This window comes from Onychomys torridus, chromosome 21 (genome assembly GCF_903995425.1).
Source record: "Onychomys torridus chromosome 21, mOncTor1.1, whole genome shotgun sequence".
In the NCBI taxonomy this organism is placed as follows: domain Eukaryota; kingdom Metazoa; phylum Chordata; class Mammalia; order Rodentia; family Cricetidae; genus Onychomys; species Onychomys torridus.
Window position 1 is genome coordinate 1,110,622 of NC_050463.1, and position 134,519 is coordinate 1,245,140.

Below are 134,519 nucleotides of genomic sequence, written 5' to 3' on the forward strand. Positions count from 1 at the left end.
TGGCTCTGCCTCCCGAGTGCTGGGATTAAAGGCGTGCGTCACCACTGCCACCACCGCCCGGCCTCCATTTCTCTTCTTAGTCACACTTCAGCATTAAAAGTATCCTTAACCTAGGTCTCAGGAAGTTGAGGCGGGAGAATCTGGAGTGTGAGGACAACCTGGGTTACAGGGTTCCTGGGAGATGGACTGCCTCCCTCCCATGACAAAGCAACAGGCTGTGTCCTCCAGCGCTTTCACACGGAGATCCGCATCCTCTGCTCTGCCCCAGGACCTTGTCTGTGCCCCTTTCCTGTGCCTGCCCCGGTGGCTCTCCCCACACACACCGTGTCCCCCGTGTCCCCGCAGCCTGCGCCTGCCATCTGGTGGCCACACTGAGCGGCACGCTCCACTATCTGTCCCGGGCGCCAGGCATGCACCCCTCCCCTCCCCTCGAAGACGCAGCTCGGAGGCTCCGGCCGCGTCCAGCCCTGCAGCCCCGGCTGGTGCACGCTCCGGCGGCCCCATCCGCGGCTGCAAGGTCCAACACTGGGTGAACAACCACCAAACCCCCTTGGTTTCAGATCTGGCCCACGGCCAGCAGCAGGCTGTGACTTGAGGCTAAAGGTTGTCTGGCTAGAGATTGACTTGTTGGGTCTACACCGAGTGAACCAAATACAAATTTGAAATTTATGACTCCAGAGAGGAGAGGTCAAAGAGGAGGCAAGTCGATGAAGGACGTGGGTCGATCAGCAAGCGTCTAATCGCCAGGAGCGGCGCGCTGGCCAGATGTGCTACCCTTGGCGCGTCTGCAGCCTGATCTGACGTGCAGCAACTGACCTCCGCGGGTCTAAGTAGAGTGTACGGGCCAGCTGCTTATACTGTTTGCCTTAAAACAGAGTTTAAAAGGTAAGCTGGCCGTGGTGACACATGGCCGTCGTCTCAGCAGGCGGGAAGCTGAGGCAGGAGAGCTGCCGCGAGTTCCAGGACCAGAGTGTCTCGGAGGACAAAGACAACTGTGAAAGCGTGAATCACTGGGGCCAGAACACCCAGCAGAACCGTCCAGCGCAAATCCCTAGTCCCCGAGTGTAACCATCGCTCTAAACCGCGGTCCAAAGACGACGCCACCGCAGGCAGCGAGCGCATCTGTACGGGGGGCAAACGCGCGCATGCGCAGAGCGGCCAGCTGCTGGCGCAGCCAGGCTTGTACGCATGTGCAGGACTCCGGTCTCCCCCCCCCCCCCCCCGCCCCCGGCCCCGCCCTCGAAAAGGTTTGGGGTGCTCCAGCCGGCGTGGCGCTGTCTAGCGTCGTTCGCGCCCAGCAGCCGGCCTTGTACGCATGTGCAGCTCGTGCGTCTCCGCCCTCAACGCAGCGCCACCCTACCCGGGACCGAGAAACCGGAGGCTGGCCCCGCCCCTCCGCAGAGAACACTGTACGCATGCGCCCATCTCCCCGCCGCGGCGCTAAAGTGACCGTCTAGGCCCGGCGGAGCCAGTGAGCGCAGGGCAGCCCCGCCTCCGCCACACGGCGGAACTACTGCGCATGCGTGGCCCCCAGTTCGGCCGCTAGGAGGCGCTTAAGTGCCGCTCTAGCCTCCAGGAGCCATTTTAAGAGTCTCGCTAAGGATGACGGGATGCAGGGGCGGGGCTGGCCGGGCAAGATGGCGGCGCCCATGGAAGTGGCGGTGTGTACGGACTCCGCGGCGCAGCTATGGAGCTGCGTGGTGTGGGAACTTCATTCGGGCGCCAACCTGCTCACCTACCGCGGCGGCCAAGCGGGGCCGCGGGGCCTGGCGCTGCTCAATGGCGAGTACCTGCTGGCGGCTCAGCAAGGCAAGAACTACATCTGCGCCTGGGAGCTGCAGCGCAAGGTGCGGGGCCGCAGCATCCGTGGGGGCCGAGGGGCAGCCGCGAGGACTCGGACGCGCTGCATCAGGGTCGCGGCGACCGGGGTGCCGTGTGATGCCATCGTTTTGGCGGGCCGAGGGTCTCAGCCCACCCCGCAGGCTGCTAGAGCGAAGGCGCCCTGAGACTAGGCGCATGCGCAGATGAAGAGCTATGGGGACTCAGCGTTTGCACACTTCTCGTCGAAGGAGCGCTAATTTTGATACAGGAGGAAGATGAGGTCCGTTAGAAGTCGTGCTTTTAGACGGCATGACAGATCAGAGATAGACTGGTGGCCCATGCTCGCATTACCCTCTCTTTGGAGGGAGGTATTCGGGACTGGAACTCTTTGTGCAGACCAGGCTGGCCTCGAACTCACAGATCCGCCTGCCTCTGCCTCCCGAGCGCTGGGATTCAAAGCGTGCGCCACCACCGCCCGGCTTTTGTTACCCTCTTAAAGGGTCACGGATCTTCACTATCAGGACTGGCTGAAGCCTGGGGGTTTTGGTTCTTACATTTCCGGAATCCAGATCCTCCTTCATGTTGGTGCCCTCACCGGGGATTCTGCCTACCCCTACTCCTTCCTCCTGCTCTCTGTACCTCACCAGCTCTTCTCTCTTCCTGGTGCTCACATGGCTTGTCTTATATTCTGTGTCCCTAGGACCAACTCCAACAGAAAATTATGTGTCCTGGGCCGGTCACCTGTCTGACCACAGCACCCAACGGCCTGTATGTCCTGGCAGGAATTGCAGAGAGCATCTACCTGTGGGAGGTGAGAACAGCTGGCTACCTGTGTGTGTCCCTTGGGAATGCTGGAGAGTAACCTGTGGTTAGTGTCCAGGCAGGTGGCCTGGGAGATCTTTTTTTCCAACACAGGGTTTCCCTGTGTAGCTTTGGTGGTGTCCTGGAGCTCACTCTGTAGCCCAGGCTGGTCTTGAACTCACAGAGATCCGCCTGCCTCTGCCTCCCGAGTGCTGGGATGAAAGGTGTGCACCACCACCGCCCGGCCAGCCTTGGAGATCTTACCCATGACTTCTGAGACCTAAAATGTGACCATGACTCCTGATTCATCATGACTGGGGCGTAGCACAGGTCTTATCCTGAGGTGGCCCTGGCTCTGTCCCCAACTGTGTGGGGAACCAAGAAAGAAACTTATAACGGGAGTGTTCTAGCTTGCTTTCGCTTGACAAAACACAGACCAGAAGCAATGTAGGGGAGGAAATGGTCTGTCTGGCCTATTATATTATGATGTTATATTATATTACAGCTTACATTGAGGGAAGTCAGGGCAGGAAGCAGCGATTTGACAACATAACAGTTAACATCCTCAGTCAACAGCCGAGAGAAACGCTGCTGTGGTTAAGAACACATGTTGCTCTTACAGAGGACCTGGGTTCGATTCCCAGCACCCACATCATGGCCACCAACCATCCATAACGGCAGTTCTAGGGCATCTGACACCTTCTTCTGACCTGGATGGGCACCAGGCATGTACCTCATGTGCATGTGTATACATGCAGGCAAAACACTCATAGAGGATATAACCCTGAAAAATAGAGTTTTTAAAAACTATTGATTGGACTGGAGGATGGCTCAGCAGTAAAAGTACCTACCGGCTGCTCCTCAGAGAACCCGGGTTCAGTCCCCAGCCCCCACATGGCGCCTCACAACTGTCTGTAGCTGCAGGGAACTTGGTGTGCGCGTGCACACACACACAACCCCTAGACATATAAATTTAAAAATAAAATCTTTTAAAATATAAAACTATTGCCAGGCAGTGGTGGTGTACACCTTTAATCCCAGCAGTCTGGAGGAAGAGGTGGGCAGATATCGTGAGTTCCAGGACAACCAGGGCTACACAGAGAAACTCTGCCTCAGAAACCAAACAAACAAAAATACCAACACCAAAACCAGAACCCATCACAGACCCTGCTGTGATAGCCAGCCCCGTTGTCTTGTAGTCATGACAAGAGATGCCCATGCTCTGACCCTCGCCCCGCTTCCCGAGAGTCAGGTCAGTCTTCAGGCTCCATGTTGGGCCCAGTTAATGACCTTGGCCATGAGTGAACCTGTTGGAGTCAGGGTTCTAGGCTGTGGCCGGCCCTCGGTGGAGAGTGCTGGCTGCACGGAGCTGAGGTCAGCCATGTTTCTGCCGCTCTGGCTTCATCTTCCTCCAAACCATCTCAGGGCCACTATATCTTTCTAGAGACCGGGGTTTCATGGGCCCCACAGGAGGGAATCCACCTAGGTTGTGCAGCTGTGTACGAAGGGCACATCTGGGGCTGCCCCTTTCTGCGCTTTCTTGGGCTTCCTGTACTTGCACTACGCGCACGCACATGTGGGCCCCAGGGAGCAGCTTCAGTTGTTGGTCCTTGCCTCCGTCTTGTATGGACGTGTGTCTCACTGTCCAAGCGGCCGAGACTTGTCTACGTTTGCCATCTCCCTACAGAGGTGCCGTAGACGGTCACCGCGCTTCCCGTGGGTTCTGGAGACTGGAGCTAGGTCTCCACAATGAGCCTTTCCTTATCCTTGAGTGTGTTCTGTGAGACGGGGCCTCACGTAGCCCAGGCTGGCCTTGAGCTCTCCATTAGCCCTTGAATTCCAGACGCTCGTGTCACCACTTCCCCAGTGCAGGGATGGCAGTGCCTGGCTGCTGGGGTGCTGGGGTGGAGCCCAGGGCTCCCATCATGCCTGTAATCTCCCACTCGGCTGCTCTCTTGAGTCCCCACACCCTCACCCCCTAGACAGGGTTTCTCTGTGTAGCTTTGGGCCTTTCCTGGATCTCTGTAGACCAGGCTGGCCTCGAACTCACAGAGATCCGCCTGCCTCTGCCTCCCGAGCGCTGGGATTACAGGCGTGAGACACCACACCCGGCGCCCAGCCTGCTTTCGTATACAACCCAGGACCACCTGTCCAGGCTGGCACTACCCACAGTGGGAGGGCCCATGTCAATCATTTAATCAAGAAAGTGTCACACAGACTGGCCCACAGGCCAGCCCGACGAGGCCGTTTCAGGTGACTGGCTCGCGTTTGTGCCAAAAGCTGAACCGCAGATGGGTGCACCTCCACTCCCAGCTCGGCGCCTCCTCTTGCCAACAGGCTGGCACGTGGCTCCTGGGCCACCCTAAGTATTCTGAACTGTGGCCACCAGGGGGCGCTGCATAGTCCCGCACATTCCTGGGCTCAAGGCTGGTATGGGAATTTCCCCTTTTTCTGGGGTGAGGGACTCAAGGAGGACCCGGAAGTGTCTGCACCTGTGTGGCAGCCGGAGCCTGTCGGGCTGAGGTTTTGCTGGCAGTGACGATGAGCCACAGCCCCCTTGTGGTGTTCCTGTGTAGGTGCCCATGCTCTCCTTCCCCACCCTGAGTTACCCAGACGTCCAAAAGCCTCAGCACCCCTTGGCCTGGAGCCGGGGCCTCACCACCAGGGCAGGGCTGAAGTCTGCCTCTCCCTAGCACAGGCCCGAGCTCTCCACACTGCCCGTCCCTGTCTTGTGTTGGAATGGACAGATACCGGCTTTAGATCCAGGGGCTCCAGCAGTAGCCTCGCTCTCCCTGCAAGGACCTGTTGCTGTTTCCTTTGGTTTTCTCATCGGTTCTTGTGTAGCTGAGGTTAACCTCAGACCCAGCTGTGCCTCAGCGACCTTCTGTGGCATTGTGCTGCGCTGCATCTCACACGTGCTGTGCCAGCAGAGGCCTCCAAGGCATCCCCCTGGATTAGCTGGCCTTAGACATGACCAAGCTTAGGCTCCCCTGGGGGCTCAGAGGACACAGGAAACTTGCGTCCCCCTTTCCCGGGTACAGGGTGGGGGCACAGCCAGTCCTGGCCAAGTGCACGGTGACGAGGATCCTCGCCTAACCCTGGTTCTGTCCACCAGTGGCCCTAGAGAAGGTGGACAGGGTTCCTGTGGCGTGGTACTGCCTTTGTCACCCCTGACAGGTGCCTGGTCTCTCTCAGGTCTCCACTGGCAACCTCCTGGTCATCCTCAGCCGTCACTACCAGGACGTGTCGTGTCTGAAGTTCACGGGTGATAGCAGTCACTTTGTCTCAGGGGGCAAGGACTGCCTGGTGCTGGTCTGGAACCTCTGCAGGTAAGACACATGCCAGGAGTCTGCACAGAAAGGCTCTGGGGGCCTCAGGGCCAGAAGGGCCTGGGCTGGTCACTGTCGGGGTGTCCCATGCATGGCGACTTCCTCCGTGGCCTCACCGCTCCTGTCCCCAGTGTGCTGCAGGCAGACCCATCCAGGATCCTCGCCCCAAGGCATGTCTGGTCCCACCACACGCTCCCGATCACAGACCTGCACTGCGGTTTTGGGGGCCCCCTGGCCCGGGTGGTCACCGCTTCGCTGGATCAGACCATGAAGGTAGCGTCCCCAACCTGGACCCATGAATTCCTGGCAGCCACTGGATCTCAACTGGGAGAGAGGGAGATTGGCCTCCCCCTCTTGCTGGCTGCCTCGGTTCCAGACAGCCCATAATCCCTGTGCCCGGCCAAGGACACCCAGAGATGGACGGTCTAGCCTGTCTGCTGGAAATTCCCACTCGGCCACGCTGCAGTGGCCAGCTGCCCTTGACGTTTTGGGGCTGTTTGTTTGTTCCTGGCACAGTGTTAGAGATGGAACCCAGGCCTCTACCTGAGCCCCCGCCCCCACCCTCTTTCATTTTCTAGTTTGAGACGGTCTTCTTTCTTCCTTCCTTCCTTCCTTCCTTCCTTCCTTCCTTCTTCCTTCCTTCCTTCCTTCCTTCCTTCCTTCCTTCTTTCCTTCCTTCCTCCTTCCTTCCTTCCTTCCTTCCTTCCTCCTTCCTTCCTTCCTTCCTTCCTTCCTTCCTTCCTTCTTTCTTTCTTTCTTTCTTTCTTTTTTTTTTTTTTTTCTTGGAGACTGTCTCCCTGTGTAGCCACGGCTTACCTGGAGCTTGGTATATAGACCAGACTAGCCTGGAACTCAGACACCCCACTGCATAGGAGCACCTAACCCAGCCTTGGTGACTTAATTTCCCTGGCTAGGGCTCGGGTCCTGCAGCAGCTGAGGTGCCCACACCACCAGCCAGCATGGCCTGTGCGTCTCTGGTGGGTTTGAAGGCTTGAAGCATGGACAGGGTGGTGCCAGGGCCCTCAGCCTTCCCGGCTCCCTGGCCTGGCTGTGTGCCCGGATGCCCATGGTGCCAGGCCTTCCATCCCTGCAGCTCTGGGCCATCTCCTCGGGAGACCTGCTGCTGTCTGTCTTGTTTGACGTGGGTGTCACTTCTGTGACCATGGACCTGGCTGAGCATCATGTGTTCTGTGGAGGCAGCGATGGGTCCATCTTCCAGGTCGACCTGTACAGCTGGGTGAGTGGCCACCAGGGGCTGAGGGGCCATGCAGTAGGTGCCCCACATCCCAAACACTGACAGCCTGTCTCCACTGACAGCCTGGACAGAGAGAGCACAGCTTCCGGCCTGAACAGAACACGGGGAAGGTCTTCAAGGGGCACAGGTAGTCACCTCAGCCGAGTGGGGTGGGCACAGCCCACACCCATGCAGCACCCAACCCCACCCACCTGTCCCAGGAACCAAGTGACATGCCTGTCGGTGTCCACGGATGGCAGTGTTCTCCTCTCAGGCTCCCAGGACGAGTCGGTGCGTCTGTGGGACGTGAAGAGCAAACAGTGCCTTCGTACCGTCACTCTCAAAGGTGTGGGCCGTGCTGGGTACAAGGCGGAGCCCTGAACCGCCAGCCAGGCCCTGATGTTGGATTTTGGTTTGTCCCTCAGGTCCAGTGACCAATGCCACCATCATGCTGGCCCCGCCCAGCATGCTGAACCCTGAATTCAGGCCCCGCCTGCCCCTGCCCCACTTCAACAAGCACCTGCTGGGTGCTGAGCATGGAGATGAGGCCCAGGGTGGGGGCCTGCGCCTGCAGCTAGGGCTCCACCTGCAGGTAGGACCCTCGAGGCCTGCATGCTGCCCACTCGGCCACTTCCAGAACATTCCATCCCCTAGAGTTCCCCTAGTGCCCTCGCTGCCCTTTGATGGCCGAGTCCTTGCCGCCAGGTCATTGGCACCACTGCGGCGCCACACTTGGCACCTGTCCCCACGGGTGACTTCTGTCCAAAGGCACACTGTGCCTCAGCCCACGTTCAGAAGGTGACTTGTCTGTCATATTGCTCCCATCGTGTGACCAGGTCACTTGGTTGTTGAAGAATAGAGCAGGATAGACCCTGGGGCAGCCTGAGGTCAGGAGATGGGGAGCCTTAGAAAGCCGCTGGGCATGGGAGCCGGGAGGGGCTTCTGCCCAGCGTTCACACCCCGACCGCAGTGGCTCCCGGGGGCCCTGGGCCAGGTCCGTGGCAGCCCACATAGGCCAGGGTGTGTGGGACCCTTTGTCACTGTGGCGGACAGGCTAAGGACCTAGTGTGTTACCTGGCGTGCCCTGCCCCTGCCGCCTCCACTGTGTGGCCGGGCTGCCACGGGCCCCAGCCCTCCTCCCCGGACTGTGAGCCTGTGGGGAGGCTGGGGAGCCTGTGGGGAGGCTGGGGAGCCTGGCTCCTCCGGGGGCGGACACAGCAGGGGCCACGCTGCTTTGCAGGGCACTGAGCAGACCTACCTGGAGCGGCTGGAGCGGCTGCAGGCCGTGCTGTCCGGCTACATGGCAAAGGTGGGCGGGGTTCGCCCTGGCTGCGGGCGGGGCCTGGTGGGTCGGGCAGGAGCAGCCCCGCCCACACGGCCCTCTCCCCGCAGAACATGCTGGGCAACCAGATGCTGCCCGCGCGTGTGCTGGAGCTGGAGGAGGAGGTGCGCAGTCTGCGCAAGATCAACCGGGACCTCTTCGACTTCTCCACGCGCATCATCACGCGGCCCTCTAAGTGACGGAGACACTTGCCGTCGGCCTGTGGGCTGGTGTTTTAACAAAGAGTGGACAAAGACGCTTATGCCTCGGCTGTTGTATCTCTGGGGGGCCGGGGCTTGGTTGGGGGGCCGCACACCTGGGGGCCTGGGGTAGGGTGGGGTAGGCGAGGGGCTGACGGTGCAGAGCTCACAAGGGCCAGCCAGGCAGCCACCAGCCCCTCCTGGGCGTCCATAGCTCAGTCTCCACATGCTGTCCTGGGTGTGCTGCCAGCCAAAGCCTGGAGTTCAGCCCGGATTCCCACAGAACCTTCCAGAAAGCCGCACTCAACCGACAGCCTTGCCTAACGATCCAGAAAATCCGTGTGATTTAGCAGAGCTGTCTCTACCATAGCCCGGGCGGGAGCCAGTGCTGACCTCACGCCGGGAACCGTGTCGCTGTGTCCTCGGGACATCCACTCCTGGTCAGCACCTGCTGGCGAGAAGTAACCATACTCTGGGGAGCCACACTTTCCTCAGTTTACCCACTGAGCTGGCGTGTTGCATTCTTGGCCCAGATAGCCTAAGCCCTCCCGCTGTTCCCTGGCTTGTTGGGGTTTGGGGAGAGGCAGGCTCATAGGGACTCTACCAGCCATGGGGTCTCCTCCTTGGGGCTTCATGTTGCTGCTTACGCCTGGGATTGTGTGTGTGAGTGCGCCTGCGTGTGTGTGTGTGTGTGTGTGTGTGTGGTGTGTGTGTGGTGTGTGTGTGCGCGCGCTCACCTGCTGCGGCTGGCCTGGACTTGGGATCCCTCTGGCCCAGCCTCCCTGGCATCTGGATGACAAGCATGTACGTCTGCACCGGGCTCTTGGATTACTCGGTCCCCATTGGTGCTGCCTCCACTTCCCGTGCTGACTGGCTCCTCTGGGGTCATGAGAAACAAGAATTGCCCTTGGGACTCAGCTGCCATAGTTACCAGGCTGGTTGAATGCCAAGCTAGGTCCGTCCATGTTCCCAGTCTCATGAGCAGTGGGGCAGCCTGGACAAAGACCCCACAGACCTCCTCGGGTGACAGGGGAGTGACAGGGTAGATAGAGGCAAAGGCCAGCAGCCCCAGTGCCCATGGGAGGGAAGTGGACACAGCATGGTCCAGCCGTAAAGTGTGGAGGGACCTCGAGGACACATGCCCAATGAGAAATCTGGGCCCAAAGTGCCACCCTGCCAGACTCCGTGACACGAAATGTCCAGAACAGGTCTTGGGGATAAATTTAAACTTTGTGAGGCTCTCCCCATCCAGACAGTCTTGCGTGCATTTCTTTTTTTTTTTTTTCCTTTTTTTTTTTTTTTTTTAGATTTATTTTATTTATTATGTACACAGAAGAGGGCGCCAGATCTCATTACAGATGGTTGTGAGCCACCGCATGGATGCTGGGAATTGAACTCAGGACTCTGGAAGAGCAGTCAGTGCTCTTAACCTCTGAGCCTTGGCTCCAGCCTGCATGCATTTCTTTTCATTCAGCTGGAGTGGACGGTCCCCCTCTGCCCTTGTGCTAGGAATGGTAGTGAATCCTGACAGGCCTGCAACCCAGCTGTCTCGTGTGCAGTGGACTGAACAGAGCCAGCCGACATCCAGGACTGTTTGCAGACTGAAAGTACCAGCTGGCACTGTGGACAAGGGCAGATTTCCGAGAACATCCGAGGGGATGAGGCTGCACGAGAGAGATGGGGCTCCACCCTGACCACGCCCCCAGTCCCTCACTGGGGATTCTGGGCGGGGCTCCACCCATGACATGACCTAGATTCTTTCCCCCACCCCCCACCCCAGACAGGGTTTCTCTGTGTAGTTTTGGTGCCTGTCCTGGAACTCACTCTGTAGCCCAGGCTGGCTTCGAACTCACAGAGATCCACCTGCCTCTGCCTGCAGAGTGCTGGGATTTAAAGGCGTGCGCCACCACCGCCCAACCTCGATTCTTTAAAAAAAACTGTCTCCCACTGTAGGGAAGACAGACATGCTGAAGCATCTGGCTTTATTTTCACCTTTCATGTTTTTGGAGTTGGTATGTTTCACAGCTCCTCCCTCTTTGGAATCTAGCTGGTCGTGTCCTGCTGACCCCCCACCCCAGCCTGGGCTACCCCTGCAACTGGTGCTGCCCAATGCTCTAGCCACCGAACTGGTTAATGGCTGTGGCCAGGTGAGGGCTGGGGAGTGGGGCGAGAGCAGAGAGAAATGGTGAGTCTCTGGGGTTCAAAAGTGGAGCATTTGCGGAGCTGATGGTACTGAATCTGAGCTCAGTGAGAAGTCTCCGAACCGGTCAAGTGTCCCTGAGGGACCCAGCTGCCGGCTGAGCCCTCCTCCTCCTCCTCCTCCTCCTGGTCCTCCTGGTCCTCCTGCTCCTCCTCCTCCTCCTCCTCCTCCTGCTCCTCCTCCTCCTGGTCCTCCTGCTCCTCCTCCTCCTGGTCCTCCTGGTCCTCCTCCCTGCTCCTCCTCCTGGTCCTCCTCCTCCTCCTCCTCCTCCTCCTCCTGGTCCTCCTCCTCCTGGTCCTCCTCCTCCTCCTGCTCCTGCTCCTCCTGCTCCTCCTCCTCCTCCTGCTCCTCCTCCTGCTCCTCCCGCTCCTCCTCCTCCTCCTGCTCCTCCTCCTCCTCCTGCTCCCCCTCCTCCTCCTGCTCCTCCTCCTCCCCCTCCTCCTCCTGCTCCTCCTCCTGGTCCTCCTGCTCCCCCTCCTCCTCCTGCTCCTCCTGCTCCTCCTCCTGCTCCCCCTCCTGCTCCCCCTCCTCCTCCTGCTCCTCCTCCTCCTGCTTCTCCTCCTGCTCCCCCTCCTGCTCCTCCTCCTGCTCCCCCTCCTGCTCCTCCTCCTGCTCCCCCTCCTGCTCCTCCTCCTGCTCCTCCTCCTGGTCCTCCTGCTCATCCTCCTCCTGCTCCTCCTCCTCCTGCTCCCCCTCCTCCTCCTGCTCCCCCTCCTCCTCCTCCTCCTGCTCCTCCTCCGCAGCTGCACCACCCTTCCCAAGGATTCCACTTTGGCACTGTGTGGGAGAGCAGCGCCGAGGCCTACATCAAGGCGAGCTTCCCGGAGATGCACGCGCACATGCGGCGTCACAGTGCACCCACCACTCCACACGGAGTGGCCATGCTCACGTGAGTCCGTGGGGCACTGTGTGGCGTTGGAGGGCTGACTGCCACTCAGGGCCTGCTGACCTTACCACATCCTGCCCCACAGGAGTGACCCACCCAAGCTCAACGCCTTCATCATGGACAAGTCGCTCCTGGATTACGAGGTATCCATTGATGCAGATTGCAAGCTGCTCACCGTGGGCAAACCCTTCGCCATCGAGGGTGAGTGCGTGGTGGGGTTCGGGGACCCCAGCGGTGAGTGCACGCGGCTCTGGTGGAGCCAGCTCCCACCGGGTTCAACCTCTCCAGGCTACGGCATAGGGCTGCCCCAGAACTCGCCGCTCACCTCCAACCTGTCAGAGTTCATCAGTCGCTACAAGTCCTCGGGCTTCATCGACCTGCTCCATGACAAGTGGTACAAGATGGTGCCTTGCGGGAAGCGGGTGTTCGCCGTGACGGAGGTGGGCAGGCCCGAGACACAGGGTGGGGAGCCCTGGCTATGCTTGCGTGCATCCCTGCTCCCCCTACACAGCCCCAGCACCCCTTCCTTCAAGAGATCTCCCTGCCTGGCTGCCCCGCCCCGGGCCCGCATCCGCCGCCATGGGGGACCTTGCCGTCCGCAGACGCTGCAGATGGGGGTCTACCACTTCTCGGGGCTGTTCGTGCTGCTGTGCCTCGGGCTGGGCAGCGCACTGCTCAGCTCTCTGGGCGAGCACGTCTTCTACCGCCTGGTGCTGCCACGCATCCGCAGGGGCAACAAGCTGCAGTACTGGCTCCACACGAGCCAGGTGAGGCGGCAGGGCAGGGCAGGGCAGGGCGGCGCGGAAGGGCACCCCGGGCGCCCACTGACACACTGGTCTGTCCCCAGAAGATCCACCGAGCCCTCAACACGGGGACGCCAGAGGGGCAACAGGAGGGGGCGGAGCAGGAGCGCAGGTGAGCAGGGGGCGGCAGGGGGGTCGGGGCGAGCGGCCAGGCAGCTGTAGGCCCCGCCGCCGCCTCCTCCTCTCCGTCCTAGCGGCCCCGGCCCCGAGGAGCAGCCGCGTGCAGCCGAGGGAGCAGCGCGCTGGAGGCGGGTGCGCAGAGCGGTGGAGCGGGAGCGGCGCGTGCGGTTCCTGCTGGAAGCCGGGGAGGCCGGCGGGGACCACCCGAGGCTCTGTTCCAACGGGCCCGGGCCGCAAGCCGAGCTGCGCGAGCTGGAGCTGCGGATCGAGGCGGCGCGGGAGCGGCTGCGCAGCGCACTGCTGCGGCGAGGCGAGCTGCGGGCCCGGCTGGGGGACGGCGCCCGGCTCCGGCCCCTGCGCCTGCTGCAGGTGCCGCCCGCGGAAAGCTGAGGGACCACACGGCCGCACTGTCCGCGACAGTTTATTCTATATACAAACACGACTCTGTACACTGCAATTAAATAGCGTAGAACGTGCGCCCCGCGTCCTGAGCCGCCCCCTGCGAGTCCGGGCCGGGGCGCTCGGCCCCGCGCGGGCGCCGTGTGGAAGGCACTGGGGAGCACCAGGCGGCCGGCGGCACGCCCGCCGCACCTCGCCGCCCCGCCCCGGCCGCGTCCAGAACCTTCGCCGCCGCCAGCCCTCTCCCTGCAGACCACAAGCGCTCAAGGCCCCGGCCGCGGCCCCGCGGGAGCCGGCCTCAGCGTCGCTTTCAGGACCCGGCGGGCGCGGGCGCATCCTCCGGAGGGGCCTCGGGGTCGGGGCGCGCGCTGTCCGGGGTGCTGGGGGCCGCCGGCCGCCGCTCCAGCAGCGAGGCGCTCAGCCCCGACAGGAAGGAGGCGTCCGAGATGATGGCGGCCGTCTCGGCCACCCAGCCCAGGTCGCTGCCCGACACCGAGGAGGCGGCGGCGCCCAGCGAGCCGGGCCCAGGGGCCCCGCCGGCGGGGGCGGGGCTGGAGCCGGGGCCCAGCGCGAGCGGAGGGCTGGGGTCGGGGGCGGCCGGGGAGCCGGAGTTGTTGTTGAGGTCGTCGGGCAGCGCCGTGGGGGTCCCGGGGCCCAGCTGCGGCATCTGCAGCAACATCTCCTGGATGCGGATCTGCTGCAGGATGGCCGGCAACTCATAGTGGTGGAAGAAGTAGATCATGGAATGCTGTGGGCCAGGGGAGGAGCCGTGAGGGCCCGCCCCCGCCGGGAGGCCAGTCGGGAACTGCGGGAGGGCGGCCTCACCTGGATGAAGAGCCAGGAGGTGACCAGGGCCAGGCTGCTGTACTGCCCGTTGAAGCGGTAGTGGTAGGCGTAGAAGGCGAAGTGGTACAGGTAGAAGAACCTGCGGGCGGGCGGGCGGGAGGAGCTGCCCTGCCAGACAAGCCCCGCCCACCCGCCCCGCCTCCCCGGCCCCGCCCCGCCTCCCCGGCCCCGCCCCGCCTCCCCGGCCCCCGACCCGTCTCCCTAGCCCCGCCCCGCCCTCCCGGCCCCGCCCCGTCGCCCCGGCCCCGCCTCCTTAGCCCCGCCCCGTCGCCCCGGCCCCGCCTCCTTAGCCCCGCCCCGTCGCCCCGGCCCCGCCCTCCCAGCCCCGCGCACCTCAGCCAGTGCCGCTTGCTGGTGTTGGTGTGGCAGCAGATGGCGTCGTACTGGTCGGCCAGCCACACGATGAGGATGATGTAGAAGGCCGTGGTGGTGTCGTTGAAGAACTCAGACATGATGGCCTCCATCCCTGCGGGGACAGGCGGCGGGGTTGGCGCGGGCGGGCGGGCGTGCGGGCGTGCGTGCGGGCGGGCGGGGGTCCTCACCGACGAGGGCCAGGATGACGGTCAGTAAGGGCGCTGCGGGGAAGGCGATGGCCATGTTCATCTCCAGCATCTGCAGCAGGTCCACTGCGGGCACAGGGCGGGCGCCCGTGAGGGCCTGGGGAGAGCCCAGCCCACCCCCGGCCGGCCAGGACTCACCGATGAAGACGAAAATCTGGTGGTGCGAGTACCGCAGCAGCATGGACACACTGAGGGTCTGTGGGCGGCGGGCAGGTCAGGCGAGCCCAGGCAGCCCCAGCCCGCGGCGCTCCCGGCAGCCCTCCCCTCACTCACAAAGATGACCATGATGACGAAGGCCGCCAGGTAGGACGTGCGCGCCATCCACATGCTGACGAAGCGGTAGTGCTCCCCAGACACCACATTCCTCAGGAAGCCTGGGGGAGGCGGCCGTGAGCCGGGCGCCCTCCCCCCGGAGCCCCGCCCCCCCGGAGCCCCGCCCTCCTCCTCCCCCCGTCCCGGAGCCCCGCCCTCCTCCCCGTCCCCCGGAGCCCCGCCCTCCTCCCCGCCCCCTCCCCGGAGCCCCGCCCTCCCCCGGAGCCCCGCCCCCTCCCCGTCCCCCGGAGCCCCACCCTTGTTCTCCTCGTTCTCTGCCAGGCCCTTCACACTGGACATGAGGATGTCATCGTAGCCCAGGAACTCGTCCAGCAAGAGGCGGCTAAAGCGGTCCCCGAAGCACTGGTCCCGCGTGGGGTCTGAGTACATGGGGGTCGACATTGTCACCGGAGCCAGGGAGCCCTCAGCAGCCGGCGGTCCCGGGCCTAGTGCCAGCCTGCCGGGATGCCCAGGGCGCCTCACCTAGGGTGACCACCATGACGGGGATGCTCAGGCGCTGGCGCGTGGCCTGCGACAGCCGCAGGAAGCCGTATTCCAGGGAGTACTCCACGATGTACTCGTCCTGCGGCCACACTGCGGAGGCAGGGACAAAGCGGTCAGCTGCCCCACCGCCAGCACGGCCTGCCACCCTCCCCGCCTGCGACCACACACCTTTTGCTGGCGTCTCCGGGAAAGGGAAGTCCTGGCTGTCGTTCAGGGCATCTGTGCCATCTGGTGGCTTGAACACCTTGGGCTCGATGTCCAGCTCAAACTGCAGGCACAGGGACCAAGCTATCAGGGGGACCTGCAGGGGGCAGTACCCAGCGCCCACTGGGTGGGTGACCACGGCTCACCTTGATGGAGCTATTGGTGAACATCTCCACCGTTAGCTCCTCCTCCTCCTCCAGCTCCAGGCCCCCTGGCTCCAGCTCCAGGCCGCTGAGGCCCCCCTCACAGAACTGCAGGACCACGGGTGCCCGGCTTGAGTTGTGGCGCACCTCCACCCTCAGAACGCCCTCACGCGGCCAGCGATCTCGAACATGCTCCAAGCAGTTGATGGGTGACCGGGAGAAGACGATGTGTATATAGGCCAGCACGAAAAGCACAAACAGGGCCTGGGTGTGGGGGGAGGGCAGTCAGCAGGGCAGAGGGACACCCATCCTCTCCCAGACAGGGAGGCCCTGGATGCCTGTGCCTGCTTGGGGCCGAGCTGGCCCAGGTCCCCACTGCAAGGGTTCTCTCTACCCCCTCCAACAGTTTCCTGGACTCAAAGCTGCCCTTGGGGACCCCAACCCTGCTGCTGCTCACTGACAGAGCCCCTGACCTCACCGCCCAAGAACAGCCATTGCCCCCAGCAAGGCACCTCCGTCCTGTTCCGGGGACCTGCCCTGGAGGGGCCCAGGCCGCCCCGCCTGGGAAATGTAGCTTCACCTGGAAAGGGATAACGGCCACTCTTGCTGGGAACCCGGCACCCAGGAAACCCTGGGCCACGTTGGGGAAGGGGGCGGCTCTTGGCATGGGCTGGATGGAAGGCAAGGACTCTGCTCAGCACCCTCAGGTCCCAGGGTGCCCCGCTGAGGCCAACCCAGCCCCAGATGTTCAAGCACAGGTTAAGATGGAAAAAAACAGGCACATGGGCCATTGAGACGGCTCAGCTGGTACAGGTGCTTGCCACTAAGCCTGGAGAGCTGAGTTCGATCCCCGATACACATAAGGTAGGAAGAGCGATGTGACACCTGCAAGCTGTTCTGACCTCCACACACACAGTGCGGGACGCAGGCTCCCACATCCATACGTATCCACACGCAATAAACAAGTAAATACAGTTTTTGTTTCATTTTGTTTTCTGAGGCAGGGTAGCCCTGGTTGGCCTAGAACTTGTTCTGTAGACCAAGCTGGCCAGAGATCTGCCTGCCTCTGCTTCCCAAGTGCTGGGGTTAAAGGTATGTGCCACCACTGCCCAGCTACAAATTTTTTAAAAGTCACAGGTTACTTAGTATTACTTATTAACCTCAAATACCCCTATGCTGGGCACAGTCATTCGAGAGGTCCCCCTCCCCTTTCTCTACTGTGTGGGTGACTGTGGGTTGTGACCCCTTGCAGGGAGGGGTTGAACAACCCTTTCACAGGGGTCACCTAAGACCACTGGAAAATGCAGGTATTTTTCCATTATGATTCATAACAGTAGCAAAACTACAGTTATGAAGTCCCCACAACATGAGGAACTGTATCACAGGGTGGCAGTATCAGGAAGGTTGAGAACCACTGCCCTAACCCACATCGGATGGACGTTAGGGGTGTGCTCAGCACTGCAAACCCCAGGATGCCCACACGTGCCATGCACTCTGTGGGCTTGTCTAGGGTAACCCTTCCTCTATGGCCCCTACTAATGCCTTAGCTTTCCCCCACATCCCTGCTGGCCAGTACAGACCCGTCTGTCTACAGATCCATGAGAACCAGGACCCTGGCCTGATAAGGTGGTATCGAGAGAAGGGTGATGGGAATCACCAGGGCCATGACAGTCTTGGACAGCCTTGCATGCCCAATATGTGCACTCAAATCCCTACACTCTTCAGGGACAAGACTGGACTCCCCAGCTCTAATCCCAAGAGACTCTACCATAGCAAGCAGAAGAGCACCCTCCCCATCTGCTGTCAGGTAGCAGTGTAGGACATAAGGGACCCAAGGCCAGAAGCGGACAGGACTTCCCTTCTGCAGTCTGGTGACAGAGCTGGGTCAACAAAACACCCAGCCCTCCTACCGACCGACCGAGGGCATGCAGAGCGGGTGGGGCCCTGGGATCGAGACCAAGGCTGAAATCCTGACTACCCACCTAAAGCCGATACCCACCCTGTGGATTGAGGCTCTCCTGGGGCACGGAATGGGTTTCTGTCTCAAGAGTCATGAAGTCTGCACCCCAGGTGAGGCTGGAGGCAGAGGCTCCTGCCAGTCAGGCCTGAGACTGGGGGCAAGCAGGCCCTTGTTCTACAGACTGGGCCCAAGAGTCAGAGGGAGGTGGCCACTGGACAGGTGGACATATCCTGCCTGGGTCCTCTCCCCACCACAGCTGCTTCGGCCACTCAAGTCCCCACCTGTCACTGATACTACTAGTGTCTGACATCCCACTCAGGCCCTGGGGCCACTCCTCCGCTCATCTGCCCACTCTGTGACACAGAAACAGACACTGAGCTTGTTCATACTGGCCTGGGAGGGCGGCATGTTGTCATCTCCTGCAGATACCTCAGTGCCACCACCCAGGGTTCTCTGGACATCCCATACCCTATAAGCAGGTGGGTGTCTCACTGTCACCCGTCTGCTGTCTGGGGCTGCCAGTCTATCCGCCCAATGGGAAGACAGGCCTGTGGTGGGTACGGAACACCAGCCTCAGCGGGATCTCCAGATCCCGGCCCACCAAAGATCTCCACTGAGAGCAGGGCCTTGAGCTGGTGCCAGCACTGCCCCTGGCCCTTCACACCTGCCCATAGGGTACCATGCAGTGTTCCCTTTGCCCACAGTCACCCACGTGATATGCTGCTTGGCCAGGCACCTGGGCCTGTAGGTGAGACCTGTCTATTTAGTCTTTGAGGCTGTCAGGCTAGTAGTTCCCCCTGCACTCCTGCAGGAGCTGACACCCAGGGTGTGGTGGGGACAGGGTGCTGCGGCGGGGACAGGGTGCAGGGTGCTATAGGTCAGGCAACCCCATCTATGACGGCTGAGCAGGCAGGATGGGCAGGAAACACAGCAAGAGGGCTCCCTGAAACTTCAGGAGCTCCAGAGGCCTGTTTGTCCCAAATAAGAAAACATGGGGTTGCCGGGTGGTCATGGCGCACACGCCTTTAATTCCAGCACTCCGGAGGAAGAGGCAGGTGGATCTCTGTGAGTTCGAGGCCAGCCTGGGCTACAGCGCAAGATCCAGGACAGGAACCAAAACTACACAGAGAAACCCTGTTTTGAAAAACCAAATAAATGAATAAAGAAAGAATGAATGAAAGAAAGCAAGCAAGCATGGGGTCAATTGTCACCCAAAAGGTCCCCTGGCTCCGATCCACGCATCTGACACCCCCTGCTGAGGGTCACCAGCGGAGCTTCTGAGGGTGTAGAAGGCAGGAAGAGGGGCCACTGGCCTATCTACAGACCATGGACTAGAGACTGAAGGGATCCCCACATCCGTGTGGACCTTGTGCCTGAGCCTCCTCTATGAAACCCCAAACCCTGGAGCAGAGGCAGGAGCCAGCCCCACCTTCACCAAAGCCATGTGAGGAGAAGGCAGCGACGGCCAGCATCAGCATTTCCGCCACCATGCCACGCCCCCAGCACCAGATGGCCCAGCCAGCTCCTCTCGGAAGGCTGTCATATGCAAGACGCCCAGAAAGAGACAGCCTGCTGCCCATCCCTCCTGAGCAGCCTTGGTGACCCAGAACCCAGGAAGACAGCCAAGGGCAGGTGCTGGCAACTGCGACTTCTCAACAAGGCTGGGGCCGGCGTGAGGGCCTGGGCCGGCGTGAGGGCCTGGGCCGGCGTGAGGGCCTGGGCCGCCCGGGCACTGGCTGTGACTCTGCTGCTGACCCTGGCAAGAGTCTGGGGCAGCGAAGGGACAGAGGAGGGCGACACTGCGGGCGGGGGGCTGTCCACGCTGGAGCCTCGGATGGGGCGGCGTGGGCATGCCGGGAGTGACGGGCGGGGCGTGGACCTGGGTCCGAGGAAGGCCCAGGCAGCGCTGGGCTCGGGTCTGCAGTGGGAAATTTCGGGGCCCAGGCTCCCAGGCTGCAGAGTCAGAGGTCAAAGGGAAGGAGGCGGGGCCTGGAAGCCGGGGAAGTGGGCACCAACCAAGGGTTGCACCCGTGGGAAGACTGACATCGGGGTACCCAGGCGTCGGGGTCAGGGGCAGGCGCTGTGGGGATGCGCAGGTGCGGGGCAGCTGGGGTCACAGGTCGGGGGTCAGGGGTCACCTTGAGCAGAACGAAGAACTCAAAGAGGCGGCGGAAGGCAGGCGGGAACAGGCGCGAGTAGGTGACCGCCATCTTGAAGAAGAGCGCGTGGAAGAGCCGGTCGCGCACGTTGATGAGCGGGTTGGGGTTGAGGTTGGGGCCGCGCGGGCCGCGCACGGGCGCCGCGCCGCCGCCGCCGCCGCCGTTGGGCCCGGGCCCCGGGGCCGCCGCGTGCTCCGACATCACCGCCCCGCGTCTCCCCGGCGGCCGCCGGCTGCCCCCCGCCGCGTCCCGGCCGCCGGATCCCCCCTCCGCCCCCGGCCGCCGCCTCCTGCGCCTCCGCTCGCGTCCGTCCGGCCCGCGACGCCGGCGAGAGCGCCGGGCCAGAGCGCCGCCCGTGCGCAGGGCACGCCGGGAACGCCAGGGCCGCCCCAGGAGGGCGGGCCTCAGGGCCGGAAGGCCGGGACTATAAGGAGGAGGGGCGGAGCCTGGCTGCCTCTCACACGCTCCGTACCTGTCGCGTCAGTGCTGGGGGGCGGAGCCACGTGGAGTCCAGTTTACTTTCCTAGTGGCCCGGGTCATGTGCATTGGACTTCACATTGCCGGAGGCTCTGAGAGGCGAAGTCGCGTCCGGTCCGTTGATTTGTGTAGGTTAGCCGCGGCCGGGCGGAGGGGATGTGGTCATTTGCACTGGGCTTCGCTAAGCTGCGGCAGCTGGGAGTCCGGCGGCTTTGCATAGGGATTCACTCGGACCCACTCCGCCAGGGGGCGGGGCGACATGCCCGTCATTTGCATGTGGCTCCCTATTAGCGGCGACTCAGAAGGGGCGGGGTCTTATGGAGCACCTTGCGCGGGGCTTCGTGACACCTGCTCATTAGCATAACGTTTCCCATTGGTTGCGTCAGCGCTGAGGGGGCGGAGTTTACGCGATAGCTTATTAGCATAGAGTTTCACTAGAGCGCCTACAACACGAGTCTTCGCGGCTGAGTCCGGACTACGGGTGGGGGGGCGGAGCCTCGTGATGCCTGTCATTTGCATACAGCTTCCCAGAAGGCTCCGTGGGTGAAAGTGACGTTTAGCGGGCTATATTAATCAACATATAGGGACTGTTTTATGCAGGGATACTCACAGTGAGCGCCATTCCAAAGGTTGTTTTTTAGTTTGGCATCCAAAAATTTAATTTAAATACATACTCATCCCAAAATAGTTAAGAGTAAAATTACCCTATGTGCAAAGTATTGCCTCTCTTTGCCTTTAAATACCTGACTCGGGGCCTCTCCATTCGTGCTCGCTTCGGCAGCACATATACTAAAATTGGAACGATACAGAGAAGATTAGCATGGCCCCTGCGCAAGGATGACACGCAAATTCGTGAAGCGTTCCATATTTTGGTCTCTTTCGCCCCAAACGTTCCGGAACCGGCTCCGAGCAGTCGCCCAAGTCCCGCTTCCCGGTCCAAAGCCGGGCGTCGGGTTTTGCGGTGTTTTGCGTGCAGCAGCCGGAGGGAGGGTCGCCCAGGTGCCGTGCACCTGCAGCGTGAGGAGGGCCGCCGTCCCGGTCCCGGCCGTCAGCAGGCGCTTGCTGGCAGCAGCCAAGTGTCCCTGGGCGAGCAGCGCGGCGGAGCCCAGCCCGGGTTGGCGGAGGAATCGCGGCTCCCTCCCGGCCGGCCCCGCAGCCGAGGTGCGGCGGAGGGCAGGAGTCCCCCTCATCCCGGTTTCTGTCTGAGTAGGGGTCTTGTCCTGCAGCCCTGGCGGTCCTGGGACCCGCTGTAGTCCAGGCTGGCCCGGACCTCCCTCTGCGCACCAGGCTGGCCCGGAACTCAGCTCTGCACACCAGGCTGGCCCGGAACTCCCTCTGCAGACCAGGCTGGCCCGGGACTCAGCTCTGCCTGCCTCTGCCTCCCAAGATTGAAGATGTGGAATTTAGATGTCATTAACTTGAGATCTCAGGTCAAAGTTCTAACACAGTAAGCTGCCGGAAGCCCAGGCCGTGCGTTCCGGGGTCACCAGTCCCTGGGCAGCGCAGGGTGGATGGTGCTCCTCGTTTAGTGTTCGGGAAGCTAGTCTAGGCTCAGGTGGGCAGGAGGGAGCACAGGCTTGCTCCTGGTGGGAACGGAGCAGTGGTAATGGCGTCACGGCACTTCAGAGAGACGGTTGAGGCTGGATTGGTTTACTCGTTATTTTCATGCACACCAGAAGAGGGCGCCAGGTCTCATTACAGATGGTTGTGAGCCACCATGTGGTGCTGGGAACTGAACTCAGGACTCTGGAAGAGCAGTCGGTGCTCTAACCTCTGAGCCACCCCTCCAGCCCCTCATTTATTTATTTATATATATTTTATTTTAATGAAAAAAATTCAGGGCGGTGGTAGTTACTAATCCCAGCACTCAGGAGGCAGAGGCAGGCGGATCTCTGTGAGTTCGAGGCCAGCCTGGTCTGCAGAGCGAGTTCCAGGACAGCCTGGGCTGCACAGGGAAGCCCTGCCTCGAAAAACCAATGAATAAACAATAAATACATAAATAAACAAACAAACAAACAATAAATATGCATGTGTGTCTGTGCACCACGTGTGAACAGTGTCCACAGGGGTCAGGAGGGGCGTCGCCCCCCCTCCGAGCTGCAGTCACAGGCCGTTGTGAGACGTCTCTCTGGAGATGTATTTTAAGTATGGGGGTGAGGGGCGTGCCCTGGAGATGGAGAAAGAAGGAGAGGCAGACAGGGCGTGCTGGAGAGACGTCTGTCTGTCTGTTCAGTGGTTAGAGCAGGGGCTGCTGGCTCAGAGGACCTGGCGAGGCGGCTGCAGTCACCCTTAGCCCTGGTCGTGTTCAGCATGGCCGCCCCGGCCTTCCTGCCTGCTCCCAGGAACCCGCGCTTCCCCAGCTCGGAGGTTCGCACATCCCGCGCTGCATTGCACAAGCTCAGCCCGACCCCCAGAGGAGGTGGTGGGGATGAAGGTCCTGCAGACGCCAGTGCTGGGTGAGCTCTTCAGGAGGAAGTCTGCTCCTGGGGCTGTCGGCCTGTGTTCTGTGGGCAGGGCAGGGCCCTGGGCTCCCTCAGGATCAGTGCCACCCGCACAGGGGCTGGCTTTTGTGTTTGCGTTGAGGCAGGGCCTCAGGTAGCCCAGGTTGGCCTGGCACTCTCTATGTAGCCAAGGATGACCTTGAACTCCTGACCTCCCAGCTGTGGGGTGACCACTGTACGCCCGTCCCGTCCGTCCGTCCGTCCGTCCGTCCGTCCGTCCGTCCTCAGGGCATCTCATGACCTATCCTCTGCCATTGCATCCTCACCAGAGGGCCGGCAACCCTCAGCCTCAACCCACAGGCCCTTGCGGCAGCCGGTCCCCAGCCGACGCCTTCGTCTGTCAGCTTCCTGCCACCCTCCATGTTTTTGCGCCCTTTATTCTACCAGAAGGCCTTTTCATTTTGGACTGAGAAACTCCTACTCATGCGTCAATGCCCTCGCTCCCACGGCCTCCTCCTCTGAATTAGCCTGCCCGGATTCCTGCCTACACGCCCCGGCTGCAGACGCCCAGGGAGGAAACCAGCCGCTAAGTGCCCGCAGCGGCACGGAGGGCCCTCACCCCAGAGCGCAGGGTTGGGGTCCCGCCCAACAGTCCTCTCACTGCGGTCCAGGGCGGGGAGGTAAAGCCCCTGGCTGCCTCAGTTTCCCCTAACTCCGAAGGGAAGCAGGGCGAGGGCCCCTCCGACCGGCCGGGGTGCGGGGTGGCTCCGTCGGGCGGGGGGGTCCCGGGTGGCCGACGGGGCTCAGGAAGTCGCGGCCACAGGAATTCGGCGCTTCCAGGCCTTATAAGGACATTTGCTCCGCCAGCCAATCGGCGGCGGGGGCGGCGCCGGGCCCTGCCCGGGTGCCTGGTCCGCCCGTCCCGCGCCGGGTGCCGCGGTCCCCGCCATGAGCTCCACGCAGTTCAACAAGGGCCCGTCCTACGGGCTGTCGGCCGAGGTCCGGAACCGGGTGAGTGGGCGCGGGGCTCGGCCTCGAACGCACGGACGCGCGGCGGCTGCGCCCTGACACCCGAGGGCTGGGGCCGCCCTGGTCAGCCGGCGGGCTCGGGGGTCCGGGGGAAGGGACCCCGCTTCTCTGCACCCGGGGTGCTTCCTGCAGCCCCGCCCCTGGACACCCCGCACCCCGGCACCCCGGGAGCGCTTCCTGCACCCCGAGCTCCTTAAAGGATGGGAAGCAAGACCCTGGAGGAGGCGAGCGGGCGGGGGTCCGGGAGGACCGGCCCCTGCGCCCCGGCGCCCCTGCGCCCTGCGCCCCTGCACCCCTACGCCCCCGCGCCCCGCGCCCCGGCACCCCTGCGCCCTGCGCCCCGCGCCCCGGCACCCCTGCGCCCTGCGCCCCGCGCCCCGGCACCCCGGCTATGGTACCTGCCGACACTCCCCCCGCCCCAGCCACTTAAGTTGGGGACGGGAAGGGGGCGGGGCCCGGGCCTCCTCAACAGGGTGTGGTCCCCTCCTGGGACTCGCCCCACACCTGAGAGAGGGCTCCCCGGGGTAGCCTCGAACGCAGCGGGGCATCACCAGTGCCCAGGGGCAGGACACACCGCGAGGCGTCCCAAGCTGACGACGGGGGGCGGGGGGCACTGACCCCAGACTCTGCCGCTCAGGCCTGACCCCCCGGGCAGCCCCGCCACCGCGCACACCCGCCTGGCACCTGGGCATGCCGGTTTCACGGTCGGCAAAGCCGGGCCACCTGCTTGGGCACGCCGAAGCTTCCGGGACAGCGCACCTGCGGCCCGCGGCACCTGCCAGGTCCCCAGCAGGTCCTCACCAGGTCCCCAGCAGGTCCTCACCAGGTCCCCACCAGGTCCCCACCAGGTCCCCACCAGGTCCCCACCAGGTCCCCACCAGGTCCCCACCAGGTCCCCACCAGGTCCCCACCAGGTCCCCACCAGGTCCCCACCAGGTCCTCACGAGGGCCACGAGAGGCGGCCTGCCTGCTGGGTAGTGAGATGCCGCCTGTGCGCTGCCTTACCCTCGGCCTGCCCCGGGGGCGAGCTGCCGGCCCAGGTCCCGCCCCGGGCTCAGGGAGGTTGCTCTAGCTCCCGGGAGACGCACGGCGTGCGTGCGCTCCGACGGCCCCGACCGATTCCTGCGGGGATGGGGGGCGGACACCTCCCTGAACAGAGGAGGTGAGACCGAGGAAAGCCCCAGGGACCGAGCGGTTAGGAGGCGAGCGGGGCGCGGGGAGGACAGGTCAGTGCCCGCTACCCAGGGGAGGAGGTCGGAGATTCTGGCTGACTGCGGAGCTGCGGGAAGGGACGGGACGGCCTTGGCCAGCCCTGCAGGGGCTCACGAAGGGTTGCATCCTCCACCGGGAGGTGAGCCCAGAGAGCGTCGTGCCTCAGTTTACCCCCTGGCCGGCCCCACATCCGGTGAGGCTTTATTCAGTCCGGTTGAGGGTCCTGGCCACTGGGGAACAGCTGGTTCTGATTTAGACCCGGGAGGCCACCGCATTCCTGGTAGTTAGTGGCCGGCGGGCTGGAATGCGCTGAAGGGCGGCCGGGGAGGGAGGTGGCCGCAGCGGGTGGGACTCTGCCCCCCTCCTTGGCCCTCGGAGCCTCCAGGGACGTGGCCCAGCTGGACCTGGCACGTCTGGCATCCCGGGCCAGCCCCTGCTCATTCCTGCGGGACTGGGCGGCTCCTGGACGCGGGAGCAGCTGGCCCCCCACCGCCCGCGGCCTTTGTCAACCCTGTGAGCAGCTGATGCCACTTGAAAGGGTTTAAAACGACAGGAATGGGGAAGGGGCTCCTGTCAGCAAACAATCTGTCCAGATAAGATGGGGGACTGGCCGGGTGGTGGCGGCGGCGGCGGCTGCTGCGCTCGCCTTGAATCCTAGCTGTCAAGGGGCAGAAGCAGGCTGACAGCGGATCTCTGAGTTCGAGGCCAGCCTGGACTACAGAGGGAGATCCAGGACAGACAGGGCTACACAGAGAAACCCTGTCTCAGAAACAAACAAAACAGAAAATGGGCAGCTGAGGCCTGGGGAGCCGAGAACCCCCTGAGGTCCTCCACATGGCAGGAGCTGGGCCCACAAGGGCAGCTCCCTGGGCCCTCTAGTCCCCTGGGGGAGGATGGAGAGGAAGATCCTGGCACGACCCCTGCCTGCCCAGGCCTGAGATGCTGCCGCAGGGGTGGGGTAGGTGTGAGCCCATGGGAAGTGGGGGTGTATGGGGGAATTTGAGGGTTTTTTTTTGTTTTTTTTTTAACCCAGTCATGTGGAGACAGTCCACCTGGGGAGGCCTACCAGCTGAAATATTGCTAGGCCATGAAAAAGAACGGGCCTCGGATGGCCACTACCATGACAGGGGAGCACCTTCTGGATTCTGTCCTCACAGATTGAAGTCAGACACCAAAGCCCCGGCACATAGGAAGTGCCCAGAATGGGTGAAGCCAGAGGCAGGAGCCAGGCTGGGTGTGCAGCTCAGTTGGCCGAGTGTTCGGGTTTTACCCCAAGCACTTCACGGTGGCACACAGGTGTCATCCCAGCTCTGGGGATGTGGAGGCAGGAGGGTTGGTTCAGGGTCATCTTCAGCTGTACAGTGATCCGAGGCCAGCCTGGACCACATGAGACCCTCTGTCCCTTCTTCCCCTGCTGTCTTTGACCTCATCCATCTGAACGCTTCAGGAGGTGTGTTTGCACCCCAGCTCAGCGCTATGCTCTTTGCTCCTCAGCTCCTGTCCAAATATGACCCCCAGAAGGAAGAGGAACTCCGCAGCTGGATTGAGGGACTCACAGGCCTCTCCATCGGCCCTGACTTCCAGAAGGGTCTGAAGGATGGGGTCATCCTATGCACGTGAGTGCTCACAGGCACATAGGCCTCAGCCTTGGTGTTCTGTGCTGTGTGGCTTGCTTTGCATTTCCAGTTGGTTTTTCCTCTTTCTTGTCTTATTGCATAGTCTCTCTTTTACTTTTCATTCATTACTTCTTGTCCTTACTTTATTTAGGGTTTACTTCACGTGTGCGTGCGTGTGTGCATGTGTGTGTGTGTGTGTGTTTAGGGTCTGTTAGGGCCTGTTAGGGCCTGTGTGCCCCTGTGTGTATGTACACATGAGTGCATCTCCCTCAGAGGCCAGAAGAGGGCGCTCCGATCCCCTGGCGCTGGCTGTGAGCCATCTGACATGGTGCTGAGAACCTAACCCAGGGCGTGGAACAGCGACAAGCACCCTAACCTCTTAGCCCCCTGTCTGGCCGTCACTGCCTTTCCCTGCAGTTCTCAGCCTCTAGTCTCATTTGTCTGTCCCTGCCTGAGGTTGTCCTGTGGCATTCTCTGCATTCCCCCAGCTGTGAGCAATCCTATCCTAGGCCTTCTCCTTCCGGCTTCAGTGGATAATGCTTCTGGAAGTTTCTCCATGCTATGCATCTGCCCTTGGGAGATTCCACAGTTGTGCACGTTTAAAAAAAAAAATTATAGTCAAAATTCTCAGATTCCCCTAAAACCCTACAGTTCAAGATTACAGTCCTAGCATCCATTGTCAACAGCTTGTTTGTTGGTAGCTAAAGGGAAGCTGAGGCTGGGTAGAGGCTTCATGAGCTTGCTGAGGTCGGGATGCCAATGGAGGATCCTGGATCATTTCTTCCCAGACTCATGAACAAGCTGCAGCCAGGCTCTGTCCCCAAGATTAACCGCTCTATGCAGAACTGGCACCAGGTGAGGGCTGTCGAGTAGGCGGTGGGAACGGCCTGCCCAGCCCATGTGTACACCAGCGTCCCTGCTCACCGTACTTCCCCTGCCCCCTCCCAGCTAGAAAACCTCTCCAACTTCATCAAGGCCATGGTCAGCTACGGCATGAACCCCGTGGACCTGTTCGAGGCCAATGACCTCTTTGAGAGCGGGAACATGACGCAGGTGCAAGTGTCTCTGCTTGCACTGGCGGGAAAGGTAAGGTCCAGAGAGGGTTGGCGGGCAGCCCAGCGTCACACAGCGAGGAGGCTGGTGTCCATGCGCAGATGAACCAGACACAGGCCACTCTGATGCGAGAGGCAGGGAGGGGAGAGAATTTGCTGTCTAGAATCTCCCACCTTCCAACAAGAAACTGGAAAGGTGGGTAGCACAGGGTTTAAGGCTGAGGGCCCAGCAAGGTCGCAGAGGCCACCAGGAGTCCCTGTATGTGGGTTGGACGGATGGCTGGGGGCTGAAGGGCGGGGCCAGGCACCTGCAGGGACTGGATATATTCTGGGGCACTGTATCCACTGTCTGATGCTTGCAGCTTGAACCTGAATTCAGGGCCCCTGGCTCTCCTCCCCCGCCCCCCCAGGCCAAGACCAAGGGGCTGCAGAGTGGTGTGGACATCGGGGTCAAGTACTCAGAGAAACAAGAGAGGAATTTTGATGACGCCACCATGAAGGCCGGCCAGTGCGTCATTGGGCTGCAGGTAGGTGCCACAGCACCCTGGACAGTGCCCTGGCCCCTGGAATTCCAGGGAGGGTCTAGGCCAAAAGTTCTCAGCCTGTGGGTCACGACCCCTTTGGGCCCGAACGAGCCTTTCACAGGGGTCACATATCAGACCTCCTGCATTTCAGAGATTGACATTATGATTCCTAACAGTAGCAAAATTAGATATGAAGTAGCAACGAAAATAATTTTATGGTGGGGGTCAGCACAACACGAGGAACTGTATTAAAGGGTCACAGCGTCAGGAAGGTTGAGAACCACTGCTCTAGAGCCTGGCGGCTACACCCTAACCCCCCGACATGTCTCCTGCAGATGGGCACCAACAAGTGTGCCAGCCAGTCCGGCATGACTGCCTATGGCACCAGACGACATCTCTACGACCCTAAGAATCACATCCTGCCTCCCATGGACCACTGCACCATCAGCCTCCAGATGGGCACCAACAAGTGTGCCAGCCAGGTAGGTCCTGCCCCAGGCGTCCTGCCCCAGGCACCCAGGCTGTGAGTCTGCCACGCTCTTTGTCCCCCGCCTCAGGGATTCTAGACTCAGCTCTGTGTCTTGCTCACTGTGTGTGCTTTCAGTCCTGACAACTCTACTCCGTGCCCCCGATATGTCCACCCCCATCTGATAGTCATGCCTGTGTCCCCGAGGTTTTGGGAACCTCAGACTTTGTGGAAGTCTCTGTTCCAGATGGAGAGGCTTCCTAGCTGTCAAGGGGAAAGTGGAACATGATGCTTACAAGTGGTCAGAGTTTTATTTACTTATTTTTTGCAGAGGGCTGGGTTTGAGACAGGGCTGGACTGTGAGACTCTCAGCAACCTGCCTCAGCCTCCTGAGTGCTGAGAGTCAGGAGCCGGCCGAGGCTCAGCGTGGAGAAGCACGTGTGAGACTCTGGCTTCTGTCCCAGCATGGCATAAACTGGGCATTGACATGCTCGCTTGCCATCCCAGCACTCAGAAAGTGGAGGCAGGAGAATCAGGAGTTCAGAGTCATCCTTGGCTACATAGTGAGTTTGAGGCAAGCCTGGGCTACATAAGACCCTTTCTCCAAACAAAAAACAGAACTGGTTTTAGCTAAGCTTTGGAAATCCTGGAGGGAATTGCAGGGGGCTGCATATGGAAGGAATTAAGGGGTCCCCCTTCTGAGCCCCTCTCCCCTCTCTAGGTGGGCATGACGGCTCCAGGGACCCGGAGGCACATCTACGACACCAAGCTGGGCACCGACAAGTGCGACAATTCTTCCATGTCTCTGCAGATGGGTTACACGCAGGGCGCCAACCAGAGCGGCCAGGTCTTCGGGCTGGGGCGGCAGATATACGACCCCAAGTATTGCCCACAGGGCCCAGCAGCCGATGGGGCTCCCACTGAGGGTGATGGCCATGGCGAGGGCCCTGAGTACCCGGCCTACTGCCAGGAGGAGGCGGGCTACTGAGCACCCAAGGGCGCTGGCTCCCCACATCAGCATCCCTGTGTGGGTTTCTTTTCTTTTTTTAATTCTTCTTCTGTGTTTTCATTGTGTTGTTCTGTTTTTTTGAAACGGCCTCACTTTGTGGCCCTCTCTAGTCTGGAACTTACTACAATCCTCCTGCCTCTGCGCCTGAGGGCTGGGAGGACAGGCCTGCTATAGCTGAGCTCCCTCCTCACCCATCATGCCTTGCTTCCTTCCCAGGATTGACCCATCGGGCAGGGAACATGGGGTCCTTGATGGGGTAGCCAGGCTGTGGGTTTCCCAGCAGGCTGTGGGAAAGGCTGGCCCCAAACAGGTTCCTGTTTCTTCACCTCTTCAGTTTGTGGTTTGCGGACTGTGGAAATTGCAGGTGGTTTCAGTGAAAGAAAACAGGAGTTTTGTGTTTTGTCTGTCACCCCCAAAGGTGTGGGGTGCTCCTGGGCCTTAAATACTGTGGGCCTTCTGAGGGACTGCGTTTGTTTTCCCGAGACCCTCAGACCTTACTCTCCCTTGCCCGGTGGGGAAACTGAGGCCTGGGACTGAGTGAAGCGCTGCCCGCACCCGCTGCCCTCTGGTCCTTCTGGGTTTCCACCTCCCACCTCCTCCTCCTCCTGCAATGGGCTGATTAGCTGTGCTGGGCCCGCCCAGCCCCGAAAGTGCTGCATCTGACCCGCAGGGGCCTCTGCAACGCCAGATAATGTGAAATACTTTGTGTGGACCAAAACCAATAAAAACCTCCATTTCTAAGACTGAAGGGTGTTCCTGAAATTGGTGGTGACGGAGGGGGCCCGTGTAGAAGCAGGGGCAGGCCATGTTGGGGGGAAGGAGGAGACACTGAGGCCCAGTTGAAGGAATGATTTGAGGTCAGGACTCAGGTGGAGGAAGAGGCAGTCTCCCTCACCAGGCTCCTTTGAGCATCCCGCACATCCTCAAAAACCCACCTCTAAAGCCCCCTTTCCCGCGCTGACCCTTCCCAGGGCCTTCTGGTCTACCCATCCCTCCCTCCATGTCTCCGCGGGAGAAACATTCGAGGGGTTTGCTCAAAATCTGGGCAACTATCAGTTCTAATCTTAGAATGTTGGGCCGCCACCTGATTCTGAGGTCGCCTAGACTACTGAAGGGCTAAGAGGGGGTGGGTGAATGAATGAGTGAACGAATGAATGAATGGACGTGGTCAGACCTCCATTTTGTGGACGAGCTCATGGAGGCTGCATGTTAAAAGTCTGGCTAGCGGCTGGTGAGAGGCATCAGGGAGTAAAGGCGCTTGCAGCCAACCCTTCCGAGAAGGAAGGCAAGAACAGACTCCAGGAAGCTGTCCTTTGACCTCCACAGATGCGCCATGCACGCATGCGTCCCGCCCCAATAAGCAAATTAAAAATAAAGGTGGCTCACGGCGACGCCTTTAACCCCAGCACAGAGGACCTCCAGTTCGAGGCCAACCTGGTCTACAGAGTGACTTCCAGGCTTGCCAGGCCTACCACAGTGTGAGCCAGTCTCAAATAAATATTTAGGATTCCGTGGGGAGAGGAGACAGAGGGGCCTCCTGCAGGGGCGGCCTTTCTGAGGTGTGAACTCAAACGGGGTGCCCCATTGCCCCCACGCGGTCGCGTCCCTGTGAAACCAAGGAGATGCAGCCAGAAGCGGTCCCTTTAAGAAACCCGGCTCGGCGCGCCCAGGCCGTGGTCCCGCCTCCTGCAATGGCAAAGACCTGCGAGTGGCAGGAGCATTGTCCAATAGCAGCGCAGGGGGCGGGGCCGAGCGCAGCCCGGGGCCGCTGGTTGCGAAGGGCGTCGTCCGCAGTGGAGGGGGCTCCTCTTAAAGGGGCCGCGCTCCCCCGCCGATGCCGGGCGGAGCGACGGTGGATGGAGGTTGGGGGCCTCGGAACGGTGAGGAGGACCCCGAGGGGGTGGCAGGTGGAGCCTGGCGATCTGGGGGTGCCGTGGGGTGAGGCGGGCGGAGCCACGTGCCCCGATAATTAGGGGTTCCTGGCGAGCCCCTTCTGCCCTCGCCCTTCCTTACGCTCCCCGCGAGTGTGGGAAAAGCTGATCACTGTTTCCCACGGCGGGCTTCTGGCCGCCCCGGGGCGCCTCGGCCAACCCACTCCCGCCGCGCCCCACTTTCCAAAAGACGCGTGTTCTCCCGGGTCCCCAAGTCCCACTGCGCGGCCACTGCCTTCCGGGGCAGCCTCAGTTTCCCTGTCTGCATTATGAAGTAGGCCACGGACGGACGGGGCGGGCGGGGAGAAGCGATCAGGGCCGGCTGGCCAGGGAGCCCACCCCGCCCCAGCCGGCGTCCGGCCCACCCTTTTCACTCCCGGGCCGGCCTCGCCCAGCTCGGGTTTCCTTGGGAGCGTGACTGCCCCTTGTTGAGCCTCAGTTTCCAGCTCTGTCACACGGAGGGCCGGCCGGCCGGCCGGCGGAGGCTGTCCGCTCTGGGGACGGAGGCTGCGGGCGAGGCTGACCGCCCCTAAGAACGCGGACGCCGTCCTCCGGACCCCAGCCTTCAGCCTGCGGGAGCGATGGGCCTCCCAGCCAATCCGCTACGCAGACGGCTGCGGGCCGGGCTCCCATTGGTCACCCCTTGATGTGTGCGGGGCTCTCTGTTCTGGAGATTCCCGCAGCGCAGAGAGAAGACGGGCGGGTGACGAGTGGATGGGAGGATGAAGATCAGAGACCCTCAGGCATCTGCCCCGAGCCACACAGCACACCCTCAGCCTGTTCGTCCTGTGCTCTCCGCTCTGTTCGCCGTCCAGAGTCATCATGGCCTTCTGCACACAGCTGATGCTCCTACTGTGGAAAAATTACACATATCGAAGGAGACAACCGGTAAAGCCCGGGTGTGCAGGCGCGGGGCGATGGCAGGTGTCCGTCGCGGTCCCCCAGAGTCTCCTACACATTCTTCCCCCAGATCCAGCTCCTAGTGGAGTTACTGTGGCCCCTCTTCCTCTTCTTCATCCTGGTGGCCGTCCGCCACTCCCACCCACCACTGGAGCACCACGAATGTAAGACCCACTGTGCGAGCCGCGCGGTGGCGGCGCACGCCTGTAATCCCAGCACTCGGGAGGCAGAGCCAGGCGGGTCTCTGTGAGTTCGAGGCCAGCCTGGGCTACAGAGTGAGATCCAGACAGGCTCCAAAGCTACACAGAGAAACCCTGTTGAGAAAAAGGAAAAAGAAAAGAAAGAAAGGAAAAGAAAGACCCACTGTGTGTAGTGGGGGTGGGGGTGGACAAGCCTCTCCTGCCAAGCCTGGTGCTGGGGCTGAGCTGGGTGTGGCAGTAGACCACATCCTTAACGGGATGATCGCAGAAGTGAGGGCGACTCTGAGCAGGTGCCTCTCCCCCCAGGCCACTTTCCAAACAAGCCACTACCATCCGCGGGCACCCTGCCCTGGCTGCAGGGCCTTATCTGCAATGTAAACAACTCCTGTTTCCAGCAGCCAACGCCTGGCGAGAAGCCGGGGGTCCTGAGCAACTTCAAGGATTCCCTGTGAGTAAAGTGGGTGGCTGGGGCTGGCCCACGAGCAGCGGGGGCGTTTGGGATTCTTCAGCCCCACCTCCCATCCCCTCTCTGCCTCCAGGATCTCCAGACTCTTAGCCGATGCTCGCACAGTGCTGGGGGGCCGCAGCACCCAGGAGATGCTGGCCGCCCTGGGGAAACTGGTGCCCCTGCTCAGAGCGGCGGGAGGTAGAGAAAGAGGGAACCCTCAGCTTGGGGGGCTGTGAGTCAGGCAGGGGACGGGGAGCAGGCACCTCAAGCTGAGCTTTGCCTAACATTGGCATCCTCTCCCCTCAGCCTGGCCACAAGAGAGTAACCTACTGAACAAGCAAGTGTCAGTGACCACTGAGCTCAAAAAGATCCTGCAAGGGGTGAGGAGGGGGGGCTGACAGGGTCAGGGACTCCCCGTGTGTGGCCTGGAATGAGCCCTTCCCCTTTCAACCTTCCCATACCTCATTCGTAAAAGGGGGGTGATGGAGGCTGAGGCTGGGGCTCAGGGTTGAGCTTTCACCCTCCCAGCACTTAAGAACCCATGGGCTCCTGGGCTCGGGCCCAGCTCCTACGGCGTCTCAGCACTCGGGGTGGATGCAGGAGGATCAGGAGTCTGAGGTCATCCTTGGCCCGAGGACAACTGAGCAGTCCACCCAGGTCTTAGCCACCTTTGTGTTCTTGACAGGCGTCCCTGGAGCCTGGGCTTGGTCAAGCCCAGGATTCCATGAGGAAATTCTTGGATACCACCAGGGATCTTACCCAGGAGGTGAGAGGCCCCAACCAGTGTCCACCCTGGCCAGGAAGATATAAGCAGGCCGGGAAGGGGAGGGGACCTAAAGGTGGGCCTAGGCCTGCCCTGCTTCACACTGCAAGTTGGAAAAAGCTATGTGAGGTGCTGTATTGTCATGGCTGCATTCCAGAGGCTGGGCCGGGGAACTGTGAGTTCGAGGCTAGCTTGGGCTCCAGAGCAAGACAGTATCTCAATCAAACAAAAACAAATGAACAAATAAACGGAAGGGCTGGCGTTGTACGTCAGTCAGTAGAGTGCTTGTAGCTCAGTTGGTAGAACCTTTGTTTGCCCAGCATGCATGAAATCCTGGATTCTACCCTTAACTCCCATAGCACGGTTTCAAAATGTAGAGATTATATAGCAAGCAAGGCCAGGCAGCCTCATGAGACTGTGCTTCAATAAAATAAAATGAAATAAAATAAAATAAAATAAGCTGGGCAGTGGTGGCGCACGCCTGTAATCCCAGTACTCAGGAGGCAGAGCCAGGCGGATCTCTGTGAGTTGGAGGCCAGCCTGGTCTACAGAGCGAGATCCAGGACAGACACCAAAACTACACAGAGAAACCCTGTCTCGAAAAACCAAAAATAAATAAATGAAATAAAGTAAACAAATAAGCAAAAGGGGGGCTGGAACACTCTGTAGGAGGTGTCCAGCACCCCTTGGTGACCTTTCTCTAGCTCCTGACGCTGCCCAGCCTGCTGGAACTCCGAGCTTTGCTGCAGAGGCCCCGGGGGTCCGCTGGTTCGCTGGAGCTGGTTTCCGAGGCCCTCTGCAGTACCAAGGGGCCCAGCAGCCCAGGGGGCCTCTCCCTCAATTGGTACGATGCCAGCCAGCTCAGCGAGTTCATGGGGCCAGAGCTGGCCCCTGCTCCGCCTGACAGCAGCCTCAGTGAGTCACTACGGCTGAGCTGGGTTCCGTGTGGGGCCGATGGAGGGTGGAGGGATGATGGAGGGTGGAGGGATGCGGGGGGCCTCATGTTACCCCAATACCAGGCCCTGCCTGCTCCCAGTTCATGGGGGCGCTGGATGACCATCCTGTGTCGCGACTGCTCTGGAGGCGCCTAAAACCATTGATCCTTGGGAAAATTCTCTTTGCCCCTGACACAAACTTCACTCGGAAGCTCATGGCCCAGGTGAGACACAGGAACCAGTGAGGGACAGCAATGGACAGAATACCCTTTAGTCAGGGGCCAGTAACAGTGACAGCCTCAGATGAGGGGCTGGGGGCGTGGTCAGGGTGAAGCCCCGCCCAGAATCCCCAGTGAGGGGCTGGGGGCGTGGTCAGGGCGGAGCCCCGCCCAGAATCCCCAGTGAGGGGCTGGGGGCGTGGTCAGGGCGGAGCCCCGCCCAGAATCCCCAGTGAGGGGCTGGGGGCGTGGTCAGGGTGGGGCCCCGCCCAGAATCCCCAGTGAGGGGCTGGGGGCGTGGTCAGGGCGGAGCCCCGCCTAGAATCCCAGTGAGGGCTGGGGGCGTGGTCAGGGTGGAGCCCCGCCTAGAATCCCCAGTGAGGGGCTGGGGCGTGGTCAGGGTGGAGCCCCGCCTAGAATCCCCAGTGAGGGGCTGGGGGCGTGGTCAGGGTGGGGCCCCGCCCAGAATCCCCAGTGAGGGGCTGGGGGCGTGGTCAGGGTAGAACTCCCCACCTAGGATCCCTCTGGGGCAGAGTTAGGAGCTCTGGGGCAGGGCTCAGTGGTGACAGGGTACACACAGAGCTCTGGGCTCTATCACTAGAACTCAAAATACAAAAAAAGAAAGAGAGAGAGAGAGAATATGCAAGTTAAAGCCGTGCCTCTTTAGAGAAATCGGTTTATAATCCTGACACTCAGAAGGAAGCTGAGGCAAGAGTTCCAGCCTAAGCTGCGGGGTGAGACGCTGTCTCGAAGGTAGGAAAAGAAGTCCAGTGACTGCAGTGCACGTCTTTAGTCCCGGCACTCGGGAGGCAGAGACGGGAGGATCTGTGAGTTCGAGATCAGCCAGGGCACACAGTGACACTCGATGGTGATGATGGTGATGATGGTGATGGTGACGATGGTGATGGAGAGTAAAGCGGTCCAGAGGTGGAGGGCCAGGGCACGGCCAAGGTCAGAGCAGGTACGTGGAAAGGCGGCCTCAGCTGATCTCAGCTGCCCAATTGCAGGTGAACCGGACCTTCGAGGAACTGGCTCTGTTGAGGGACCTACAAGAGGTCTGGGGGGTGCTAGGACCCCAGATCTTCAACTTCATGAATGACAGTTCAAACATGGCCGTGCTTCAGGTGAGCTGGGCTGGCGTCGGCCACCTCCGGGCTGGGGTCTCCTGATGGGAAGGGGTGGACAGAGACCCCTCCCGACCTGTCATTCCCCTTTCCCAGAGACTGCTGGAAGTGGAGGGCTCAGGGCAGAGGCAGCAGACACCCAGAGGCCAGAAGCAGCTGGATGCCATCAGAGATTTTCTGGACCCTAGTAGGGGTGGTTACAGCTGGCGGGAGGCTTACGCCGACGTAGGGCGCCTAGCAGGAATCCTGGGCCAAATCATGGAGGTGAGGGGTTGTCATAGATGGTGGGGTGGGCCTTCCCCTGGTGACCTGAAGGGGACCAGTGCCTGATCCTGTCCTGGACGGCGCAGCACAGAGATCTGGGCTTTGTTTATGTCTGAAGAGGGAGCCCACTGGCCATGTATATGGTCACCTAGGGGTACAGGGGATCCAGGAGGAAGGGGTTGGGGACTGAGGGTCCAGTCACACCCTAGAATTCATGCCCCCCCCACAGTGTGTGTCCCTAGACAAGCTGGAGGCTGTGCCCTCTGAGGGAGCTCTTGTGTCCCGTGCCATGGAGCTGCTGGATGAGCGCCGCCTCTGGGCGGGCATCGTCTTCCTGAGCCCTAAGGACTCTCTGGATCCATCGGAGCTGTCATCTCCAGCCCTGGATCCTGGCCACCTGCGATTCAAGATCCGAATGGATATTGATGATGTCACAAGGACCAACAAGATCAGGGACAAGTGAGGGGAGAGAGCTGGGGGCGGGGGCTAGAGTGGGGGGGCAGGGCCAAGAGCATGATGACAGAGTCTGTTGGAGGTGACAGACGGAACTAGGTGTGAGCGTGGCCAAGGTAAGGTCTGGGTGGGGGATAGTGCTGTGCAGCAGTGGCGTTAGCCAAGGGCAGTGTGGGGCTAGCCTAGTACAAAGAGCAGCCAGCCAAGTGTATCATGGAACTTCCCAAGTGTGGAGACAGGGGAGCTAGCTTAGTGCATTATTGAATCTGGAAAAGAAAGGGCTGATGGAGCCGGGCGGTGGTGGCGCACACCTTTAATCCCAGCACTCGGGAGGCAGAGGCAGGAGGATCTCTGTGAGTTCGAGGCCAGTCTGGTCTACAGAGCGAGATCCAGGACAACCAGAGCTACACAGAGAGACCAAAAAAAGGCGGGGATGGGAGGGCTAATGGAAAGGGTCTCTGCAGAGTTTCTTTACTTCCATGTAGCTTATCCACTGATTCTGGCGTCTCCCAGGTTTTGGGACCCCGGGCCCTCTGCAGACCCTTTCATGGACCTTCGATATGTGTGGGGTGGCTTCGTGTACCTGCAGGACCTGCTGGAGCAGGCAGCTGTGCGTGTGCTGAGTGGAGGGGACCCCCGCGCCAGCCTCTATCTGCAGCAGATGCCGCACCCCTGCTATGTGGATGATGTGTGAGAGCCTCCTTGCATCCTGTCTGGGCTCTGTGGTTTGGAGGGACCCTGCCTGGAACCCGTAGGGGGCTCAAAGGACTCCAGACTCCCAGGGTCTCCCCAAAAAGAAATAAAGTGACCTGTGCTGGGAGCTCTGCCTAGATCAGCCCTCTGAGGATGCTGCCAAGCCTGGAGACCCCAGGGTGGCATTTGTGCCACACCCGTGTGTGCCCCCTGTGCAGGGGACCTGCAGCTGCACCCCACTATCCCACCATTCCAGGTTCCTGCGCGTGCTGAGCCGGTCTCTGCCCCTGTTTCTGACTCTGGCCTGGATCTATTCGGTGGCGCTCACCGTGAAGGCCGTGGTGCGGGAGAAAGAGACGAGGCTTCGAGAAACCATGCGAGCCATGGGGCTGAGCCGCGCCGTGCTCTGGCTTGGCTGGTTCCTCAGCTGCCTGGGACCCTTCCTGGTCAGCACGGCGCTGCTGGTGGTAGTGCTCAAGGTGAGGGGTCCTCGATGCCCACCCCGCCGTGCGCGCGCCCCGTGGAGTGGAGCTGGACACGCATCCCTAGCACCCATCTCGGTCGGAATGGGATCCTGAAAGTCTTGTGCTTTCCCCCAGCTAGGGAACATCCTTCCTTACAGCCACCCGCTTGTCGTCTTCTTCTTCTTGGCGGCCTTCGCGGTGGCCACCGTGGCTCAAAGTTTTCTGCTCAGCGCCTTCTTCTCCAGGGCCAACCTGGCAGCTGCCTGTGGGGGCCTCGCCTACTTCTCCCTCTACCTGCCCTACGTGCTGTGTGTGGCCTGGCGCGAGCGCCTGCCGCTAGGCGGCCTGGTAGCTGCGGTGAGGAATGTTCCAGCCTGTGGTGGGGGGTGCCCCCAAAGTGTAGCCAGCTCCCTGAACCCCTCTCTCTCCCCAGAGCCTGCTGTCCCCCGTGGCCTTCGGCTTCGGATGTGAAAGCCTGGCGCTGCTGGAGGAGCAGGGGGATGGGGCGCAGTGGCACAATCTGGGCAGGGCCCCTGCGGAGGATGTCTTCAGCCTGGTGCAGGCGGCTGCCTTCCTGTTGCTGGACGCCGCCATCTATGGCCTCGCCCTCTGGTACCTGGAGGCCGTCTGCCCAGGTGGGCCATAGGGGAAGGGGCTCCCGGTGAGGAACGCGCCGGCTCCCTGGAGTGTTCCTGGGCACCGGGAGAGATGTTTTAGGGTGTGTCGCTGGGCTCCTGGAGGTGCGCCTTGAAGACTGTGCCTCCTGCAGTTTGGTGTCTGGGAACAGCCTGGGTTAGAATACCGCCCAGGATGGGTGGAGCTTCCTGCTGGGGCGCAGTCTCACTGTCCTGGCTACAAGACACCACATTTTAGGGCATGTCTCTGGGATATTGGGTTTCTGGGAGTACATTTCCTAGCTGATACTACCTCTGAGGGGCAGGGTCCCCGGGTGCCCTGATTCCAAGTGTGTGGCCCGGAGGTTATCACATCTCATGGGCATGACAAGTGTAACCAAGCGTCACTTTCCACCAGGCCAATATGGGATCCCTGAGCCATGGAATTTCCCCTTTCGGAGGAGCTACTGGTGTGGGCCTGGATCTCCCCAGAGTTCTGTCTTGGCCCCTGCCCCACAAGATGCCAAGGGTGAGGCCCCATGACAATGATTAACCTTTTGCTGGTTTTGACTCCCTTGTCTCCCCTAGAGAAACAGGTCCTGCAACTCAGTGCCCTGGACACCCTGGATCCCCAGGCCCTGACCCCTAGGGATCTCCCCCAGAGCCTTGTGCATGCTAGCTAGCAAGCATTCTACCACCGAATGACATCTCAGCCCCTCTCTGCTGGGTTCTGTGCAGGGGCTCTATCCCCCAGCCATGCCCCCAGTTCCTTCTAGGGGGGATTCCAGACAGAGACTCTACCCCTGAGCCACATTTTTTTTGTTTGTTTTTTTGAGACAGGGTCTCACTAAGTTGCCAAGGCTGGCCTTAACCTCACGGGCATCCCTTCCTTAGCCTCCTCAGTAGTTGAGGTGACCATCCCGCACCATGCCTGTTTCCCCTGACCAGCTCGGGGGACCCCAGGTCCATGGCTGACCCTGTCTTCCCTCCACAGTTCTGGTGGAAGAGCCACCACCTGGTCTCACTCCTGGTGTCTCCATTCGTGGCCTGAAGAAGCATTTTCGTGGCTGTCCACAGCCAGCCCTCCGAGGACTCAGCCTTGACTTCTACCAAGGCCACATCACCGCCTTTTTGGGTCACAATGGTGCTGGCAAGACAACTACACTGTGAGCCACCAGCCGCTACGCCCTTTCCCTCAGTTTCCCCATCTAGTCCATGCATTGGGGTCGGAGGGTCCAGGTGTGCAGCGGAGCAGGAGCTGGGTCTGGTTTGCACACACACTAGCTCCTCTGCCCACTTCCCTCCCCTGGAAAAGGAGCACACGGCACCCTGGGAGTGTAGGCGGCCCGCTGTCCCTGCAGGGCAGCATCTCAGATCCCCGCACCAACAGGTCCATCTTGAGTGGTCTTTTCCCACCCAGTGGTGGCTCGGCCTCCATCCTGGGCCATGATGTGCAAACCAACATGGCAGCCATCCGGCCTCACCTGGGCGTCTGCCCACAGTACAATGTGCTGTTTGACATGTGAGTCCTGCAAGGCCTGGATGGGGCGGTGGGAGGGGCCTGGCATCGCCTGACACACACACACACACACACACACACCCCGCTCATCACCCCTGGCCACAGGCTGACAGTGGGAGAGCACGTGTGGTTCTACGGCCGTTTGAAAGGCGTGAGTGCGGCTGCCGTCAGCTCTGAGCAGGAACGCCTGATACGGGATGTGGGGCTCGTCCCCAAGTGGGACACACAGACGCGTCACCTCTCCGGTGAGTAGGCCTGGAAAGGCCGCCTCCGTGGGGCGTGGAACTTCGGGGGCTGACGGGGCACTGAGGTATCCTCGGGTGGGTTAGTGAGGCTGCCCCACAAACAGCCGGGTGGGTCACATGAGGAGTGTCACTCTCTCCACCCAGGTGGGATGCAGCGGAAACTGTCTGTGGCCATTGCCTTTGTGGGTGGCTCTCGCGTAGTTATCCTGGATGAGCCCACTGCTGGTGTGGACCCGGCTTCTCGCCGTGGCATCTGGGAATTGCTGCTGAAGTACAGAGAAGGTAAGAGCTGGAAGATGGGATAGAATAGCCCATAGAACGGGTTCCCCTGGTTTCTGCTTGTGGGGCAAAAAACAAAAGTATGAAATGCTGGGATGGGGTTTTGAGGGATGCACAGGAGTTTGCTGCATAGGGTTAGGCAATTCCTGAGAGACACTGCCACCTGGGTAGAGGCCCGGTGAGCCCAGCGGTTCACATGGATTGGGTCCCCATGTCCAGATCGCACACTGATCCTCTCCACGCACCACCTGGATGAGGCGGAGCTCCTGGGAGATCGCGTGGCCATGGTGGCGAATGGTTCTTTGTGCTGCTGTGGGTCCCCGCTTTTCTTGCGTCGACACTTGGGCTGCGGTTATTACCTGACGCTGGTGAAGAGTCCTCAGTCCCTCAACACCCAGGACTTGGAGGTGAGAGCTAGAACAAGCTCCCGAGCCCTGTCCCCAGCTCTGTCCTGCAGAGATGGACCACTGTCTTTCTCTATGAAGGGAGACAGCGGGGACCCCAGACGGAAGCAGAAGCCAGACAGCGCGGGCAACCTGGCGGGTGAGACTGGGCCCGGGGACCCTAAGGGAATGCTGGGGGCCAGCAACCACTTAACTCAGCACCAGAGCTCAAGACCCCAGACCGGGTGCCTGTCCTTCCACACCCGTGGCCAAAAAGTCCTTAACCCTGACCTGTGTCCACAGGGTCAACTCTCACCCAAGGAGCCTCGGACGGGAGCGGCCAGGCCCCAGCTCCTGACGCGGCCTCCATCACTCCGAGGACGCCCCAGATACTAGGCCTAGTGCAGCGCCATGTTCCTGGCGCTCAGCTGGTGGAGGAGCTGCCCCATGAGCTGGTGCTGGCACTGCCCTATGTGGGTGCCCTGGATGGCAGCTTTGCCATGGTCTTCCAAGAGCTGGATCGGCAACTGGAGGCTCTGGGACTCATCGGCTATGGGATCTCGGACACCAGCCTGGAGGAGGTGTGGGACCTAGTGGGATTTTGAAGGGTGAATAGGAGTCTGCTTATGGATGGCAAGGGGGAGATCCAGGCAGGAAAGATGGCTCTTAGGGAAGGTGGATGGCTTGGAGATCTCTTGAGGAGGTCTGGGGGAACCAGTGGTTTATGAGGGGTCCCTCTTACGAGTCTCTTGCTCTGTCTCCTCAGATCTTCCTAAAGGTGGTGGAGGATGCACACAGAGAAGGTACGCCATAGGTCTGTGACCCTTGACCCAACCCTGGTTCAGAGTCAAAACAGGCCTGAGACCCGCTGCTCATCCCCGGCTGGGTCTGTCCTCGGGGCAGAACCCCAGGTTCCTCCCTGGTGCTGGCATCAAGTCCTCCGTCTGAATGCTGGCCCTTCCCCACTTTGGGCTCTGGCTTGGCTTTCCCAGGAAGCAAGACCCTGTCCCCCACCCTGAACCCCGCTGGCTCCACAGGAGGTGACTCGGGACAGCACCTGCAGCCCCGCATGGCCACTCTGCAGCCCCACACAGAGGCGTCAGCCCTGGAGAACGGAGAGCTGGGTGAGTCTCTCGCCTGCTCACACCCCCATCACCCCCAAGGTGCTGGAGCTCACCCTCCCACCCCCCACAGCTAGGTTGGTGCTGGATCCCCAGGCCCCGCAGGGCTCCACACCCGGTGCTGCTCCAGTGCAAGGCTGGACACTGACCTGCCAACAGCTCCGGGCTCTGCTCCACAAGCGTTTTCTGCTCGCCAGTCGCAGCCGCCGGGGCCTGTTTGCACAGGTGACAAGGCCCTGCACCGCAGAGCATGCGTGACTGTCCTGGGCTGTCCGTTGTCCACGCTGGCTGCCCATTCAGGGATTTCATTCCTGCGGAGGGTGCTGGGGACCCCCGGGGTGGGAGCAGGGCGGGAGGTGGGTGCTGATGACATTGTCCCCCAGATTGTGCTGCCTGCTCTCTTTGTGGGCCTGGCCCTGTTCTTCAGCCTCATCGTCCCTCCGTTCAGCCAGTACCCGCCCCTGCAGCTCAGCCCTGCCATGTACGGCCCCCAGGTCTCCTTCTTCAGGTGGGTGCTGGGCACAGTGGGCAGGGGACTGTGGGCAGGTGATGGGATAGCCACAGTCACAGTGCTGACCTGTCACCCCACAGTGAGGATGCCCCTGGGGACCCCAACCGGGCGAAGCTGCTGGAGGCACTGCTGGGGCAGGCTGGGCTGCAGTACCCCAGTGTGCAGGGCACAGCTGCCAGGTGAGGCTAACCCAGTCAACTGTCCTTGGTGTATTCCCCACCCCAGAAACCGTGTCGGTTTCCCCAGCCTCTGCCTCAGTTTCCTCTCTTGATCTGCCTCCATTTCCCTGCCTGGTCTCTGCCTTGATTTCCCTCTGAGTTCCCACCTCAGATTTCTTGTCTGGATTCTGGCCTCAGTTTCCCTCCAGGGCTCCTTGCCTTGGTTCCCCTCTGGCCCCGGTGAGCAGGCCTCCCTCGCCTCATGGGAATGTGGGGTCTGTGTCCTGGCACCCAGTGCCCACAGCCCTTTCCGACTCCACAGAGGATCCCAGTGCACACACTCCTTGGCCTGCTACTTCTGGGTCCCCGAGGTCCCTGCAGATGTGGCCAGCATCCTGGCCAGTGGTAACTGGACTCCAGAGTCTCCGTCCCCAGCATGCCAATGCAGCCAGCCTGGAGCCCGCCGCCTGCTGCCAGACTGTCCGGCTGGAGCTGGGGGGCCACCGCCACCCCAGGCCATGGCTGGCTTGGGGGAGGTGATCCAGAATCTCACTGGCCGAAATGTGTCTGACTTCCTGGTGAAGACTTACCCCAGCCTGGTGCGCCAGGGGTAAGCACCCAGGCTCTGTGTGCCCACACTGGGGAGGCTGGGTGGTCCCCATGCCCCATACTGACCCTTCCCATTCGACTGTATGTCCTGCAGCCTGAAGACTAAGAAGTGGGTGGATGAGGTCAGGTGAGATGGGACCTGTTGTGGGAAACCCTGTCTGTCCTTTTCCCACACCCTCTGCTGGCCTGCCCACTTCTCCAGCTCCTCAGTCTCCATCTCTACCCCAAACCATTTCCCAGATACGGGGGCTTCTCCCTGGGAGGCCGAGACCCAGACCTGCCCTCAGGGCATGAGGTGGTCCGCACAGTGGCAGAGATGCGGGCGCTGCTGAGCCCCCAACCTGGCAATGCCCTAGACCGTATCCTGAACAACCTCACTCAGTGGGCCCTTGGCCTTGACGCCCACAACAGCCTTAAGGTGGGAGCTGGGGCCAGCAGGCGGGGTGGCTGGCGGCATCCAAGGCCACTCGCCTCTCGGACCTCATGGCCTTTGATCCATTCAGATCTGGTTCAACAACAAGGGCTGGCATGCCATGGTGGCCTTTGTGAACCGAGCCAACAATGGACTCCTACATGCCCTCCTACCATCTGGCACAGCCCTCGGTGCCCACAGCATCACAACACTCAACCACCCTTTGAACCTGACCAAGGAGCAGCTGTCTGAGGCTGCACTGTGAGTCTCTCCATTGACCCTCAGTGGTCTGTTGCTCAGGGGTGGTGGGGACTGGGATCGGAGCCTTCCCTGGGCCCGGGCTGGTGACAGAATGTCATCTCAACACCAGAAAGGCCAGGCAGTGGGATGGCACACACCTTTAATCTCAGGACACAGGAGGCAGAGGCAGGCAGATCTCTGTGAGTTTAAGGCTAGCCTGGTCTACTTACATAGAAAGTTCCAGGCTATGTAGAGAGACCCTGTCTCAAAACAAACAAGCCAACCAACCAACCAACAAAAAACAGAGACTTTCAGGATGAAAAACATCCAGGAACCCTGGATCTTTTCCCACTTTTAAGGACCCAGGCCTCTCACATGCCTGTGTCCCCAAACTGCCATGCCTCTCTCCTGCCGGGAACCAATCCCAAAGACTCAGCACCATGCCCCATTTTGCTCTGAGCCACTCCCAACCTCTCGCCCCCAGGGTGGCCTCCTCAGTGGATGTCCTTGTCTCCATCTGCGTGGTCTTCGGCATGTCCTTTGTCCCAGCCAGCTTCACCCTGGTCCTCATCGAGGAACGTGTCACCAGAGCCAAACACCTGCAGCTGGTCAGCGGCCTGCCTCAAACCCTCTATTGGCTTGGCAATTTCCTCTGGGACATGGTATGTATGGCTGGCCACCAGGTGGGGTGAGTGGGCACCTGGCCACAAGAGAGGGGAGGGGAGGAGCAGCTGAGCCTGACCCCTGACCCTCTGAGCCACTGAGGTGACTCCTGTCTCCGATACAGGGTAATTACTTGGTGGCAGTGTGCATAGTGGTGCTCATCTTCCTGGCCTTTCAGCAGAGGGCCTATGTGGCGCCAGAGAACCTGCCCACCCTCTTACTCTTGCTTCTGCTGTATGGGTGAGACTCCCAGCCCCTTGAGGTCTACTCTTCTTGTGGGGAGAGGAGATCCATAGTAACAGGAGAAAAAGACTCTCAGGTCCAATAGAACCTCAAGAATGGTAGGATTCAGGGGTTGGACAGATGGCTCAGTGGTTAAAAATACTGGTTACTCTTTAAGAGGACCCAGGTTCAGTTTTCAGCACCTACATGATGGCTCACAACCTTCTGTAACTGCAGTTTCAGGGGATCCAATGCCCGCTTCTGACCTCTACAGGCACCAGGCACACACATAATGTGTGTACATAGAAGCAGCGAAACACTCACACACATAAATAAAAACGAATAAATCTTTTTTTTTTTTTAAAAAAAAAGGCCAAGATGGTGGTGCACACCTTTAATTCTAGCACTTGGGAAGCAGAGGGTGGATCACTGTGAATTCAAGGATAACCTGGACTTCATAGTGAGACCAAGGATGGGGGGTGGGGGAGGAGTTAGAATTGAGAGCTAGCCAATGTGGCCTTAAAAGCTCATCACATCCTGGCACCTAATACAGATCTAAGGCACATAGTACAGATCTGAGGGGGGTTATCCTGAGGGCCACCCAGTGTGTCATGTCACTGGTGGCACTTGTCACCCTTCCCTTTCAGCTGGTCCATCACACCTCTAATGTACCCAGCCTCCTTCTTCTTCTCTGTGCCCAGCACGGCCTATGTGGTACTCACCTGCATTAACCTCTTCATTGGCATCAACAGCAGCATGGCCACCTTTGTGCTGGAACTGCTTTCAGATCAGGTGGGATCTTGTCACAAAACCTGGGGCTAGGGCTGAGCTGAGTTAGTGGGTGCTGTTGGGCTTAGCTGCTGACCTGCTAGGCTCTTCCTGCCCCTGAACAGAACTTGCAAGAAGTAAGCCGGATTCTGAAGCAAGTGTTTCTTATCTTCCCCCACTTCTGCCTGGGCCGAGGACTTATCGACATGGTGCGGAACCAGGCCATGGCAGATGCCTTTGAGCGCTTGGGTGAGAATGTCTGTCAAATGGGGACTGTGAACAGCACCACTGAGAGGGCTACCTCCGAATTTGGTTATATGAGATGGGGACACATTAACTGGATGATTTTAGGTGGCACAAAAATGATGTCAAATTAAAAGTGAGGAAAGGTAATTAAAGCATCATATCATGAATGGTCTATGACCACACGTTAAAGAAGATGTGAAACTTTGTAGTCTAGGTCAGCTATACCTTAGCAGTGCAGGTCGTGGTCACTGTTCTTGAATCCAAGGTAAACTGGACAGAGGGCAAGACCCAGTGCTTCCTGTCCCCACAGGAGACAAACAATTCCAGTCACCCCTACACTGGGACATTGTCGGCAAGAACCTTCTGGCCATGGTGGCCCAGGGACCCCTGTTCCTGCTCATCACACTCCTGCTCCAGCACCGCAGTCACCTCCTGCCACAGTCAGTGGGGACCAGGTGAGGGTGGTGGCAGCCAGCACCCTCCCTGGGGCCATTTACCTGTCTATCCTCAGACCCAAGCTGGGACCACTGCCACCCCTGGATGAGGAGGATGAGGATGTAGCTCGAGAGCGGGAGCGTGTGACCAAGGGGGCCACCAAGGGGGACGTGCTAGTGCTCCGGGACTTGACTAAGGTAGGCACGGGGTGGGGACAGGTGCCAGGTCGGGGCTGGCAGGGGCACTCTGTCCCTTCTCAAGTGGCCCCACCCCTGCAGGTGTACCGTGGGCAGAAGAGTCCGGCTGTGGATCGCCTGTGCCTGGGGATCCCCCCAGGGGAGGTGAGTCTGGGGCGGAGAACTCAGTGCTGGGTCAGGCAAGGCTGGAGGCTCCTCGCTGGTTGTTGAGTACCCCCTACCTGTCTGCCCCCTCGACCAAGCCCCTCCAGTGACCCCACTTTTCTGAGCACCGCTGTGCTCACGTTACCTTTCATTAAGCCCCCTCTGTCACCTAATTTTTACTTACTCATTTATTTTTGTTTTTTGAGACAGGCTTTCTCTATGTAACAATCCTAGCTATCCTGGAACTCGCTTTATAGCCCAGGCTGGCCTCGAACTCACTGAGATCTGCCTGCCTGTGCCACCGCTGCTCAGCCCCGTTACCTAATTTTTAAATGCGTGTTTATTTCTGTGGCACTAGAAATAGAAACCAGAGCCTCAGGCATGCCCAGCCGAGGCTCTCCCACGCACCCAGACCCTCACTGGAGCACCCTAGGCTGTGACTCTACTGCTGAGCTATGCCCCCACTCTGAGCTCCCAATTGAGCCTTCAGCCCTCATTAGGCACCTACTGTGTGCTCACATTTTTGAGCACCAACTGTGGCCACCAAAGGCACACTGAATGCCACTGTGGTGGGGGCCGTCCTTTCCCACGTGCTAACAGCATTGAGTCTTCGCTCTATACACGGCCATGTCAAGGCCTTCTCAGTTAAAACTTCTTAGGCACCTGTTTCTGCCTTCAAGGCCTTGGAGCAAACTCATTGGCTTCATGGTTCACTGGCTGCCTACCAGGGAGTCAGAACACATCTGGGAATGCATGTGAGCCTACTGAGGCAGGGGGATCCCGTGTTCAAGATTGTCTTTGGCTACATAGGGAGTTCAAAGCCAGCCTGGGTTACATGAGACCCTGGGTGCCCAAAACCATACTCTGCCTCTACCAGCCCCCACCCCCTGCCCTCACCCTTCCACGTAGCCACACTGGGGCCTGTGGGCTGTGAAGGGTTTGTGGGTTCCTTTCAGTGCTTTGGGCTGCTGGGCGTCAATGGAGCAGGGAAAGACATCCACCTTCCGCATGGTGACAGGGGACACGCTGCCCAGCAGTGGTGAAGCAGTACTGGCAGGTCACAAGTAAGAGGTTCCTGGTGGGGGCATATATATCCTGAGCCCTGATTCTTCCCCCATCGGTCCGTGAGTGGATGTGGTACTTCACCAGGCCACCAGGCCACTGCCTGGGATCTGCGTCCCTCTGTGCATGGCCCACGTGCCGTGGGACTCTCCACGGACACCTATGCGCCTATGCAATCCTGCATGGGTGGCCTGCAAGCTCTTGAGCCTCCTGTCCCCACTCCTAGCGTGGCCCAGGATCCCGCTGCCGCACACCGCAGCATGGGCTACTGTCCCCAGTCTGATGCCATCTTCGACCTGCTGACTGGTCGGGAACATCTGGAGTTGTTTGCGCGCCTGCGCGGGGTGCCCAAGGCTCAGGTTGCCCAGGTGAACTCGCCCTGTCCCTATGCTTACTGTGGCCTGGCCCCTCTCGGTATGGTCCTGCCCACGCTCACACCCCCCAACACCCCCTACACCCCCCCACAGACAGCGCTCTCGGGCCTGGTGCGCCTGGGCCTTCCTAGCTACGCAGACCGACCCGCGGGCACCTACAGCGGAGGGAACAAGCGGAAGCTGGCGACAGCCCTGGCTCTGGTTGGGGACCCAGCAGTGGTCTTTCTGGTGCGTGGAGGCGGGGACTGAGTGGGTTGTGGGTGGAACCTGAGTGAGATGGGACCTGGCCTTAGTGAGGTGGGGTCTAAGCTGGTGGAGGCCTTAGGGGCGGTGCCTGTGCAAGACAGCACTCCTTTTGGGCGTGGCCTGGGCAGGGTGGGGCCTGATTGAAGTGCGCCTTGGTTTAGACGGGGCGGAGCCTCAGGAGGCAGATTTTGAGCAGGTCGGGCGCTGTCACTGGGGTCCCTCCTGGTTCCCAGCCTTTCCCTCCTTTGCAGGACGAGCCCACCACGGGCATGGACCCAAGTGCACGGCGGTTTCTTTGGAACAGCTTGCTCTCTGTGGTGCGCGAGGGCCGCTCCGTGGTGCTCACCTCGCACAGGTGAGCACCAAACTACTCTCTGGCCACCTTGCAGGATGGGGCGATCCTGACCCTGGTGAGGTCTGTAGGGTGAGAGAGCTCCAGGGAGGGGAGAGAGCATGGCCCCTGAGCAGGCTGGCTGCGCTCACACTGTCGCCCACAGCATGGAGGAGTGCGAAGCCCTCTGCACGCGCCTGGCCGTCATGGTGAACGGGCGGTTCCGATGTCTGGGAAGCGCTCAGTATCTCAAAGGCAGGTGAGCAGGGCGTGACGGGCAGGCTCGTGGGCCTGACCTACGGGGAGGCGGGGACAGGAGGGATACAGGGTCTGATTGATGCGCCGAGGTTGTGGGTGGGGTTAGAAGGGCTAATCAGGTATGTGGAGGTGGAGCCTGAAGAGTTGGGTGTGGACATTGGCGAGTTGGAAAAGACCTGGTGAGTAGGAAGAGCTTGGGTCCTGGAGGGTGAATGGGAAGGTTAGAGTGAGTGGGCGGGGCCACGCGAGGGGCGGGGCCAATGCGTAGAGAACCGAGTCACTTGTCGGGGTGGAGCCAGAAAGAACTGGTTGGAGTGAATTCTAGGGTGTGGGCGGGGTTTTATTGTGCATGGGCGTGGTTAAGGTATAAAAGGCGGGGTGTCATTTGTAGACGTGAAACTCTGGAGAGTTTAAGGGTGGCATGGGATGTGGGCGGAGTTAGAGCGTCTGTTGGCGGGGCTAGGCCATGAGGGGCGGAACCACCACGGGGATATGGGGAGGTTGCTGGGGTGGGACCAAAGGGCAAGGCCACAGGGTGCTTCCTAGGGGCGGAGCCTGGGAAGGTGGATGTGTTCACAGGAGGGCTTTCTGGATGGCGTCCAGGGTAGGTGAGGGCTGTCTGACTTTGACGCAGGTGTGTCAGGCCCTCTGAGTGGGCGTGGCCTCAGGGTCGCGGTGGTGGCTCCCAAGCAGAGTAGGGTGAGCAGGAATTGGGTTCGGTCCAGCTCTACAAGACAGGCCTAGGGGATGTAAGGGGCGGCAGCGAGGGTTCCAGAAGCAGTGAGGGCCGTGGCCTGCATCCCTGGTCCTGTCCCCTCCAGGTTCGGGGCTGGCCACACACTGACCCTCAGGGTCCCACCGGCTCAGCCCGAACCGGCGATAGCCTTCATCATGGCCACCTTCCCGGGTGCTGAGCTCCGGGAGGTGCATGGCAGCCGCCTGCGATTCCAGCTGCCACTTGGGGGCAGCTGCACCTTGGCACGCGTGTTCCGCGAGCTGGCTGCCCAAGGCAAGGACCACGGTGTGGAGGACTTCTCCGTTAGCCAGACCACGCTGGAGGAGGTGACGCCGGGAACCATAATAGGGCCTGAAGGGAGGAGCTGAGGACCTCCCGACCCTGGGCTGACATCTCCCTCCATGTCACCACCCTGTCAGGTGTTCCTATATTTCTCCAAAGACCAAGGGGAAGAGGAGAAGGGTAGCCAGCAGGAGATTGGAGCCGGGGAGGTTTTCACAGCCGGCCTGAAGCACCCCAAACGTGTCAGCCGGTTTCTGGAAGACCCCAGCTCTGTGGAGACCATGCTCTGAGCATGCCTGCCTTGGGACTGAGTGGTAAAGACCCGGCAGAGGGTCCTTGAGCCACACACTGGCTCCCGGAGAGCCCAGGGCCCTAGAAGAAATAAAGAGAGACAAGAAGAGTGAGTCAGTAGCTGTGTGTTTATGTTTTGGGAGCCCTGGCTCTGTACGGGTCTCACACACTATTGCATGTACAGTGTGTGCGTGTGTCTGTGGTCACACATGTAGTCACGCATGGCAGTTACAGCCACCTGGACCCCAAGCAGTGTGGGGCGAGCCTAGGCGTGAGATGTGGGCACGCCCGGGCCTCTAGTCACATGTTCCCTGACCTGCATATACCTGTGTGGATCTGGCACCAAAGGGCGGGACTTGTGAGTGTTTCTGACCATGAAGTAGAGATGAGGTCAGGCTTGGGGAATGTCCCAGATGGCTTAGAGGACCCTGGAGCTTTCGTGGCCGGAACTGAAGCCCACCCCAGAGCCAGCCCTCATCCTGAGACAACTTCCAACCCCACCCCAGCTATCCGACTATGAGTGGGGGAAGGCATGGGACCCTTAAGGGGCTCCTCAGCTGGGTTTGTGGTTGGACCAGAGCTTGGAGAGCAGGACTGGGCACCACGGGCTGTGGGCTTCCTGGGCTGTGTCCTGGAGAGCCATCCAGTGTGGCTGAGGTCAGTGAGGTTCTGGACAGTTAAGGGATGGGGTGTCTAAATTAGATGGGACCTCTGGGGCTCATCCCATGAGGCTCAGAGCTGGGATGTGGGAAGCTGGGTGGGAACAGGAGCCAAGTGGAGTGAGGGTAGGGCAGTGAGGCTTCCGGGTGGTGGGATGGGAGAGTTAGAAGCCACTCGGTTCACCCTCCTGCCCCGTGGTCGCCGGCAGACTGTAGGGCACGTGATCATAGGAAGTGGGGGGTCACCTGTGGTGGTGTCCTCTGGATCTGCGTGTGGGCCTCCATTCCTCCACCTTCTCCTCTGCGTCCCTGTGTGTCACTATTCGGATGAGACTGCTCTTCCTGACAGCATCTGGGAGACTATGTCCCAGCCATGGTCAGCTAGCGCCTGAGTCCGGTGGTCACATCCCCAGGAAGCAGACCACAAGGGGAAGGTGGCCGCTGTGGGGAACCTGTGTCAGAGCTGGTGTGCAGAGTCCCATACGGACTGACACAGTGTGACCGGGACAGTCACACTGGGGGCGGGTCTATGGCGTCGCCTCCCTCCCTCCCTCCGCTGGGGGCCTTTTCCTGTGTTGGGGACTTGCCCGCCAATGAGGGCCAGGCCCATCACGTGGGTCTGACAGCTGGGGAGGGGGTGGCCCTGAGCAATGTGGTCCAGAGACAACCAGCACCAGGAGCTGCCGGGTTGAGACCCCCCAGGGCTGCTGTCCACACCTGGGCCACCAGGACTGGCTCCACCATGTTCTCTAGGAAGAAACGAGAACTAATGAAAACCCCCTCTATTTCCAAAAAGAACCGCGCGGGGAGCCCCAACCCGCAATCCTCCTCAGGGGTGAGTAGAGCACAGAACGGGCGGGGACCCAGGATGACACCCACAGCCTGTGGCCACTGCTGGGCACAGGGCGCGGCTACGGCACCATGCTGGGCCCACGGTGGGGAGCCCGTACCAGCTACAGTCCCCAACAGGCAGGATGGCAGGCGGCACAGAGAGGCCTGAACCTGGGAATCCGCTTTACGGTAGGGCGGCCTTGGGTGGCCACCAAGTCACCCACCCTTACCAGGAACGACCACTGCGCCCCTGTCATATGCCGAGGACTAACGGGGGGCTCTGGTCAGTGGGTACAGCTGCAGTGACAGGTTCGAAACTCTGTAAGATGGAGTCCGGGAAACTTAAGGTTCTGGAAGCCAATGGGGAAATGGGTGTGGGACTGGGGTGCAAGTGTGCAGGGCAGATTTAGGGGTCTCTGAGTTTCTTCAGGACCTTGATGTGCCTGCTGAGTTTTGAGGTGCTTGTGAACTTTAGGGGTATCTCTACCAGGTCTGAGGGTGTGCTGGGGTCCAGGAGCCTGATGATCTCAGGTCTCAGGAGTTATCCATTTTCTGGAAAGCGGACACCCATGGAGGAGTCTGGGGGTGGCTAGAAGGCAGGAGACCCACGAGGGCCCTCCCCACCCCCACCAGGAAGTGGGGTGCCCCCTCCCTCCTGTGCTTCTGCAGGCCCCGCCCCAGGCTGTGGTTTGGGTAAGGACGGTTGTTTGTGAAAGCTGAAGAGAGGAGAATGTTGGGTAACAGGTGTGGGGGGGGCTTTCAAATCTCTGCCCTCTGACTTCTGCCCCCATGAGTAAGTTCTGGGGAAACTGAGGCAGCATTTGGGGTGAAGGACCCCCCCCTTGATGCTTCTCCCCTGTATCCTCCCAGGAACTGCCCAGGAAGGATTGTCCAGAGGCTCCAAGCCTGGAGCCGCCAGCCACGTCCCTGTCCACGGGCGCCAAGGCCACAGGCACACTCAAAAGACCCACCAGCCTGAGCCGCCATGCCAGTGCTGCGGGCTTCCCACTCTCAGGGGCTGCCACCTGGACCCTGGGCAGGGGCTACCGAAGCCCCCTGTCCGCTGCCAGCCCCGCAGAGCTCCCCAGTGAGGGACCTTTCCCTGATGGCGTAGAAGACATCTCAACCCTCTTGGCTGACGTGTCCCGCTTTGCTGAGGGCTTGGAGAAACTCAAGGAGTTTGTGCTGCGAGACGGTGAGGGTCCCTGACTGGGAGGGGCAAGCCCGTCAGCCCCGCACTTAGGCAGGAGGATCTCTATGAGTTCCAGGGCAGCCAGAATTACACGGTGAGACCCTGCCTCAAAAAGAAAAGAAAAAAGAAGAAAAAGACAAAAGGAAAAGAAAGAAAAGAGAAAAGGGAAGGGAGGGACTCGAGGAGGCTTCAAATAGGATGCAAAGTAGCTAGGGTTCTGAGGGATATGTAGGAGTTGGATGACATTCCCTGACCTACAGGACTGTCTCAGGCATTTGCTCAGAAACCTAGAAATGGAGATTGTATCTAAGGAGCCTTGTGTGGGGACCGGTGGCTGCAGAAGCTGAAGGACCCTGGGCGCAGTGCTGCGGGCACTGGGTACACGGAGGTGTTAAGGCAGGGGACGCATGGGGAGGTACCGGGAGTGAGTGGCCTGAGGCATATCGGTTCCGTTTTCTCCTGCACGCGGTTGCTGACGGCTCCGTTTCCTCCAGAGTTATTTTCACCTCCTTCCTGTTTGTCTCCAGCAGCCCAGAGAGATGGGTCGGGCACCGGCCCCCGCCCGGCTGCTCCCCGGAAACCACATGTAAGCGCTGTGCTCAGCGCTCAGCCCCACTCCCCCTCAGCCTCCCCAGCGCACAGACACAGGGAGGCGCGGGTCTTTGCAGGCCGGCTCCCGGGAGAGGGTGGGAGCCCCCGGGGTTATCTGGTCTCCGGGGCGGAGGCTGAGTCCGCCGTTCTGGGGAAGCCCTAATCTCCCGGCCTTTCCGTACCCAAGCATCCTTGGATGCTGGCCTGGGGGCGCGGGATCACCAGGCGCACCAGCCTGCGGGACTGGGCTTCTCTATACAGGACTGGAACACAGTCCGCAGACAGTCAAGGTGCATGTGAGACAGCAGCTGGGGGGTGGACACAGGCCCCCGCAAGGTCCTTTCTCTGGAGCCTTCCCCTGCCCTGGACTTCCAGCTCTGAGCTCAGTTTCCCCCGCAAACACCTCACTCATTCCCAATCAAACTCCTCCTGTGTGGTTGGTTAGAGAACCGCCCTTGTGTGAGCCTATGGAGGTATAGGAGGTGGGGTTGTTCTCAGAGAGAGGCGGGGCCTGAGGACCGGCCTGAGCCGGTTTGGCTGCTGGCCACCGCTCTAAGGACCCCCAGACGCTCAGGACTCAGGTCTCTGGGCCACACACTAGCGTCCGCCCCGCATCCCTGAGCCATGTGTGTCTGTGGGACGTTGCACCCAGCGCTGGACCACGGCCCCCAGCGCTGCCAGACGGGGCCCCAAGGTGAGAGGACAGTGCCAAGGCGCGGGTCCCCCACCCAGCGCCAGGACCGCGCACACGTGCGTGCTCAGGGCCTTTGCACAGCCCCCAGGGGTGGCCAGGGACCCTGCACTCCTCTGGGCTGCATCTCGGGTGTTATCTTCCTTCGAAGAAGGACCATGCGTGGAGCTGCAGGGATCCTGGCGACCCTAAGGGGTACGTGCCTGCCTGGAGTGTCCCAGGAGGGGGCGCGGCTTCCCAGCCAGCATCCTGGGATTCCTGGAGCCGAGTCCGCCTCCCAGATGTGGGCTCAGATTCTAGCCACAAAAATGTGGAGGGAATCGCCTCCGGGGTGGCATTCCGCGGGACCTGGGTGCCTGCAGAGGGCCAGGGAGCTTTCTCAGATTCCGTCTGGAGGGTCTCCAGACCTCAGTGTCCTGTCATCTTGCCCTCACTGTGAGGCGGAAAAAATGAACGGGCAAAAACTCCACCTTCCGATTTTGGACATTTAAGGATGGAGGCTAAAGGGCTGTGGTGTCACGGGCCTGTCATCCCAGCCTCCGGGAGACAGAGGTGTTTGCAGCCCGAGGGTCTGGGCGACACAGGAAGACATTGTTAATGTCTTGTTCATCAGATAGGACGACATCCTCTCGGGCCCGACACCTTCCATGGCTCCCTACTGCTCAAAGGTATAATGCCAGGCAGGGTCCTTCCAGGGCTGTTGACAGGGAAAAGCTGTGTGACCAGTTGCAAGTGGCTTTTGATCTTTATTTTTGTTGTTGTTGTTGTTGTTTGTTTACTGAGACAGGGTTTCTCTGTGCAGCCCTGGCTGTCCTGGAACTCGCTCTGTAGCCCAGGCTGGCCTCGACCTCACAGAGATCCACCTGCCTCTGCCTCCCGAGCGCTGGGATTACAGGCGAGCGCCGCCCGGCTTTCCCTCTTTGTGCCTCGCCGCCATCCACAGCTGCAGAAAGACTGGAGAGGTGGCAGCCCTCCCTGCTGGTGTAACACCAGGAGGGAGTGGAATTACTAGAGTTGCCTGGGGGAACCGGCTCTCCCTTTCACCTCTGCCTCAGTTTCCCCATCTCACCAGTGCCTTCCTTCTCACCCGCGCTCTCTCTGCTCGGCAGACCTCCTTGAGGCCCGGAGGCCGCTGGCCCATGAGTGTCTGGGTGAAGCCCTGCGTGTGATGCGCCAGGTCATCTCCAAATACCCGCTCCTGAACACTGTGGAGACGCTCACAGCTGCGGGCACGCTCATTGCCAAGGTCAAAGGTCAGCCAGGGAGGCGCGCTCCAGGAGGGCTTCCCAGAAGAGGGGTCTGTCTGTAGTGGGGTTTTGAAGGATACATAGGAATGTGACAAGCAGAGTCGCACCTCCTCTCTGCCCCTCAGCCTTTCATTATGAGTGCAACAATGAATCGGATAAGAGGGAGTTTGAAAAGGCTCTGGAGACCATTGCTGTGTCCTTCAGCTGCACGTGAGCTCCGGGACCTGTGGGGGCAGAGTGGGGTCGGGGAGTATGGCTCACGGACCTCTGGAATGACCCCCACTCCCTGCAGTGTCTCTGAGTTCCTGTTGGGTGAAGTGGATAGCAGTACCCTTCTGGCCGTGCCCCCCGGGGACCCCAGCCAGGTGAGCAGAGGGCAGCCCACATCTGTCTGGGTCACAGGATCTGTGATTGGGAATGGCCCTCTCCACGGGGTCGGCCCTGGGCCCAGCTGTATGGCCCGAGAGTTTGGGAAGAAACAAGCTTTCCTGACTACCTCGTGGGCCACGGGGGCCATCGAGGGTGCCAGAGCAAAGAAGGAGCAGGGCAGAGAGGTATCCTAGAACGGGACGTTCTTCCTCTTACAGTCCATGGAGAACCTTTACGGACCCGGCGGCGAGGGGCCCCCGCCCGGTGTGGAGGAATGTGAGGAGGGTGAGTGCCTCTGGGGTGTAGGCCTGGGAGACACGAGGCAGCAGGAGCCACGAGGAGGGGAGGTGGCCGAGCAGAGGGGAGGTGGCCCAGGAGAGGGGGGGTGGCCCAGGAGAGGGGAGGGGAGGTGGCCGAGCAGAGGGGAGGGGAGGTGGCCGAGGAGAGGGGGAGGTGGCCGAGGAGAGGGGAGGTGGCCGAGCAGAGGGGAGGTGGCCGAGCAGAGGGGGGGTGGCCGAGCAGAGGGGAGGGGAGGTGGCCGAGCAGAGGGGAGGTGGCCCAGGAGAGGGGAGGGGAGGTGGCCGAGCAGAGGGGAGGTGGCCGAGCAGAGGGGAGGTGGCCCAGGAGAGGGGAGGGGAGGTGGCCGAGCAGAGGGGAGGTGGCCCAGGAGAGGGGAGGTGGCCGAGCAGAGGGGGGGTGGCCGAGGAGAGGGGGGGTGGCCGAGGAGAGGGGAGGGGAGGTGGCTGAGCAGAGGGGAGGGGAGGTGGCCCAGGAGAGGGGAGGTGGCCGAGCAGAGGGGAGGTGGCCGAGCAGAGGGGGGGTGGCCAAGCAGAGGGGAGGTGGCCGAGCAGAGGGGAGGTGGCCGAGCAGAGGGGGGTGGCCGAGCAGAGGGGAGGTGGCCGAGCAGAGGGGAGGTGGCCGAGCAGAGGGGAGGTGGCCGAGCAGAGGGGGGGTGGCCGAGCAGAGGGGAGGTGGCCGAGCAGAGGGGAGGTGGCCGAGCAGAGGGGAGGTGGCCGAGGAGAGGGGAGGTGGCTGAGCAGAGGGGAGGGGAGGTGGCCGAGCAGAGGGAGGTGGCCGAGCAGAGTGGGTGGCCGTCAGGGCTGAGCACTGGCCCCCACAGGCTGCCTGCCCCCCGAGGAGGTGGACATGCTTCTCCAGCGCTGTGAGGGGGGCGTGGACGCTGCCCTGCAGTACGCAAAAGACATGGCCAAGTACATGAAGGACCTCATCAGCTACCTGGACAAGCGGACCACTCTGGGTGAGGGGCGAGGAGACACCAGGACGGGGTGGGGGGGGAGGCCATTTCTGAAGCCTCATTCTGCACCCCCTCTCTGGTAGAGATGGAATTCGCCAAAGGTCTGCAGAAGGTTGTTCACAGCTGCAGACAGAGCATCACCCATGAGGTGGGTTGGGTTAAACAGGTGGGGAGGGATATTTGAAGGACTCGTAGGAGTTCGGTGGGCCTGGCTGCTCCCTCCTGCTCCTTCTAAGGATTTCTGCCGGGTGGCATGCCTGGCTGGTGCCAGGAGTGGTTGCAGGAAGCGAGGCCCAGGGTGCTGGGACCACCTTGTCCCTGCCCTTGTGACCCGCCATCTTGTCCCGCAGCCCCACATGCCCCTCTTGTCCATCTACTCACTGGCCCTGGAACAAGATCTGGAGTTTGGTCACGGCATGGTGCAGGCAGTGGGCACACTGCAGACCCAGACGTTCATGCAGGTGAGCTGTGCCCGAGGCGAGGTGGGCTGGGTGAGGATGTCACCTCCCGGCTCAGCACTCACGGTTCCTGTCCCTCTCAGCCCCTGACCCTGCGGCGGTTGGAGCATGAGAGGCGCAGAAAGGAGATCAAAGAATCCTGGCACCGGGCGCAGAGGAAGCTGGTAGGGTGGCAGGGCGGTGTGCGACCAGCACACCCCTGCTACAGTGCATGTTCCCTTAGAGTCCCAGAGCTCAGCAGGGAGTCCCCAAGAGTCCTGTGTGCTGTTCAGAAATGGGGAGAGAAACTGAGGCGCAGTCTCAGCCCCAGTGCACACTGCATGTTCCTGCACACTGGTTGCATTTTTCTTTGGGGCCATTTAAAGGCACCTGGTGGTCTGGGGTAGATGGCTCGGTGTGGAAAGTGCCTGTCAGGAAAACATGGGGACCCCATGTGGCCGGTACCCACATCAAAGCCGGGCATGGCCGTGCACATCTGTAACCCCAGCATTGGGGATGGGTGGATCTGGGGGCTCACTATCTGGACATGCCTCACCTCAAAATACAAGGTGGGGGATAGGCGTGGCGGCACACACTTTGAATCCAAGCACTTGGGAGGCAGAGGCAGGTGGATCTCTGTGAGTCCTGGTTCAGCCAGGGCTGCACAGTGTGACCCCGTCTCAAAAATAAAAGAAAATGACAAGGTGGAGAAGAGGAAGGTCCCACCGCTGGGACCTCTGGCTTCCATAGGCATGTGAATACAGACACACAGAGGTGGCATCTGGCCTCTGGGCTCCTCCATGACTGTAGTTGGGGGTGTGCATCCTGCTATCCCCCCCAGTGACAGCCCCTTCTCAGTTTCTGTGACTCCTCTGTGTTCATATCTTTTGTTCAAAATGGATCAGTCGGCTTGCCACTGACTTCCAGAGCTCCACACACGTCTTAGAACACAAACCGCAATCGTGTTGGGAGTCCTTATCATGGGATATTTTCATTTCGCTAATTTGACTTCCTTTTTTTCCTCTCTTTTTGTTTTTGGAGACAGGGTTTCCCTGTGCAGCCCTGGCTGTCCTGGGACTCGCTCTGTAGCCCAGGCTGGCCTCGAACTCGCAGAGATCCGCCTGGCTCTGCCTCCCGAGTGCTGGGATGACAGGCGTGCGCCACCACCAGCAGCAGCAGCAGCCGCGGGCTAGGTCCCTCCCCTTGGTGGCAAATGCCTTTACCTGCTCAGCCAGTGGTTCGCAGCCTTCCTAACAGAGTTAGCTGCTCATGCTGTGGTGACCCACAACCAGAAAGTATTTTCACTGCTACCTCATTACTGTAATTCTGCTGCTGTTATGAATCTCAATGTAAATATCTGACATGCAACCCCTGGGAAAGGGCCGTGCCACGCTTGAAGAGGGCGCGACCCACAGGTTGAGAAACTCCGTGTGCGGCCATCTCCTGAGCCCCTGGCTCTGCTACGAGGCTTTTCTTTTGTTGGTTTTTCGAGGCAGGGTCTCTCTAGGTAGCCCCGGCTGTCCTGGAACTCACAGAGATCCTCCTGCCTCTGCCTCCAGAGATCTGGGATTGAAGGTGCACCCCACCACACCCAGTTTGAGGTTTATAACCCAGGCTAAGACTGAGCTCTCCCTCTGAGAACCTGGAGTCCCTGGAGCCCCTGGCCTTCGTGTTTAGGTCTTCCAGGCTGTGGGGTGTGGGCTCCCCTCAACCCAGACATGTTAGTTTGTGACTCAGTACTTCCAGCCAGCCCAGGGTGCTTGGCTTCCTGCCTCCGCGGCTCTGTGTTTTCATCTGTAAGAAAGGAAGTGAAACCTTCACAGACGTGCCGTGGGGAGCAGGGAGATGACTCAGTCTGTGTTTCTGTTCAGCTCTGAGTCGTGCCTCGGTTTCTCTGTGCGACCCCACTGCACATGCTCCCAAGTGTCTCCTGTCAAGGGCCCCTCTGGCTGGGTGGGAATGTGGGGTCCTTGCTGGTGAGGAGGACAGGAGGAGGCCCAGGCTGGAGCCCTCTCTTCTCTTGCAGCAAGAGGCAGAGGCCAACCTGCGCAAGGCCAAGCAGGGCTACAAACAGCGCTGTGAAGACCACGACAAGGCCCGGCTCCAAGTGGCCAAAGCCGAGGAGGAGCAACAGGGTCCGGGGCCCGGGGCGGGGACGGCAGCCTCCAAAGCCCTGGACAAGAGGCGGCGGCTGGAGGAGGAGGCCAAAAACAAGGTGCATTAGCAGGAGGGGCCTCCAGGGCCTGTGCGCAGCTGCCACCTCCAGGCCGGGCCCTTCCCGCACCTTTGCCAGCTGCTCTTGTTAAGCTGGACGCTGCTGAGAAGGGAATTCCACCCCGACCACGCCCCCAGCCCGGGGATTCTGGGCGGGGCTCCACCCTGACCACGCCCCCAGCCCGGGGATTCTGGGCGGGGCTCCACCCCGACCACGCCCCCAGCCCTCACTGGGGATTCTGGGCGGGGCTCCACCCTGACCACGCCCCAGCCCTCACTGGGGATTCTGGGCGGGGCTCCACCCTGACCACGCCCCCAGCCCCTCACTGGGGATTCGGGCGGGGCTCCACCCTGACCACGCCCCCAGCCCTCACTGGGATTCTGGGCGGGCTCCACCCTGACCACGCCCCCAGCCCTCACTGGGGTTCTAGGCGGGGCTCCACCCTGACCACGCCCCAGCCCCTCACTGGGGATTCTGGGCGGGGCTCCACCCTGACCACGCCCCCAGCCCCTCACTGGGGATTCTGGGCGGGGCTCCACCCTGACCACGCCCCAGCCCTCACTGGGGATTCTGGGCGGGGCTCCACCCTGACCACGCCCCCAGCCCTCACTGGGGGTTCTAGGCGGGGCTCCACCCTGACCACGCCCCAGCCCTCACTGGGGATTCTGGCGGGGCTCCACCCTGACCACGCCCCCAGCCCTCACTGGGGATTCTGGGCGGGGCTCCACCCTGACCACGCCCCCAGCCCTCACTGGGGGTTCTAGGCGGGGCTCCACCCTGACCACGCCCCAGCCCCTCACTGACCCTGGTCCTCTTACAATTTAGCGACAGCCTGAGTTTCCCAGGCTACCCCTCAGCCTCCCTAGTCACTGCGGTGACAGTTCTGACCCGCCCCCAGGCCGAGGAGGCAATGGCCACTTACCGCACGTGCGTGGCGGACGCGAAGACCCAGAAGCAGGAGCTGGAGGACACAAAGGTGACGGCGCTGCGGCAGATCCAGGAGGTCATCAGGCAGAGTGATCAGACCATAAAGTCGGTGTGTGCCGGGCGCTGGGTGGGCCGAAGCCTGGAGAGGCGGGGCAGTGGGCCGTGCTGGTGCGACGGGGCTGGGGTGGGGGGCGGGGCACTGGGAGGGGCTTGCTGGTGGGGGCGTGGCTGGGGCGTGGCCCCGGCTCTGACTGGCACGCCCCCTGCAGGCCACCATCTCCTATTACCAGCTGATGCACATGCAGACAGCTCCGCTGCCGGTGCACTTCCAGATGCTGTGTGAGAGCAGCAAGCTGTACGACCCAGGCCAGCAGTACGCGTCGCACGTGCGCCAGCTGCAGCGGGGCGAGGAGCCCGACGTGCGCTACGACTTCGAGCCTCACGTCTCCGCCAACGCCTGGTACCTCCGCTGGGTGCAGCCACACACTTGCAGCGGGTGTGGGTGGGAGGGCTCGGGGGCAGTGGGGGCGCCTCTGACACCTGTCTACCGCCAGGTCCCCAGTCATGCGTACACGGAAAGGCAGCTTCAGCCCTGGGGATGCTGCAGGACCTGAAGCTGCTGGCAGTCCCCCCGAGGAAGGTAGCACCTCCGAGGAGGCTCCCCGCAAGGACCACAGGGGTGAGTGTGCGGAGGTGCACAGGGCGGACGCTGCTGCATCCCGACGCCCCTGCTGCATCCCGACGCCCCTGCTTCCTGCTGTGGAGACACTTTTCTCACCCCTCACTCTCATCCTGCAGGTGGACGTGGTCACCAGGTACACAAGTCCTGGCCCATCTCCATCTCGGACGCCGAAGTTGGCCTGGACACCAGCTCAGGTGAAGGAGCACCTGGGTGCATGTCACACAGGGGAGTCCCTGGCCCGGCCGGCCTGGCTCCAGTGTCTAACGCCCTGTTTCCCATGCAGGGGACTTTAAGAAGTTCGATCGAACGTCGTCCAGTGGGACCATGTCATCCAGTGAGGAGCTGGTGGATCAGGAAGCTGGCTTGGTGGCCTCAGCCTTTGATTCAGGTGACGACTCCCAAAGGGAGCAGACCGGTGGGTGGAGGATGAACATGAGCCCTCCAGCTGGCCTCTTCCTGTGTCCGTGACGCTGGCTTTTCATCCTGTCCACAGCTGACCTCAATGGCATGGACCCCGAGTTGCCTGTGGCCATGCCCAGCGGACCCTTCCGCCACGTGGGACTGTCCAAGGCGGCTCGCACACACCGACTTCGGAAGCTACGCACGCCGGCCAAGTGTAGAGAGTGTAACAGCTACGTGTACTTCCAGGGAGCCGAGTGTGAGGAGGTGCGTGGGGATCCAGAGCCCTGGGCCTGGGTGTCAAAAGGATGTGGACTGAATCTCAGTGGTTAGCGTGCAGGGCAGGGTCTGACCTGGCATTGGAAGAGCTCTGGGCTCCATCCCCAGTATCACAAAGAGGAGGCATGCTGGTGCATACCTGTCATCGGGCTCTCGGGAGGTGGAAGCCGTGGATGAGTTCAAGGTCATCCTTGGCTACATAACCAGTCTGAAGCCAGCCTGGGCTATATGGGACCCTGTTTCAGAAAGGTCAGAATTGCTGGGCGGTGCTGGCGCACACCTTTAATCCCAGCACTCGGGAGGCAGAGCCAGGCGGATCTCTGTGAGTTCCAGGACAGCCAAGGGCAGTTAAGGCTACGCAGAGAATTCCTGCCCATGGCAAGGGCCCTGGGATTATGGCAGTGGGGTCTGGCTCACGTGGGCGTCTGGAAGAGTCACGATCGGCTCTCCTCCAGTGCTGTCTGGCTTGCCACAAGAAGTGTCTGGAGACTCTGGCCATCCAGTGTGGCCACAAGAAGCTTCAGGGCCGCCTGCAGCTGTTCGGACAGGACTTCAGCCACGCAGCCCGCAGCACCCCCGACGGTGTGCCCTTCATTATCAAAAAATGCGTCTGCGAGATTGAGCGGCGGGCGCTGCACACCAAGGTGAAGCCCTGGGACAGGGGCGGCCCCGAGGGCACCGGGAGGGCAGGAAGCGGGACAAGGGCGGCTTGAGGGTGTCCGCTGTCTCCCTCCCAGGGCATCTACCGGGTCAACGGCGTGAAAACGCGTGTGGAGAAGCTGTGCCAGGCCTTTGAGAATGGCAAAGAGCTGGTGGAGTTGTCGCAGGCCTCGCCCCACGACATCAGCAATGTCCTAAAGCTGTACCTGCGGCAGGTGAGGAAAGGACGGACGGGATGTGCGGTCTGCGGGAGGGGCGGGGCCAAGGTGGAGTGTGGGCGGGGCCTTGACGTGGGGGGGATAGTCAGGGGCTGCGGGGGATGGGGCCCTAGTGTGAGTTTGGGGTGGGGGTGGGAGGTGTATGGGGAGGGGCTGGGGTGGTATTGCAGGAGAGGGCGCGGTCACAGTCCATGCTAATAGGCGTGGCAAGAGCTGGGTGGGCGTGGCTATGGAGGACGAGCATCTGGGGGCGGGGCCTGGCGGCATCGGGGCGGGGCCTGGGGCGCCTGGGGCGGGGCCTGGCGGCGTCGGGGCGGGGCCTAGGGCGCCTGGGGCGGGGCCTGGCGGATCTGGGGGCGGGGCCTGGGGGCGTCTGGGGCGGGACCTGGCGGCATCGGGGACGGGGCCTGGCGGCGTCGGGGGGCGGGGCCTGGGGCGGGGCCTGGCGGCATCGGGGCGGGGCCTGGCGGCATCGGGGCGGGACCTGGCGGATCTGAGGGCGGGGCCTGGCGGGTCTGGGGGCGGGGCGTCTGGGGCGGGGCCTAGGGCGCCTGGGGCGGGGCCTGGCGGCGTCGGGGCGGGGCCTGGTGGCGTCGGGGACGGGGTCTGGCGGATCTGGGGGCGGGGCCTGGCGGGTCTGGGGGCGGGGCGTCTGGGGCGGGGCCTGGCGGCGTCGGGGGCGGGGTCGGGGGCGGGGCCTGGCGGCGTCCGCGGCCGGGCTAAACCCGGGTGGCGTGTCTGTGTGCCCTAACCCGACGCCGGTGTGTCGTCCCGCAGCTGCCCGAGCCCCTCATCTCTTTTCGCTTTTACCACGAGCTGGTGGGGCTCGCCAAGGACAGCATCAAGGCAGAGGCTGAGGCCAAGGCAGCGAGCCGGGGCCGGCAGGACGGGTCCGAGAGTGAGGCTGCAACCGTGGCCATGGTGGGCCGCCTGCGGGAGCTCATGCGGGACCTGCCTGCGGAAAACCGGGCCACACTGTTGTACCTGCTGCGGCACCTGCGGAGGTGAGCGTCCCCGGTGGGGAGCGGCGCTGTCTGGGGGTCCCGGAGCGCCTCACTCACTCTCGGCCTGCTCCCCACCCCAGGATCGTGGAAGTGGAGCAGGACAATAAGATGACCCCTGGGAACCTGGGCATCGTCTTCGGGCCCACGCTGCTGCGGCCGCGGCCCACCGAAGCCACCGTGTCCCTCTCCTCCCTGGTAGACTACCCGCACCAGGCCCGTGTCATTGAGACTCTGATTGTCCACTATGGCCTGATCTTTGAGGAGGAGCCAGAGGAGGCACCCGGCGGCCAGGTAAAGAAGGATTGGTGGTGTGGAGTCCTCAGGCTGTGGGTTCTGGGTACAGCTCAACAGTGGAGTGCTGGCCTAGCATACAGGAAGCCCCATCCCCAGCACCAATAAGCCAGGTTGCTGTGTGGGCCTCTCATCCCAGCACTCAGGTGGAGGAAGGACCAGGAGTTCAAGGCCATCCTCAGCTACAGAGCAAGTCAGAAGGTAGCCTGGGCTACAAGAGAACTTTATGTACCTGTATCCAAAAAAAAACCCCAAAATTGTCTTTAATCCTAGCACTGGGATCTCTGTGAATTCCAGAGCACAACAGACTAAACAAAGAGTTCCAGACCAGCCATGAATACATAGTGAGACTTTGTCTCAAAAAAGAAAACTTTTAATAAATTAAAAAATAAGCTGGGTGGTGGTGACGCACGCCTTTAATCCTAGCACTTAGGAGGCAGAGCCAGGCGGGTCTCTGTGAGTTCCAGGCCAGCCTGGGCTACAGAACGAGATCCAGGACAGGCACCAAAACTACACAGAGAAACCCTGTCTGGGGGGAGGGGGCGCGGGGGGGGGGTAGTTAACAAGGTGAAGGGGCTGGAGATGAGCAGGCTCAGCAGTTAGCACCAGTTGCTCTTGCAGAGGACCTGAGTTCTGTTCTCGGCACTCATGAGGTGGCTCACAATTGTCTGTAAGTCTAGTTTGGGGGACCTGATGCCCTCTTCTGGCCCCAGAGGATCACCAACCATGCACACAGACACACACATACCTACATGTGTGCACAGGCAAAACACCCAGACACAAAATAAAGATTAAATTAAGAAAAAGAAAATTTACAAGGTGGAAATGGGGTTGGGGAATGCTGGAGCCAGCCCACCCCTGAAACTTCCTTACTATGCAGGAGGGGGCCTCCACCCACTGTGCCCAGCTGGAGGCTGCTGAGGGCCTTGTCTTCCCCCTGCAGGAGGTGGAGGATGGAGGCCGAGGTGAGTGGTGGCTCAGGAACAGCTCAGGCGGTCACTGTGGTGATGCGGTCACTGTGGTGATGCAGTCACTGTGGTGATGCGTTGTCTGCATAAACTGACTTTTCCTTCCCTGTGTTGGTGGCTGCTTACCCCAGGGAGGGGACAGAGGGCGGAGGGCCTGCAGGGCCAGCAGAGGGAAAGGATGGGTTGGGGACCGTGTTGGGGGCCGAGGTGGCTGAGCCTTGGTCACAGGACCAGATTTTCTTTTGCTTTTTGTCTGTCTGGTTTTGCCTTCCCCCCACCCCCCACCCCCCTCTCTTCATCCCCTCCTCTCGGCCACAGAATCCCGAGTGGCATCGAATGACTCAGACTCGGAGTTGGAAGAGGCCTCTGATCCCCTGTCGTCCTCCGATGCCAGCGCCCTGCACCGCCTCAGTTTCCTGGAGCAGCCCGAGGCTGAGGCAGGTCTAGAGGAGGGTCCCCAAAGCCGCAGCGGCAGTGAGGAGCAGCTGGAGGGTGAGGATGGAGAGCCGGGCCAACAGCTGTGCGCCTTCAACACCAACCAGTCCAACAACACCGCCTGGGCGCCTCTGCCCACCATGCGGCTCCGAGGGGGCCAGATCACATGTAGCCCCAGTGGGGACCGGCGGCCACAGTTCGTCTGAGCTGGGTAGTGATGGTGGGGACTATCAGCCCACTGCCAACCACTGTAAGAGTCACTAACGGCCCTTGACTTGGGGGGTTGGCTTCCCACAAGAAACTTCAGGGAGCTCAGGGGCCCTGGCACTGTGGGGTGTGGCCTGACACAGCTGGACATTGGTCCCAGATGGAGTTGCCTGACCTCCGTGCGCCTGTGCAGATGCAGCAGCTGGATTCCCATGGTACCCTCATCTCTCCTGTGGTCCCCAGCAGCCCGGGGTGCAAGCCGCACCCTTCTCTGGATGTGTCGGGATGGGAGCACCATCAGGGTTAGAGGCCTTTCAGGACGCTGTGAGTGAGTGCAGGCCTGGTTTCTGTGTGCGGAGCTGGGTGTGGCTCTGGTGACAGGATCCCCGAAGGAGGCTGAGCATGGATAGATGGGAGAGGGGTACACAGCAGACCTCTCCCAAGGTGCAGTGGACAAGTTTTTCACATGTACCCCATTTTGCTTGAAATAAACTTAACCTCCTGAGCTATCCTGGAACTCACTCTGTAGCCCAGGCTGGCCTTGAACTCACAGGGATCCACTTGCCTCTGCCTCCCGAGTGCTGGGATTAAAGGCGTGCACCACCACACCAGGCTGTGTGATTTAGTGTTGTAGGATTTATTTTATGAGTTGGGTGTTTTGCTTGCATGTCTGTGTGCCATGTGCGTGCAGTGCCTGCAGAGGTGAGGAGGGCCTCAGGTGCCCTGGGTGCTGAGAACCAAATCTGGGTCCTCTGCAGGAGCCCTGGCCTACATTTTAAACCCATCTTCCTTGGTCTGTTTTCTCAGTTCAAGCAAGGCGCCAGGTGGCGGCCCAGGGTGGGGGGGACCAACCAGTGACAGGAACTCTGGGGAGGCATTGAGCCTATCAGTCCCGAACACTCTTGAGGGACAGTTTCCTGGGAGAGCTGCCCCAAAGAGTGTGTGGGTATGTTTTTGTTTTACTTTTTTCATTTTGAGACAGATTCTCAGAGGCTGGCCTTGAACTTGCTGTGGATCTGTCCGCCTCTATCTCCAGAGTGCTGGGTGACAGGCTCTGCCCCTTCTGAACCAGGTTTGCATGGTGCTGGGGATGGAGCCCAGGGTTCCATACACGCTAGGCCAGTGCTCTATCCACTGCCCCAGCCTCAGGTACTTGAATTTAACTTTTTGTTTTAGTAGTTTAGGCTCACCAGATGGTGTGGCCCACACCTTTAATCCCAGCACTCAGGAGGCAGGAGGATCTCTGTGAGTTCGAGGCCAGCCTGGTCTACACAGCAATCCAGGACTGCCAGGGCTACACAGAGAAGCTATGTCTTGAAAACTAAAACAAAAACAACAAAATAATTTAGTCCCTGGAGTTGGCCCAGGGTTCCAGGGTTCCCTCTGTTAATCCCTGGCTGTGTGATCTAGGCTAGGTGTGCTTGTGTCTTCATCTTCTTGTTTGAGACAGTTTCCTCTGGGTAGCCCTGACTGCCCTGGATCTCGCTCTGTAGACTAGGCCAGGCTGGCCTCGAACTCAGAGATCCACCTGCCCCCACCTCCCGAGTGCTGGGACTGAAGGTGTGCACCACCACATCAGGGATTGGTTTTGTTGCAAACTACATTTTATTTTATTTTATTTTTTTTAATTTTTGGGGGTTTTTCGAGACAGGGTTTCTCTGTGTAGCTTTGCGCCTTTCCTGGATCTCACTCGGTAGACCAGGCTGGCCTCGAACTCATAGAGATCTGCCTGGCTCTGCCTCCCGAGTGCTGGGATTACAGGCGTGCGCCACCACTGCCCGGCCAAACTACATTTTAAACCTCTCTGAAGTTCTGGGAACTTCTCTCCTGCAGAGCTTTAGCCTGGGGAGGGGCAGGTGGCACCCACTCCCCTCCTGATCCTCACATGATGGTGGCCCTGGGGCATGGATTCATCCCCTGCTCAGGAACTAGGCGTGGCGCACACCCGTCATCCCAGGACAGTGGAGGCAGGAGGATCAGTTCATGTCTTCCCCCGTGACACAGAGACACAGGGGAAGCCAGCTTATCATTCCAGTCATGGGAGTCCACAGAATTCTCTGCCATTCTGATACCAGCAAGAGGGGAAGGGGCCTTCCTTCCTGCTTTGGGGGGGGTGGGCTTCCTGGCCACAGGCACAGATAAAACGTCTGAGCCTGGGAGCAGGGTGACTGGAGATGGTCGTGGTCAGCACTTCAGGGTGGCCCTGTTCTTGGTAAACAAGACGTCTTGGCTCTTGGCCAGGACCCAGACATCAAGGGAGTCTAGACACAGTTCTTCTTGAAGAGAGGAACTAACACCCGCTGGCGGTGAGTGAACGTATTTGTTGACCTGGATGTACGTAAGATTTGGTTTCGTTTTTTGAAGTCATTTTGTTGTTTTTAGGCAGGGTCAGAGAGCCCTCCCCAGTGCTGGGATTAGAGTTGGCTCATGCACCCCCATGCTCAGAAGCAGCTCGCCCACTTCACAGTCAGTCAAACAGTACACATCACAGAAAGGCCACCGTGAAGGGCCGTGGAGGGCGGGCTAGGGGTGTTGACTGCAGTGCTAGGTGTGAAACCCAGGCTTCCAATGCTGGGAGGTTTCCAATGCTGGGTGGCCGCGTACCGCCAAGCCACACCCCCACCCTCCAGCCCACTGAACGGCACAATGGGGTTCATGCGCCCTTAACTGTGTGTGACTTCACAGAGGAGGTGAACTGGGGCAAGGTCAGCCTATGGTGACCAGAGCAGTGACACCAGCTTTTAGCTTTTGTTGCAGAGCTGTGGTTGTCCCCACAACCCATCTCCAGAAACTCCCATGTGGCCACACTGAAGCTGCCCCATGGGAGACACTAACCCCACCCCTTCCCTGTCTGTGTGCCTACCTTCCCGACTGCTGTCTACACGGAGGGAGATTCCCACGCCCTTCTAGGCCGGGTAGGTTTTGGCAGGGTGACTTTGGAAGCAAAAGTGTGTCCCTCTAACTCACTGGCTCTTGGCCTTCCTGACGCTGCGACCCTTCGATACAGTTCCTCATGTGGTGACCCCCAACCATAAAACTATTTTCGTTGCTGCATCGTTACTGTAATTTTGCTGCTGTTAGTAAATTGTAATGTAAGTATCCGATGTGTGACCCCTGTGAAAGAGGCATGACCCACAGGCGGAGAACCACTGCACTAGGGGAGACATCCTCCTGTGGATGGGAGGGGAAGCCTGTATGCCGAGTCTGCAGGAACTCAGACACCTCAGTCACCAATGGAAAACACCCAGCTCACGTGTCTGGGGCCCCACAGGACTGAAGGAGGGACCAGGAGCCAGCCGTCAGCAGCATCTTCCTGCAGATTGCCCCTGTCATAGCACACAGGAGCCCAGCTGGACGGAGGCCCTCACTGACCAGAAAATGACAGAGATGTGTGAGAAAGGATGGAGGTGGGGCAGGAGAGATGGCCCAGAGGTTAAAAGCACTGGCAGTTCTTCTAGAGGACCCAGGTTCGGTTCCTAGTGCCCACATGGTGATCCACAACCATCTGTAACTCCAATTCTGGTTACAGGCAGATTCTGGTCTCTCCAGGCATCTGCACTCATGGTGGCACACACCTTGGGAGGCAGAGGTAGGTGGATCTCTGAGTTCCAAGCCAGCCTGGTCTACATGGTGAGAAAGTATCTTGGCTATCATCTCCAGAACATAGGGAAGCCAGATGGAGGGAGTCTAATACCAGCCTCCTAAGGGCAAGATAGGCAGTGAAGACAGGAAGATACCCAGGAAGCCCTGACCTCCACATGCAGGTATGTTCTTGATAGCTCACACGGGCACATACACACATACACACACACACCACCACCACCACCACCACCCCCCCACACACGCACATCAACAGGAAGTCAAGGTGAGCCAAGTATTCCTAACCCTGTTGTGGGGGTGCACACCGTCACCCCAGCACACAGGAGGGAGTACTTTTGGTCTCAGGGCAGCCTGGGCTGCATACACAAGGAGACCTCGTCTCAAAGCAAAACCACTCAATGCATCAACCAGACATTCTGCCCTGGGTGTGAGGCACACACAGCAGCTAGCAGGTGCAACAGCCCGTGTCCACAGGGGAGGCAGGCAGTGTGGCCTGTAATCTGGAGCACCACGCAGCCTCCACGCTAGCCCAGTGTGGTGGAACCCCAAGTACATCCTGCATCCTGAGACTCAGACGCAAATGGCCACAGCATGGGACAATGGTAGGAAACGCAAGGAACAGAATTCAGGGACAGGAAATACTCTGGAGGCCGGACTGATGGCTTATGGCGTTAACATTCTTTAGGGTTGTCCTGGAAATAAGACAATGGCTGTGTAAGAAAGGATAGGTTGGGCACAGCTGCCCTGTACTGCTGGATGAGAGCGAGTCGAAGAGTGGCCTGCAGCCAGGTGCAATACGAACCAACGGCTGAGGCAGGAGGCTCTTCCAGGCTAGCCTGAGCTGAGGAATGGACTGTGTCACCCCAGCACTGAGTGGGGCAGGACAACATGGATGTCAGGTTCCCCACAGCTACTTAGTGAGCTGGAGCCCCGGCTGTATGACGGTGGAGAGGAAGGGCTGGGCATGGCCCAGGGGCATGGTGCTTGCCTGGTATCCTTCCTTCCACATCAGTCCACACAGGTAACGGCAGAGCTCTGGCTACTCAGGCAGCAAACAGGATGCTTACCCTTCACAGGAGTGACTGGGGGCTACAGGGGATACATGGCATCCACCCCAACCAAGGGCCCTCCAGGACCCATCTTGTACAACCTAGCCCAAATTGACTGGTTTTCCAAAACAATTTATCTCCTCAAAATATCTTTAATTCTCAAAACAGAGTCCTACGAGAATGGAGAACTCTAAGCAGGATGGGGACCCCAGAGTGACAAAGAACTTGGGGTGCACATGGAGGGCCTGTGGTGCTGGCCGCCTGGTGGCAGTGCTGGCCTTGTCCAGGGACACATCCCCCGAGACACTGGGTCTAAAGGCTAACAGGTTATGGCCCATGGGAGCAGCGGACAAGGTCACTGTTCATCAGGGTGCCAGGCAGGAGGGTGCTGGGGAGCTGGGACGGCAGATCAGCTGGCTCCCAGGGGTTCCAGAGCACGACCCACGCTGTGTGGGGGTTCCTTTTTATTGCTTTTCAGACGAGGGTCTCATACCAGAACGCTGGGGCTGGACCAGTTCTTGCTAAAGAGTCCACAAACTTGCTTTGAAGTTGCAGCAATCCTCCTGCCTCAGTCTCCAGAGTGCTAGGATTTAACCTGGCAACAGTAGAGTTTGTTTGATTTTTGAAATAAGATCTCAGGATGTAGCCCAGGCTGTCCTGGAACTCACGAGATCCACCTGTCTCTGAGTGCTGGGATTAAAGGCAGGCCTCCCACTGGGTGTTAATTTTTGTGGGTATATGTGCAGTTGCCATGATGTGTGGAGCAAGAGGGACAGCTCGCCAGAGTCAGTCTCTCCTTCCACCAAGTGGGTCCACTTGGGTGGCCAGGCTGGGCGGCCGAGGCGTCTCACCCAACAATCCCCATCTCAGGATGGGACTGTGTCCCGTGTTGGGACGCTGGCAGGCAGTGTGCTGGCTGGGGGAGGCGGCTCATCTGGGGATGCTGCTGAACTCACTCTGGTGAGGCTCACCTGCAGCTGGGCTACTGGACCAGGCGGTAGGTGATATAGCGGCCAGCGGTCTCACTGGGTCGGATGATCTTCACGACCTGTGGGAGCAGAGCTGGGGTTGGCAGGGCTTCAGGCTCCATAGCTGGGGCCACTATCCTCTGGCCATAGTGGCCCTGGCCTCAGAAGGAGGGGACAAAGGAACCAGGGTACTTTAGGAATCCAGAATTCCGGAGGGCCGAGGAGGGAGCGACGGCCACGGCTTCTCACCTGTCCTCGCTTGATCCCAAAGTAGCGTGCTACTGGGTCCCCGGCCTGGATCCTGGGCAGCTGGCTCTCGCGAAGCTTGCTGGGATACAGTCAAGGAAGCTCGTGGGTCAGCACTGGATGAAGTGTTCAAAGTGTGTGTGGGGGGGTGGGGGGGCAGGGTAAAGGATACTATCGGGCCAGCAGTTCCGTCACCTCCTCCTTGGTCATGACCACATGCTCAGGGACCAGCTGTGGAGACAGAGAACCACCCACAGCCGTGTAACCATCAGGGACCTCAACGGACCCCAACAGGCTGAAGGGTCCTGTCACAGGAGTGGGAGGCTCGGGGCCACAGCACCGAAGCTGCGGAAACGCCCTGGCCCAGCACATGAGGGGCAAGCCCGAGACCGGGAGGGGCCTCCCCAGGACAGATGCGCACCTCGTGTTCCGTGATGTTGATGAGCAGCTCTTGCTGTAGGAACTGCTCCAGCACGTACTTAGGGGCCATGTCCACCAGCGACTGCTTGGCGGAGGGCGTCATGCCCTGCTGCACCACGATCAGCGCCCGCGTGATGTTCTCCTCCTGCATGCGCTGGCAGTACACCTTGATGGTCTTGATGCCCACCTTGGGCTCCTCTGTGGACACAGCACAACCCTCGTACCAGTGCCGGAGGCCACCACTGCCCTGCCAGTCTTGGGTTTCCCTATTTGCCAGCGAATACCAGAACAACTAGCAGCCATGAATGGGACTAGTCAGGAAGGAAGCTGCAGGGCACCCTGACCCCGGGGCACCCTGACCCTGCGGCCCCTCCTGGAACAGGGTGGAGGTGCTGCTGCTCTGGGGTTTAGGGGACAGTTTTGTCAGCTTGGGACGCCTTAAAGAGACAAGATGGATCCTGTGTCCACATGCGGCTAGCCTTGGCTCCTCGGGCAGCCTGGGGTTCACTGGAGCATCAGGACCCGAAAGTGCAGGAGTGGGCCCACATAACCATACACACATGGTTTGCAAGCTTCTGGGTCTCACAGCTCTACACTCCCAATATTTTTTTCTTTTTGAGACAGGGGTTTTTCTCTACGTCAGTGGTTCTCAACCTGTGGGTCCCAACCCCTTTGAGACCATAGGAAAGCACAGATATTTACAGTTATAAAGTAGCAAAGAATACAATTTTATGGTTGGGGGGGTCCCCACAACATGAGGAACTGTTGCTGTAAAGGGTTGCAGAATTAGGAAGGGTGAGAACCACTGCTCCATATAACCCTGGCTGTCCTAGAACTCACTGTATAGACTATGCTGGCCTTGACCGCCTGCCTGGGCCTCTACTTCTCCAGTACTGGGATTACAGGTATGTGCTAGTATGCCCATGCCTGTCCCGCTAACGCTCACACTAAAAACATAGGCCCCAGGGCCTCAAATCATCAGGATATCCAAGTAGACAGGCTGTTTGGGGAGACTAGAAGGCAGCTGCACAGAGAGACCCTGGGTTCTTCAACAGCACCCCCTCCATGACACACCTTCAGAGCAGCCTGGGCTGTAAAGCAGAAACCACAGAATACAGCAGACAGGAGCCGGGGCAGGGGGCCCTGAGAGCTGGTGCTGAGACTCCACGGGCAGGGATGCAGGGACAAAAGCAGGCTGGCCGTGCCACAGGCCTGCAGCCAAAGCTGGGCCATGTGGGACGCACCGACTCACCTGGGAAGAACACAAACATCTGGTCTGTGGGGTCGTCATTGTGGGCCACCAGTACAGTGAGGTCTGTGCGCCTCGGTCTCCCTTCGCTAGGTTTGTCCCCAAACTGTGCCCTGAACTCCTCGAGTGTCTGGTCCAGCTCATCCTGGGTCACCAGGTAGCCACGGTCATGACAAAGCTGCAGAGACAGAGGACCAGCTGTGTTCAGAGAGGGAGAGCCGGGGACCGCAGAGCTGGGGACTGCAGAGCTGGGGAGAGCCGGGGACCGCAGAGCTGGGGACCGCAGAGCTGGGGACCGCAGAGCTGGGGACCGCAGAGCTGGGGACTGCAGAGCTGGGGAGAGCTGGGGACCGCAGAGCTGGGGATCACAGAGCTGGGGACTGCAGAGCTGGGGAGAGCTGGGGACCGCAGAGCTGGGGACCGCAGAGCCCAGACCTGGCTGGGGACAGGATAGGGAGGAACACTGAACTGACCCAGCAGTGCTGCATGCTGTGTGGCTGGGCTGGTCCCCAAGCTCTGGACAGGCCCCAGCTGAGCCCCACCCCACCCTCAGCCGGACTGGGGCAACCTCTCAACACCCCCACCCCCTTAAGTTCTTCAACACGGGAACCTTCCTGTTCATTCTTGGGCCTGGTAAGGGAAGAATAGAGCATCATCCAGGATCAGGGACAAGGGGCAGGCTCGAGAGACCAGGTCCTGGGGCCCACCCAACAAGAAAATCAAAACTATGCACACCTCCTGCTCCACTGGGGACTAGTCTGCTCAAACAACCTACACTTCTTTCTTAAGATCATTTTCTTTTTCCCTCGGAGACAAGAGTTTCTCTGTGCAGCCCTGGAACTCACTCTGTAGCCCAGGCTGGCTACAGAGACCCGCCTGCCTCTGCCTCCCGAGGGCTGGGATTACAGGCGTGCGCCGCCGCCGCCAGGCTCAAATTAGCACTTTACCTTTTGTTTATTTTGGTTTCTTGAGACAAGGCCTCCCTACAAAGCCCTGACCGAGCTGGAACTCACTATGAAGACCAGGTTCGGTTCAACCGTACGGAGCTCGGCCTGCCTCCGCCATCGCGCCGGGCCAAGGCTGCTTTATCCCCGTGCATACTGGTGCTTTCCCTCTGTGTCTGGTAGAGCCCTGGGCTCGTCTCCAGCACCCTTGGCCAGGGGAGCGCGCGGCAGCCCCGTGGCCACTGCTTCCCCGCGCGCGAGCCGGGGTCAGCACCCGGGAAGAGCCGGGTCAGCACCCGGGAAGAGCCGGGTCAGCACCCGGGAAGAGCCGGGTCAGCACCCGGGAAGAGCCGGGTCAGGGAAGAGCCGGGTCAGCACCCGGGAAGAGCCGGGTCAGCACCCGGGAAGAGCCGGGTCAGCACCCGGGAAGAGCCGGGTCAGCACCCGGGAAGAGCCGGGTCAGGGAAGAGCCGGGTCAGCACCCGGGAAGAGCCGGGTCAGGGAAGAGCCGGGTCAGCACCCGGGAAGAGCCGGGTCAGCACCCGGGAAGAGCCGGGTCAGCACCCGGAAGAGCCGGGGCAGGACCCGGGGAAGAGCCGGGGTCAGCACCCGGGAAGAGCCGGGGTCAGGGAAGAGCCGGGTCAGCACCCGGGAAGAGCCGGGGTCAGGGAAGAGCCGGGTCAGCACCCGGGAAGAGCCGGGTCAGCACCCGGGAAGAGCCGGGTCAGGACCCGGGAAGAGCCGGGTCAGGACCCGGGAAGGGCCGGGGTCAGCACCCGGGAAGAGCCGGGTCAGCACCCGGGAAGAGCCGGGTCAGGGAAGAGCCGGGTCAGCACCCGGGAAGCCGCGGCAGGACTGGACCTGCTGCAGGCCAGCCTGGGCCGAAGCCGCCTTCGTCCGCAACGCGGCTTCCGCTCAAAGCCTCGCCCCGCGCGACTCGCCTGCATGATGGTCTTGCGGATCTTCCACAGCCGGTACGTCTCCTCCTCGTCGTCCATGTTGCCGCGGTGCAGGAGCAACTGCGCATGCGGGCTCCCGCCAGCACTGCGTCTGCGTCTGCGTCTGCGTCGGCGGGCGAACCCCACGCACACTCACCGCGCCTGCGCGGAGCCACGGACAGGCCCCCGCGAGGCCCCCGCCCAGCTTTGTGCTGTCTTCGGCGAACGCCTGAATAAGGTGACTTCCACCATAGGCTGCGCGGTGGGCAACCCCGCGTCCAGCGGCGCGGGATCGCGCTCGGGAAGACCTCGCGATACTTGGCCGACCACCGTTTGAGTTTGCAAGAGGGACCTGGGCGTGTGGCGCACACCTTTGATCCCAGCGCTCGGATGCAGAGGCAGGCGGAGCTCCGTGAGTTCGAGGCCAGCCTGGGCTACAGAGCTAGTCCAGGACAGCCAGGGCTGCACAGAGCAAACTCTGTCTCCAAAAACAAACACTAAGAAAAAAGATTGCAGGAGGAGCCTGTGGCACAAGCGATGCTGGGCGTGGGTCCTGCGACTCTCAGTGTGGAGCAGCCTCGCGGGCTTCCCGTCCATGTTTGTGCCTCGAGTTTGCACGAGGTCATGTGCCTCGGTTTCCCTTGTCACACACGTTTCCGTTAGTGGTATATATTAGTGTAGATTGATTTTGCGTGATAACGGGTTCCCAGCACCCACGTGAGGTGGCCCCCAACCTTCTGTAACTGCAGCTCCGAGGGTCCGACGTCTCTGGCCCCGGTGAGTACCACACTTGATGCCCACATTGCAGACACGCAAACATGCATAATTAGAATGCTCAGAATCTAAAAGGAAAAATTACCAGTGCATGGGGATGCACGTAATCAGCAAGAAAGCGGGGGCGGGGGCCAGCTTGTGAGAAGGTCGACAAGGTGGTGAGGAAATGGACCCCAGTGAAAGGCTTCCAGGGCTGAACCTTTCCAACCTGTACAGGTTGACTTCAGGAATGCTTGTGTCTTTTTTCCCTTTTTGGGGGGTGGGGGATAGGGTTTCACTACATAGCCCTGGCTTAGACCAGGTTGGTCTCAGAAGCACCGAGAATGGCCTGCCTCTGCCCCTCAGTGCTAGGATTAAAGGCGGGGACCAGCATTACCCGCAAGACCCACAAGACTCAGAAAACCCAGAGTCCACAGGTCATCACCAGTTCCTGCCTGGGAACTTGTGCTGATCCTGACAAGTTTCTACCAAACCGGGGAGGCCCCCACCAAGAGTACCTGGACCCACCTTATGGGCTGCAGAGCTCAGCTCAGCCTGGGACTGGTTATATGAGGCTCGAATTCCAATAAGGGAATATGGGCAAGCAAGGTTTTGGAAACAAAGAGCGTTACCTAGGGCCAGGAGTGGTGGTGGGTGCATCTGGTTCCATCACTCTGGGGGCAGATCGCTCTCGGTGAGTTCCTGGCCAGACTCTGTTTTGTTTTTGTTGTTGTTTTGAGGTATGGGTGGGGAGACTTGACATTAACCTTCAGGGGGCACAGGCTCTCACCCATTTGTTTTCTTTTGTTTTGTTTTGAGGCAGGGTTTCTCTGTGCAGCCCTGGCTGTCCCAGAACTCGCTCTGTAGACCAGGCTGGCCTGGAACTCAGAGATCCGCCTGCCTCTGCCTCCCGAGTGCTGGGATCAAAGTTATGCATCATTCCTTCCAGATGATGCTCATCGTTGGTGGTAATGAACAGTCAGAGCCTGAGTGCCTGGGCATGGGATATTAGAAAACAGTTGGGGGCCGGAGAGATGGCTCAGAGGTTAAGAGCACTGCTTGCTCTTCCAGAGGTCCTGAGTTCAATTCCCAGCAACCACATGGTGGCTCACAGCCATCTGTAGTGAGATCTGGCGCCCTCTTCTGGCCTGCAGGGATGCATGCACACAGAACACTATACATAATAAATAAATAAATCTTAAAAAAAAAAAAAAAGAAAGAAAACAGTTGGGTGCACGGCAGGGGCCCAGCTATAAGAGTACACACGTGCCTTTCCGTGGGCATCCTTCCTCTCACCTCGCCTGCTGTGGTTTGAGAGGAACCGGCCCCCAAAGAGTGGCATTATTAGGAGGTGTGGCCTTCTTGAGGAAGTGTGTCATTGTAGAGGCTGGTTTTGAGGTCTCATATTTCTGGGAGGCCCTGCTGTTCAGAGGTTGCAGTCTACCATAGCCTGGCCGCTCTCTCCAGACCTCGTCGACCTGAGGGACTCCCTGCCCCCACAAGACTTCCTGCTCCCTATCTGCCCTTATCTGGAGAACAAGTCTAGGCCTGGAGGACTGACCTCTGAAAGCTGTCCCTAGGTCTGGATGCCTGATTTATCTGACCCTTGGCACAGTTCCCTGCTAGACGCCTTTCTCCTGCGTCACACATGGCAAGATTTGTACTGGGAGCTTCGCTACAGGACCCTGCTGTCACTAACCTACCCTTATGATAGGAGTGTGCCACTTAATGCAAATTAGGGTCTGTCCCCAGGCTTCCCAACCCTATCCATTTCCTATACTCGGGACTCAAGTTGAGCAGGTTCACCAAAGTCGTCTCCTGGAGGACTGTCTCCCTCGCATCCACAGCCCTCTAAACCCTGTTTGCTGCTTTGGCTCCCCACTCCTAGTGGGCCAGCTCAGGATCCCTGAGGAAGGACAGCTACAAAAATGCTCAGGACATCACCCCTTGTCTTAGACCACTTCTGGTTGCCCACAAGTCAAGATGTAGGACCCAGCTCCTAATCCAGCACCATGTCTGCCTGCGTGCCACCACGTCCCACCATGATGATAATGGACTAAACCTCTGAACTCTCAGCCACTCCAAATAAATAGTTTCCTTTGTAAGAGTTGCCGTGGTCATGGTGTCTCTTCACAGCAATTTACACCCTAACTAAGACGCCTCCATCCCCGGCTTTCTGCCTCTTGGTGTGTCCTCAGCTGGAATTTCAACTGAGGAAGCCCCATCCCTCCAAACCCCACCCTCAGAAAAAACACCAAAAGTCCAGCTCTGCACTCCTGGCTGGGGCTGCCGGCTGCTCAGTCCCCACCTAAAGCATTATAATTGGGCACAAACCCAACTTGTGAACACTGATCACCCCAGCGCCTCCAGAGTATTTAAGGCTCCTCTTTAGATTGGCCATGTGATTGTTTTCCAGCCTCTTCTATGTCGGTCTCTGGGGGCTGAAGGAGTCACCCAGAAGCTGCTTTGCCCAGAATGAACCTGGTCTTTTACTTTTTAATTTGGCTCGATCTGGCTTACAGCATCCCCGGAGAAACCTATTATTGGGGGTACGGAAAACCTATTCTTGAGGACCCGGGGTCTCACTAGCTCCTTTCCGGGGCCCTTCTCAGCCTTTCCTCCTAGTCTGTCTCCATTCATTTCTGTCCCAGCCCACTGCAGCAGCTTTCCCTACCAGGAACGCCACAGCCACCACACTTGCCCGGGATGCAGAAAAGGCAGCGATAACCAAAGAGTGGAACACCCACCCAACACAGATAAAACCAGATGTAACACCAAGACACCCTCAGACATCACAACTCCAGATGCTTAGATCCCAGGGTAACAGTCCCCCAGAGGTTAGCACAGCCGACTCCATGATGGAAGCGCCATTCAGGCCATAAAACACATCATGTAGACGGCACCACCAGTCAGAATGCAAACAAAGACCTAGTCCATCAAACTGCACAGTTCTGGGCCTGGCGGTGGTGGTGCACGCCTTTAATCCCAGCACTCGGGAGGCAGAGGCAGGTGGGTCTCTGTGAGTTCGAGGCCAGCCTGGGCTACACAGAGAAGCCCTGTCTCGGAAAAACACTAAGAAATGAAAGCTTTTGTGGTTAGCAGCTGCAGACACAGAAGAAACAAAGGACTCTTAGTGAGTCTGTAAATCTTCCTGCCCCAAATCCCAAGACCCTAGCTGCAGGGACTCCTGAGCGGTCTGACGGACCACAGCCTGTGTCAGAATAAACCTCTCACCTAAAGATCAATACCCTAAAGGGTCTCTAGGCCCCAGACGAGGTCCCTATGATGTGGTCCTGTTCAGTCATCACCAGGACCGGTAGCGGTGTCCACAGCAGCAAGGGTGACGGCTCTGCTTGGCCATGGAGGACCGCAGGCAGCCCTTGCAGGACCCCAAGAGGGAAGCACCAGAGGGCTAAGGCATTCAAGATGCAAGGCTGGCCCTGGGTGCCATGTGTCAAATGACCTTGTTGGCATGATGCAGCAGAAGCAGTTGCTAAGTTTGCACATCAGAGCCTCAGGCTCAAGGTCCTGATGCAGCAGAAGCAGTTGCTAAGTTTGCACATCAGAGCCTCAGGCTCAAGGTCCTTTCCCCTGGGACATGACACAGGCCCCATTGGAGCAAATGACGAGCTGGCCCTGATTCAGGATAAGGACCCATGGGGAAATGAGACTTGCTGGAGTGTGTGGCCCCTGCCCTGGCTGTGTAGACCAGCACACCAGAGCCTGCTCTTTTCTCAGCATGGAGTATGAATTAATCTTCCTGTCTCACATACAGGGGGATGGATTCTCTCACCAGTGAGGGCCCTTGGAGCCAATTCCCATGTCCCTAATGTCCCAAGTAACAGAGGAGCAAATAGCAATTTCTCTGCATTGTTCCTGGGACTGGTGTTACTGTGGACACAGGAGCTGCACGCTGGTTCAGTCAGATGCGCCCTACATCCCGGCCTTCAGCTCCTCCTCTTCAGAAAGCCAATCCCACGGCTGAGAGGCCAGGACCTGGATCCTCCGACCTCCCCGCTGAATCCAGAGAAATTAAACTAGAAACTTTTCCCCGGCAGGATTTGAACCGGCTATATCTGGGTCAACAATAAACAGGGATCTAGAGTAAGTTAACCCATCTCAGATGATCAACAAAGCCTGTTACAAAATGGAGGCCCTTAAAGAAGTGTGGAGCCAGTCAGACGGCACTGGTGACCATCATGGGAGAACAAGGTTGCACGTGATGCGAAGCTGGCAGAGGAAGAGAATCCACCAGAGAAGACCACTCACGCTCAGGTTCAAGGCGATAGAAAGTCTTTATTAGTCAGCCGTGACTGGGTGCTCGGGATCCCACTGTAGCCCTGAGCCTTTCTCAGCATGAGCGTTCAAGCCCAAAAGCCATGTCCTGGGGTGACACACTTCAGTTAGCAAGGACAGTTAGCCAGAAGCAGAACCACAGAAGCCAAAGAGCAAGGTCAGGTACATTTAGAGACTTTCCCAGAACTGTGGACTTTGGTGGATCAGGCCTGTGTTTTCATTTTGACGGGGGTTCTGTCCACCTGCTGAGTTTTATGGCCTGGATGGTACGTTCACCATGGAGTCAGTTGTGCTAACCGGGGCCTGTTAAAAGGCTTGTTTTGAGTGGTAGAAGGCATTACATTTTTAGTCCCACAATTCAGCTCTGGAGGGGATCATTCCAACACAGGAAGTGACTGTCCACTCAAGAGGGTGTTTGCAGAATGGAAGAGGTGAAGGTCTCAGTCTTGACTTCACTTGGAATTAGTACTGGGTTAGGGTTTTATTTTTTTAGCTATTTATTTATTTTTTATGTGTGTTTGCCCACAGAGGCCAAAGAGGGCATTGGATTCCCTGGGACTGGAGTTACAGACAGTTGTGAGTCACCAGTGCTGGGGAATTGAACCTGGGACCTCTAACCACTGAGCAATCTCTCCAGACTCTGTAACAGGAGTGCAGGCTACTGCTGTATCCCTTGTGTAAGAGGCTAACTGAACAACTCGTCGAAAGAGCAAGCGACCGACAGATGCCCATAGCGTCAGTCAATACAGATCTAATGCTGTCGGTCACTGGGTCAGACATCGGGCCTGTAACACAAGGGAATTGAAGAACTGGTCGATTCAAAAAGTAAAAATAAGCCAAGTGTGGCTGCTCACACCTTTAATCCCAGCACTCAGCAGCCAGAGGCAGGGGGATCACTGTGTGAGGCCAGCCTGGGCTACAGAGTGAGTTCCAGGACAGCCAGGGCTGCACAGAGAAACCCTGTCTCAAAAACCCAGAAAATAAAAAATAAACAAACAAATAAATAAATCTGAAAATGGGCCAATAGGAGCAAGAAGAAAAAGAGAAAAGGACATAATTAAGCGATGGTGATCCATTGTCAGGATGAGGTGTGTTCAAGCCCATCCTTGACTCACGACCAGCAGGAAGTGCTAGGCCAGTCCTGCTCTCCCTTCACCCTAGGGTTGGAAAGTTGTCAGAGCCCCAGGAGCATGGGGGATTTTCGGGGGACTTCTGGGAAGCCTGGAGGGGTGGCCTATGGGAAAAGGAGAGCAGGGAGGTGTTGCAGACGCAGAAGGAAGTCCATTGTTCCTTGTCACATGGCGAGCCAGCTGCGGCTGCCTGCCTTCTGTGCAGGCCCACGGAGGATCCTGCAGACTGAACCCACCCGGCTTCCGCTCTGACATCTCTTAGCTTGCCAGTGGAGTGAGGGTCCCGCCTCTCACAGATGTGACATCCTCATCCATGCGCAGAATGCATTCAAGGTGTAACCTCTCTGGTCCTCTCCCCACCCCAGCTGGGCCCCCCTCTGTCAGGCCTGGTCCCCCGTGGCTGGTCCCCTGTGGTGTGAGGCTAATGGGAGAGTGTGGGCCATAAATGGATGCCCAGGGAACCCTACACTGGGAGGCTGAGGTAGGAGGACCACCTTAAGGCCAGCCTGGGCCACTCAGCAAGACCCTGTCAAACATTCAAGGCAGGAGCCAAGACCTGTGTCAGGGGACACACCGTAACTCCAGCTTCAGGGCGATCCAGCCTGTCTGCTCTGTACCTGTACCTGCATAAACCCACATGCAAATATACACAGAGATATATAATTAGGAGTAATATAAATAAGTAAATAGGGGCTGCAGAGATGGCTCAGAGGTTAGAGCACCGCCTGCTCTTCCAGAGGTCCTGAGTTCAATTCCCAGCACCCACATGGTGGCTCACGACCATCTGTAATGAGGTCTGGTGCCCTCTCCTGATGTGCAGGCCAAACACTGTGTACATAATAAATAAATCTTTTTTAATTAAAATAAATAAATAAATCGACACTCAGGAGTCAGAGGCAGGGGGATCTCAGTGAGTATTTGAGACCAGCCTGGTGGACCTGAGTTCCAGGCCAGGCTACACAGTGAGACCCCGCCACAAACAACAAAAACAGAGCAGCCCGTTAAAAGGTGTGGCTAGGGCTCAGTGGATAGAGCTCCCGGAGAACATACCAGAAGCCCTGGGTTCCATCCCCATCTCCACATGAACCAGGCAAGAGGAGCACACCAGTCATCCCAGCATTGGGAAGCTGAGGCAGGAGGATGACTGTAAGTTTTAGGCCAAACTAGGATACATAGCAGTTCTCTGCTTTCTAGGTCTACAGCGCTAATGTGTCTCAAAACAGAACCACCAAACCAGTCAGCTGTGTGTGCGTGTGTGTGTGTGTGAGTGTGTGCGTGTGTGTGTGGTGTGAGTGTGTGTGGAGTGTGTGTGTGGTGTGTGTGTGTGTGTGTGTGGTGTGTGTGTGTCTGTGTGGTGTGTGTCTGTGGGTGTGTGTATGTGTGGGTGTGGGTGTGTGTGGTGTATGTGTGTGTGTGTCTGTGTGGTGTGTGTGTGTGTGTGTGTGTCTGTGTGGTGTGTGTGTGTGTGTGTGTGTGTGTGTGTGTCTGTGTGGTGTGTGTGTGTGTGTGTGTGTGTGTGTCTGTGTGGTGTGTGTGTCTGTGTGTGTGTACACAGGAGGCCATTGTAATCAGGGCCTCCCACCCGGGTCGTTTCATCAGGGGCCAGGGAGGGCCTGTCACGTGTCCTGCCTTTCCTCAGGCTGCTCACCTCTGCTGGGATGCACACCAGTAAGAGGCTGTTCCTCGTGGTGCCCAGGTTTGCGGACGCTGGGCTCGGGCCTGGCTGTGTCCTCTGGCTCCTGACTTAACCTTCTCTGAGCCTTGGCCCTCCCCAGCCCTGCACATCTGGAAAGGAGCTGCCCTATGCAGCTGCTCTGGGTCTCCAGCAGGCACTGACCTCATTGCCAGACCAAGCTGCTGTCACAGCGTTTCTGGAACAGAACAGAGGACAGAGGAGCCAGAAGTCTCAACACCAGAAGTGTCCCAAGGCAAGGGGCCACCCGTTGCCAAGTTGGACAGGGATGCCATGACCTATGAGCAGAAAGAGACGCAGCTTGGGGCCTGTGACCAGCCGGGCCCAGGAGGGATGTCGGGCAGACGAGGGGGTGGGCAGACAGGGCGGGCAGGACCTGGAGAGGTGGGAGAGGGGAGGAGGGGCCTAAGGAGAGAGCCCTGGGCTAGGTGAGGGCTGAACTAGATGGGACAGTGGAAGGGCCCTGGCGTGGGGGGCAGACTGACTCAACAGGGGGGCTGTGTGGCTCCCGGGCCGGTCCTGTTGTTGCTCAGAGCAGTGGGTGAAGTCAGTTTGAGAAAAAAGAGGTGCTGCCTGGCCACAACACTCGGAGTCCATGACCCTGTGGCCTCAGCACCAGGACTCATGCCCAGCTCCAGACGGGGCCAGAGACCAGAATACCGAAAGGCCCGTGGGAGTGAGGCCCGTGGGAGTGAGACCGGCCTGTGGGAGTGAGGCCCGTGGGAGTGAGGCCCGTGGGAGTGAGGCCCGTGGGAGTGAGGCCTGTGGGAGTGAGGCCCGTGGGAGTGAGGCCTGTGGGAGTGAGGCCCGTGGGAGTGAGGCCTGTGGGAGTGAGGCCCGTGGGAGTGAGGCCCGTGGGTGTGAGGCCTGTGGGAGTGAGGCCTGTGGGTTTGAGGCCCGTGGGAGTGAGGCCCGTGGGTGTGAGGCCTGTGGGAGTGAGGCCGGCCTGTGGGAGTGAGGCCGGCCTGTGGGTGTGAGGCCCGTGGGTGTGAGGCCCGTGGGAGTGAGGCCTGTGGGAGTGAGGCCCGTGGGAGTGAGGCCCGTGGGTGTGAGGCCTGTGGGAGTGAGGCCTGTGGGTGTGAGGCCCGTGGGAGTGAGGCCGGCCTGTGGGTGTGAGGCCCGTGGGTGTGAGGCCCGTGGGAGTGAGGCCGGCCTGTGGGTGTGAGGCCCGTGGGAGTGAGGCCTATGGGAGTGAGGCCCGTGGGTGTGAGGCCTGTGGGAGTGAGGCCTGTGGGTGTGAGGCCCGTGGGAGTGAGGCCGGCCTGTGGGTGTGAGGCCCGTGGGTGTGAGGCCCGTGGGAGTGAGGCCGGCCTGTGGGTGTGAGGCCCGTGGGAGTGAGGCCTGTGGGAGTGAGGCCCGTGGGAGTGAGGCCGGCCTGTGGGTGTGAGGCCCGTGGGAGTGAGGCCGGCCTGTGGGTGTGAGGCCTGTGGGTGTGAGGCCCGTGGGAGTGAGGCCCGTGGGTGTGAGGCCCGTGGGAGTGAGGCCGGCCCGTGGGTGTGAGGCCTGTGGGAGTGAGGCCCGTGGGTGTGAGGCCCGTGGGTGTGAGGCCTGTGGGAGTGAGGCCCGTGGGAGTGAGGCCGGCCTGTGGGTGTGAGGCCGGCAGGGCCTCTGGACAAACAGTGCCTGGAGAGAGGGCTCGGTGCTAAGAGGACCCTTCTGGTTCCCAGAACCACGTGCTGGCTCTCAGCTGTACCTCCAGCCTCAGGGCTCTGACACCCCACTCTGTAGCTGACATTTTCTTCGGACCACCAAACCAGCTCCCACATACAGACATGAGACTTAATATTCATTATGAAGGCTCGGCCTTAGCTTCAGCTGGTCCCACTCGCTCTTTTAACTCAATTTAACCTGTTTCTCTTCATCTACGTTTTGCCTCAGAGCCTTTTACCTGTCTTTCATTCTGTGTGTCCTGCTTCCTCTGTGTCTGATTGATGGCCCCTGGCGTCTCCCTGGCTTTTGTGGAACAGAATATTTGTTAAACAATGTAAAGGTGTGTTGAAGAATAGCTGTTTAACTATGTAAAGATGTGTTACTGCTTTACCTTGCCTGACTAAGGCATCTGATTGGTCTGATAAAAAGCTGAATGGCTAATAGCTAGGCAGAGGAGGGACAGGTGGGGCTGTCAGGCCGAGAGGAAAGGGGGCCAACCATCCTAAGGCCGGTCAGCCAGGCACAGAGGAAGCGTGAAAGCAGGTGGACAGTAGTAGATGAGGTAATGGAGCCTCAGAGCCACACATGGGTTGGGTTAAAGAAAAAACTAGCTAGCTAGAACCAAGTCTAAGCTAAGGGCGGGCACTCAGGATTAATATAGTTAAGTCCCTGTGTCATGATTTGGGGTCTAAGGAAGCCTGTTACACCTGGCGTCTCTTTTTCTTCCCTTTTGCCTAAATTCCTCCTGCCCGGAAGTCCCGCCTGTACCTCCTCCCTCGCTATTGGCCGTTCAGCTTTTTATTAGACCAATCAGGTGCCTTAGGCAGGCAAGGTGAAACAATAACACATCTTTACATAGTTAAACAGTTATTCTTCAACACATCTTTACATAGTTAAACAAATTCAACACACCTTTGCCTAGTTAAACAAATTCTGCAACACTATTCTGTGGTGCGCATGTACACACATACAGAGATGAAAATAAAAAGCTAAGCAGTTACTGCAGTATCTGGTAATTCCACTGTAGGAATACCAAGAAGAATGAGAACACAAAAACCCTCGTTCAGCATGAAAGACTCCCGGAGATCTTCCCTCAGGAGAGACCCCGAACCCAAGGAACACACCGAAACCACGAATCAGATGCAATCAGCAAGAGGGTTTATTTGAATACACAGGTACCTGGGGCGACAAAGTCTCTTGGAGGACTTGCGCGCCTTCCTAGGGAAAGGGGGACTTTTTATAGGATCCCAGGGGCAGAGGTGCAGTTACAGAAGCGAGAAGCATAGTTACAGGGTTCCCATTGGTTGATTCAAATAAGGCCAGGGTGAATTTGGGGACATATTCTTAATTCTCGGAAATTTGCTGTGTGAGGCTGACTTGGCCTTGTCTAGGGCACAGTGGTGTTTTCCTAGCCCAACTGTCTATTCCCCAAGGCCAGGTGGCCAACCATAGATATCCTGTTTTGACTCAATGGTTTCTCTCCCAAGGCCGGGTGGCCGACCATAGTTATGAACTCCTGTTTGGCCTTCTTCCCCTGAACCGCAGATATCCTGTTCTTTATGTTTAAGCCTTGCAAAATGGCGTTACAGCAGTCAAGCTAAAGCTATTGTAGGGGGTCTTTCAAGCATGACAAAGTCAAAAGGCTGAAAACAGGCGGGCATGGTGGCACTCACCTTTAATCCCAGAGCTCAGGAGGCAGAAGCATCTCTGTGAGTTCAGGGTCAGCTTGGTTTACAGAGTGAGACCTTCTCTCTCTTAAAAAGGGGGGTGGAACCAGGCGGTGGTGGCACACGCCTTTAATCCCAGCACTCGGGAGGCAGAGGCAGGTGGATCTCTGTGAGTTCAAGATAAGCCTGGTCTAGAGACTAAGATTCAGGACAGCCAGGGCTACACAGAGAAACCCTGTTTCAAAAAACTGAAAAAAAAAAAAAAAAAGCAGGGGTGGGGTGGGAGATGTGGGAGATGGAGCGGGTGGAGCAGGAGAGGTGGCTCAGTAGTTAAGAGCACTGGCTGCTCTTGCACAGGACCCAGGTTCACTCACATGTCAGCTCACAACTGTCTGTAACTCCAGTTCCAGCAGATCCGAGACCCTTACACAGACACACATCAGGTAAAAAACACCAATGCACAAGAAGCAAAAATAATCAAAAAAAAAAAAAAGAGAGAGAGAGAGCAACCTGCTGTGGCAGGGCTTTCTCAGACTGTCAGCCCCCACATCACACAGACTCAGTATTAGTTATTAGTTATGAATGCTCGGCCTTAGCTTAGGCTCATTTCTTGGTAGCTCTTATAACTTAATTTAACCGGTTCCTCTTCATCTGTGATTTGCCTCGGGAACTTTTATCTTTCTTCCCTCTGTATGTCCTACTCTCCTGCTTCTCATGTCTGTCTGTCTGTCCCTGGGTGTCTCCTTCACTTTCTCATTTTCCCCCCTGAGGCCTAGACGACTCCTCGTCCTCCTCCTCCTCCTCTGCCAAGCTACTGGCCAGTTCAGCTTTTTATTAGATCAATCAGGAGCCTTAGGCAGGCAAGGTAACACAGTAACACATCTTTACATGGTTAAACAAATGCAGCACACCTCCACACAGTCAAGTGATATTCTGCAACAGCCTGCCCTGCCATGTTTCTGTTATAAACAGAGGCGGGACCCAAACCTGGTGAGCTGACTGGAATCCAGATGCAAACACATCTGAGGAAGACACACTGTGTGGCTTTGACCTTCCTCTAAGCAAGGGCCCTCTCAGGCTGCTCCTCCCACACCACTGAATAGCACACAAAGGAGCCACTGTGAGATGCTAGCATCCGTGGAGCACACACTGTGGAGTGAGGTCAGACCCCCGTCTGTAGGCAGAAGTCTCTGTCCCCTCCCAAATACCCAGCAGCTGCCTCCCAAATGACCACGGATGCTTGTATTTATTATGAACGTTCGTCCTGTGGCTCAGGACTAGCTCTTACACTTAAATTAACCCATAACTCTTATCTCTGTTTAGCCACCATGTGGCTTGGTACCTTTTCTCGATCCGGCATTCCCATCTTGCTCCCTCTGTGTCTGGCTGGCGACCCCTGACTCCCTGCTTCCTCTTCCCAGCATTCCTACACTTCCTGCCTGGCTACTGGCCGTCAGCGTTTATTAAACCAGTTCCAGTGACAAATCTGTGCAGTGCAGAGGATCCTTCCACGGTACCCACCAGTCTGGGATTGCTTTCCCTTGTTTTGATACTGGGTCTCTGTAGCTGAGGACGGCCTCGGATCATGATCTGCTGGCCTTCACCTCTGGAGTGCTGAAGTGATAGCTGGTGCTCCAGTGCACACGTGCGTGCACACACACACACACACACACACACACACATATACACATACACACACAGAGACACACACACAGACACACACACACACACACACACACACACACACACGCATATATATATACACACACATACACACACACATATATATATACACACAATACATACACACACATGCGTGCTGAGGATGAAACCTGGTTTTCTGCATGAAAAGCAAAAGTGCTCTACCCGCTGAATGTCACAGTCCCAGCCTCTGTCAGATTACCAGGTGTGACCCCAGGACCTGGGGGAAAGAGGCCGATGGATCTCTGTGTTTGAGGCCAGCCTGGTGTACACGGTGAGACTGTAAGTAAATAAATAAAGGAAGGAAGAGGGGGCTGGAAAGGTGGCTGGTTGGTCAAGAGCACAGGACCCAGGTTCAATTCCCCGCACCCACACGGCAGCTCACACACATCTATAACTCCAGCTCCAGAGGCACCGATGCTCTTCTGACTTGTTTAAACATCAAGCACACACACAGTACACACACATGTGCAAGCAAAACACTCAGACACACAGACATAAATAAATCTAAATCAATCATAAAACTCAGAGCCGGGCGGTGGTTCCGCACGCCTTTAATCCAGCCCTTGGGAGGCAGAGGCTGGAGGATCTCTGTGAGTTCAAGGCCAGCCTGGTCTACACAGAGAAACTCTGTCTCTGAAAAAAGGAAAAAAGAGAAGAAACACAGCATCCTATATACTATTTGCAAAGGACAAATGACCAAGGTCAGCAGAAAGCTAAAGCTAAATCATACTCTTAGGTTTCAAACCCAGGACTGACAGCTGAGGTGCCCATTTAACAAACCAAAGTGGACCTGGCTGCCAGCAGGTACTCCCAGCACCCCAGCTCCTACCCATGACATGCTCCTCTGGCTGCTGTGCCCTGCCCCACCCTGAACTCTCCAGCCCAGGAGCTGGGCTGCCCTTCCCTATAGAATCAGCCAGTTTGGTGACCTGGCCTTTCCTCTTTCCGGGCCTCCTGCTGCTGCACCTGGTCCCCCTCCTCAGTGGGCCCAGTCAGCTGGACTCTCCCAGAGGCCTCGGCTACGCTCTCCTTCACATCTACAACAGATTTTCTCCTTCATGACCTAGAGTGGTCACGTCCTTTTTTCTCCTTTCCATTTCTTTTATTCATTCATCTGGTGCTGACAGCCAGGGATGACGTAAATAAGCTCTCTTCTCCTTTCTTTTCTTTTCTTATTATTTTTTTTAAAGATTTATTTATTTATCGTGTATACAGCATATATGGCTGCAGGCCAGAAGAGGGCACCAGATCTCACTACAGATGGTTGTGAGCCACCATGTGGGTGCTGGGAATTGAACTCAGGACCTCTGGAAGAGCAGTCGGTACTCTTAACCTCTGAGCATCTCTCCAGCCCCTCTCTTCCCCTTTCTAAGGGATGCTCGCATCTCTCTGGGCTCTGGCCTGCTCTGGCCTCCATCTGGGCATCTCCTTGGTCTCCTGCTCTCTCCCAGATCCGGGCTTGTCTGCTTTCCTACCAAAGCCACTCTGCTGTGCCAGGAGCTCCTCTGGCCCCCACTGGGCTCCAAGGACAAGGGACACCTCTCCCCTGTGATTGAAACATTTTTCTCTCTGACAAGTTCCCGTTCTGACTGGAGACACGTTGACAAAACCTCCTGTCACTGTGAAACTGTGTCCACCTCAGCTACTCACACCTCCTGGCTCTGGCCTGCGGCACCCATCAGGGTCACACACACACACACACACACACACACACACACACACACCGACTATCCTAGCCATCTCTCGGGTCCCGCCTACATCCCTGCGGCTTCAGCTCGAAGCGCCCTCTTGGAGCTTTTAGGAATGTGTGTGTGCATACTGGAGAAAAATCAGAGCACGTGGTTTCCAAGTTCTCACAGATTGTAACAACTGCTACCACGAAAACAAATGATCCCAGCGTCCCTTACCTCTAAGGCTCGACTTCCTACTCTCAAAAATCTTTTATCTCTATGATTTCTCTGCTCTCTGCTCTCAAAAAAGAGATCTCTTAAGATTATGCTGTAAATTCTATCTCAGGATTTGTAAATTCACTGAGTATAGGTTAAAATCTGTAACAAAATTTGGCTTTAAACTTATAAAAAGGCTTATAATTTAAAATCTAAACATAGATAATTGCTGTAGAATATGATTTTAAGATGTGTTACATTTGTTTATGCTGTGGAACATTCGTTTAATGATGCAAAGATGTGTTGCATTTTTCTTATGTTGCGTTTGTTTAACTCTGTGAAGCTGTGTTACTGTGCCTGTCTAAAACACCTGGTGGTCTAATAAAGAACTGGCCAATAGCCAGGCAGGAGAAAGGATAGGCAGGGCTGGCAGGCAGAGGGAATAAATAGGAGAAATCTGGGAAGAAAAAGAGAGAGAGAACAAGGACAGGAGGATGCCAGCCGCCCAGCCGCCCAGCCGCCCGGCCGCCCGGCCGCCCAGCCGCCCAGCCGCCCAGCCGCCCAGCCGCCCAGCCGCCCAGCCGCCCAGCCGCCCAGCCGCCCAGCCGCCCAGCCGCCCAGCCGCCCAGCCACACAGCCGCCCAGCCGCCCAGCCACACAGCCGCCCAGCCGCCCAGCCGCCCAGCCACACAGCCGCCCAGCCGCCCAGCCGCCCAGCCACAGAGTTAGAGTGAATGTAGGAATTACAGATGTAAGAGGAAGGTAAAAGACCAGAGGCAAAAGGTAGACGGGTTAATTTAAGAGCTGGCTAGAAGCAAGCCAAGCTAAGGCTGGGCCTTTATAAGAATAAGCCTCTGTGTGTGATTTATTTAGGAGGTGTGTGGCATGCCCCAAAAAGAGCAAAAACAAACTACGTTTTGACGCCCAACATGGGGCTAGAGTAAAAGAAAATCCAACAACATTTTGGCACCCAATGTGGGGCTAATTTCCATGTAGGTCCTAAGAAAGCTGAAAAAGAAAGGAAGAAAGACAGACAGACAGACAGACAGAAAGAAAGGGAAAGGACAGAGCTCTGTGTGAAAAGGAGGCACTGTGTTCAGTCAGCAGGGCAGTGCTAACTAGAGACAGCAAGCCAAGTGAAGACCGCCTGTGGCTGAGGAAGGCTGAACGCAGTTTTCAGAGACAAACTCCAACCCGGCTGCAAACTTCAGGCCTGGCTCTCATGAACCTAAAAGCAGGAAAAAAAGAGGTCCAGATGGGGAAAGACGCTCTAACAGATTCCAGTGTGTTTTACAATGTGCATATGCTTAAGAAGGAAAGGAAAGGAGTATGGACAGTTATAGAAATAAATAGTTTAAAAATAATAAAGTCTTTTCTTTTAAAGAATGTTTTAATGATTTATTTATTACATATAGTGTTCTGCCTGCATGTGTTCCTGCGGGCCAGAAGAAGGCACCAGATCTCATTGCAGATGGTTGTGAGCCACCATGTGGTTGCTGGGAATTGAACTCAGGACCTCTGGAAGAGCAGTCAGCACCTTTTCCTGGATCTCACGCTGTAGCCCAGGCTGGCCTCGAACTCACAGAGATCCACCTGCCTCTGCCTCCCGAGTGCTGGGATTACAGGTGTGCGCCACTACAGCCCCGGCCTAGTTTTACTATTTTAAAGTTAAACCTTTCATTTTTATTTAGACAAAAATGGAAGTGTTGGATATTATTTTAAAATGTTACATTTGTTGATGCTGTGGAACGTTTGTTTAATGATGCAAAGGTGTGTTACATTCTTTTATGTTGCGTTTGTTTAACTCTGTGAAGCTGTGTGACTGTGCCTGTCTAAACACCTGATGATTGGCGCTGGAGAGATGGCTCAGCAATTAAAAGCACTGGCTGCTCTTCCAGAGGAGCCGAGTTCAATTCTAGCACCCACATGGCAGCTCACAACTGTCTGTAATTCAAGTTCCAGTGGATCCGACTCCCTCACAATGATACGCAGGTCAAACACCAAGGCATATATAAAAAAAAAACCAAAAACAAAACAAAACAAAAACCCAATACCTGATGGTCAAATAAAGAGCTGAACGGCCAATGGCATGGCAGGAGAAAAGGTAGGTGGGGCTGGCAGGCAGAGAATAAATAGAAGGAGAAATCTGGGAAGAAAATAAGAAAGAGAACTAGCCACCTGGCCACCCGCCACAGAGTTAGAGTTAAAATAGCAATCACAGATGTAAGAGGAAGGGAAAAGCCCAGAGGCAAAAGGTAGACGGGATAATTTAAGTTAAAAGGAGCTGCTTAGAAGCCTGGCGGTGGTGGTGCACACCATTAATCCCAGCACTCAGGAGGCAGAGTCAGGTGGAGCTCTGAATTTGAGGCCAGCCTGGCCTAGAGCGTGAGTTCCAGGGCAGCCAAGGCTACAGAGAGACCCTGTCTTGGAAAACCAAAAGTAAAAAACAAAGTTTTATAAATTCCTAAGGTCTACTCATGTTCACAGTAACATTTTTCTAGCTTCTTGTCCTGTTCACTTTGTTAAACTTTAGCTGTTTGGATAACCTTTAACTATGTCAAGGAGTGTTGCATTTGTTTATGAACCAGGTAAAAATGTGTTACATTCTTTTTTTTTTTTTTTTTTAACCTTATCTGCCTCAGGCTCCTGATTGGTCTAATAAAAAGCTGAATGGCCAATAGCTAGGCAGAGCAGAAATAGGCAAGGCTGGCTGGCAGAGAGAATAAATGGGGGGGGTGAGAGAGGGAGATGCCTGGGGTCAGCCAGGTACCACCAGCCAGACTCGAATAGGACAAACAGAACAAAAAGCCCTGAGGCAAAACGTAGCCCAAAAGAAACAGGTTCATTACGTTAGGGGAGCAAGTGGGACAAGCTTGGGCCTAGGCCAAGGATTCCTAACTAGTACTAAGTTTCTGTCTTTATTCGGGAGCCGGGTGGTGGCCCAAAAGAAAGCCTGTTTCGAGAATGCACATCAGAGGTTAAGGATCAGGACTGGTTTTCAAACCTCATGGCCAGCGGTGCCACATTTGCCTGTTATCTGTCTGATATCAAACCACATCCACACCTCCATGGCCACCAAACGATTCAGGATAGCTTCCGCAACTTAAGCTGTTGGAAGCGACCAGTGTGAGCACTTGGAATTATTTTTTCCACATTCTGAGTATCTGCAGGGAGATCAGCAGGGTTGGCAAAACCAGCGCAACCTTGGGTAGTGCCAAAATGTGGCCAATCAGGGCAGCAGGTACTAGCGCTAGGGCCTTCTCCTCGAAAGTGTGGACAAACTTGGCCAGGATCTAAGGTGGAAGGTCCATCTCCCTAAACGGCAAGACAGGGAATGTTAATGTAACTTTTTTGGTTTTTCAAGGCAGGGTTTCTCCGTGTAGTTTTGGTGCCTGTCCTGGATCTTGCTCGGTAGCCCAGGCTGGCCTCAAACTCACAGAGACCCTCCTGCCTCTGCCTCCTGAGTGCTGGGATTAAAGGCATGCACCACCAAAAAACCACCCGGCTTGTTAATGTAACTTTTTACTAATCCTCTATTTAATGGAACTTGCTCTCAGTTATCAATCATCTGTGTCTCATGGTAAATTATTGGATTAAAAAAAGTGATTTAAGGTCTATCAAAAAATTTAAGGTGCATTAAAAAAAGATTTATTTCCATCAATATGCTATTGTTATACTGAGACTTCAAAAGTTCAGAGTTTTAACATTAATCAGCGGAGTTCTGGAGCTCTGATAAACTCTTAATCTAGCCCTGTAAAGCATGGTCAGTCACAAACTCCAGAATTTTCATCTCCTTTGGTTGTTTTCTAAGTATAGACTTTACAAGTGCCTCTCATTGTGCTCAAAACACCTAGCTGGTCTGAAGGGCTCTAGCAGAGCAAACCTGGCTCCGGCAGGCCTTGTCCCCCTCTCCAGGCCTGGCTAAGGTTCCTAAAGCTGGCCGGCCCCCAAGCTCTGTTCCGGTATTTGTCCACCTCCTCCTCCCGAGGCTGGCCACCAACGTCCAGCTGTCAATGTATTGAAGTCCAGCAATCACAAGCCCCCTTGGCTCACCTAACACGTCCAGTTAAAACATCGAGCAGCATCCTAGCCCACTAGAACACAGACCTCCCCTTAAAGATGACACCTGCAAACATTAACATTTGCGGCTGTTTTTCTTCCTGAGTCAGAAGGCAGCCACTTTAAATGTTCTTCTTAATAAAGGGTCTCTCTGAGCCAGGTGGTGGTGTCGCACGTCTTTAATCCCAGCACTTGGGAGGCAGAGCCAGGCAGATCTCTGTGAGTTGGAGGCCAGCCTGGGCTACAGAGTGAGATCCAGGAAAGGCGCAAAGTTACACAGAGAAACCCTGTCTCGAAAAACCAAAGCTAAGGGGACAATCGTCTCAGTCACCCGACATAGACCAGGATCCTCCTTCCTGGCTGACAGAATCCTGCTTTGTTTGCTGGTGGCAGAAGTTGTTACAATCTGCGAGAACTTGGAAACCACGTGCTCTGATTTTTGTCCAACAATCTGAACTGAGGCCAGACTGTAGCAGCAAAGTCTGAGTCTGTGGAGGAAGAGAGAGAGCGAGCGGAAAAATGTGCTGTAAGGACAGGCCAGGACTGACAGGCGCACACGCAGTGACCTGCCTTAGAACTGCCAGGGCTTTGACGTGGGAACAGGGCTAATGGCCTGCTGTGAGCCTGGTGTCCCCTTTTGTTTCAGGAATGGAGCACAATTGGCCAATCTTTTGTTTTGCTTTGTATTGTTTTTTCGAGAATGCAACACATCTTTACATCATTAAACAAATATTCCCAAGCATAAATGGATGTAACACACCTTAAACTAACATCTGTAGCTGTGTGGTCACTACACTTTCGAGTGTGTGAGTTCACGAGGGTCTGTGGAATGAAGACACAGAGGCATCTTAAGAATGAATTTAGCCTATCATGGCTGCAGGGAGGTCCAGCCTTGAAGGACTGAAGCACCTTCCCTTCACCTAGGGCATTTTTATTTACTCTTTTTTACAGTTTAGATAGTTATTTTCCATACCTTCAAAGCAACCCAAAAGGAGCTCCCAGAGACCAAATGCCATGTGCAAATTACTTGATTTATCAGGTACCTCGGTTTTCCGGGTTTCCTGGACCAAGTTTTGCATAGGCCTTTGATCCTTGGGGAACTCTCTGATCCTTGACTCTCAAACAAGATCACATAAGTGATAAGGGAAACAAAGGTGTGGTTAAACAAAGGAAGGATTAGGGAGAATTGCTGCTCTCCGGAGCCAGGCCAGGAGCTCAGCAGGAATGCCGCCACAGATATTCACAACACTCTATGTCTGGCCTGTATCACTCCTCTTCAGGGCAGAGTAATACTCCAGTGTGTAAGGACCACAGTATGTGCATCTTGGGCTCCCCACCCCTGGCTGTTGTGACTCCATTTTACTTTTTAAAATTATTGTTTTTTTTGTTTTTTGTTTGTTTTTTGTTTTGGCTTTTTGAGACAGGGTCTCACTGTGCATCCCTGGCTGTCATGCATCTCACTCTGTAGCCCAGGCTGGCCTCGAACTCACAGAGATCCGCCTGCCTCTGCCTCCCGGTACTGGGATTAAAGGCCTGCACCACCTTTGCTGGGCTTAATTGGCCAATCTCAATAATAAAACTGAAGCATAGTCTCTGTCTGTAGTTCTTTTAGAGGTGGGAACTCTTCCTACAGTCCCTACCAAGGCTGCTCAGCTTTGAGCGTTAAATTCCACTTTACAGAACGTATTCTTTCCTAAACCAGTTTTGCAGGCCCTCCAGGATGACAACCTCTAATTCCCAGGGTCTCCTCTGCTGGTGGATGTGCATCTGTCATTCTAGTCCTTGGGAAGCAAGAGACGGCACGCTCTCAGGAACTCAAGTTAGCCTGGGAAAAGAGAAGAAACCTGGTCTCAGAATACAAAGAAATTAGGGGCTCACTTAGCACGCGCAAAACCTGGGGTCCACCCCCAGCACCCTATTCACAGGCATAGAAACACCTGTCATGCCAGCACTCAGGAGATGGAGGTGGGGGATCAGGAGTTCAAGGCTATCCTTGGCTATATAGTGAGTTCTAGGCCAGCCTGGGCTACCTGAGGTCCTGTCTCCAGAATAACAAAGCAGTAAAAGCCAGACCCCAGTACTGGGCCTTGAGGCTGGTCCAGGAGCTAGCGGCTTCTCAGGGTCCTTCTAGTGGGTTCTTGTGGTTGCCCCGGGACTTCACTTCCTAACCGGTGAAGCTGGGGTTCTTTGGGGGAGGCAGGAACTCCCAGAGCCTGGGGCTGGGCTCCTCAGAGTGGCCTCCTTCAGCCCCAGCCCTGGGTCTCCTCTCCAGTTCTGCCTTTATCTCAGTTGACAGCAGGGAGCTGGGGCCTCCCAGACGCCCTGTGAGGGTGTGGCCGATCTGAGCCTTAGGGCACCAGTGTTTACAACTCCAAGCTAAAGTGTGACTCAAAAGCTCACGGAGACTGGAAGTGCCGTGTCACGGGTCTGGGGGCTGGGAGGGAACACTTGACTTTCTGAGAGGGGAGGGGCCCTCAGACCAATGGGCATTTCTTGGCCAAGGGGCCTGGAGATCCCTCCAGAACTGGACTGTGCAAGAATGGATCGTTGACAACCCAGATCACTGGTCATCTAAGCCTCCTGGGCTCTGCCCGTGGCTGGTCTGGGGCTCCCGGGCTCCCAGAAATGCACCCAGCCCCTCAGGAAGTCCCCGCACATAATTGCAGATGGCGTACCCCGGGGTCAGAAAAACAGGGAAGACAAAGGGGCAGGTTTAGGGATCAGAGTCCAGCGGGGTGTGGGGAGCCGGGGAGGCAGCTGGGCTGAGGAATTTCATGAGTCACACCTCTGTGTGCAGGGCCCTCCCCTCCAGGAGGACCAAGGGCCAAGAGTGCAGGGGATAAGGGGTGTGTGGCAGGGACCGGACTTTCTCACAGCGGCCCTCAGGAGCCCTGACTCCTTTTACAGGTGCAGGAACCTCTGTGGTCACAGTCACTGTGTTTGTGTGGAGGACATGCTGGATGGCCTCCTCTGCTCTCTCACCACCTTGTGTTTCGAGACAGGGTTCACTGTGTAGCCCTGGCTGACCTGGAACTTGCTTACTAGACCGGGCTGGCCTCGGCCTCCAAGGGCTGGGGTTAAGGGTACAGCCACTATGCCCGTCTTCATCTTGTTTTTGAGGCAGGTTCTCTGAGTGACCCCAAGCACCCGACCGCCTGGCTTTAGCCCCAGGGATTACAAAGCATCCACGAGCACCTGCTTCCGTGGGTGCTGGGATCTGAGTCTCCAAGCCACACCCCTTCACATCAACCTCACACCAATCAGTCTGTACAGCCTGTGTCCCTGGGTGTCTACAGGGGACAGGTCGGTGCCATAGCCCTGTCACGCGAGCACTCAGGAGTCTACGGCGGGAGGATCTGAGTTCCAAGCCGGCCTGAGCTGCAGAACGAGGCGGGGAAGCTGTGTCTGGGTTGAGAGCCGTCACTATCACGCTCCAGACCCGGGTTCCACGCCCGGCACCGCATGGGGGGCGTATCTGTCACCCCAGTTCTGGGGAGGGTCGGGAGGGTCGGGAGGAGGGCTGTCAGGGATGCGCACTGGGTTCGAGGCCAGCCTGGGCTGCATGAGGCCAGCTGTGGGGAAGGAGAGAGACACGGAGGGCACACGGGGGTGGTGCACACCCGCGATCCCTGCACTCAGGAGGCTGAGAGCGGACCAGGGGTCGAGGGTAGCCTGGGCTACAGGAGACTTGTCTCCAGTAGAAACAGGAAGCTCCTGCGCCCGGAGGGGCCGTTTGCCTCACTTGCTGTTCCCGGGGGTCCCCCTAAGCGCCCTGGCACCCTGCCCGCCGCAGGCCACCTCGCGGAGGCCTAACTGCCCGAAGCCCTCCAACGCGCAGTCCGCGCGGACGCGGCTCCCGTTTCCCCGTCCTTGCCAGCCCGGAGCATGCGCAGTCGCTGACAACAACAAACCCGCTAGTCCAGCCCCGCCCAGCCGCCCCCTCACCCCGGCTTCCCATTGGCTGCCGGGGCCGCGCGTCCTCGGCGCAGGCGCACCCGGCCAATGAGAGACGTCAGTGGGCGTGGCCGAGGGCGGGCAAGCCAGACTCGGCAGCGCGCGTCCATTGGCCGGCTGCGTGAGGGGAGGAGCCGCTGGCTCCGGCCGCCGAGATGAGCTGGGGCCGACTGAGCCGCTTGCTGAAGCCGGCGCTGCTGTGCGGGGCTCTGGCTGCGCCCGGCCTGGCGGGCACCATGGTGGGCGCACCGGGGACCTGGGCGGCCGCGGCGTCGTGCCCGCGATCGCGGGTGGGGGCGGGGCCTGGGGCGGGGCACCGTGTCCAGGGCGGAGCTCGGGGGTCGTGGGGTCTGTTGGCTAGACTGGGGGGCGCCTGGGAGGGAGGGCGGGCCCCCGTCGGCGTCCCCGGCACAGAACGAGGTCGGGCCTTGGCGGGGCAGGCTCCTCGGGGGTGGGAACGGGTGTTGGGGTCACCATAGCGGGCTCTGACCTGGCCCCGCGCCCCGCTCGGCCTGGTGCGTCACAATCGGCGGCACCTTGGCTACCGGCTCTCTGTCCCCGCGCTGCGCTCGGCACGCACAGACGGGCGGGCATGGGCCGCGCGGCCTCCGGCAACCCCGGACGCTGCAGGCGGCGTGGCGGGTCTCCAGGGGGCCGGCGACGGCGTGAACGTCCGCGCCGAAGGCCTCGGAAGCGCCCGGGCCCTCGGAGGAGAAGGAAAGCCTGTGCGCGCCGCCGCAGGAGGGCGCGCCCGCGCCGGAACGATCCGGGGGTTCCGGCTCCCAGGCCTCTGCTTCAGGAGCCTCCCCAGGGCAGCAACTGCGCCGAGCTCCTGGGCTTGGTGTGCGGCCAGGGGTACCCTTACCGTTCCTTCCCCGGTAGCGTCTTCTAGGGGGTCCACCGCTCCTTTGAGGAGGACCTGAAGGGAAGGGAAGTACGGAGCGGGGAGGAGCCTGTACTCCACCCCATCGCCTCAGGGCATTCTTTTCGTTGGTTCCAGACTCTCCCCCGGGGGACCTAGGGTAGGACACACACTTCCTCTGTTTTACAGTGCGCATCCCGAGATGATTGGCGCTGTGCGCGCTCCATGCACGAATTCTCAGCCAAGGACATCGACGGGCACATGATTTGCCTGGATAAGTACAAGTGGGTGCCTGGTTATGTGGGTGGTGCAGGCCGGTCTCAAAAGGGGGCTCCCTGCCGGTGGCCTCATTCCTACTCGTTGCCTCCCAGGGGTTACGTGTGCATCGTCACCAACGTGGCCTCGCAATGAGGCAAAACCGACGTAAACTACACTCAGCTAGTCGATCTGCATGCCCGATATGCCGAGTGTGGTTTACGAATCCTGGCCTTCCCCTGCAACCAGTTCGGGAAGCAGGTGCGTGGCTGACCCCAGGCAATGGCCCGGAGTGGGGGTGCTATGTCTGTGTGTATGTGTATGTGTCTGTGTGCAATACGGTGCACCTTACCAGTCAGTCAACTGTTACCCGCAGGAGCCAGGAAGTAATCAAGAGATCAAAGAGTTTGCAGCCGGCTACAATGTCAAGTTTGACATGTACAGCAAGATCTGTGTAAATGGGGACGATGCCCACCCACTGTGGAAATGGATGAAAATCCAGCCCAAGGGCAGGGGCATGCTGGGAAAGTGAGTGGCCCTGGGGGAGTGGGCAGGGGGTGGCCACATGGCTCTGGACCAGGGTGGGAATGGGCGCCAACTTTTTGGTTTGTTTTGAGGCAGGGTCTCACTATGTAGCTCTGGCTTGCCTGAAACTCACAGAGATCTGCCTATCAAACCTACCTCCAAAGTGCTGGGATTAAAGGTGTGCACCACCTGGCCCGGCCTCAGATTTATTTATTTGCATTTTATGTGTATGGGTGCTTTGCCTGAGTGTATTTATTTATTTATTTACTTACTTTTTTGGTTTTTCGAGACAGGGTTTCTCTGTGTAGCTTTGGAGCCTGTCCTGGATCTCACTCTGTAGACCAGGCTGGCCTCGAACTCACAGAGATCCGCCTGCCTCTGCCTCCCGAGTGCTGGGATTAAAGGCGTGCCCCACCACCGCTGGCACCTGAGCATATTTATATGCACCACCTGGGTGTAGTGTGTTTAGAGGCCAGGGGGGGGTGTTGGATCTCCCAGAGCTGGAGTTACAGGGGCTCCATGGTTGTAGCCACCACGTGAGTGCTGGGGACTGAACCCTGATCCTCTGTAAGAGCCGTCAGTGCCTTTTTTGTTTGTTTGGTTTGGTTTTGGTTTTTCGAGACAGGGTTTCTCTGTGCAGCCCTGTCTGTCCTGGATCTCGCTCTGTAGTCCAGGCTGGCCTCGAACTCAGAGATCCTCCTGCCTCTGCCTCCTGACCTCCGGGCAGTCAGTGCTCTTAACCACTGATCTGATCTCTCTCGACCCACCTCTTTTCCCCACAGATTATTTTAATTTTGTGTGGGGATGTTTTGTCTGCATGCATGTCTGTGTACTGCATGCATGCCTGATGCTCTCAGAGGTCAGGAGAGGGCCTGTGATTCCCTGGAACTGCATTACAGACCTTCGTGAACACTGTGATGCGGGTGTGGGGAGTTTGACCCCTTTCTTCTTCAGCAGAGAGCAATACGTTCTTTTAGCCACTGAGTGCTGGGGTTGAAGGGATGCGCGCCCATGTCCTGGCGGGTACCACTCCTAAACCCTCTTTTTTCCCCTCATAGCGCCATCAAGTGGAACTTCACCAAGGTAAGGGTGGCATACTGTGGGGGGGGGGGTGTGGCCCACCCCCTGCACCCTGGCCAACCGCGTTCTCTATGCCCCCAGTTTCTCATCGATAAGAACGGATGCGTGGTGAAACGCTATGGTCCCATGGAGGAGCCCCAGGTAAGCACCTTGGCGATGCAGCCTGGGAGTGAGCTGGGGCCAGGGCCCTGTGGTGGCCAAGGGGGCAAGTCTGACCATGTGGTTCCCCCACAGGTGATAGAGAAAGACCTGCCGTGCTATCTCTAACCCTACAAGTGTATGCCGCCACCGAGCCCCCCTGCCCTGTGACCCCTGGAGCCTTCCACCCCGGCACTCATGACGGTCTGCCTACAAACCAGCCTGCTGGTGGGGTAGTCCCGAGGACCTGGCGTGCATCCCCGCCGGAGGAAGGTCCGGAGGCCTGTGGCCCCGGGCTCGAGCTTCACCTTGGCTGCCTTGTGGGAATAAAAATGTAGAAATGTGCCTGTGTCCTCAGGAATTGAGCACACTGGGGATTAGAGGGCCATGCCTGTGCCCCAGGACGCGGCAGGTGCAGATCAGGGTCAGCTGGTTGGAGTGCCCTGCTAATCCCTGAGGCTCTGCCCAGGCCAGCAGGAAGGAGCTGAGTGTGGCCAGGGCTGTTCTAGGAGGGTGGTAATCTGTTAGGCCTCCTGGGAGAGCTGTGTCAGGGTTGCCCATGCCTGCCCCAGGGTCTATGTCTGGCACACGTGTGTGTGTGTGTGTGTGTGTGTGTGTGTGTGTGTGTGCGTGTGCGCGCGCGCATCTGTGTTGTCCCATGTTCTCTGTGTGGGTGACCTGAGTGGCCATCTGGGGTCGGCCTCCAGTGGGTGTGGTTGGGCCAGGGCCTCTGGGGCAGACAGTGTAGAGGCTCTCTGCTGCCCTCCTGGACTCTGGCCCATGGCGGCCTCTCCCTGTGGGGCTGTGAGCTTTGTACTGCCAGGCTCAGGGACCCCAGGACTGTGGGCTAAGCGCCAATGGACGGCCACCTGCCTCATCCCAGGCATTCCTTCCTCTGCAAGGCCCTGAACGCTGCGCCACCAGGTGAATTCCGTCTCTCCAGCTTGTCCCCACCAGCCACCCTGTTAACTGTGTCTACTCTCAGGCCAGTGGCTACTCCGTGACCCTCGGGCCGCAGCACACTGGGAAGTAGGCAAAAGGCACATATATTTTAAAAAAGATCTTTACATATGTACACCAGAGTTCATTATAAATACATAGAAACCAGGGCCCGCCGGCTGCCCACGGATTCCGGGGCTAGGAAGGGGCGGGCGACAATAATTTAGGGAGCAGGGGATTGCATATATTAACGGGGTCTGCCCCGTGGAGCCCCCATAGACGGTGGGGCCTCAGCACCGGATTTCCTGAGTTACCAGCTCTGGGACCACCCAACCCCACGGCTTCCAGGCTGGGCGTGGCTGGAGCAGCGCAGGGGAGGCAGGGGAGGCCGAGGCCCCGCACCCGGCTGGCGGGGAAGGCCCTGTGCCGGGCCGGTGCCCTCAGTAGTCGGGACCTCTCTGCTGGCGGAGGAGCCGGTGGGCCTTGCTGCCCAGGACAGCTGTAATGCAGGGGCCACGTGGCTGCCTACGAGTTGGGGAAGGGCGGGCTGAAGTGGATGACGCTCTGCCGCTCGGTGCCCCCGCCGCCCACGCCCACCAGAGGCGGAGGGGCCTCGGCGGGCCCCGCGCGCAGGGAGCGGAGCATGTCCTCCAACACTTCCCTGAAGTTGATGTCGCAGCCCTGGTGTGCCAGCTCCGCGGGGTTGGTCGCAGGGTCTCTGGCACCCAGCATCAGAGAGCTGGGGTCGGGGGGCGGCAGCGAAGGGAAGGCGAAGCGCGGGGGCGGCGGGAAGGCCTCGGCTGGGGGGCTGTAGGTCAAGTCCAGCACCTCACCGGGGCCGCAAGGGAGCGCGATGGCGCGTGGGGTGGGCGGGCGCGCGGCCAGCCCGTGGGCGCTGCGGCGCTTCACCTCGGCGTCCATCAGCTGCAGCTCCTGCAGCACGCGGTGGACGCAGCCCTCGGGGATCTTGATGCCTGTGGCGGCGCGGACTGGCGGTCAGGCCCGCAGGACCGGCCCGAACCCTCCGCCGTGGCCCGCGCCCGCCGCCCCACTCACCCACTTGCTTCTTCTTGTCCTTGGTCTTGAGGCGCACGATCTGCAGGTAGCTGCTGCTGCTGACGTCAGCCATGACGGCGGCGATGCGGCCCCACACGCGCAGCAGCGCCCCGCACAGCACGTAGTGGTGGCGCAGGCGCAGGCCCTGGGCGCAGCCCTTGCCCTCCTGGGCCAGGCGGCAGCGCTGGTTCCTGTGCCAGGGGACCGCGGTCAGCTCCGGCCGCCGGCGCTTTCCCAGCCCACAAGGCCCCGGCGCCCGGCTCCCCGCCCCGGCCTCACCAGGTGGTGTGGCTGCAGTGCTCCAGCGACAGGGCGTAGCTGCTCTCCCAGGGCTCCCGGGCCGCCTCGGCGGTGACCTGGGGAGGCGGGCGGCCCGTACGTCAGGGGGACACTGAGGCTCGGGTCTCCCCACGCCTCCCCGCCCGGCCGCCACGGACGGGGGTCCTCCCGTACCCAGTGGAACTTGCGGCACAGGCTGTCCAGGGTCTCCAGCTGGCTCTGGCGGCCGATGTTGGGCTTGTACACGGTGAAATACTCCCCGCGGTTCTGTTCTGCCAGGAGGCAGCTCGTCTTGCTGCCTCGAACCTAGGGCCCCAGAGTGGTAAGGCGGGTGGCCACCGGGTCTCTGGGCGGGTGGGTGACAGGGCACCTACAAGGAGTGGGCCCACTCACCTTGGAGGAGAGGTAGAAGCCGTCGTAGGGACCTTTGAGCTCCAGAGACCTGGTGAACGCCTCTTCCCACTTCATACCGCGGTCCACGCTGATCTGCCGTGGCAAGTGGGGTGTTAGCAGGTTCGGGACTGGAGCCAGGGCTGGGCTGGGTGCCTCCCTGCTCCTCACCTTGTAGAAGACCACCTGGCCGTCCTGTGGATGCCCCGGTGCCAGGAACACCTGCTGGTTTTCTTCATGGATCTCGCTGATGCCAGGGGCCAGGTCTGAGGAGAGGGCAGGCGGTCAGTGGCCAGGCCAGGGAGCGGATTCTGGTAGACCCCAGAGATGACCCCATGAACAGGCAGAGGGACTCAGAGTCCAGAAACAGTGTCCTGTGGGTGGGTGTCAGGGGCCCTCTGGCCTAGGGTCCATGGTATCCTGCTGTGCACAGCTACTGGGGTGGGGGACGGGGACACGGGGACTGTGTCTGTCAGCAAGGGCAGCTCTTAAGAAGAAAGACTTGTTCTCAGTCTCAGCATTTATGTGCATATGTGCATGCAGCGCCCAAGGAGACCAGAAGGTGTCTGGTCCCCTGGAGCTGGAGTTACAGGCAGTTGTGGTGTGGGGGTCGGAGGGGGAATTTGTCCTCTGGGAGGGCGGCAAGGGCTTTTGCCTGTCAAGCTACCTCGCCAGCCTCTTTTGTTTGCTTCAAGACAGGACCTCACGTGGCTCAGGCTGGCCTTGGAGTCCATATGTAGTGGAGGAACCTTGCCAGGGCTGGGCTGACAGTCAAGTGCCTCCGTGACTCATAAATGACCTTAGCTTTAGAGCGGTGACAGGGACTGTGTCCAGGGAACACAGCATGCAGCGGGCATGCAGCGGGCATGCAGCGGGCTGGCTCTTAGTGCAGCCTGACACAGAACAAGGTTCCTGAAAGCACTGGGTTGGTTTGTTTTGGTAACTGCACTGTGTGGGTCCCAGTGTGACTTCCCAGGTGGCCACATTGCTACAAAGGACAGCATCTCCGACCAGACTCGGGGACTTGTCTGCAGCCTCTCAATGCGGACTTCTCATACATGGCACACTGGCCACTGGATCTCACCAGCACGGCTTGGCTAACAGGACAGAGTCCAGCCCTGTCCGGAAGCTTACCCAGAATGCCCATGTCGTATCTGCCTTCCTTCTTGTCTATCTCGATGAGGTGGTCAAAAGTGTCAGAGAAATACTGGAATAGAGCATTCTGCTTGTGCACCTCCAGCCCCAGGATGCGGTTCAGGAACTTGGTGATGGAGCAGTCTGTGGGGGAGCCGAGCCTCAGGCCACTGTCCTCACCCTCCCAGTGGCCCCTGCATCACCACCTTCCAGTACGCTCCCGGACTCACCCTTATCCACATCTAAGCAGCCAGTGCGTGACTCCCGAGCGCCGATGCCCACGGACAGCAGGCTCTGCTTCATGTCTGCCAGGGAAGACCAGCCGTGTGCTCGGATCCCAGAGGCCAAGCCTGCCCATACACCCAGTCCCCAAATCCTGATGGAACCACTGTAGTCCCCATGCCTCCCAGAAAGACTCACGAGCCCAGGCTCACCCCGGAAGAAGGTGGCATCCCCTCCAGGGTAGCCCTGGGGCAGAGGCACCCTGCTGTCCGTCTGGCCCAGGATCGTGGTGAGGACGCGGCTGAGAGCACGGGTGCCGTACTGTGGGAAGGCGGTGTGAGTGGGGCAGGGTGGCGGGCGGCCTCCCCACCGCAGCCCGACCTCTACTCACCTTGTTCTCGAAGTTATACTTGCTCAGGTCTCGGGATTCCGTGGCCCGGCGATCTCCGTGGGTCAGGGCACCCTGCCAGGATGACCCAGGACCATTTGTGATTCAGCATTCCCTGGCCCTCCCCAGGCCCCGCCCGGCGAGGCCCCGCCTGCTCACCAGGCTCTCCAGCCGCTTGGCCACAATGGAGGCGAACCTGCGCTCCCCTGCCAGCTCCGAGATGAGGAAGACGTACTCGGGGGCTGAGACCTGGTTGGACCTGTGGGTGCGGCCTGAGGGCAAAGAGGATCTGTGAGACTGGGTGAGGGGTCTCGGGAAGGGGCAGCCGGGGGTGGGGCTAGGGGGCCTCACCAAACTGCTGAATGGCGCGGTCTGCACTCCAAGGCAGCTCCAGGGTCATGTGTACCCGGCGTCGCTGGTTCTGTACCCTGCGGTCGGCTTGAAGGGAGACTCCAGAGCTGGAAGCCTCAGAGATGATGGCCACAAGCTGGGGGTGGGGTGGGACAGGGTGTTGGGGCCCCTCCTCACTGCTCAGCTCAGGCTCCCCAGGGCTACTCCCTCCACAGTGCAGGCACACCCTGCCTCCCCACCTCCCGGCCATTCCCTTGCAGAGCTGTGTTGGGAGCGCCCCGGCTCCCTGCCACCCCCACCCCCTCGTGTCCCGCACCAGGCCCACCTTCTCCCCACTCATGAAGCGCTGCTTCTCCCTGAGGTTCACGTGGTCGATGGATAGGCCCTGTTCTGCTCTGGACTCAAAGACCACTGACCCATCGGGCCTGGATACCACGCGGCCTTTCCTGCCTGTCATCTGTGGTTGATGGGGAGAAAGGAGACCCCCATCGGACGTTAGTGTGACCCCGCCCTCCACAGGTGGCTCTGCTGTGCGGACTTGGTTTCCAGGGTGGCCTCAGCAGCCATAGGGCTCCTGCCACTATCGAAGCCTTTCCTTGTTTCTTTTTAAAAAACACGTGATTTTATTTTATGTATAAGTGCGTTTGTGTGTGGCACGTGTGTGCTGGTGTCCTCAGGCCCACCTGAAGCGCGGGAAGTACTTTTATCTGCCCAGCCGTCTCCCGTGCAGCTAAGCTGGCCTGGAATATGGTCATTGTGCAGCTGGCCAAGAGGCAGGAGGCACCTCTCTGCAGCCAGGCTCCACCCGTCCCTAGGGGTTGACCACAGGGCCCTCAGAGCTGTCTGTGGGCTACCAGGCTCACCTCGGCCACACACTCAGGACCCCCAAGCTGGTGGATGAGCTGGTCCAACGTGTTCACTGGCAGCTCGCGGCCTAGCGCGCGCACCTTGGCCAGCAGGCCCTGTTTCAGCCGCTCCACATGTTCCAGGACGCCAGGGCCCTGCAGGTCTCTCTGAAGCGGATACAGGGGACCTGGGGGTGAGGAAGAGTATCAGTGAGGTGGCCCTGCAGGACCAGGATGAGAGTCAGGGCGGGGAGTGGAGGCCAGGCATGATGGGAGTCACTCTCCCGTGTTTGATGGCATGACCCTGACCTTAGCCGTGAGCCTCAGTTTCCCATCTGTAACGTGGGTATGTGCTGGGGAAGGGGCTTCACGTGGCTGTGTCTGCTTTGTGGAGTGTGGCTGGGTGACAGAGGCTCACCTCGGTCATCTGTGGGGAGCATGGGGGCGTCCACAATGACCACATCGTCATCTAGCAGTGACTCTGGGGACGAATTGAAGTCACTCTCCAGGCCAGCATCCGACTCGGTACTGCTCCCGTCACTGATACGGATAACTCCCGAGGCCTCCAGTGCCAGTCGTGGAGCCTTGGTGCCGCGACCCCGAGGCCGCCCTGCAGGGGAGTCATGGGTCAGCAGCAGGTGGGGTGGGGAAGCGGGGTGGAGCTGGAGCAGCAGCGGCAGAGAGAGCAAGAGGCAGGGGCGCTAGTGAGGAGGACCCGGGCCCATCTGTCTGGAGGTGTCTTGTGTTCCCTCTAGGAAGACCCTGGCCCCACTTCTGGGCAGGACGAGGTGACCATCCTCAGCCCTGGCTGGCTCCATGGCTGGACTCCACAGGTAGGCAAGAGGCTCAGAGGGTGTCAAGGGACAAGTTCGGGGACCTCGTATCAGTGCTGTAGACTTAGCAGGTAAGAGGGCCTGGGGCTGTCTCAGGGACTCAGGAGGAGGGTCCCTGCACTGTCCTTCATGCCTGGCTGTGTGCTTGCATGGGAATTACTTGGACATCTGTGAACTGGAAGGTAGGCAGCCATGTGCCTTGACCTGTGCACAGCCCTGTCCTTCCAATCAGCACGGACACCACCGAGAAGCACGGACTGTCCAGCACCTAGAGGCTTCCCTGCCTGCCATCAAGTGGGGCTGGAGCTGGGCTCTGCTGTGACACTGGGGTCCCCAGCGCCTTGGCTAGTAGGAGTTGGCTGGATAGGCCAGGTGGCCTGAGGTGGGAGCCCGCTGGGGTCTTGGCCCAGACCTTTGCTTCTCTGAGCACCATGAAGGGAAATGGCGGGCCCCACACGCTTGCACCTGGGGTGTCCACGTGCAAACTCCCGCCTGCTTGGTGCAGGACACTAGCATGGCGGACTCCAGGGGGCTCCAGAGTGAGGGTGGGGAGCAGAGCACACTGAGCCAGCAGGTACTGGGTGGGCTCTTACTTTTCCTCTTCCCGCCTGCCCGGTCCCGCCTCCTCTTGGTGGAAGGGAAGTGCTTCTGAATCAGGGACAGGAAGACGCCTCTGCAAAGGGGAAGGAAGAGAGCTCAGCACAGGTCCCACTATGTGCATGTGGCTTCAAGGAGAGGGGTGAGGGGCGGGCGCACTGGGGGACGCACTGTGGGGGACGCACTGGGGGACACACTGGGGGACACACTGGGGGACACACTGGAGGACACTGTGGGGGCACACTGAGGGACGCACTGGGGACACACTGTGGGGGCACAGTGGGGGGCGCACTGGGGGACGCACTGTGGGGACGCACTGTGTGGGCACACTGGGGGACACACTGTGGGGGGCGCACTGGGGGACGCACTGTGGGGACGCACAATGGCACAGGAAGCCTCACTGGGGCGCACTGTGGGGGCGCACTGTGGGGGCACACAATGGCACAGGAAGCCTCACTGGGGCGCACTGTGGGGCGCACAATGGCACAGGAAGCCTCACTGGGGTGGATGGAGGTGACTCCTGAGAGGGATGTGTAGGCCTGTGGGAGCCACAACGCCAGGCCTGAGAACCATGGAACTGTGTTGAAATGGCACTACCTGGTGTAGGCAGATGCACAAAAGTCTGCTGCTGAGACTCCAGGACCCAGGGGCCACCCGTAAGATCCCTGCCTGGTCCTGCCCCGATGGCTTTTCCTCAGCTACTGAGGGTCGAGGGGCAGCAAGGGCCACAGGCGAGACAGGAGGCCCACGCCAGGGCTGCCCGGGGTCACTCACTCTGCGGCAGAGACAAAGCAGTCCAGGCGACCCTCATTCTCGTCCAGCACCTCGCGGGTCCGCGCCTCCCCTGTGGACTGCAGCCCGATGACCACACACTGTGGGGATGGAGTGTCTGAGCCGGGCTCTAGGGTGACTCTCCTATCTTACCAAGTCCCCCAGAGACCCTGCCTGGCCTCCTGGCAGCCCCCAGACACTCCCTCAAGGTGGTCTTGGCGCTCACCTTGTCCTGACTCAGCTCCTGCTGGGCCAGCTCCACCAGCCGCTGCACTTTGGCCGCGATGCAGAGGTACTTGAAGAAGCGCTGGTGCGCTGACCAGAACTGACCCCACAGGGACTTGCGGGACTCCAGGCCGATCCAGTCGGCCGCCTGCTGGAAGATGCTCAGAGCCTCGGCCCACTGCAAGAGCAAGGCCTGTGCTGAGCCTGCTGGCCGTCTGGCCTTCGGCAGAGCTTCAGGGGCAGATGGGGTGTGGGGCAGTAGGGACGGTGACCATCATGTGATCGGAACACACTACATCAGACACACAGCTGGCAAAGAACTGCCCCCCCCCCCCCAAAAGCATGGGGCTGTGAGAGGCTGTTTTTGTTATTTGATTAAGAATCTCATGTAGGGGGCTGGAGAGATGGCTCTGAGGTTAAGAACACAGACTTCTCTTCCAGAGGTCCAGAGTTCAATTCCCAACAACCACATGGTGGCTCACACCTTCTATAATGAGATTTGGTGCCCTCTGCTGGCCTACAGGTATACATGCAGGCAAAGCACTCACCAAAACAAAAAACAAAAAACAAAAAACAAAAAGAGTCTCATGTAGTCACCAGGGATGGTGGTGCACACCTTTAATCTCAGCACTCGGGAGGCAGAGGCAGATGGATCTCTGAGTTCGAGGTCAGCCTGGTGTACAGAGATCAATCCAGGACAGCCAGGGCTACACAAAGAAACCCTGTCTCAAAAAACCAACCAAGCAAGCATAAAGAATCTCGAGGCGGCCTTGACCCCTGTGCCTCAGCCTCCTGAGCACTGAGACACAGGTGTGCACTGTGTCCAACTTGAAAGCCTCTCGCTGAGGAAGGGGCTTCTGGAGGCAGTTTCATGAATCCTAGGCTGGCATCGAGCTGGATATGGATATGCAGCCAACAATGACCTGATTTCTGATCCTCCTGCCTCTACCTCCCAAGTGCTGGGATGACACTCAGTTTTAGAGTTTCTACAGGGCAGGTGAACTCAAGGTGCCCTGGACACCAGGCCCAATCCCAGGCTCTGCAAGGTCCTGAGCAGTGTCCCTGGCCTCCACATACTCCCTGCCAGAAGCTCTGAGTCAGTACAGCCACACTTGTCTGTGACATAGTCTAGACTTTTCTGGGGACAGTACTGTCCCAGGCACCTGCTGGGCCTAAAGAACAAGAATGTCCACTGGCGGCGGCCACAGGGACAGGTGGTGTCTCACCACAGATGTCCTCAGTCATTCTCAGAGGGCTGTGCTCAGCAGGGCTCTGCTGTTTCGTTATGTTTTGAGACAGGGTTTTCCTACGTAGCCCAGGCTGGCCAGGGGCTCCCGAGAGCATGGACCACAGCAGTGTGCTGTCACACCCATCTGTCCTTTGCTATTTCGTGATGCTGGGACTCACACTCAGGGCCTCGTGCACACTGGACAAGCTGGGGCCGATGGCACACGCCCCTCATGCCCGCACTTGGAGAGCAGAGGGAGGAGGGTCAGGAGGGTCCAGGGTTGAGGGCTTGTTGTGAACCTGTCCATACCAAGCCGACCACCACATGGAGGCTGGGAATGGCCACTGGCTCCATGTCACCATCTAGGGTAACATGCTTGGGAATCCTAGGACGTGGAGGCAGGTCTGCCATCGTCACAGTATCATAGTGGTAAATCTCTTATGAAACGCCAGGGGTTCTGGTACGTCTCGTATAGCACACCGGTGGCTGAGGCGGGACTGCCAGGAGTTCAGTCCAGCTGAGCTACGGTGAGACAAGACAGTCTCAGAAATAAAAGTGAAAGTGCCGGGACTGGAGAGATGGATCAGTGGTTAGAGCACTGGCTGCTCTTCCACAGGACCCGGGTTCAATCCCCAGCACCCACAAGGCAGCTCACACCTGTCTGTAACTCCACTTCCAGGGGACAGGATGCCCTCACACAGACATGCAGGCAAAATGCAAAATACACATAAAAATAAATCATTTAAAAAAAGCAAGTGTGGCGTTGGTGGTGCACGCCTTTAATCCCAGCACTCAGGAGGCAGAGGCAGGAGGATCTCTGTGAGTTCGAGGCCAGCCTGGGCTACAAAGCGAGTTCCAGGACAGCCAGGGCTGCACAGAGCAACCGTCTCTAACAACAAAAGGAAAGTAAAAGTGAATATAAAGAGCAAAGAATCGCCCCATCTGGACCAATGCAGACCGGGCTCCAGAGAGTGCCTGCTCCCTACTCTAGATAAACAGCGTGTGTGGGATAGCCAGACTGCACCAACAGATGCGGATGAGGAACGGGGGTCCCTGCAGACAGTCTCTCCAGCTTACCAGCCGGGCTGCCCGATTATAGACCTGCTCGAAGGCGGGGGACAGCGGGATCTCTTCGATGCGGAAGGTGACCCCTGAGAAGCTGAGCTGGCGTGCGATGTACATGCCACTGACCTTCATGTCCATGGCCACGATCTCCATGGCGCCCACTCCCCTGTGGACAGACAGGACCTCTGAGCACTGTGTCCCACTAGGGACAGGATGGACGCCCCAGGCAGGAAAGACCAGGAGACAGAACACAGCACACATGCAGAGGCCCTGGCCATGAGGAAGACATTGGGCTGGGCCCAGAGAGACTTGTATGGCCAGAGGAAAGTGCAGCAGAGGACTTAAGGGGTTCATCTTTCTCAGGGAGACAGGAGGTGCCAGGGAGAGACAGGATGAATGTGCATTTCAAGGGCCCTCAGGATACCTGGCAGGGACAGCCATCCCCACAGCAGAGCGGGGGCTCACCTCTTCTCAATGGCATGCAGGAACTCCTCGAAGGTTCGGAAGGGTGTGCCCTCACCCCAGATGCCCAAGCGGCTCATGTAGATCATGTTGCGGGGTTCCGAAGCACCTAGGGGTTGGAAGCAGGGAGCTGAGCAACTCACGACACAGCTGGGAAGTGGCATGGGTCATATGCAAGCCAATTGGGGTACAGTGTTGTAGCCCCAGGGAGGTGTGGGGGGCCAAGGGAAGGGAACTGAAGTTCTGGGGAACATGTCCAGGGGTACCCTCAAGGTCAGCCAGAGCCCATCAGCAAAGCGAAGGCTGGCTTGGAGAAAGCAAGCTCCATATTTGCCCCAAGTGCCAAGCAGAAATGGTACAGGTCAAAGTCCTGCTTAGGGCTGGCAGGACACCCCATCCCTGTGTAGGTGACAGCACACTACCAGAGGTTACGTGTGACAGAGCTCACCCACCCAGGGCAGCTGCTGCCTCCACCCACCTGTGGCGCTGGCGTACACCACCCTGGCCTGGGGCAGTTTGCTCTGCAGGTCCAGCACAGCCTTGCCCATCTTGGTGGAACTGGCATTCTTGGCTTTATGGCACTCATCAAACACAATCTGGGGTATGCTGGGTTAAGGAATGTTCCAAAAGGATGGAAGGTGTCCCCCGTCAATACCCCACAATGTACCAGAGGAAACTCCAGAGGTATAGGGTGTGTGTGTGTGTGTGTGTGTGTGTGTGTGTGTGTGTGTGTGTGTTGTCTTGTCAACTGAGGGATGTGGAGGGCTGGAGATCTGAGGAGCAGAGAAGGACCGGTGAGTGTTAACAGGGTGCTGGGGTAGGCAACGCTGCTCTGTGGGAGGTGGGCTTGTTCAGAGGGCAGAAGTTCCAAGTCCCATCCTCAGCACCACACAAGCCAGGCCAAGTGGCCCCTGCCTGCCACGGCAGCCCCTGTGAGGGACACCCTGTCTAAAAAACCATGCACCAAGGGGGTGGGGACATGGCTTAGCAGAGTTGCCAGTTAGGACTGCACAGAAACCATGATACCAAAAAGAGAAGGCCCTTGCCACAGCAGCGCGGACCCTGTGGGCCTCAGGGCCGCCAGCCGGGCGCATCACTGTAGGGCCAGCAGCACTCACCATGGGCGTGCACTGTGCCCTGGGTCCCACCCACACTGAGGAGCCCCAGCATAGACAAGCTCAGCCAGGGGCTCCTATCACTACAGGGAATCTGGTCTCTACAGGCCGTTAGGACCAGGTCAGAGGGGCAGCGTAAGGATGGCTGGCAGGCTCTGCCCTGTGCTCAGCCCCCATGTCAGAACAGCTCTGAAAGGGCCGTGCCAGTCTGGGGGTGAAGACCAGGCCTAGTTTGATGGGGAGCTCCCAGCCGCTGTCAGAGCACCCCATGGTCTGTCTTGCCTTGGGTCCCTTCGCCGCCCCCCCAGGCTCAGCTCCTCTCATTCAACCCCCGCCCCCAAAGTTCGGGCCCTAGTCCTCGGCTCCGTCCTCCTCCATGCCCATCTGTCCATCCATCGACAGCCCGGCTACAGGATACCACACCATCAAAGGCCTCACCACACCACTGCAAGATCTGGCGGAGGCGTGTGCGATGCTGTCCACCTGCCTGGCTTTCTCCAATCAGGGCGGAGTAGGTGGCAAAGAGGACACCCTCTGAGGTAGTGTTGTCGCCGTACTTGATCTGTGGACACAGGTTCAGACATGGGGATGCATGCAGGGACTCCCCTACTTTGGTTTCTTCTTAGTAAAGGGGGGTAGAGTTAGCTGGCCGTCCAGGGCCTCCCTACCTTGCTCAAAGCGTGCACCGCGATGCCTGGGGCCTCAATGTCTCTCAGATCCCGTTCTGCATCATACTTGAGGTCATTGGAGGCACTGAACCTGGGGGGAGGCCTGGTCAGGTGCACCGCTGCCTGTCCCCCCCCCAACCTCCCCCCCCCCCCCCCCCCGCTCCATCAGGCCAGGCAGGTGCTCACCACAAAGCCTTCTTCCGGCCCCGCAGGTAGTTCTCCACTATGATACCAGCCACTGTGCGGCCCTTGCCCACGCCAGCTCCATCCCCAATCAGGAAACCAGCACGCTGCCCACTGGGCAGCAGGACCTCATGTTGCTGTGGGTGAGCAGAGGTGGGTGAGGCCTGGGATGCCTGGTGCTCTCCTGATGATGAGCCCGGCAGGGGTGGGGTAGGGCTGGCTACCTGGCAGGCGTAGGTGATGGCTTCCAGCTGTAGGGCAGACAGGGTCCCGTTGTCTGAGGTGGGTAGTGCCAGGGTGTAGGTGATGTCTGGGGGAGGAACACTGGAGAGTGTACTGGTCTCCACCACACGGTCTGGATGCTGTTTCCCAATCTTGGCTGGTGAGGGACAGAGGGAGAGTTGGCGCCCAGTGAGCAGCAGGGTGGAAGGGCAGAGGATGCCAGCTGTCTACCCCACACCCGTAACTATGGACAAGGGAAGGGCCGCAAGCCCTCAGGCTCACACAGCTGTCTCCTTAGGGGTGCCTCCATCCCGTCCCTGGCACGGGCACTTACACTTAGATGGTACGTAGTCAGCATAGGTCTCAGCATGGCCCAGTTCCTCTGCCGCCTCCTCCTCCTCTGCCTCCTCCTCCTCAGGCTGGCTGTGTGACTGTAGGTGGCAAAGTTCGGGGGTCTGTCCTATCTTGCAGTGACCCAGCTTCCTCCAGTACAGCAGCCTTGCTGCACACAGTGCGCCCAGCACAGTGGTGTGGGGTGGAGGTGGCTCTACCTTTGCCCCTAAGTGGGGCTTCAGTTTCTCCTACTGTAAGATGGGCAGGGCAGCCCAGCATCCAGGCTGCCCGGGGCCCAGCACATTTAAGATGCCTTCAGAGCCTCTCTCTAGATCCCCAGTTTACCTGGTAGCTGATGAGAAGTGGGGTGCTGGGAACTGGGTCTTCTAGAGCTGAGAGTGGCGCACAAGGCTGGAACAGCTGTAGGACAACAGGAGGATGTGAGTCATGGCCTCCGATGCCAGTGCCGGCATCCTTAGGTAGGGCCAAAGCCCCCCACTCAACCTGGGACCTGGCAGACCCTGCTAGGATGGGCTGAGGGCAGACTGTCCCCGTGGTGCATGGGGGACCATGAGGTAGTAGCCTCTGGACCAAGGGAAAGCAGGCAAAAGGCAGCCAAATGGTCCCAGCACGCAGACTTGGACGCTGCAGGCTGGGCGAGTGTCCTGGGGGTAACTCCGCACCCAGTAGCTTAGGAGTGACCCTGTAAGACCTCCTCAGGGCAAAGGTTCCTCTGTGGGTGATCAGGTGAGAATGTCCCCACTCCAAATGTCACAAGCCAGAGCTCTCTGCAGGAGAGATGGACAGCCCGTCTCGTCATAGTGAACAGGCGGGGCGTGCAGCATTAGCCACAAGTGCTGACCCAAGGCTGGCAAACAGTGCGGACCGGCCAGTGAGTTGAGTCTGTTCCATTAAGGGGACATGGCTCTCCTTTGCAAACTAATTCTCACTAACTCCCCAATCTAAACACACGGATAGATTTTAAAGACTTATTCACGTTATGTGTACGGGTGCTTTCCTTACAAGTACATAAGTGCACTGTGTGCATGCAATGCCTACAGAGGCCAGAAGGGGCTGGACTCTGGAACTGGAGTTGGGGACAGCTGTGCTCCACCATGGAGATGCTGGGAGCACAGTCTGCAAGAGCAGCCTGCTCTCCTTTTTGTTTGTTTGGATTTTTAAATAAGGGTCATGTAGCCCAGGCTGGCCTCAACCTTCCTATGTAGCCAAGGACCCTGAAACCCTAATCCTCCTGCCTCTGCCTCTGTGCTGAGACTGCAGGAACAGCACCACACCTGGTTCACATGGTGCAGAGGATGGAGCCCAGGGCTTTGTGCACACTGGGGGACGCTCTACCCACTGAGCACAGTCCCTGGGCCTGGCAGAGTGAGGAGGGGCCGCTCAGTGACTGGGCCCTTGCTCCTGAGGGCAGGCCGGCCTTCAGCCCTGACCTGTGGGGCTCACTTGGGGGTTCAGCATCCTTGAGGGAGGACAGGAGCCCCTGGGGCACTGAAGGGACAGTCACTATCACATGTCCCTTGCTCTGCTGGGAACAGAGCCAGGGGTGTGGAAAGCCAGCGGAAGCTTGGGAAGGTTACAAGTCCAAGCTCAATCCTCCTGCCGCCTTCTTCTTCTCCTTTTTTTTTTTTTTTTTTTTCTTTCTTAAATTAACAAAAACCCAAACAGACTGGTGGAGGTTCCTGGAAGGCTGAGTCATGTTCCGGCCTGCCGGCCTCCAGGCCTGCCGGGCTGGGGCAGTGCAGGGTGTTGGGTTTCAGATCAGAGGCTGGGCCCGCTACAGCCTGGGGCCCTGGGCAGGGTGAGCAGTACCCTGTGGCCTTGGTCTCAGCAGGGAACAGGCCTCAGCGGCTCCTCACAGCAGGGGGGAAGGACACAAGGGAGGTCTGTCCTGCTGGCCCTGTACCAGCTGCACCACTGGCCCTCACCTCAGAGCTGAAGGGCATCAAGGTCTCCCACCTGGAGACTCCTGGGGGCATTCCTAACATACACTCTCAAAGTCTAGAAGCTTCCCATCTGGAAGACCCCAGGAAGGCCTGGACTGGGGCCTGCTGGCATCACTAGGATTGGGGACCAGGTCAGGCTTGGTGAGGCTCTGAACATGCCAAGGGCTCCCCAAGTCAGGATGACCACACATGTCATCAGTCCTCTGGGGGCAAAACTCCTTGCTGGCCAAGAGCTTTCTGGGTCAGTGCCCTACACTCCTCGAAGCCTGGGCACCCTACAGTCACCTGCCTGCTGATTTCTGGGGCGCTGTCCACATGGAAACCCATCCACAGAGTATGGATTGAGAGAGGAGGTAAGTCTCAGAAGCCAGGGTCCCCTGAGAGACACCGTCTGCCTCACTGTGGTGTGCTCTGGGGTCTCATGGTGTTAGGGGGCATCAGCTAAGTGGCTCCTCATCCTGGACATGAGGCCAGGGGCTCCCTGTGAGGCATCCTGGGCCCTACAGGGAGCTTAGCAGGGTCACTGACTACCATCCACTCAGGAACCACCCTGAGCTGGGACAGTCATGCTTCTCTCTGGGGTCCGCTGAGGGCAGAGTTCTTAGGGTGAGAATTGGGAACCCAATTGCCTCTAGAGTCAGACATACTGGCACACACCTGTCACCCCAACACTCAGGAGGCTGAGGGGGGTGGATCAGGAGTCCAAGGTCAACCTTGGCACAGAGCAAAGTCGAGACCAGCCTGGGCTCTGTGAGACTCCAAAGAAAGACTCCACCCGCTTCGCGTCTCTCTGGGGCCACTGGGGTCATCTGGAGACATGGCAAGTGTGTTGGGCTGTGGAGAGTGTTTCTCCAGCCTCTGCGGTGCAGGACCCTCAGAGCCCAGGTCTCCCAAGGAGGAGCTCAGGCCACAGCCCTCCCTGCACCTCCCTGTCACCAGAGTGGCTCTGGAGGTGGTACCATGGCCTTGCTGACCCTGTCATGGGGGGCTGAGGTGGTGCTGACGTCCCAGATGGTGGACACCTCGTTGAGGCTGTCGACATGGCCGAAGTCAGGCGTGTCGGGGATGTCTGACAGGGAATCCACAGAGGACGAGAGGATGGAGGCGTTGGAGAGGTCCTCGAGGCATGAGGGGTCCTAGGAGAAAGCACGGGTGAGGCAGTGGCTGGCAGTGTACCGTCGTCCAGGCAAGCGACAGTGGAGTACCACACAGCCGTGAACAGGAGTGAAGTCCCACACATCACAACATGGAGTGACCTCGAGGACACAGTGCTCGATGAGAACAGACACAAAAGTCCACAATGTGCACTCTGCTGTGGTAGAGAATGTCCATAACAGGAGAACCCAGTGATGACAAACGCATCCAGGGGTTCCAGGCCTAGAGACAAGTGGTGATGGTAACGGGGATGGGATTTCTTCTGATGGGATGGAATGTTCCAGAAGCCATTAAATACACAGCTAAAAATATAGCAAAATCACAGAAATGTGCACTTTAAACGAGTGGGCGGTGCAGACCATGGATCAAACTCAATAAGCCTACGTTTGTTTGCTCTGTAGCCCAGGCTAACCTCAAATTCATGGCAATCCTTGCCCTTAGCCTCCCAAGATGACAGGTACAAGCCACCATGCCACCGCCGCCTCCACCAGCGACCCTGAAAGTACTCTGCAGGTTGGGTTACCATGCCCTACCCCTCCAGTTTTAGACAAGGTATTGAGGCCAGGGTGACCGATGGCCCTGGAAGCCTGGCCTGGGGCTGAACCACCCCGCCTCCCTGTGCTCTCCTGCTGACATCTGCCCTGAGGAATTGGGGAGCATCTTTGTGGCATGGCTGGGGGCCAGGTCACTTGGGGCCACACCAGAGCCAGGGGTGAGCTGTTGTGGGGACCCCCTCCACCCACCCTGAACTCCAGGCCCTGACAGTGAGCACTCCCTCCCAGAATGCACAGCGGGCTCTCCAGGTTGCTGTCTGCAAAGGAGGAGAATGGGGCTGTGCTGGGCGGACAGACTGCCCCTGAACCTGGCTAGCCCAGGCTAGAAGGCTCTCACTCTGCCCCTGGAGACAGGGAGGCGAAGTGACCAGACCACAGGGGTCCCAGCTTCAAGGTCGGGAGGGACAGAAGACCCCTGAGAATGGCCCCAGCTTGCCCAGCCTACTTTGGGGCCGCTTGTCTCCTTGGACTCAGGAGTCTTGGTCCTGAGTAACCACCCTCTCCATTGGTGTGAGGACAGCTGCCATTGTCAGCCCCTTGGCTGAGGGAGGCCAGGGCCATCTGGTTTTACCCAGGGAAGGGTAGGCAACGGGCTGGGTACCTGGCAGCTTCCTGGAGAACCCTCAGTGAACCTGGGTTGCTATGGGGCTGGGCTTCACAAGACCCACCTCACAGGGCCCTGTGACCCCACTGTGCCCTGTCCCCAGCACAGCACCCAGCTAAACCCTGGAAGGGCAGCATGGGACAGCTCTGAAACCCTTGGTCTCCAATAAGGTGAGAAAGTCCCCTGGGAGAACCCAGCCCTGGACAAGGGAGGAGGCAGAGGTAGACACTGGAGCTGCATGTCTCAGGGCTCTCCAGGACCCAGCAGGCACCCTCCTGTACACGACCCTAGCAAGTCAGTGGATCACAAGGGCCCATACTTGAGAAACCAAGGTTCAGCAAAGCCATTGGCACGAAGCAACTCAGGCTCACTCTGGCCCACCTTCCCTGACGGTCTCTGGAGATGTGGCTAGGGGAGGCAAACCCAGTAACTCCCCAGTGGCCTCAACCCAACTGTCAGTTAAGGCTGGCCCAGGGAGGTGGCCTGACGGGGTAGGATGGCTGATGTCCTGAGGCATCGCAGGACGGAGAAAGAAAGTGAGGGGAAACTGAGGCACTAGACACGGCGGCAGACCATTCTGGTTAAGAGTACACTGTGTCAGCAAAGGCCCTTGGTGTGACATGCACAGCGCAGGGGGGAAGTGAGGGCTTGGGGAGCAGGGCCACTCTGGGACTCACATTGCCCAGGCTGACCTCAAACTTGCTATGTAGGCCCCGCTGGCCTTGAACCACCAATCCTACCTCCACTTCCAGTGCTGGGGTGATAGGCAAGCACCTTCAGCGCCAGTCCGAAACCCAACAAAGCCAGTAAAGGACAAACACCCTGACACCACCTCCTACAGCTCAGCCACCCACAGGCATGGGGACAACACTTCATCTGGACACAGAGGGCTTCCAGGGTGCCCAGGCCCTGCTCACATGTGAGTGTCAATGCCCCAGGACACCAGGACCCAGGTCTCAGTTGTCTCCAGCTAACCTGCACAGACCCACACTGGGGAGCAATCCCCGTGACCCCCCCTAATCTGCACAGACCCACACTGGTGAGCATTCCCTGAGACCCCCCTAATCTGCAGACCCACACTGGGGAGCACTCCCTGAGACCCCCTAATCTGCACAGACCCACACTGGTGAGCATTCCCCGAGACCCCCCCTAATCTGCACAGACCCACACTGGGGAGCACTCCCCACAACTTCCTAATGTGCACAGACCCACAATGGTGAGCAATCCTCACAACCCCCTAATCTGCACAGACACACACTGGGGAGCATTCCTCACAACCCCCCTAATCTGCACAGACCCACACTGGTGAGCATTCCCTGAGACCCCCCCTAATCTGCAGACCCACCCTGGGGAGCATTCCCTGAGACCCCCCTAATCTGCAGACCCACACTAGGGAGCACTCCCCACGACCCCCCCTAATCTGCACAGACCCACACTGGTGAGCATTCCTCGCGACCCCCTAATCTGCACAGACCCACACTGGTGAGCACTCCTCACGACCCCCCTAATCTGCACAGACCCACACTGGTGAGCATTCCTCGCAACCCCCTAATCTGCACAGACACACACTGGTGAGCATTCCTCGCAACCCCCTAATCTGCACAGACACACACTGGTGAGCATTCCCTGTGACCCCCTGACCCATCACTGAAATGTCACAGCTGGATGCCTGGTCCCTTGGGCCTCCCCTGCAGGATGCTCTGAGGGTGGGATTCCCAGTGAGGCCCTCTAGAGTCTATACCATGTACCTTCTCCCTGCTGGGTCTCTAGAGGCAAGAGCACAGACCTACTGGGTGGCACAAAATGAGGAGGTTGAGAGGGTCCCCACTGTGGTTACTGGCTGCAGCACTGGTCCGCCTGCTAGGGGAGGGGAGCCAGCAGAAGCCAGCCCTAGATCTTCTTAGGCCACTCTGAGGTCACACAGCAGACACCCCCTCAGTCCAGGAAGGAGCCCCCACCCCTTCTGGACCAGGAGGTCAGAGGAGAGACGGGCTCCCAGCTCTACCTATCCCACCAGACCGGCCTGAGACCAAGTTCTGCGTGGCCCAGGAGGAGGTGTTGGCAGTGGCCCCACCCAGGCTGAGCACACCCTCAACCCCTTCCCCAGCATGGAGGGGAGCTGGGTCAGCTCTGGCCACCTACACCCTGTATCTCCTTCCCCAATCACCCCCATGCCGGCGACTACCCCGAGTACCAAATCAATGGCTTAAAAAAGTCTGGCACATTCACTGAAACTTGCCAAGAGAAGTACAGAGTGGGCAGGGCTGGGGGCGTCCCGCGCCACAGCTCTGCCACCTGTGGGACTCAGGGGCGCCACAGGTGGCTCTGGTGGCCCTGCTGGTCCCTGCCGGTTACCTTGTTGAGCGTGGCGAACTGCAGCCAGAAGCGTAGCTGCGACATGGTCGGGGTGTGGGGCGCTGAGCGGCGGCCGCTGGGTCCCCCTGCAAGAGCTGCTGGGGAGCAGCCTCATGACCACGGTGGCAGCAGGCTCAGCAGCTCCGGGGGGCACGGAGGCAGCAGCGATCCTGCTGGCCCCATTTGCATGAGGTTAGTCACGGGCTCCCGACTTCCCCTAAGGCTGGGCTGAGTTTCAGGAAATGATGCCTGCCTGGTAAGTCAGGGCAGTTACTGGCAGAGTGCGGAGAATTACTGTAGGGGGCGGATCGGCCCAGAAGGGCTGTCAACAACGGCGCACCCTGCTGGGCCCAGCTCCTGGTCTGGCCCCACTCCTCCGGAGCATCCCGTGAGGGTAGAGGACAAAGCCTCCGGCTTCCCCAGGACTACGGAAGCCCTGGGCTCTCTGTCCTGTGTCCTGCCCAAGGATGACAGGGACTAGGGGCTGGAGGGAGACTGTAAGAAGCTGGGCTAGGGGAACTGAGGTCTAGGTACCTTTCTATCCCTCCCTTAAGCTGAGCTCCTCAGCCCTTCATCAAACCATACTCTCAAGCTTCCTCACCCCAGGGTCAAACCGTGAGGGAGAAGAGCCTTCCACTGTAGGCAGGCAGGGTGCAGCACAATGATGTGATCCCCCACAGGGCTACAATCACCCACAGCTGACTCCCCTACCGGGACAGGCCTCTCCTGTTAGAGGGAGAGGCCTCCTTGAAGAGGGCCACACAGTGTCAGAGCTCCTGGGAAGGAGGCTGAGGAGCCCAGGCCATCGGGATCCCATCCAGGGACAAAGGCCCCAGAAGCAGCAGACAGAGCAAACCCATGTGCCCGGCCCTCACGGACCTTGGCAGCATCAGCCTACCCAGGACCCCCCTGTCCTGGCGCAGGCACTGAGCAAAGGTCAATTCCAGTCATCAAAGTGAAGCCGGCCATTGTGGAGCATGCTTGCCATCACCCTTGAGAGGCTGAGGCAGGAGGATTGCGAGAACAGCCTGGGCTACACTGCAAGAGCCTATCTCAGTGAACTTAAAGAGAAATGAGAATGGGCCAATACCTCCAAAGACAGCTAGACTCAAAAGGTAACAAGAGTAAGTGCTGACTGGGATGTGGGGAGCTGAAGCCCAGAGACCCTGGGGAAGCAGCCGGCAAGCAAGCTCCAGACGCATTTCCAGGTACTCATGGGAAAACCAGGAGCACCCACAGCAGTGAATCAGTCACCGTCCACCAATGCACGCTTTGTCCACAGGCAGGGGTATCACACAGCCACATACAGGAAACAGACTCCAGCAGGACACAGCATGGAAGAACCTTGAGGACACACGGTGCTCAGTGAGAACCAGACACAAGAGCACATGGGGCTCCACGGGCTGGCTATGGGATGCAGTAATCTCTCACAGAGACACTCTTTCCTTGAGGAGACAGAATGGTCTACAACTGGAGAGAGGTGAGGCCTGCCTGGTCTATACATATACTCTATGCAGCCAAGGCTACCCCTGAACTCCTGATCCTCCCGTGGGAGATCAGTGAACTCTGAAAGGACAATCTTTACAGATGCATGAATTCTGATTTAAAAAGAACTGCCAGCCAGGCGTGGGGGCACACGCCTTTAACCCCAGCACTCAGGAGGCAGAGGCAGGTGGATCTTGAGTTCGAGGCCAGCCTGGTTTACAGAGCGAGATCCAGGACAGCCAGGGCTGCACAGAGAAACCCTGTGTGTATGTGGTAGTGGTGTGTGGGGGGTGGCAGGGTTCAGGAGGACAGGGACAGATGTGAGGGTGCAGGGCCTGAGGATGCTCCCGGGGTCAGATTTGGGTGAACATGAGAGAGTACTCGGGGTGGCGGGGAGGGGTCTCTGACCATGGCTGTGAAGTCACTTTGCCCTCACAGCCCCTGGAGGCCAGGCCATGTTGGCTGCCAGGCAAGGGGGCTCTAGGGACCAGGAGGACAAGGCTAGGGCACAGAGTGGCTGGGCCAGTTAGGCTGGGAGCAGGGAGAGCTGGGGATAAGGCAAAGAGGGACCCTATGGACAGGGCCAGGCTAGAGCACAAAGTCCAGGGGCGGGACATTTGCTGATATGGAGGTCTGTGGCTATGGCCAGGAGTGGGCGGCAGGGCTGGCCAGAGGGCATGGACGGGGTCCCAGGCTGGTTTTTGATTGGGTAGAAGCAGTGGGGTGAACGTCCCTTACAGGGGCAGCCTGCACCTCCTCTGACCTCAGGCTTCATTCCCACCTTGTCTTCTGCCTTGGCTCCCGTCCCCCTGCCTACCTGGTATGGTGCTGCGTGGCCAGGCTGGGAATACAGAGGGTTCCCTGTACCATATCAAAGGGCCGGAATAGGGCCGGGAGGGCTGCTAGCCCCACGTGGGGCCCGAGCAGAGATGGGGCTATGTGTCCATCTGACGTGGTGGCTCATGCGTGTGACCCAGCACTCGAGAGGCTGAGGCAGGAGCACCGTCATGGAGTCAAGGCCAGCCTGGGCTACACAATGAGAGTTTGGTCTCTATAAAATGAAATAAGCCGGGCCTGCTGGCATATGTCTTTAGTGTCAGCACTCAGGAGGCAGAGTTCAAGTCCAGCCTGGTCTACAAAATGAATTCCATGATAGTCAGTGCTATGTAGAGAGACCCCCAACTCAACAACAACAACAACAACAACAAACAAACAAACACCCCAAGCAACCAAACAAAAAGAATACGGGAATTGGTGCTGGGCTTGCGGGGTAGAGTGGGTGCTGGCATGCATAGAATCCTGGGTTTCATCCCAGACACCATATAAAACAGGTATGGGAGGAGAGCCAGGAAGATCAGAAGTTCAAGGTTATCCTCAGCTACACAGTGAGTTCAGGGCTAGCCTGTACTACATGAGACCCTGTTTAAAAAAACAAACAAACAAACAAAAACCAAAAAAACAAAAACAAAAACAAAAACAAAACCAGAAACTATAAAATTAAATTTAAAAAACAGGAGCTGGAGAGATGGCTCAGAGGTTCAATTCCCAGCACCCACATTGCAGTTCACAACTGTCTATAATTCCAGTTCCAGGGGATCCGACACCTTCACACAGACAAATGTATGCATAAAATTGAAATAAAAAAACAAAAACAAAAAACAGGGCCAGATGGTGGTACACGCCTTTGATCCCAGCACTCGGGAGGCGGAGGCAGGCGGATCTTTGTGAATTTGAGGCCAGCCTGGGCTACAGAGTGAGCCAGGACAGCCAAGGCTACACAGAGAAACCCTGTCTCAAAATAAATAAAAAAATAAAATAAGATAAAATAAAAAACAAAAACACCAAACAAATAAAACACTTGCTAGATGGTGGTGGTGCACATCTTTAATCCCAGCACTCGGGAGGCAGAGGCAGGTGGATCTCTGAGTTCGAGGCCAGCCTGGGCTACAGAGGGAGATCCAGGACAGGTACCAAAACTACACAGAGAAACCCTGTCTCAAAAAACCAAGGGAAAAAAAAAAAACACCAAACAAATACAACACTCCTGTTGGAAGAGCCTGTGTCTGGGCTTGGCTCCTAGCAAGACAGTCCAGCAGAAATACTGGGCTACTAGGAAGACCCACAGGGTCAGGGTTGAGTTTTTACCCAACCACAGATGTCTCTATGGGATGGAGGGACAGACACAAGGAGCCAAGACACAGGACGGAGGAGACAGGCTCTGACACCTGGTGACTGGGGTGGTGGGAGTGGCCAGGGAGGGACTGCAGCCCAGCCCCACACACCAGGCTTCCCAGCTGGAGAGCCAGGTTTGGGCTCCCTGCCCTGCCCACTCCCTGCTTCTCCACAAGCCCCGCCCCGTGGCTCACAAGTTCTGTGCACAGCCAGGGCCACAGTGCTCTGGATCTCCATGCACAGGGTGCCCCCAGCCCACCTCTCTACCCGTGGCAGCAGTCAGCGTGGCTTCCCGTAAGCGAGCGCCCCTCTCTGGCTCTCCTTTCTCTGATGCCGGTAAACTGCTGGGCAGGCAGTGGCCAGACCTCTGGTCCCGACTAGCATTTGCGGAGGGAGCAGTCGATGCGGCCCTGGGCAGGGGGGGGGGGGGGGGGCGGGAGGCGGCGCAGCCCGGCTCCTTCCTGAGCGTGAGCTCATCAAGCTTCCCAGCAACCGGCCGGCCAGGCAAGCCCGTTAGAGACACACAGTCTCGGAGGGAAGTGGGGGCCTGGGGTGCAGGCCTACCTGTGCACACTGGGCTCTGGGCCTCCCTGCACAGGGCCCCGGCTAAGAATGTGGCCTCAAGGGAGCGCTAGACGGCACTGCGAATGTTGAGGACCCAGGGCACTCCAGGAGGGACAGAGGCCAGGAGGGCCTCAGGAGAAGGTAGAAGGGCAGGTGGCTGGACGGCAGGTCCCTCCCTCTTGCCTCCAGCACCCCTCACTCCCGGGGAAACAGTCCACCCTGTCTGTACCCCGGAAACAGAAGCTTCCACTGACTGCACACAGCGGTCACCTGCGCTTGCACTCCTGGGCACGTACCCAAGAACCACAGGGACAGATCCACGAGGGTCACTTGGTGAGCGGAACACACACACACACACACACACACACACACACACACACACACACACACACACGGGAAGTGCTGCTCAGCCATGAAAGGCAGTGGTACAGCGTGGAGGGACTTGAACATGGCGACAGACCCAGACGCAAAAGGCCATACAATGTGGGACTCCCCGACAGCAAATGTCCAGAGCAGGAGAATCCAAAGTCAGGAAAAGGATTCTTAGGTGTTGGGCACCGAGGAGGAGAGGTGGTAATTCATGGGATGAGTGACATGGTAGCTTTGGAATCACATGATGTCTCAACTTAAAAAACAAAACTCAAGAATGGAGACAAACCAGACGTCGAGTACCCACGCACCTGCACAGCCCAGGGTGGGCTATCCCACAGGGGTCTGTGAACTGTTCCGGTCATCCAGCAGGGATATCAGAGCCCATGGGGTAGGGCTCCATGCCACCTGGAGATGGAAGGCAGAGCAGGGGTGCACGGGGCCCTCTCCTTGCAGAAGCGGGTGGCTGAGGGCTGGGGCTGGTTGAAAAGGAAGGCAGGGCTCCAGGAGGTGCTGTCAGGAACTCAAGACACTCTGTTGGAGCCCCAAGTGACCACGGCATAAGACGGGCCCAGTCAACAGCTACCGGGGCCCCGGGGTGTCGAAGGTGTCCTGGGAGCCGACCCCATGCTGGGGTCACAGCAGAGGGACAAGGAGCCTGAGCAGGAGGTAGCAGACAGCAGAGGCGACTCCAAGCTGCCATGAGCACAGGAGGCTCCTCTCCACGAGGAAGGGACAGACAGAATGACGGACACTACTCTGGGTTCCTTCTGTCTCTTCCCCTGTTGCAGTTTTCTTGTTACTTTGAGGCAGACTCTGGAGGTGTAGCCCAGGAACCCCCCAGACTATCCTCCTGCCACATGGCTCATCCCCTTTCTCTCTGTGCTTCTTCTCCCAGGAAACTGGAGGCTGTGTTTAGTTCCAGCTGCCTGAGGGTTTCTTCTCTGCTGGCTCCAGGCAGGGCTGGCTTTTCTGCCGACTCCTGGCTCCCACTGCAGTGGTGAACACGTCCACACAGAGCACAGAGGCCTAAGCCTGCAGGGCGGGAACTCTATACCAGGAGGGTGGGGCTGGCACCACACCCTGGCAGCCCAGCACCTGCAGTAGGCTGGCAGCACCTCCTCCCTGTCCAGGGCAGGCAGCATGGCATCCCCTGGGCTCTCGACTCTCACCGTCCGGCCTCCCTGAGCCCTAAGGGGAGGTCCCCAGCTCAGCCTCACTGAAGCACTCTCAAGTCCTTTCTGCCCTGCTTGACGCTCGCCTCAAGTCTGGTCCTTCACGTTCCATGGAACTCAAGGCCACCCGCGGCCTGCGGAGGCGGCAGAGGTGGAGGCAGGTGACAAGCTTGGCCCCACAACCAGTGGTTTTGATAGAGTCCCCTGGGTCCAAGCCTCTGTGGACAGGGCACAGGCATCTTGGGGACAGTATGTCCAGGCACACATACAGCAAGTGCTCAATAAATGCTCATCCTCTGGATGGACATGGCCATCTGCCATGAGAGGTAACAGCTAGCCACCATGTCGCCAGGGGTGTTGGGACAAACAGGGTTCAGACAAGGAGCAGACCACAAGAGCACAGCTGGCCTGGCCTCAGGGAGGAGGCAGGTGTGGGCCTCTGGCATCAGAAGAGATGGAGACAGAGACATGAACAGAGGGCAGAGACGAGACAGGGAGACAATACAGAGAGAGTGTGATAGCCGATATGTTGCCAGCTCAACCACATCTGGAACAACTAACCCAAGCAGCTGGATACACCTGTGGGGGACTCTCCTGACTGCACCCTAACCTGGGCCACTCCTTCCGGTGGCAGCCCACACGAGGAGGAAGCCTTTGCCCTCCGCCTGCTTGCCCGCACTCTCGCTGGCAGGCTCGTCTACCCTGCGGCTGAGCTTCCTTCACTGGTGTTAGAGCCCACTTCCCCAGGATCCCAGTGCAGACTGAGGCCAGCAGTTCCCCGGGAATCCTCCAGGACTCCAGCACTGGACTGGGACTGCTGAGACCCGCTTGTGGTCTGAGCAACTGCTGGAGACAATCACTGTCGGAATAGGGCTACCCAGACCACAGCCTATAAGCCACACTTACTAAATGGCCACATGTCTGTATCGATATCTATGTGTGGATAATATATATGTTCATTCATCGCTGCTATCCATTAGAACCCTGACTAACACAGAGACAGACACACAGACAAAGACAGAAGGCAGACAAGGCCAGGAGGCGCGAGCTGACAGGCTTGGCTTCCTCGCTGTGTTCTGAGGAGCTCAATGACACCACATCCTTTACACTTCTGGAGACCAGGTGACAGAGACACGTGCCACTGCCCTGTCGCTGCCCTGGGACAGCTGGCTGCTGTGAGTCCCGGGGTGGCATTGAGAGGGGCCGGTGGGGCAGATGCCCTAGTGACCCATGGGGAATGGGATTCTGACCCTTTCCTGTGATCTGTGGGTAGCTTTTCTGCCAGCACATGCTACAGAGGGCACGGATGCTTGTGTAGCACCTGCAGGGAGATCCCGCCACGCTGCAGGCTGAGAAGCGGGCATGAGACCCCATGGCGGCCGATGATTGACCCGTGGGACACAGACCCTGGTAACCTCAGCCTTCCTCATACAGCTCCCCTGGCTATGGAAGAGTCCCCTCCAGACACAACCCTGAGGCAAAGTCTCAAAGGCCAGTGACAGCAGATCTCAATCCCAGGATGCCAAGACCAGTCTGGGTGGCTTGATTCTCCTGCCCAGAGTGGCCGTGAGTCCCTGTCCATCAGCCCTGCTGAAGACTGGTGGCCACAGCCATGGCTCAGGGCCTGTGCACTAGGCACAAGGGTGCCTGTTACCTGAGGGAAGTCACCGCTCTTGGAGAAGATGCTGGAGACAGTGGCTGTGGTGTGGTATCTGGTGTCGGGGCAGGACTGGCCACCAAGGAATGGGGTGGGACCCACAAACTGTCTGCAAAAAGAAGGAGGACAGTGACCACGCGGCGGAGTGGAGCATGGGGAGAAAAGGGTCCCGATACCCCTCTTAACGTGTGGGGGCTCAGTCACGAGGCTTATAAGGCTCGGCTGGCCATTCTGGGCAGTCATGGATCCAGCCCAGGTGTTTCTGACAGACGCACAGCTTAGCTGGCCAGCGCTTCCTCCATGGTCCTCAGACTCCACCCCGACAAGCACGACCCAAGGCCCTGGCTTCCCCCTGTCCATCTGCACCTTGCCCTGTCTCTCAATGGCCAAGGATGGTGAAGAGAAGGGCGTGCATGGACAGATGCCAGTCCTGCCACAGCTGTCTCTCTCCCATCTGAGTAATGAGACCCTGCAGTGAGGAGGGCTGGACCCAGTGAGCTGTACTGAGCCTGGGGTGGGGGTGGGGAAGTCACAGGGGCAGAGAAGGAGGCGGTTGGTCCCAGAGCCTCTCCACTTGGAGCTCCAACTCTTTGTCCTCCTTGGTTCCTGGGGCGAAGGGACAATGGCCATACCTAGGGCCTCTACCTCTTATCTGGAGAGGTTTGCTAAAATGATGTGAAGGCTGAGCTCACATAATAAATTCCAGAGCCGGGTCCCTACAGCAGAGGACCTGCACCCAGAAGAGCTAGGTGTGGCCACATATACAGACGACCTCAGCACTGGGACACTGGTGAGCTCCAGGTCCAGTGAGAGATCCCATCTCAAAAATCAAGATGGATGGGGCTGGAGGGATGGTTCAGTGGTTAGAGCACTGGCCCCTCTTCCAGAGGGCTCAGGTTCTCCACACTTACATGGTGGCTCACAACCATCTGTAACTCCAGTTCTAGGGGATCCAAAACTGTCTTCTGGCCTCCATGGCATGCACGTCATATATAAACATATGTGCACATCATATATAAACGTACATGCACTCAAAATACCCACAAATGAGCTGGGTGTGACAGCCACCCTTTTTTTTTTTTTTTTTTTTTTTTGGTTTTTCGAGACAGGGTTTCTCTGTGTAGTTTTGCGCCTTTCCTGGAGCTCACTCTGTAGCCCAGGCTGGCCTCGAACTCACAGAGACCTGCCTGCCTCTGCCTCCCGAGTGCTGGGGTTAAAGGCGTGCGCCACCACCGGCCAGCTGACAGGCACCCTTTAATCCCAGCACTGGGGAAGAAGAAGCGGGTGGATCTCTGTGAGTTCCAGGCCAGCCTGGACTACATAGGGAGCTCAGTCAGGGTTACTGAGTGAGACCCTGTCTCAAGTTTAAAGGGGAAAAAGGTGTTTAGTGACTGAGGACTGTGCCCAGCACTGACTTCTGGCTCCACATGTTGTAGTAAATATCTGTTCTATGACCTTGAAGCAGATGTCTGTTCTATCTGTGACCTTGAAGCACCGACCCTAGAGAAGTACCTGGCCCTGGGGTGTGGCCTCGGGCTACCCTTAAGACCTCTCTTCTCTCTCTCTCATGGGCTTGGATGGCGAACTGACTCAGCAGCGTGGGACAGTACCTCAGCCTTCCAGGACCCTGGGACGGCTCTCCTATTCTGTTTTAGTGGGTTTTCTTTCCTAATAAATCCATTTTGCCCTTTACGCAGACTCCCACGGATTTATGCTTAGAACATGTACACACATACACACACACAGCAGAAGCTCTGACCACATCTGCTGTGAGCTATCTACACAGGGCATGCTCCCCAGGCAAACCCCTTCCACGCCTTGGCGTCCTCTCCCAGCATCCTCTGCCCTGACACAGGGCTCTGCAAACACGCCCTCTCTAGACTAGGGGTCCTCCTGGCTGCTCTACTGTATGGAGTGAAGCCCCTCTGAACACTTACTGGTTTTCACTGGAGAAGGTGGGATATGAGGCCGGTGAGAAACTGCTCCACCAGGGACAGTGCAGGAGTCGATTCTGAAACACAGGGACATCAGGGATAGCAGGAAGGAAGCAGGGCCCTTGTGCAAAGGGCGGAGGTCACAGAGAGCCACTAAATCAGCCAGTGTCTCAGCTGCCCCGTGAGCATGAGGGGAGCCGTAGAGGGTCACAAAGAGGGCAGAAGGGAGCAAATAACACCCCGAGTGTGGACGTGCAGCTGAAGGGCTGACCAGGATCCTCGCAGTAAGATCCCAGGAGGCTATGCTTGGGAGGGAGAGGGACAAGGCTTGGTGGCATAGCCCCGCCTAGAGTCCCCAGTGAGAGGCTGGGGGCGTGGTCAGGGTGGAGCCCCGCCTAGAATCCCCAGTGAGGGGCTAGGGAGTAGCTTAGGCTGGGGGTGTGGTTCCAAGCTCTGAGGCCCCAAGGGTACTCTGGGCAAAGTTGAGCTTTACCCAGGACCTCTTCCACAAAGGACCAGCATTCCTATCCCATTTGGGGCTTTGGTGCTGCCCTGGCATGTCACCATAAAGGACCACATGGTGGTGGTCCCAGCGCCATGCACTGAGAGCCCACCACCCCGTCCCGTCCCTTGACTCCTGTCTGGGAATCAGCATGGGGACGGATGGAGGCAGGAGAAAGCGGACTATTTATAGCAGAGGAAACTGGACTCTCTCCAAAGGCCCCACAATAGGGAAATAATTCAGTAAATTATGGGCTGGATGGAGGAATAGTGGGCGGGGAACACGGAGGGCAAGCAGAAAGGCAGGAGCTGGGCACAGCCTGGCTGCCACTGGCCACAGGTACTGGACTCCAGCCTGGGTTTCTGAGCTGTGAGTGACACTCTGGGTGTCGGAAGCTGCTGCTCCCCGACTCCCTAATGTGGGAGCTCCACTAATGACCTTTCCTCTCCCTGCTCCAGCACAGCAGTGTGTGGTGTCAGCTGTCCTCACCTGTGTCCCCTGGGACTGTGCTATGACACGGCTCTGACCGCCCACCCTTCCTGTGTCTGTCCTGCATCCTCAGGGCCTGTGAGAGCACAAGGAGGCAGAGGTACTGTCTTCCTTAAGAGCAGCCCCTGCCGGGAGTTCCAGGACAGTCTGGGGACAGAGTGAGACCCTGTCTCAAAGAACCCAAAAGCAAGGCTGGAGCTGGGGCTGTTTGCAGCATGCAAGTCCTGGATTCCATCCCCAGCACAACCGTCACCCCGGCTTTCAGGAGTTCGTGATCACCCTCCCATACTGGCAAACTTGAGGCCAGCTTGGGTTACCCGAAACCCAGTATCAAAAACACAACAATAAACAGACAGACAGAAGCCCTCCACTGTGGACTGTGGGGCAGGAGACTCAGGGGAAGATGATGCAGGCAGACCAGGGTCAAAGTCAACTTTTCCTCACTTGGGACAGGACCCTGTCCAGGGTGTCACAGGGAGCTAGGGAGCTCCAAAGGTGGTCATGGCAGGCTTGCCATCAGGGCATCCACTACGTCCCCTGGGTGGCTGCGAGACTGAGGACAAGGCTCACCTGTAGCTGGATGCCACCTCCAGGGGGCGGGAGCTCGGGCGGAGGAGGGAAGTCCCCATCCATGGTGGGCTCCACTGCCAGCATCAGGCGGGTAGCAGTGGGGCTCCGCGACCCGTGGGTGGCGGCTATGTGGGCTTCTCACTCTGGTGATGACAGCAGCAGGGGCGACGTCATGTCCTGTAGTGGCAGAAGAGGCCATCCTGAACTGCCCGTGAGGATTCTCCCACTCCTGCCCTCCTGTCTGGGAAGGGTCGGGGCAGGAGGTACAGGTGTGGCTCCTGCCGCACTGAGGCCATCAGCATTGGGCATGGCATGGCTACTACCACTGGGTCAGGCCACTATGAGCAGAACAGCCTGAGGCCACATTGGCCCCATGGGGAGAGTCAGTTAGGCCCTCTGCAGACAGACACCCAGAGCCTGCCAGGAGCCCCAAGTCTCTCAGAAGAACCCCAGAAGTTCCCGCTGGGTCAGACCAAGGAAAGCCCTGATCAGGGTGTCCTAAGCTTAGGGGTGATGAACCCTGAGCCCCCACATAGTCAAACACAGGACAAATATGCCCTGACCCCAGAGCTGAGCCCCTAGGCCAGCCGGGAGGGTGGTGGAATGCAGGCAGGGATCGCACAAGGTTAATCACCAGAGGGGCAGGAAGGGAGAAGGAGGCCACCGCCCAGTCAAGCCCTGGAGCAGAGCTGGCCTTCCAGTAACTGCCCACAGCCCAGGCCGCAAGCCGCAGGCAGCGGCTTGTGCAATCCAGCCAGCGGAAGGGCCTGCCTGGGGATGCTGGCGGGGGAGGGAAGGGGGCCAGCAGACAGAGGCAAGGCTGCCAGCAAGGCTAGGAGTCCTGCTCCCCACTAGCCCCAGCTGGACGGCCAACAGCTCAGCTGGAACAGACCTGTGACAGCCTGGTCACCACCGAACAGCACTCAGAGCAGCACAAGGTGGATGGACACTGTGTGATCTGGAGGACTACCTCCCTCCTATTTGGGGGTGAACTAGGGGTAAGGTTAATGATGAACGATTGTCTGGCCCTGGGTGCTCCAAGCCTGTCACCCCAGGACGTGAGAAGTCAAGGTGGCCAGATGACAAGTTCAGGACCGGCCTGGACCACAGTGGCGCTCGGCTGTTTGCCAGGGATAGATGAAGCTGTGGGTTTGATCCTTAGCACCCCATACACAAGCTGCGGCGGTGCACACCTGCCACCCCAGCACTAGGGAGGTAGAAGTGGGGGATCGGGAAGTCAAGGCCAGTCTGGGATACATGGGAATTTAGGGTCAGCCTGGGCTACATGAGCCCCTTTCTCAGAAATAAAACAAGGAACTGGAGAAAGGGTCTACTGGGTAAAATGCCCAATGGGCAGACTTTGGATCCCCAGCACCGTGGAACAAGCCAGGCATGGCCACACATAAGGCCACCAGTTAACTGTGACAGACGCAATCAAATAACAGTGAGCTCCAGGGCAGCGGTGGGAGACTCTCCAGGGAGTCAGTCAGGCTGAGACCAGGACACAGTGGGTAGAGCGCTGGCCCAGTATACACAAGGGCCTGGATTCATCCTCAGCAAAAACCAGGCGCTGCAGCGCACACCTGCCGTCCCAGCACTGGGGGGCCTATGCAGGACGGTGAGGAGTCTAAGGCCATCCTTGACAATTAACGTTATGTGTGTGGGTCGCGCTGGCACTTGTGTTCATGCACCGTGTGTGTGTGTGTGTGTGTGTGTGTGTGTGCGCGCGCGCGCGCGCGCGCGCGCATGCGCGCGCACGCTCACAGAGGCCAGAAAGAGGGCATTGGATCCCCCAGAACTGGACATAGACTGTTGTGAACCAGCGTACTGGGAACTGAACTTGGGGCCTCTCCAAACCAGGCAATGGGGCTGGAGAGAAGGTTTAGAGGTTAAGAGCACTGACTGTTCTTCCAGAGGTCCTGAGTTCAATTCCCAGCACCCACATGGTGGCTCACAGCCAGCTGTAATGAGATCTGGTGCCCTCTTCGGGCCTGCAGGCATACATGCAGGAAGAACACTGCACACATAATAAATAAATAAATCTTTAAAAACAAAAACAAAAACAAAAAGCAGGCAATGCTCCAAACCTGTGAGCCATCTCTCTAGCCTGAGACTGTGTTTTGTTTTTTGTTTTTTGGGTTGTTGTTTTAGTTTGGTTTTTCAAGACAGGGTTTTTCCATGTAGTTTTGGTTCCTGTCCTGGATCTCACTCTGTAGACCAGGCTGGCCTCAAACTCACAGAGATCCACCTGCCTCTGCCTCCCGAGTGCTGGGATTACAGGTGTGCGCCACCACCGCCCGGCCCTGTTTTTGTTTTTTAAGCAAAGGAATAAGGCAGAGACTGGTAGAGTCCTTTGGTGTCTGTGTATGTATCCACACAAGCAGCTGTACAAAATCTCATACACAAATGTGCATGCACACACACACTCATACACACTCACACTCAGGGGCAAGGCAGTCCAGACCCGGCTCTACCTTGGCACCAGTGGCCCTTGAGTCTTAGTAGCCCATCAAGTGACAGACCTAACCACTGAAGGGTCTAGACTCTCCTTAGCCCAGCTTCTGCCTCCCAACCAAGTACCTGAAGGTGAGTGGAGCAGAACCCCTCCAGAGCCCAGCCTGTGCTGCTGTCCAGCTGTGAAGCTGACTGGTCCTCCAGACAGTCCTCAGGGCCC

General features: G+C 58.8%; 8 protein-coding genes and 1 non-coding gene across 23 annotated transcripts in view; 6 read left to right on the forward strand and 3 right to left on the reverse strand.

Annotated features, from left to right (window-relative positions):
- The first annotated feature begins 1,601 nt into the window (after positions 1-1,601).
- Positions 1,602-8,768, forward strand: Wdr18 (WD repeat domain 18). The gene is made up of 10 exons (XM_036170239.1): positions 1,602-1,847; positions 2,522-2,632; positions 5,818-5,951; positions 6,083-6,224; positions 7,045-7,188; positions 7,269-7,333; positions 7,407-7,531; positions 7,611-7,777; positions 8,426-8,494; positions 8,578-8,768. Exons 1-10 carry the CDS (start codon positions 1,611-1,613, stop codon positions 8,704-8,706), a joined length of 1,323 nt encoding a protein of 440 aa, XP_036026132.1. The 5' UTR covers positions 1,602-1,610; the 3' UTR covers positions 8,707-8,768.
- Positions 8,769-13,120: 4,352 nt separating this feature from the next.
- Positions 13,121-20,162, reverse strand: Tmem259 (transmembrane protein 259). Of its 3 annotated transcripts, none has more exons than XM_036171038.1 (11): positions 19,782-20,157; positions 15,687-15,947; positions 15,505-15,604; positions 15,316-15,426; positions 15,090-15,212; positions 14,794-14,894; positions 14,659-14,716; positions 14,503-14,586; positions 14,294-14,426; positions 13,940-14,039; positions 13,121-13,862 (listed from the first exon to the last, which is right to left on the reverse strand). In XM_036171038.1, the coding sequence occupies exons 1-11, from the start codon at positions 20,001-20,003 to the stop codon at positions 13,425-13,427; spliced, it is 1,731 nt and encodes a 576-aa protein (XP_036026931.1). In that variant the 5' UTR covers positions 20,004-20,157; the 3' UTR covers positions 13,121-13,424. The 3 variants fall into 3 exon arrangements, with proteins under 3 accessions (XP_036026931.1, XP_036026930.1, XP_036026932.1); XM_036171039.1 differs by having other exon boundaries at positions 13,312-13,862; positions 14,503-14,535; positions 19,782-20,066; XM_036171037.1 differs by having other exon boundaries at positions 14,503-14,716; positions 19,782-20,162.
- Positions 20,163-21,044: 882 nt separating this feature from the next.
- On the forward strand, positions 21,045-21,151 carry LOC118572061. Its single transcript, XR_004943437.1, has one exon. It is a non-coding gene; the product is annotated as a U6 spliceosomal RNA (small nuclear RNA).
- A 2,428-nt stretch (positions 21,152-23,579) lies between these two features.
- On the forward strand, positions 23,580-30,371 carry Cnn2 (calponin 2). The gene is made up of 7 exons (XM_036171381.1): positions 23,580-23,731; positions 26,456-26,577; positions 27,366-27,432; positions 27,526-27,663; positions 28,040-28,156; positions 28,489-28,635; positions 29,341-30,371. The coding sequence occupies exons 1-7, from the start codon at positions 23,669-23,671 to the stop codon at positions 29,605-29,607; spliced, it is 921 nt and encodes a 306-aa protein (XP_036027274.1). The 5' UTR covers positions 23,580-23,668; the 3' UTR covers positions 29,608-30,371.
- A 1,030-nt stretch (positions 30,372-31,401) lies between these two features.
- On the forward strand, positions 31,402-50,473 carry Abca7 (ATP binding cassette subfamily A member 7). Its single transcript, XM_036170938.1, is given in 48 exon segments — positions 31,402-31,508; positions 32,233-32,447; positions 32,530-32,623; positions 32,966-33,107; positions 33,199-33,305; positions 33,414-33,487; positions 33,793-33,873; positions 34,575-34,785; positions 34,890-35,029; positions 36,031-36,147; positions 36,244-36,411; positions 36,641-36,870; positions 37,378-37,554; positions 37,814-38,036; positions 38,157-38,378; positions 38,455-38,656; positions 39,054-39,164; positions 39,630-39,801; positions 40,026-40,157; positions 40,260-40,399; positions 40,544-40,681; positions 40,898-41,085; positions 41,164-41,221; positions 41,365-41,642; positions 41,828-41,864; positions 42,054-42,185; positions 42,256-42,407; positions 42,566-42,690; positions 42,774-42,872; positions 43,174-43,461; positions 43,555-43,587; positions 43,701-43,878; positions 43,964-44,133; positions 44,597-44,774; positions 44,900-45,015; positions 45,645-45,789; positions 45,891-46,014; positions 46,322-46,451; positions 46,523-46,643; positions 46,725-46,787; positions 47,744-47,773; positions 47,775-47,851; positions 48,076-48,217; positions 48,317-48,451; positions 48,721-48,824; positions 48,967-49,059; positions 49,880-50,120; positions 50,214-50,473. Coding segments are annotated over 47 exon segments (6,537 nt in total). The 5' UTR covers positions 31,402-31,508; positions 32,233-32,381; the 3' UTR covers positions 50,367-50,473.
- Positions 50,474-51,645: 1,172 nt separating this feature from the next.
- Positions 51,646-66,469, forward strand: Arhgap45 (Rho GTPase activating protein 45). Of its 4 annotated transcripts, none has more exons than XM_036171367.1 (23): positions 51,646-51,861; positions 52,728-53,052; positions 55,441-55,584; positions 55,704-55,788; positions 55,871-55,943; positions 56,166-56,232; positions 57,068-57,205; positions 57,286-57,350; positions 57,553-57,663; positions 57,744-57,824; positions 59,666-59,854; positions 60,753-60,890; positions 61,051-61,241; positions 61,336-61,460; positions 61,580-61,657; positions 61,747-61,851; positions 61,957-62,129; positions 62,597-62,785; positions 62,879-63,016; positions 63,797-64,023; positions 64,104-64,314; positions 65,195-65,279; positions 65,601-66,469. In XM_036171367.1, the coding sequence occupies exons 1-23, from the start codon at positions 51,769-51,771 to the stop codon at positions 65,921-65,923; spliced, it is 3,354 nt and encodes a 1,117-aa protein (XP_036027260.1). In that variant the 5' UTR covers positions 51,646-51,768; the 3' UTR covers positions 65,924-66,469. The 4 variants fall into 4 exon arrangements, with proteins under 4 accessions (XP_036027260.1, XP_036027259.1, XP_036027262.1 ...); XM_036171366.1 differs by having other exon boundaries at positions 51,858-52,046; XM_036171369.1 differs by lacking the exons at positions 51,646-51,861; positions 52,728-53,052 and adding an exon at positions 53,238-53,635.
- A 4,236-nt stretch (positions 66,470-70,705) lies between these two features.
- Polr2e (RNA polymerase II, I and III subunit E) lies at positions 70,706-75,461 on the reverse strand. The gene is made up of 7 exons (XM_036171452.1): positions 75,342-75,461; positions 73,460-73,634; positions 72,209-72,405; positions 71,960-72,018; positions 71,791-71,869; positions 71,545-71,621; positions 70,706-71,168 (listed from the first exon to the last, which is right to left on the reverse strand). Exons 1-6 carry the CDS (start codon positions 75,396-75,398, stop codon positions 71,556-71,558), a joined length of 633 nt encoding a protein of 210 aa, XP_036027345.1. The 5' UTR covers positions 75,399-75,461; the 3' UTR covers positions 70,706-71,168; positions 71,545-71,555.
- A 22,769-nt stretch (positions 75,462-98,230) lies between these two features.
- Gpx4 (glutathione peroxidase 4) lies at positions 98,231-101,335 on the forward strand. 2 transcript variants are annotated; one of them, XM_036170402.1, is made up of 7 exons: positions 98,231-98,369; positions 99,182-99,276; positions 99,364-99,508; positions 99,624-99,775; positions 100,831-100,855; positions 100,934-100,993; positions 101,087-101,335. In XM_036170402.1, the coding sequence occupies exons 1-7, from the start codon at positions 98,286-98,288 to the stop codon at positions 101,117-101,119; spliced, it is 594 nt and encodes a 197-aa protein (XP_036026295.1). In that variant the 5' UTR covers positions 98,231-98,285; the 3' UTR covers positions 101,120-101,335. The 2 variants fall into 2 exon arrangements, with proteins under 2 accessions (XP_036026295.1, XP_036026293.1); XM_036170400.1 differs by lacking the exon at positions 98,231-98,369 and adding an exon at positions 98,586-98,971.
- A 682-nt stretch (positions 101,336-102,017) lies between these two features.
- Positions 102,018-134,519, reverse strand: part of Sbno2 (strawberry notch homolog 2) — a 47,471-nt gene continuing 14,969 nt past the window's right edge. The window contains exons 2-32 of one of the 9 annotated variants that reach the window (XM_036170396.1): positions 131,846-132,022; positions 130,288-130,361; positions 128,348-128,459; positions 117,235-117,396; positions 114,642-114,716; positions 114,298-114,394; positions 113,966-114,120; positions 113,745-113,878; positions 113,559-113,649; positions 113,309-113,452; positions 112,254-112,371; positions 111,779-111,884; positions 111,326-111,479; positions 109,022-109,198; positions 108,799-108,896; positions 108,021-108,100; positions 107,013-107,204; positions 106,613-106,782; positions 106,075-106,206; positions 105,750-105,885; positions 105,558-105,670; positions 105,402-105,473; positions 105,223-105,331; positions 105,019-105,093; positions 104,789-104,932; positions 103,826-103,920; positions 103,658-103,750; positions 103,439-103,570; positions 103,265-103,341; positions 102,986-103,176; positions 102,018-102,903 (exon numbers count right to left, since the gene is read on the reverse strand). In XM_036170396.1, coding sequence (XP_036026289.1) covers positions 102,455-102,903; positions 102,986-103,176; positions 103,265-103,341; positions 103,439-103,570; positions 103,658-103,750; positions 103,826-103,920; positions 104,789-104,932; positions 105,019-105,093; positions 105,223-105,331; positions 105,402-105,473; positions 105,558-105,670; positions 105,750-105,885; positions 106,075-106,206; positions 106,613-106,782; positions 107,013-107,204; positions 108,021-108,100; positions 108,799-108,896; positions 109,022-109,198; positions 111,326-111,479; positions 111,779-111,884; positions 112,254-112,371; positions 113,309-113,452; positions 113,559-113,649; positions 113,745-113,878; positions 113,966-114,120; positions 114,298-114,394; positions 114,642-114,716; positions 117,235-117,396; positions 128,348-128,459; positions 130,288-130,361; positions 131,846-131,929 — 4,041 coding nt within the window. In that variant the 5' untranslated portion in view covers positions 131,930-132,022 and the 3' untranslated portion in view covers positions 102,018-102,454. Of the gene's footprint in view, positions 102,904-102,985; positions 103,177-103,264; positions 103,342-103,438; positions 103,571-103,657; positions 103,921-104,788; positions 104,933-105,018; positions 105,332-105,401; positions 105,474-105,557; positions 105,671-105,749; positions 105,886-106,074; positions 106,207-106,612; positions 106,783-107,012; positions 107,205-108,020; positions 108,101-108,798; positions 108,897-109,021; positions 109,199-111,325; positions 111,480-111,778; positions 111,885-112,253; positions 112,372-113,308; positions 113,453-113,558; positions 113,650-113,744; positions 113,879-113,965; positions 114,121-114,297; positions 114,395-114,641; positions 114,717-117,219; positions 117,397-120,928; positions 121,313-125,829; positions 125,927-128,347; positions 128,460-130,287; positions 130,362-131,845; positions 132,023-134,519 lie in introns of those variants that run through there. The other 8 variants (XM_036170394.1, XM_036170393.1, XM_036170392.1 and 5 more) reach the window with 8 other exon arrangements.

What these genes read in the sequence shown, in the direction of transcription:
- Arhgap45 (XM_036171366.1), top strand. Translation starts at nt 51,948, where the DNA reads ATGCTGGGCCCACGGTGGGGAGCCCGTACCAGCTACAGTCCCCAACAG. An exon ending in GTGATCAGACCATAAAGTCG is followed by an intron (nt 60,891 to 61,050) that starts GTGTGTGCCGGG and finishes CGCCCCCTGCAG; the next exon opens with GCCACCATCTCCTATTACCA. An exon ending in GGCCTCAGCCTTTGATTCAG is followed by an intron (nt 61,852 to 61,956) that starts GTGACGACTCCC and finishes TCCTGTCCACAG; the next exon opens with CTGACCTCAATGGCATGGAC.
- Polr2e (XM_036171452.1), bottom strand. Translation starts at nt 75,398, where the DNA reads ATGGACGACGAGGAGGAGACGTACCGGCTGTGGAAGATCCGCAAGACC. An exon ending in GATGTTTGTGTTCTTCCCAG is followed by an intron (nt 72,406 to 73,459) that starts GTGAGTCGGTGC and finishes CTGTGTCCACAG; the next exon opens with AGGAGCCCAAGGTGGGCATC. An exon ending in ACGGAACTGCTGGCCCGATA is followed by an intron (nt 71,870 to 71,959) that starts GTATCCTTTACC and finishes ACTGTATCCCAG; the next exon opens with CAAGCTTCGCGAGAGCCAGC.
- Tmem259 (XM_036171037.1), bottom strand. Translation starts at nt 20,003, where the DNA reads ATGTCGGAGCACGCGGCGGCCCCGGGGCCCGGGCCCAACGGCGGCGGC. An exon ending in TCGTCATCATGGTCATCTTT is followed by an intron (nt 14,717 to 14,793) that starts GTGAGTGAGGGG and finishes CGCCGCCCACAG; the next exon opens with ACCCTCAGTGTGTCCATGCT. An exon ending in CCTCCTGGCTCTTCATCCAG is followed by an intron (nt 13,863 to 13,939) that starts GTGAGGCCGCCC and finishes CCTGGCCCACAG; the next exon opens with CATTCCATGATCTACTTCTT.
- Cnn2 (XM_036171381.1), top strand. Translation starts at nt 23,669, where the DNA reads ATGAGCTCCACGCAGTTCAACAAGGGCCCGTCCTACGGGCTGTCGGCC. An exon ending in GATGGGGTCATCCTATGCAC is followed by an intron (nt 26,578 to 27,365) that starts GTGAGTGCTCAC and finishes ATTTCTTCCCAG; the next exon opens with ACTCATGAACAAGCTGCAGC. An exon ending in CTATGCAGAACTGGCACCAG is followed by an intron (nt 27,433 to 27,525) that starts GTGAGGGCTGTC and finishes GCCCCCTCCCAG; the next exon opens with CTAGAAAACCTCTCCAACTT.
- Wdr18 (XM_036170239.1), top strand. Translation starts at nt 1,611, where the DNA reads ATGCAGGGGCGGGGCTGGCCGGGCAAGATGGCGGCGCCCATGGAAGTG. An exon ending in TCGTACCGTCACTCTCAAAG is followed by an intron (nt 7,532 to 7,610) that starts GTGTGGGCCGTG and finishes TTTGTCCCTCAG; the next exon opens with GTCCAGTGACCAATGCCACC. An exon ending in TGTCCGGCTACATGGCAAAG is followed by an intron (nt 8,495 to 8,577) that starts GTGGGCGGGGTT and finishes CTCTCCCCGCAG; the next exon opens with AACATGCTGGGCAACCAGAT.